Source organism: Plecotus auritus (assembly GCF_963455305.1).
Source record: "Plecotus auritus genome assembly, chromosome: 6".
Classification (NCBI taxonomy): Eukaryota; Metazoa; Chordata; class Mammalia; order Chiroptera; family Vespertilionidae; genus Plecotus; species Plecotus auritus.
The window spans coordinates 94,906,906-95,025,095 of record NC_137773.1 but is presented as its reverse complement, the minus strand read 5'-3'; the positions used below and the strand labels follow the sequence as shown (position 1 = coordinate 95,025,095).

At 50.5% G+C, this 118,190-nt stretch overlaps 5 protein-coding genes across 8 annotated transcripts; 3 read left to right on the top strand and 2 right to left on the bottom strand.

The window, feature by feature from the left end:
* The first annotated feature begins 13,829 nt into the window (after positions 1-13,829).
* On the top strand, positions 13,830-46,273 carry NOTCH3 (notch receptor 3). The gene is made up of 33 exons (XM_080676650.1): positions 13,830-13,961; positions 16,512-16,590; positions 21,122-21,264; positions 21,342-21,680; positions 21,770-21,892; positions 21,984-22,217; positions 22,803-22,958; positions 23,046-23,231; positions 23,849-23,962; positions 24,209-24,322; positions 24,854-25,087; positions 25,189-25,299; positions 25,765-25,957; positions 26,047-26,198; positions 26,412-26,525; positions 26,986-27,141; positions 28,315-28,540; positions 28,930-29,131; positions 29,373-29,526; positions 29,916-30,100; positions 31,180-31,312; positions 31,398-31,655; positions 31,738-31,856; positions 32,194-32,759; positions 33,900-34,232; positions 36,658-36,812; positions 36,903-37,125; positions 38,119-38,203; positions 38,994-39,156; positions 40,215-40,519; positions 40,784-40,931; positions 43,297-43,394; positions 44,212-46,273. The coding sequence occupies exons 1-33, from the start codon at positions 13,859-13,861 to the stop codon at positions 45,262-45,264; spliced, it is 6,957 nt and encodes a 2,318-aa protein (XP_080532776.1). The 5' UTR covers positions 13,830-13,858; the 3' UTR covers positions 45,265-46,273.
* On the top strand, positions 45,726-58,390 carry LOC308251769 (olfactory receptor 10T2-like; the record flags this gene model as incomplete). The annotated part of the gene is made up of 2 exons (XM_080675471.1): positions 45,726-45,833; positions 57,437-58,390. The coding sequence occupies 2 exons, from the start codon at positions 45,726-45,728 to the stop codon at positions 58,388-58,390; spliced, it is 1,062 nt and encodes a 353-aa protein (XP_080531597.1).
* A 12,637-nt stretch (positions 58,391-71,027) lies between these two features.
* Positions 71,028-84,793, top strand: ILVBL (ilvB acetolactate synthase like). 3 transcript variants are annotated; one of them, XM_080673008.1, is made up of 16 exons: positions 71,028-71,503; positions 72,024-72,168; positions 73,833-74,034; positions 74,157-74,284; positions 74,371-74,509; positions 74,600-74,711; positions 80,616-80,715; positions 80,850-80,947; positions 81,070-81,206; positions 82,185-82,319; positions 83,334-83,448; positions 83,531-83,700; positions 83,777-83,847; positions 83,928-83,999; positions 84,154-84,259; positions 84,359-84,793. In XM_080673008.1, the coding sequence occupies exons 1-16, from the start codon at positions 71,388-71,390 to the stop codon at positions 84,535-84,537; spliced, it is 2,025 nt and encodes a 674-aa protein (XP_080529134.1). In that variant the 5' UTR covers positions 71,028-71,387; the 3' UTR covers positions 84,538-84,793. The 3 variants fall into 3 exon arrangements, with proteins under 3 accessions (XP_080529134.1, XP_080529136.1, XP_080529135.1); XM_080673010.1 differs by having other exon boundaries at positions 71,327-71,537; XM_080673009.1 differs by having other exon boundaries at positions 71,493-71,696.
* Positions 84,794-84,801: 8 nt separating this feature from the next.
* SYDE1 (synapse defective Rho GTPase homolog 1) lies at positions 84,802-91,467 on the bottom strand. 2 transcript variants are annotated; one of them, XM_080673007.1, is made up of 9 exons: positions 91,310-91,442; positions 89,550-89,891; positions 88,791-89,441; positions 88,410-88,624; positions 87,563-87,689; positions 87,193-87,353; positions 86,467-86,692; positions 85,787-86,172; positions 84,802-85,606 (listed from the first exon to the last, which is right to left on the bottom strand). In XM_080673007.1, the coding sequence occupies exons 1-9, from the start codon at positions 91,395-91,397 to the stop codon at positions 85,601-85,603; spliced, it is 2,202 nt and encodes a 733-aa protein (XP_080529133.1). In that variant the 5' UTR covers positions 91,398-91,442; the 3' UTR covers positions 84,802-85,600. The 2 variants fall into 2 exon arrangements, with proteins under 2 accessions (XP_080529133.1, XP_080529132.1); XM_080673006.1 differs by having other exon boundaries at positions 84,802-86,172; positions 91,310-91,467.
* A 7,138-nt stretch (positions 91,468-98,605) lies between these two features.
* On the bottom strand, positions 98,606-99,547 carry OR1I1 (olfactory receptor family 1 subfamily I member 1; the record flags this gene model as incomplete). The annotated part of the gene is made up of 1 exon (XM_080673016.1): positions 98,606-99,547. The coding sequence occupies one exon, from the start codon at positions 99,545-99,547 to the stop codon at positions 98,606-98,608; it is 942 nt and encodes a 313-aa protein (XP_080529142.1).
* Between the last annotated feature and the right edge of the window lie 18,643 nt (positions 99,548-118,190).

Genomic DNA, 118,190 nt, shown 5'->3' with positions numbered 1-118,190 from the left:
GAAAAAGACATTGGAGGAGAAATACTCAAGAAGGAAATGGAAATGGAAAACGAAATAAGAAAGAAGCCCTAGCCGGTTTGGCTCAATGGATAGTGCGGACTGAAGGGTCCTGTGTTTGATTCTAGTCAAGGACATGCATGCCAGTGCAGGCTCGATCCCCAGCCCTGGTGGGGCGAGAGAGGGAGGCAATCAATCGATGTCTCTCTGTCTTAAAATCAATGGGAAAATATCCTCAAATGAGGATTAACAGAAAGGAAGGAAGGAAGGAAGGAAGGAAGGAAGGAAGGAAGGAAGGAAGGAAGGAAGGAGGGAAGGAGGGAAGGAAGGAAGGAAGGAAGGAAGGAAGGAAGGAAAAAAGGAAGGAAGGAGGAAGGGAGGAGGGAAGGAGGGAGGGAAGGAAGGAAGGAAGGAAGGAAGGAAGGAAGGAAGGAAGGAAGGAAAAAAGGAAGGAAGGAGGAAGGAAGGAGGGAAGGAAGGAAGGAAGGAAGGAAGGAAGGAAGGAAGGAAGGAAGGAAGGAAGGAAGGAAGGATTTGGCTCAGTGGATAGAGCATCAGCCTGCGGAGTGAAGGGTCCCAGGTTCGATTCCGGTCAAGGGCACCTAACTTGGTTGCGGGCACATCCCCAGTAGGAGGTGTGCAAGAGGCGGCTGATCGATGTTTCTCTCTCGTCGATGTTTCTAACTCTCTATCCCTCTTCCTTCCTCTCTGTAAAAAATCAATAAAATATATATTAAAAAAAAAGGAAGGCCGAAACCGGTTTGGCTCAATGGATAGAGCGTCGGCCTGCGGACTGAAAGGTCCCGGGTTCGATTCCGGTCAAGGGCATGTACCTTGGCTGCGGGCACATCCTCAGTGGGAGGTGTGCAGGAGGCAGCTGATCGATGTTTCTCTCTCATCGATGTTTCTAGCTTTCTATACCTCTCCCTTCCTTTCTGTGAAATATCAATAAAATATATTTTTTTTAAAAAAAGGGTAAGTTCTCTGCCCTTGATGCATTTAGAATGAAATATAATAATTAAAAAAAAAAAAAAAAAGGAAGGAGGGAGGAAGGAAGGAAGGAAGGAGGAAGGAAGGCACATAGGTAGATATTAAAGTGGAATGGTAATTTTAATGACAAATGAAAAAAGCCCAGGAAGCTTCCTCTGATTTTTCAAAACCAATTGGGACCCCAGGAACCCCAGGTACAATTGACAGTGGGACAAATTAATTAATTTCTTAGTCTTATATATTTTTATTTGTAATTCTGAGTGTTATCTTAAAATGTTGTTACAAAATAAGCAAACTGCATTATAATCAGATCTATAACCATGTTATTTTAAGTATTTTTTTTGTCATTTAGAGACAGTCATTGCTTTACTCTTACGCATTTGCAAAAATGCTACATCTTCTGACTTATTCTAAAATATTAATTTTGGGCTCTGGCTGGTGTGGCCCAGTTGGTTGAGCATCAGCCCATGCACCAAAGTGTTACTGGTTCAATTCCTGGTCAGGGCACATATCCAGGTTTTTGGTTCAATCCCCGGTCAGGATGCATATGGGAGGCAACCAATCAATGTTTCTGTCTCACATCATTTCTCTCTCTCCCCATCCCTCTTCCTTTGTTTTTTTTTCTAAAATCAATAAAAACATCTTTAAATAAATAAAATATAAATTTCAGAGAATAAATGTTCAGATCATATCTTTAAAATAGATAAAAATTTATAGAGCTCTAAGGAATAACTGGATTCATAAAAATACTGGCAAATAATCAGGATGAACAAAAATTAATTATGGGCCTGAATAAACAGAAGATAATTATTCTTATGACTTTGTTAAAAATATTGCTCATTTTTAAAAACTTGCTTGTTTTCTTAGAACAATTTGGTAAATTGTACCTTGATAAGTAATATTAAAGCATTTATATATTTCCCCCTACTTGATCCCTCCAGAAATTAAAAACTCTTAATGAGTATTATTATTTTAATTACATTGTTTATTTGCATGAATCCAATAGGAATCTGATTTCTTCATAACAGGACACATAAAGCCAGTTTCCAATTGTGGTTTTATTAACCAAGACTTTGACTGGGATGTTTGAGAGAGACATTCCTAAATTCTGGATGTCAGTAAAATGCTTTAAGGAATGGAGACTGACTCTGAAGCCAATTAGAGCTGCTTGGAAAAATAGCCTGTTAACTTGCTTATTTACATGGTTCATGGTAGTCTTTCCAGATAAGGGGTGAAAGTTGTTTTCCTGGGAAGTGGCAAGGAAAGATCCTCAAGACATTTGGGGACCTCAAGAACTTGAGAGCCAGGCTGGTGTGACTCAGTGGTTGAGCGTCGAACTATGAATGGTGTGTGTGTGTGTGTGTGTGTGTGTGTGTGTGTGTGTGTGTGTGTGTGACAGTTGGATTCCCCAGTCGGGGCACATGCCTGAGTTTCGGGCTCTGTCCCCAGTTGGGGGCCATTTGATGATTCCCTCTTGTCTTTGATGTTTCTATCTCTCCCTCTCCTTTCATCTCTGAAATTAATAAAAAATATTTTTTTAAAAAAAGAACTTGAGAAATTTACCCAAATCTATAGGTATTGCAAGAAAGCCTGATGGCAACTATGTGGCTTGGCTTCTTTGCACTGTGAGGAGATCTTGTGAGATTCCAGCAAGGAAGATTTTAAAAGTCTATGTGATAAATTCCTACTCCTACTGTGTTTATGCAAATAATCAGGCCAAATTAAAACTGGACTTAATACAGTAAATGAATTGGTGTTGACTTGGTTCTTTGTTAAAAATTAGGATGATTTTAAGAGAAAAAATGTATTTCAATAGAATCTATAACATACAGTTGTAGATATTAGACTCTAGTTCAGTTAATTTTCTGTAAAAATTTATTTTTCACCTATGAACTACACTGGATCCTGAATTTTTCCAGTTTTCTGAAAAATTTTGTCTACAACCCCCTAACTTCCATGGAAATGGAAGAAAAATTGACAGTGGAGAATTGTAACAGTGGAAAATTATAACCCACTCACTATTCTTTTCCCCCCCCTTTTTTGGTTAACCCTCACCAGAGGATATTTTTCCATTGATTTTTAGAGAATGTGGAAGGGAGGGGGAGAGACAGAGAGAGAGAAATATCAGTGTAAGAGAGACACATCCATTGGTTGCCTGCCTGCAACCAAGGTACATGCCCTTGACCAGAATCAAACCCAGGACCCTTCTTCAGTCTGTGGACTGATGCTCTATCTACTGAGCCAAACTGGTCAGGGCCCACCCACTATTCTTTTGATGTTGTTTCTGTAAATGCTTACTCTAATATGTAGCTTATAAATAAATAACATCTTAGCTCATAAAGAGGGAATATGCTAATTGACCCTTATGCCGTCACAAAGATGGCAGCGCCCACAGCCAATAAGGAGGGCATATGCTAATTGACTGCCCCGCCTTCAAAGATGGCGGCGCCCAGTCCCCTCAGCCCCCTTGGGGCGCCTGCTTCTGGAGTCCCCCAGTCCCCTCAGCCCAGCCGCCCAGGGCCGGCCCGTGACTCAGGTAACCAGGGCTGGCCGAGACTTGCGCTGCTGGCAGTGGCAGTAGCAGAGGTATAATGGGGGCTTCGCCTTCCCCTGATCACTGGCTCACCTCCTGCCCCTGAGGGCTCCCAAACTGTGAGAGGGGGCAGGCCGGGCTGAGGGACGCCCCCCTTCAGTGCATGAATTTTCATGTACCAGGCCTCTAGTGTTTGTATAAGAATCCTAGGAATGAACTTCAGAAGATACAGACTCCAACCTTCAGTCATCCCAGTTCCAGAAGATTTGCTGACCTTCAAACATAGAATCAGGATGAAAAAGAACCAGGATGACCAAGACCAGGATGACACACACTAGACCAGCCGTCGCCAACCTTTCGGACTGCAGACCATCAGTTGGCAACTGCTGCACCAGACCATCATTGACCATTTTTGAGATCCTTATTGGAATGGACTGTACTGGCCTGCACATAGAGATCTTTTCAACCCCCTTCCTTTGATTTCTTTGTTCTGCTTTGCCTCTTCCTCCTCATAAAAACCTCTGTCTGCCCTGAGATGTTGATATGGGCTTTGTGACAAGAGTCCCCCATCTCCTCAGGTGAATGGCACTTGAATAAACCCCTTTCCTTTTTCACCAGTATCTACCTAATGAATCTGGATTTTGTGGTGGCAGGCACTGAACTTGGGTTCCAGTTACAGAAGGGCCCTTGGACCTTAGAAGTGAGGAAGATAAAGGTGGCCCTGCTAGGGGAGGGAAAGAAGGGAAAGGGAAAGATACAGGCATGGTCCTGGGAGGGAGAGCACACTGGGTTCTCTGTCCTAAGGGTTTTAAGGATGGAGATTTTCAGAGAGGTCCCAGGGGGAAGATCTCAATGGAATATTCAGCAGCTTTCCAGGTGTGTCCTTTCAGGGCCTGGGTCTCCACTGATGGATTGGTCAGAGTCAGGGCAGGGGTCATTATTCAATGCAGCTGGTCCTGAGGTCAGCTGTGGTGTCACTTGTCTGGTTTGGCTGCTTTCTGGGCCTGGAGCTGAAATACAACTGAGGCCTCTAGAGAGGAAAGGTCAAGGAGTCCAAACCCAAACCGCAAGAGCAGCAATATGCTAGGGGAAGAAAGGTCACCCTGGGGAGGAGGTCCCACCCTACAATTGTCCTTTGCTAGGCACCCAGGGCTTTCTGCCCTAGTGACCTTCTGTACCTGGCCCATCCTCCTTGCTCTGCTCATGTCTTTCTAACTGCCTATCACACTTTCATTCATAATGTGTTAGGCACTGTTCTCCAGGGGGAATAGTGTGAACAACAACATGCCTCATTCTGGAGTCAACAGAGAAGTATCAGAGCTATTGAGTGTGAGACGGGGTTCAGAAAAGGCTTCCCTCGCTGTGGGGCGCACTTTTCTTGGAGAGTGGGGAGCGATAAATCCCGCGATGGGAGGCTGGAATAAGCTCCGGCTACTGGAGTAACAAGGCTAAGATGAGTCCCTGCTGGGGCAGAGCAAGGGAGGAGGCAGCCAGACCCATGAGTTTGGACTTGATTCTCCAGGAGAGTGAGGTTGGGGGCTTCAGCAGGGGAGGGACATGGCTTGCATTTTGAAAAGCTGGACAGTCCCACGCAAGAGTGCGCGCAAGGCTCGCAGCGTCTGCCCGAGGCAGAGACACGAACTGGGACCCCCCGCCGGGGTGGGAGCAGTGCCCCCTAGGGGCCCAGAGATGAACGGAGGAACCTGGGGCGGGGGTCTGGGCGGGGAGGCTTGCAGCAGGAGCGGGACTGTGTCAAAGGGGCGGTGGGTTTGGCGACAGTTGCCGGAGTGACGGGGGAAGGGCTGATGGTTGAGCAGAACGGGTAGCAGTTGTCTGGGTGACCGGAGGGGCCCCAGCGAAGGCTGACTGGAGGCCTCCGACAGTTGCCGGAGCAACAGTGTCCGCTGACGGTTGCCATGGTAACGAGAAGGCGCAGCCGGCCGCCTCCGCGGCTGCAGGGGAAAAGCAGGGGCGGAGGGAGGAAAGCGATCGCGTGGATTGGGCAGAGTCCTGGACAACGAGCCAGTAGCGGCTTGCGGCTCGGCCGGAGCCCGCCTCTCCAGCTTCAGCCAGTCCTGGCGCGTCTTCTGGCCAAGAGGCTCGGTGGGAGCCGGGATGTGAGGGGCTTGCAGGGCGGCGGTTGGGCTTTGGGCCCTCCCAACCTCGGCCTCTCCGTCTCCCAGCTCGGAGCTCTAGCCTCCAGACCCCCTTCCATCTTGCACTCGTTCATGCTTTCACTCATTCATCTGTTTCTAACCACCCGTTCTAAGCTGCTGGCCCCGCCACAGGGGCGGGTGGGGTGGGGACGGAGCCAGGCGCCGCCGCTCCCAGCCCGGTGTGGTCAGGCCCCAGCTGTTGAAGAACTTGGGGACGGGGGTGGGGGGGGGGGGACTTACCTAGGAGGAGGCGAGGGAAGGCTTCCTGGAGGAGGTGGCTTTGGCGCTGACCCTGCAAGGGTGTGCTCCGTGCCCTGATGATTTAGCACTTCCGTGAGACCACGAGGAAAGTTTGGGATGGGAAGACGTGCAATTGGTCCCGAGCGCGATGGGGGCAAGCAGGAAAGGGTCCCGAACAGATCTGTGTGTCTAAAACATTACTTGGGGGCTGGGCCCCTGGGGCAGGGACCTAGACACATCTAATGGGTTAAAGACAAAGAGAGCCCAGCGGAACGGAAGGCACTGACACTGGGAGAGAGGGTGAAGTCGCCCAGAACAGAGTGGAGAACAAGACTGCAGTCAAGAGCCCGGGTCCCCGTCACCTAAGGGGCAGGCACAGGAGAGAGGCCGCAGAGGAAGGGGGAAGCAGGCGCTGGGTGTCACCGCAGGGGAGGAGGGGAGGAGGGGAGGAGGGGAGGAGGCGAGGAGGGGAGGAGGCGAGGAGGCGAGGAGGGGAGGAGGGGAGGAAGGGCAGGCTCCTGGTGTCGGAAGGCGCTGAGAGACCGAGAGGACTGAGCCATGTAAACCTGAGGGAGGAAACCCTGGAGTGGGAGCTGAGGACAGAGGGCTCGGATGCTCCGAGGGCAGTGAAGCAGGGAGGAACAGGGAGAGAGCGTGGGGACACCCATGGGGAGCCTGGAGGAAACAACCGGCACGTTCAAATAGGGTGTGCTCCAGGGACCATTATATACCCGGCAGGGCCCGGGGAAGCCAATGGGGCGAGAGCCAAAGCCGTCTCCAGGTCTCCCTGACTGGGCAAGAGGAAGAAAGGAGGTTAACAGAACCTAGTGAGAGAGCGGTGTGGACAGGGCCTTTGGTCAAAGGACACAGGCAACTGAGGTGACCTTACAAAGAGGGATGTGGGAGAACTAATATCCCATTCTTCCTCTGGCTTCTTCTGCTGCCTGTACCTCCTGCTGGCCAAACCTGGAAGCCGGAGGACCGTCCGGAGAGGTCAGCCTCTGGGGCACAGCGTGGAGGGTAAAGGGGAAGAATGGAGCCCGTGGGGACGGAGACAGGAGCTTGGAGGCTGGGTGAGGAATGTGAGATGCGTATTCGCTATGAATTTTACTTTTTCACAGAAGAAACCTCAACCTATGGCCAAGGGAGGGGGGAATGAAAAGTCCTGAGAGTGGAGGGGATGTGGGGAGGTGCTCCCCTTCTCTGAAGCAAGAGGGAAGGCGGGGAGGACAAGCGACACACCTGTGGGAAGGAAGATAAGCTTCAGGAGCCAGGGAGGCAAGGGCAGAAAGGTAGAGGACATCAGGTCCTCATGGTTCAGAGAGGAGCAGGAGGAGATGAGGCCCCGAGGGAGGCCATGGCCATGGAAGGTTGGGTGGTCTGAACCCAGGGCCCAGGCGGCCAAGACATCCACTGGCTGTCCCACCCAATGGAGGGTCCTAAGGCAAGGAAGCCACAGCCCGCAGAAGGGGTGGGGAGTGCCCTGCCCTCTTATCGTGCCCAGAGCTACAGAGCCAGGCGGTGCTCCAACGGGTGTGAATTCCCTTCTCCTAACTCTCCTTCCTTCCACATGCAGCTCTCACATCCCCTCCTCCTCCAGGAAGCCCCCAGGCCTCCCGCCCTTCTTCTGACTTGGTCCTGATCTAATGGGGGCTGGATGTGTCTGCGTCCAGACAGGAACACAGCTAAGCTGACGCTGGGCGTGTTTGGGTTCCAGCCCCCCGGGTCCTGCTTTGCTCCAAGATATACGGAGCACATTCCTTTGTCAACTGACAAGTTTTTTCACTTGTTGTGTACCCGGCTCCATGCTAGATGTTGGAAATTCGTCAGTGAGCAAGACAGATGCCCACAGAGCTCAGAACCTCATGTGGAGCCAGGCAGGATCACATGGCAGGGTGGGAGCTGAGATGGAAGCGATGGCGGGAGCCAGAGGAGACGGTGTGTAGCTGTGTAGCTGCAGGAAGGCTCCCTGGGAGAAGAGAGGGCAGGGCTTCCAGGGTGATCTTTTCCAACCCCCAGATCAGCTTCGCTTGGCTAAACCCTCCAGTGGCATCCACTGTGCTTGGGACAGGATCCCAGACCTTTCAGCCCCTTGGGACTTGGGCCCCATCCTTGGCCTCCTCCCCACTTGCTCTCTCTGTACGCAGCACCCTGGCCTCCTCGATGTTCCTCTCATCCACCTGACCTTTCCTCCTCTGGCCTTTGCAATGTTGTTCTCTCTGCCTGGAACACCCTTCCTTTAGCTGTTTGCCTCACTGGCTTTTTCTCCTTCAGGTCTCAGTTCTCATATTCACTCATCAGCAAGAACAGACCTCTCCTCCCCAGCACCAAAATCTCTTCCTCCCTCACGGTTTTTATTTGTTTGCAGTCTTTTTTTAAAAAACAACAACAACAACAACAACAAAACACATTTTTATTGATTTCAGAGAGAGGAAGGGAGAAGGAGAAAGGCATAGAAATATCAATGATGGAAGAGAATCATTGATCGGCTGCCTCCTGCACACCCCCCACTGAGGATTGAGCCTGCAATCCCCTGCAATCCGAGCATGTGCCCTGACCCTGACCTTCTGGTTCATAGGTCAATGCTCAACCACTGAGCACCACCAGCCTGGCTGTTGGCAGTCTTGTTTCTTGTAGAAGAAGCTTGCTCCGTGTTGGTCCTCTCTACCTATATATAATAGGGCCTCGCACCAAGTAGGGACTCAGTCAATGTTTGTTGAATAACTGAAGGAGGAAGAGCTGGAGGGTCAGAGTGAGCTGTCAGATGAATGGAGTCTTCTGGGTATGAGAAGGGAGCGTGTGCAGTGGGCACAGCCTGTGCAAAGATGAGAAAGGCTGGGAGATGGGAAAGTGAAGCTGGGAAGGTGGGAAGGGTGTTGCCCTGGGCAGTGGGGAGCCTTGGAGGGTTTGAGCAGGAGAGGAAGGCAGTGGTCAGGAGACCTGGCTGGGTCTGCAGCCCACAGCCCCTGGGTCCAGCCATCCCACTCTTGCCAAGGACCCACCCTCACTACTGCTGGGTCTGGCACAGCTCACTGCCTGGGCAGCAAGGCCTGGCCCCAGCTTAGCTTCCATGCAGAGGGCAGGACGTGGTACCAGCAGAGAAGCCAAGGGCATGTTCTCAGGTTCCTGGTCAGCAGGCCTGAGCCCAGCAGCTGTGTATTGGTCTGGCCCCAGGTCCCCAATCCCTGGGGACTGACTCATTGAGGAGAAATGCAGTCCCCAGCCAAGGAAGCCAGCAGGGCCAGGGGGAGGGTTCAAGCATCCCCTACCCCCACCATTTGGGAACTGTGTGGCTGCCCCCTGCAAGGCCGTGGGAATGGTCTCTTTAACTGTCCTGTCCCCCAGGGATCAGGACACCTTGGGGCTGGTCCTGCCATGTGGCTGGAGGACAGCAGAAGGACCCTGAAGCCAGGACCCCACTTTCTCCTTGCTGAGTGGGTTCCTTTGAAGACATGGGGCCTTCAGAAAGGGATTGGCACATAGTAGAAGCTCTGTAAATGTGTCTTCCTTTTGTCCCCACTCTCCTCATGCTATCCTTAGCCTATATTTTCATCATTACTGCTCCCTCTCCTCTCTGTTTGCCACAGACCAGGGGCTGCTGTATCAGCAGAGTAGTAGACTCTGGACTTCCTGCCTAGCAAAATGTGTGTCTTGTCCATGGGTTGATCCTTGAGATGGAGAGCTCAGCATCTCATAGAATATTCATTCCAGCAGAAAACCCTTTCTCAGATGGGTCAGGGGAGGAGTTAGCCCCCCTTTCTTAAAGCCCCTACCTTTGCCCCAGGTTCTTTTCTGGACCCCAGACCCCAAAAATGGTACTGAAGAGAGTGGTCTAGGCCCCCGTGGTGGCCCTTCTGGGCTGGGCATCTCAACTCCTTCAGCCACTTCCTAAGTCAACAAAACCTCCCATGTCACCCCTTCTGTGCCCACCCCATGCTGGATGATGCCTGGCCCCTGGGGAGCTCCTAGTCTAGGGAGGGGACAGAGCAGGACACATCCCCTTGTGGGCAAGACTGAGCTGGAGGGCAGGAGGGCCCCGGTAAAGCCCGGGGTGGCGGAGGAGCTGGGTCTGAGGGCAGGGGGTGGAGGGGTGGGGAGCAGGGATTCCTAGAGCTGGAACCTTGAAGAATGAACAGGAGTTCACCAGGTACATGAATGAGGGGAGGGGATTCACGCTAGAAAGAGGGACCAGAATAGGCAAAGGGGTGGCATGTGTGGGAAATAGTAGAGCATGCCTTATATAACCAGAGGAAAACGCATTTTCAAAGAGAACACATTTCCTGTGAGTTCCTGCTTAGAAAGGAAGCAAAAGGGTCCCTGTCCAACTGGGATCCCAGGCAGAGGGCAAAGGCCAGGAGAGTACAAGTCCTGCTGGGTGGGGGTGAAGTTTGGCTCAGTCTGATGATAAGCGGGGCAGGACGGGCCAGAGGTCAGGCCCCCATCCACAGGGTGCGGGACTTGGGTTTTCTCCTGGGGTAATAGGCATGGGGAGGACTCAAGCTGGGCCTGGCCCACGGGCCTGTTGACTCAGCACACTCCTTGTGAGTCATACTGTGCCCCTTCTTGTGTAACTTTAGTCTTTTTCTTTTCCCAATCCCTCACTTTCCATGTGGCCTGGAGTCACTCAGACTTGGGTTCCAATCTCAGCTCTTCCTCTAGAAGCCTCCAGCAAGTCACCGTAAGATGGCATATAGCCCCCTCATGTAATGGGGTTGTGGGTCATCTCTGATGCCAGGCTCTGGTCAGTCATTCAACTTTCACCCTTGGCTTTTCATGCTTCTCCTTTCTGTCCAATGGTACTTCTCTGCCTTCTTCACATCTTCCTCTTCCTGTATTTAAAAACCACCCAAGTTATTAGTGGATGAATGAATAAGCAATACGTGGTGCAGCCATTTAGTGTGATATTACTCAGCTATAAGAGGGACGGAAGCACTGACACACACTACAATGTGAAGGAACCTTGATGAAAACATCATGCTGAGTGAAAGAAGCCAGACACAAAGGCCACATGGTATATGATTCCATTATATGAAATGTCCAGAACAGGCAACTTCACAGGGACAGAAAGCAGATGAGTAGTTGCCAGAGGCTGGGGGAGGAGAAATGGGGAGCAACTGCCAATAGATATGGGGTCTCCTTTAGGGGTGATGAAAATGTTTTAGAACAAGATAGAGGTGATGGATGCATTGAATGCCACTGAACTCTACACTTTAAAAAGGAAACTGGTGTTGACTGGCCTGGTTCACCGGGACGTCACGGTTTAATTCCCAGTCAGGGCACATGCCCAGGTTGTGGGCATCATCCCCAGTGGGGGGCGTGCAGGGGGCAGTCAATCAATGATTCTCTCATCATTATTGTTTCTCTCTCTCTCTCTCTCTCTCTCTCTCTCTCTCTCTCTCTCTCTCTTTCTTCCTTTCTGAAATTAATAAAGATATATTTGAAAAAAATTAATAAAAAGACAAGTGGTTAATTTTATGTTATGTAAATTTTGCTTCAATTAAAAAACAAATCACCAGAGGAAATTATTAACAACTGCCAAAAACAGTGAATGAAAGTTTGATGGGCACCAGGATATTCACACAGTCTCAAAGTATCTCCCCATCTGATATTGACATTTATTTATTATGGGGAAGGGGATAGGAAGAAAATGGTACTTTACAATAGGGAAATTTGGCCAACTTCACTCAAGTGATCAAAGTTGAACCCCAGAAATGCTGGGAACTCATGTCAGGTGCCTCCTGATACGATGCACCGATGCACTGGGAAGGATCAGCCATGCTGTCAGACACACAACCTGAACCTGGTCAAGGGGAACCAGAAGGCCTAGTGAATCTGTGAAACAACTGACCTCGACTCTTCAGAAATGTCAACGTTGTGCAAGACAGAAAGGCTGAGGAACCAATTCAGATTAAAGGACAACAAGAAACAACCTGGCTAGTGTGGCTCTGGTTGAATGTTGACCTATGAACCAGGAGGTCACTGTTGGATTTCCGGTCAGGGCATATGCCTGGGTTGCGGGCTGGATCCCCAGTAGGAGGTGTGCAGGGGACAGCTGATCAGTGATTCTCGCATCATTGATGTTTCTATCTCTTTTCCTCTCTCTTCCTCTCTAAAATCAGTAAAACGAAAAAGAGAAGAAAAGAAACATAACAATTAAATACGACACATCATCAGAGATTAGATCCTGGACCAGCAAAGAAACATGCTACAGAGATATTGTTGGGGCAACAGAAAACTTTGGATATGGACTGAGGGGGAAACTGTACTGTGTTTAGATAAGAGAGTGCCCTTGTTCTTAGGGAGTATATATGTAATTATAAAGCAAATGTGGCAAAGTGTGGGTAAGTATGGACCAAGGGCATATGGAAATTGTATTATTGTGCATTTAAAAGTATTTTAAAAGAAAAAGTTTTAGCTCTGGCTCAATTGGTTGAATATGGTCCCATGCACCAAGAGGTCACCGGTTTGATTTGGGACACATGCCCAGGTGGTGGGCTTGATCCCCAGCAGGGGATGTGCAGGAGGTGGCTGGTGAATGTTTCTCTCTCATCTTTCTCTCTCTCCCTTCCTTTCTTTCTCTCTCAAATTAAATTTTTAAAAAAGAAAAGAAAAAGTCTTAAAATTGCTCAAAGACCTCAGGGGTGCCCATGTCAGGACTCCTGTATGCTCAGCCCCAATGTTCAGCTGCCTTCTGCATGGTCCTCATCACCCTCAACCCATTCTTCCTCCCTGCAGCCTCATCACTAAGCCAGATTACAGGGGGCCAGCCTGACCTCTTTCTCCCGCTCATGGCCAGCCCCACCCCTGGCCTGCCCATTCTCCTTCAGGACTCTGCCCCTTCTCTGGATGTAGGGCTGTCCTTCTGCTGGGATGTCATTCCTTCAGTTCATGCAGGCTGAGCCCCATTGGATCCTTCTCTGGGAAGTCCTCTCTGGAGGTAAAAGGTGCACCCGGCCTCTGGAACAAAGCCAGACAGAGAGCTGGGCTTTATACCTATCTGCTGAATGAATGAATGAAGAAATAGGGAGCCCACCCTCCAGGCAGAACCCTCACCAGCCCTTCTTTGAGCCCTCCCCAGACCCTGCCCCTTCCTCTGACCAGCCCTGAGTCCCCAGTGCTGGGGGCATCTGTGTCTGGCTCTTTCTTCCGCAGAATGACAGCTCCTCCAGGGCTGGGCCGGTGGGGTGGCCTTTCAGGGGTCCCCTTTCTCACCATGGAGACATTTTGGAAAAGTCAGTTGATCCAGTTGAGTGGCAGAGCTGTGTGGAGTATGGGGTGGGACTGGAGTCACCTCTGGGGTTCACACGGGGCTGTGAAGAGGAAGGGGTGTTAGGAGTATGTGCATCTTGCCGTTATTCATGCAACTCCTCTTAGCTTGTGTTTGAGGTCGGAGGCTGCAAACGGCCCCAGGCTCAAGGCTTGGCTGGGCCTGAGTTTCAGGTTTTCCAAAGTTTGAGATTTAAAGTCCCCGTGAAGTTCGGTGCATGTGTCTGCATTTGTGCGTGGTGGCTGTGTGCTCCTGAGCCTCGCAGACCTGCCTCGTCTCAGTTTCGGGGTATCTGGGGGGTCTGTGTTTGTGTCCGGGCCCTATGTGTCTCTGGCTCTGGGTGTGTTGGGAGCAGAGGTAATCACCAGACTGGGTGTGTCTGCCATTGCGAGTTGGTTGGTCCCGCATCTCCCCGCGTGGCCGGCCTGAGTTTCTGAGGGTCCGCGGGTCCCACGCTGTGTGGATGGGTGGAGGGTGGGCAGGGACCCTGGGAGGCCGGGCGAGGGGCGGGGAGCGCGGGGCTGGCCCCTGGGCGGAGCGAACCGCCAGGGCTGGGGGCGGGGCGGCCCCACAGCCTCACTTCGGCGAAGTTGGCGGCGCTGAGGCTGGCCCGGGACGCGCCCGGAGCCGAGGGAAGGAGGGAGGAGGGAGGAGGGAGGGTCGCGGCGGGCCGCCATGGGGCCGGGGACCCGGGTCCGCCGCCGCGGCCTGATGTCGCCGCTGCCGTCCGTGCGGGCACCGCTCCTATTGCTGCTGCTAGCGGGACCCGGGGCTGCAGGTGAGGGGTCGGGACCTGAGGGTGGAACGAATGGGGGGAGGAAGGGAGGAGAGCGGAGTGCAAGGACCCCCAAGTCTGGTGCTGGTGGGGGGACCCTGGAAGCCAAGGACCAGAGCAGGGGCACGGGCAGGAGCAGGGGCAGGGGCGCTGGAGCCCGGACTGCGTGCCAGCCCCGGGGGACAGGGGGGCGAGGAACACAGGGGCCCAGGAGCGATCAGGGCTGGGGATGTAGAGACCCAGAAGTCCGGGACTGGGAGCTCGAGATGCGGGGACCAAGGGACTCAAAATTGGGGGGGGGTACCCAGAATCTGGGGCTCCCTCTCCACCCACGCCCATCCAGAGTCCTGGGAAGGTCACGACTGGAGCTCAAGTGCCCCCAGGGCGGGGACCCCTCGTACAAAAGCCCCACCCCACCCCCACCCCCACCCCCAACTCTCAGACCCGCGGGGCGGGGGTCGGAGGGCGGGGAGGGGGCGCGAAGTTCTCGCAGCTCCGAACTCGGAGGAAACTTCCCAGGCTGGAGCGCAGCAAAACCCGGAGCAGGAGCTGCCGCGGGAGCCGGAGCCGCTGCGGCACCCGCGCCCCTTCCCCGGCCCCGGCCCCGCTCCCTCCCCCACCCGTCCGGATCCGGCGGCCCGGCCCGGTCCCCGCCCTGGGAAGGGAGGTGGGGGGGGGGGTGCGAGCCCACGTGCTCCTCTTCGATTTCTGTGCCCGGACCTTGCAGCCCGAGCCCCTCCCCAGCGGGCCTGGGGCCCCCCGCCCCTCCCCCTCCACATTTTCCCCTCCCTCGCTTGGGACAATGGCCGCGGCGTCTAGACACCCCCTCCCCCCGGCCGGCCTCGCGCTTTATTTGCCAGACAAAGCGGGATGGGCGGCGGGGCCGAGCGGGGGCTGTGGGGGCGCATCCCCCCCAAGGGAGGCCTGGCGGGCGGAGGAGGGACGCGGGCCCAGCAGCCCTGGCTGAGGGTCCTGGGACGCCTCCGCAGGGCTGGGTTCTGGGAGGGGTGGAAGTGCATGAGGGCCTCCCAAGCCCATACATCACCTCCCCCCCCATCGTGCCCCCGCCCGCACCGGGCAGGACCGGGCAAGAGCTGCCGCCCCCGCAAGGCCAGTGGGCACCCACATGGTCTGTCACACACTCGCAGGCACACACAGCCCTGGGTTACACATATCGAGATGTAGATGTGCACACACACAGTACACCCCCAGACACCCCCATTCCCCCAGCTCACACAAGACATAGCCAGGCACACACAGCTCATACACTGATGTGCGCATATAATCACACGTGTTCATACAAAGTGTGCACACCGGCCCAAGGCCTTGCACATGCTGTCTTCACCCACTCAGACACATACAGACACAGATCCAAGGGCATGCCCAGCTCACACGTGCAGATGGGCACATCCAACCTATACACAGCCACATGTACACACACAGACACCCAAATACACAACAGATCCAGCCTGCACACATATGGCACACACATCTGTACACCCATGCACATCACGTACACATGCGTGGCTCACAGATCCCACAGCTGAGAGAGGCCCTCAGGCTGGGTCTCATGGCCCCCAGTGTGAGTTCACAAACACGCATCGGCCTCTATGGGGTGATAGTGTCCTGTCCCTGCTTGTCCCCTCCTCAGGAGACATATGCCATATTGGCCCATGCTCATGTCCCGCTTAACTTCTGTCTCTACGGTGTCTCCTTTTCTATCTCTCTGTCTCTATACTTCTCTGTCTCCTCTCTCTGTGCTGCCTGCTCCTAGTTTCCTTTTTTATATCTGTCTCTGTTTTTCTCTATCTCCCTCCATCTTTCTATCTCTCAGTGACACACACATGAACACACTGGCCCCACACCTGCCAGCACACACAATTCTCCACTAGCTCACACCCAGCCATGCCCCAGACCCGTCTGGCAGGACAGTTAGACTGTGCCACACCCCAGAGGGGCAGCCCTCAGGGTTGGGGATGCTGGACAGGGTAGTACATGTCTGGGGCCAGCTGCCCCTCCCTTCAACACACACCCTGCAACACCCAATGCTGGCTGCGCCTGGGGTACATGCCCTGGCCTCTCTCCCCAGAGCCACTGCTCAGGGCTGCACAGCTGGAGAAGGCGCCCAACATCACTGGAAGAGAGCGAGCCATGGCCCAGGACTCCCTGCTGCTGCCCCCTCCATTACCCCAGGATCTGGGCACACAGCCTCAGACCTCCCTTTAACACTCTGCACCCTCACTTCCTGCCTCTGCACCCCCCATTTTGGCCACTTCCTGAGCCCCCACATCTGGCACAAGTCAGCATCTCCTCTTGTCCGCCCCTGTCTTGTGGTTCCCAGGGCTCAAGCTGGCAGGGACAGCTGCGGCCCCAACAGCTGGGGCCAGGGTGGGGAGCCGTGGGAACCTTAGATGGAGGGGCTCCCTGCACCCTCAGAGACACCCCCAGCTCTGTGCAGCTGTTGCCTGGAAAAGGGAAGGAGGGGGGCTGTCACTCTGAGCTGGGGTTCCTGGGCACCTGTCTGACCTGCCCACCTCTGTTCGCCCCACACAGCTCCCCCTTGCCTGGATGGAAGCCCGTGTTCAAATGGAGGTCGCTGCACCCAGCTGTCCTCCCGGGAGGCTGCCTGCCTGTGAGTGCCTGGCTCAGAGCCATTAGTGGGCCCTGTGTGGGGAGGCAGTCTGTCTTGCCCTCCTGCTTCTGTGTCCACCATGAATGCCTCTACTACTTCCTACATGTGTGGCTTGGGCAACTTCTTGATTCTCCTGGAATCAGCAGGGTTAAAAGCAGGAGCTCTGACATCTGCTTGGCCTGGCTTCAAATCCCACATCATGTTGCAGACTGGCTGGGACTTCAACTCTCTCTCTCTCTTTCTTTTTTTAAATATGTTTATTGATTTTAGAGAGAAAGGGAGAGAGAGACAGAGAGAGAGAGAGAGAAACACTGACGTGAGACAGAGACATGGATTGGTTGCCTCCCACATGTACCTGGATGGGGAATCAAACCTGCAACCTGGGCATGTGCCCTGACCAGGAATTGTACTGGCAACCTTACACCTTTCGGTGCAAAGATGGTACTCAACCAACTGAGCAACACTGGCCAGGGCTGCGACTTAACTCTAAGTCTCAGTGTCCTATTCTGGAAAATGAGCCCAGTAATCCCCAACCTCACAGAATTCTCAGCTGCCTGAGGTCATATGTAAAGCCCCTAATGGAGGTAGTTATAATTTAATCAACAGATCTTCAGGGACCAATAGCAGTGGCTTGGAAGGGTACATCTGCACCCTCCCCTATCTCAAGATTTCAAGGTGGGGGCACCGGAGGCCTGTAATACAGCCCAGCTCTGCCACTTTATTGCTGTGTGACCTTTGGATTAGTCATTTCCCCTCTCTGAACCTCACTGCATATGTGAAATAGGGGCTTGTGACCAGGAAGGAGCCCAAGAGTTTGGGAAAGGCAGAGGGCTGGGGGGGGGGGGGGGGGGAGTAGGGAAGAGGCTGGGAGAGAGCTGAGCAGAGGCAAACAGCTCAGTTTAAATTCTGGGCTCTGGGTTACCTTGTGCAAGATCTTTGAGCTTGCGGAGCCTCAGTTGCTGCATCTGCAAATTGGGGCAATAACAGTTCCTTATTTGAGTTGATTGTACAGGTTTAAATAAATTCTTCATACATTGAACTCAGCATACTGCTTGGGATACAGCAAGTGCTCAATAAATAGGGCTTATTTTTATTGTTTAAGAGTTTTATTAACAGGTGCTTACAGTTTGTTGACTTTTTAAAAAAGTTGTAAACTTTTACTTACAAATTAAAAATGAGGATCTTAAAAATCACAACTTGAACAGATATGTAACAATTAAAAAACTTTCATAGGTGAATTGAGAAAAACTAGGCTTAAAAAAAACTCACCTAAAAAAACACACCCGTGTTTGTCATTACCAAAAAGAGAAATCATTAGGTAAAAAATGTATATCTGGTCATTGGGCAAAAAGCCAGCACTGAAGGTCTTCAGCTCCAATATTATGTTCATTTCTTAATGCTGGAATTTCATATTCACTTCTTCTTGTTGGATGGCTAAACCAGGTAGTAGAGATGGGAAGCCGGTATTTACTCAGCCCCACCTGTTCAGCCTCTGGAGCAACGAATTCTCAGCCTCTCAGCCAGTAGATCCGCTGCTTTTGTCTCTGCCATCTCGTGGCTTAGGGTTTTCTGGGCATCTGCATCGGTAATTGAAGCTGCAGCATTGCAGTGGTAAGGGTACCACGGTTGCTGTGGCTGCTGACCTTGGGTATCACCTCCTTGATTTCCTTGTCTTCTTCACTGCTGTCCTCTCTAGGCTGTCTTTAGTGAGGAGGGCCAGTAGGGGTTATTATCCTATATAATAAAGAGATAATATGCTAATTAGACCGAACAGCAGGACGACCTTCATGCTGACCACCTTCCAGATGAAGCTGGGGCTGCAAGGGCCCGAGAGGCTGCGAGGGGCTGCGAGGGCCGAGCCCCTTGCACGAATTTCGAGCACCGGGCCTCTAGTTATAAATAATAACAGCAGAGACACAGGAAGTAGGTGCCATAAGGGGGAACCTCTCAAGATTATGGGGAAATGCTTGGTTCCTTTTGTAATATTGTCCTTAGTAAGAGCAGTTCATCCAGTAGCCATTAACTAATTGATTTATTCATTTATTCAACAACATGTGACTTCAGACCCAGGAGAGCCGCTTTCAAGTTATACACACACTTTGAATGGAGACCACTTGAGCTCATCTGGGTGGGATGCTTAGCCTAACTGAGCGGGCTTTTCGGGTTGGGAGTCCGCAAAGGAGAAAATAGGGAAAAGTGGGGCCCCGATCTGAAGCCACTCACCTGGAGGTGGAGCCGCAGGGCCGGGCGCCTGCGCAGTACAGCTCCGCGCCTGGAATACTGCCGACAGGTGAATGCGCCCGCGGCTGCCCCGCCCCTCGACAGGTGAATCACCGGCGCGCGTGGCCGCCCGGAGCCCGGATTCCCCGGAGTGGAGCGGACTCAGTCCCCAGAGCTGGGCTGTGGGAACCACTGCCCACGCACCCCCCAATCTCCTTACACATCCCAAATACTCGTGTGCTTTCAGGACGGCCCCTCCGACAGTGGACTCTCAAGTCTTGCCCCCAAAGTAGGCTTCTAAGCCCTTGTCTCCGTCTCCCAGTCCTCGCCTCCCATGCTCCCCGCCCCCCCCCCAAGTCAGCTCTCCCCTCCGTCTCCCCCGAAACCCAGGCCGTGGGGCGGGGCACGGGCGGAGGCTGGAACCGGCCCGACCGGTCGGCAGGGGCGCGGGGCACAGATCGTGGGAACCCGCCGGGGGCGCCGGGAGAGGGCCGCGGGGCCGCGCCCTGCCTGGCGGTGGGACCCCGCAGTTCGGGGCGCCCCGTGCAGCGCGCCCCCTCCTGGCGCGCAGTGGTGGTGGCTATCCTGGCCCTGCGGGCCTTTGAGGAGGGGGCTGGGAGCTGGTTTATCCCCTCAGGACACCACCTGCGCCCCTGTCCGGCCATGTCCCGACCTGTTTCGCTGGGGGCCGGGGTGGGGGGATCTTGTGGATGATGCTGAGGACTGAGTCAGCTGCTTGAGTTTAGCCCTAAGCGCCTGGAACAAGCCAGAGGGAGGGACCAGCAGGAGAGTGGGCAGCGTCGGGGGTGGGGTCTGGGTCCTCGAGCCTCTCCAGGCCCCTCCCTCTGACCACGCAGGAAATTTCCAGTCTTAAGACCACCCATTTCCCAGGTCTCGTATTTCCCTCACACTCCGTCCCGCTTGCTTTGGTGGGCTTGGGGAGGGGACTGCGGGCTAAAGGACACCCCCCTTAACCCCGCGCCAAAGAGGCATCAATATTAGTGTCTACCTCGCTCCCACCAGTGGAAAGAAGGGATGTATGTGTTCCCAGAAAAGGAGTAGATGTTTTGTGGGGTCCTCTGTCTATCCATGTGAAAGTTGCCCCTCTCTATGGGTTGGTGTCTGAGTATTGCCAGGCAATATGTGGAGTTGGTATGTTTGTGTATGTTCCTGGATCTGTCTGTGTGTGCTGGGTGCTTGTCTTCTGGAGTCTGAGACTAGTTCTCTCTGCCTGGAGCACTCTTCCCCACACATCCCATGGCCTCCTCCCTTTCTTCAGTCCATGAAAAGATATTTGCCTCCCACCCCCATTCCTCTATGCCCCTTATTTTGTGTCTTAGTTTCCATCTCCTGTAGTTGCTGTGACAAATGACCCAAAATGGGGGTGTTTAAAACAACAGACATTTACTCTCACAGTTCTGGAGGCCAGAAGTCTGAAACCAAGGTGTTGGCAGCCACTGTTCTCCAATGGCCTGAGGGGAGAGTCCTTCCTTCCTGCCTCTGCCACCTTCTGGTAGCTCCAGGCTTTCCTTGGCTTGTGGGTGCAACACTCCACTCCAGTCTCTGACTCTGCAGGGCCTTCTCCTCTTTCTCCCAAATCTCCCTCTGCCTTTCTCTTAAAAGAACATTATCATCGAATTTAGGGCCCACCTGGAAAATGCAGGATGATCTAATCTCTTTTTTTAAAAAAACTATTAAAGAATTTTTTTTTTTTTAATTTCAGAGAGATAGAAACATCAATGATGAGAGAAAAATCATTGATCAGTTGCCTCCTGCATGCTCCCCACTGGAAATCGAGCCCTCAACCCGGGCCTGTGCCCTGACCCAGAATTGAACCGTGACCTCCTGTTTCACAGGTCGAAGCTCAACCACTGAGCCACACCAGCTGGGCGAATGATCTCATCTTGCTATGTCATTTAGTTACATCTGCAAAGACTCTTTCCAAATAATGTCAGACACAGGTTCTGGGACGTGGACATTTCTTTCCTAGGGCCACCACTCTATACTATGCCATGCCCTTCATGGCCATCATGGCCCCCACCACCCCCTGCCAGCATGCTGTATACTAACTTGTGATTTGTATATCTTCTCTTCCCCCAAGCTAGCTGTGAGCACCAAGAGGGTGGGAACACTTTTATTGTGTTTGCTGCTGTATTCCAATTGCTAAGAACAAAGTAGGTACTTAGTGGATGTTTGTTGCGTGAATGAATGAGTGTGTGTATTTATTGATCAGTTTGCCCATGTATTTCTTGCCTGTCTTGTGTGTATGTCTGTGTATCTCCTGCCCCTACTGAGCTGTCTCTGCCTACAGGTGCCCACCAGGCTGGGTGGGTGAGCGGTGCCAGCTGGAAGATCCCTGCCATTCGGGCCCCTGTGCTGGTCGTGGTGTCTGCCAGAGCTCGGTGGTAGCAGGCACTGCCCGGTTCTCCTGCCGCTGTCCCCGTGGGTTCAGAGGTAAGGGATGATCTGGAAGGGACCCCGAGGTAGTAAGGGTTTGGTCCACCTAACTCACCCTCTTTTGCTCCCTCCAGGCCCTGACTGCTCCCTGCCAGACCCCTGCCTCAGCAGCCCCTGTGCCCATGGGGCCCGCTGCTCAGTGGGGCCTGATGGCCGTTACATCTGTTCCTGCCCACCTGGCTACCAGGGCCGCAGCTGTCGAAGTGACGTGGATGAGTGCCGGGCGGGAGGTCCCTGCCATCACGGTGGCACATGCCTCAACACACCTGGCTCTTTCCGCTGCCAGTGCCCAGCTGGCTACCTGGGGCCACTGTGTGAGACCCCTGCAGTGCCCTGTGCGCCTTCACCGTGCCGTAACGGAGGCACCTGTAGACAGAATGGCGATCTCACCTATGATTGTGCCTGCCTTCCTGGTGAGGAAGCTGCTCTTGGGGGAGGCAGCAGGGGTGGGAAAACCGCACGCTAGCCTACAGTCAATACTCGCCTCCTCTTCCCATGCTAGGGTTTGAGGGCCAGAACTGTGAAGTGAATGTGGATGACTGTCCAGGGAACCGGTGCCTAAATGGGGGGACATGTGTAGATGGCGTCAACACCTACAATTGCCAGTGCCCTCCAGAGTGGACAGGTGGGCACTGGGGCTGAAGGGAGCTGGGTGGCAGACCTTGGGTGGGGATGCACAGTCCAGGTGACTGGACTGGTGCATCTGTGTGCCACAGGCCAGTTCTGCACAGAGGACGTGGATGAGTGTCAGCTGCAGCCCAATGCTTGCCACAATGGGGGCACCTGCTTTAACACACTGGGTGGCCACAGCTGTGTGTGCGTCAATGGCTGGACCGGTGAGAGCTGTAGTCAGAATATTGATGACTGTGCCACGGCCGTGTGCTTCCATGGGGCCACCTGCCATGACCGCGTGGCCTCCTTCTACTGTGCCTGCCCCATGGGCAAGACTGGTGAGTGGCTGTTTCCCATGAAGGCAGCAAGGGAGTCATTGATGGTTCTTGAATGGGGGCAAGGATGGCATCTGACTTGAGTGTTAGAATGATTACGCTGGAGGCCAGATATGGGGAGGAGGGTAAGCCTGGGAGAGGCCTGGGAGGAGGGGTTGTGTATGGTACAGGACAGATGCCATGGACATAGAGAGATATACTGTAAGCAAGAAAGAGAGGAGACCTTTGCAAGTATCAAAAGTCAGAGAAGGTGTTTGGAAGGGGGATTTGAAAATGGAGGGAAGGGCATGTCAGGCAGAGGGTGCTACAGAAGCAAAGGCTTGAGATAGGACCCTTTCATGTTTCCAACTTATTTTCAAATGATTCAGAAAAAAGGACAGATAAGTCTTACAATAGCTGAATCTAGGTGGTGGGTGTATAAATCAACCTCTGTATGTTTAAAATTTTTCATAATAAACAATTAGGAAAAAATAGCTACTAAATATGCTACAGGTTAATAAGAACAAAACGTAAAACACTATTTGGGTCTGTGGGACCTTTGGACAGAGCCGGAGGGTCTGCCCTTGACCTCTGCCTGTCCCTTTCCAGGGCTTCTGTGTCACCTGGACGATGCCTGTGTCAGCAATCCCTGCCATGAGGATGCTATCTGCGACACAAACCCGGTGAACGGCCGGGCCATCTGCACTTGTCCACCGGGCTTCACCGGTGGCGCGTGTGACCAGGATGTGGACGAGTGCTCTATTGGTGAGGGGGTCACTGTCTGAGTTGGAAGGAGGGGACAGCTTGCTCCTCAGCGGGCCATACCCACACTAGATGTGCCTATTTCTGCAGGCGCCAACCCATGTGAGCACCTGGGCAAGTGTGTGAACACACAGGGCTCATTCCTGTGCCAGTGTGGCCGAGGCTATACGGGCCCGCGCTGTGAGTCTGACGTCAATGAGTGCCTATCCGGGCCGTGCCGCAACCAGGCCACATGCCTGGACCGCATAGGCCAGTTCACCTGCATCTGCATGGCAGGTGCGTGGTGGACGGGGTAGAGGCTAGGCCTAAGGCTGGGTTCAGGCAAGAGAAGCCTGCAGGAAGGGATGGGGTGGAACTGGGTTCCCAATGGGACCCGGAGAAAGTGAAGCCTGGGATGAGGTGGAGGTGGGGCCAGAGTAGAACCTTGTGAGAAGCTGGGGGCGTGGTCAGATGGAACCAATAGAATCTCCTGCTGAGAATGGAGTCTGGACCTAAGGACCCAGTGTGGGGCATGAACGATATGGGGGCAGGGGCTGGAGTGAGGTTTAGGTGGAGCCTGCAGACTGTCTTGCTGGGGTGTGCACAAGGCGATGTTGGGCCTTGGGCCTGGGAGCTGGGGACAGGGCATGTCTGTGGACTGGAGAGGGAAGAGGGTGGTCTAAAGGCAAGGTCCATATGGAGTCCCATAAGCCTTGGACTAGTTGGGACCACAGCTTGGTGAAGGTCCAGCCTGAGGACAAAAATTGAATGTAGGGTTGCACTGGGGGGAAGGCCAATGCTTAGGGGAACTGATTTGGGAAGGGGAGTACCTACCCGTTGCCCTCTCTTCAGGCCAGAGGGAAACTCCTACAACCCTAATATCCCTCTCTCCTCTCCCCCCCCTCCCCCGCCAGGCTTCACAGGCACCTACTGCGAGGTGGATATGGACGAGTGTCAGAGCAGCCCGTGTGTCAATGGCGGGGTCTGCAAGGACAGAGTCAATGGCTTCAGCTGCACCTGTCCCTCTGGTGAGGATCTTGGGGCCAGGGAGCCTGATAAAGCAGGTCCCTGCAGGGGCAAAGCTCCAGGATGGGAGCCTATGGGAGCCATGTTAGCAGAAAACTATTGCAATAGAAACCACGTCATGAAAAAAATTTGAAATGAATTTAAAACTAAGTAAATGGGCTTCCCATCCATACAAGGCAGAACTGGCGAGGGGTGACTGTTCTGACCCTGTCTGGGCCTCTGCTCACCCCACTCACTCCCCACCTCAGGCTTCAGCGGGGCCCTGTGCCAGTTGGATGTCGATGAGTGCGCGAGCACGCCCTGCAGGAATGGAGCCAAGTGCGTGGACCAACCTGACGGCTACGAGTGCCGCTGCGCAGAGGGTGAGGGCGGGCCAATTACAGGCCGGCGGGGATTTGGAGGCTGGGCTAGTGGGGGTGAGGGCCAATAACAGCCTTAGAAAGGGCTTTGGGGCAGGACTGCATCAAGTCAGAGCCAATGACAGCCAGGGGGCGGAGCCAAAAGCTTCTGGTGGGATACTGGGCGCAGATAACTAACTGTGAGGCTTGACCAACACTATCCCTAGGCACCTCCCACGTGTCCCCATTTGCAGTTGAGGGAGAGGCAGAACTGGGCTGATAGTGTAAGAACTGGAAACGGGGTCACAACTGGGGGTGGGATTTAACCGTGGAAGGGTCTTGGTCGGGGGCGAATTTTGTAGCTTGTAGCTGGATGCAGTGGAGGCCAACTAGGGACAGGGTCGGAATTGCTCCCGCTTTCTGCTGTCTCTATGGGCCTGAGGCAGAGCTGAGCCAGGATTGATTGGGGGCCTGAGGCAGAGCTGAGCCAGGATTGATTGGGGGCATGGCTGTGACCTTGGAAAGTGGGCGGAGCCTGACCCTCTGGCCCTGCAGGCTTTGAGGGCACACTGTGTGAACTCAACGTGGATGACTGCTCTCCTGACCCGTGCCATCACGGGCGCTGCGTGGACGGCATCGCCAGCTTCTCCTGTGCCTGTGCCCCGGGCTACACTGGCACACGCTGTGAGAGCCAGGTGAACGAGTGCCGCAGCCAGCCCTGCCGCCACGGGGGCAAATGCCTAGATCTGGTGGACAAATACCTCTGCCGCTGCCCTCCTGGCACCACAGGTGGGACCGAGGGCTGGGCTGGGGCAGCAACAGTACATCCGGAGGGTTTCAAGAGTTCGGGAATGGAGAGGACCTACCCCTGTCTTGTTCTCCTTTTGCAGGTGTGAACTGTGAGGTGAACATCGATGATTGTGCCAGCAACCCCTGCACTTTTGGAATTTGCCGGGACGGTATCAATCGCTATGACTGTGTCTGCCAGCCTGGCTTCACAGGTGGGCAAGCGGCTGCCATGGAAAGGGGGGTCTTAGAGGGTGAGGGTGAAATCACCCATCTTTCTTGGCCAGGTTTTGCCCCTCTTTGCTCTGGCTTGTCCAGTGAGATTGTCCACATCTTATGGTCTCTCTGTCTGTCACAAAGTTGTCCCCATATTGGTTCAAGTTTATCCTGGAACATAGATAAGGGTGTTCTGTTGGGAGGGGGGTATTTCTGAGTGGGGCCGATGCAATTTCCAGTGAAAATGAAAATGACTTCATGTAGGTTTGGGGATGAAGATGATCTGGGGCAGGGCAGCTCTGGGTTGAGGAGGTGGCTGTTTTGGTTTGCAGAAGAGCTGATGTGTTAGGAGACTGAGCATGTCCCTGCTCCAGGGTGTGGCTGTGCTCAGTGGGGCCAGGCTGACCCTCTCTGTTGGCCGGGTTGTCCTTGTCTGTGGATGAGGTTGCCTGTGTGATCCCCAGGGCCTCTTTGCAACATGGAGATCAACGAGTGTGCGTCCAGCCCCTGCGGGGAGGGAGGCTCCTGTGTGGATGGGGAAGATGGCTTCCACTGCCTCTGCCCACCTGGCTCCCTGCCTCCACTGTGCCTCCCCCCCAGCCACCCCTGTGCCCAGGAGCCATGCAATCACGGTGTCTGCCATGACGCGCCAGGAGGGTGAGGCCTTTTCCCATCTCATGACCCGACTCCCCCCGCCCCCCTTGTCTCTCCACCCACTTGCTGGCCCTGACTGCCTCCCCCTTCAGGTTCCGCTGTGTATGTGATCCTGGCTGGAGTGGCCCCCAGTGCAGCCAGAGTCTCACTCGAGATGCCTGTGAGTCTCAACCCTGTGGGGCTGGTGGCACTTGCACCAGCAATGGAATGGACTTCCACTGCACCTGTCCCCCTGGCATGCAGGGTATGTGCCCCCACATTTCCCGCCCAGGCTCTCCTGTCTCCCTCTTCCTTCTTCCTTCCCTCTGCTCCACTCTCTTCCTCCTGTATGTTTGCCTTTCTTTCATTTTCTTTTTTCCCCTTGCAGCTTGGGAGGTGGGGATCAAGGTGGGGACACTAGGGGGAGATGGGAACAAGGAAACTCTTAAGACTATTTCACTCTGCCTGCCCACCACAGGCCATCAGTGTGAGCTGCTGTCCCCCTGTGCCCCGAACCCCTGTGAGCATGGGGGCCACTGCGAGCCTGGTCCTGGCCATCTGGCTGTCTGCTCCTGCCCCCCTGGCTGGCAAGGTACATGAGCTTCCTCCTCCTCCCCCTCCTCCTCCTCCTCCTCATCTTCCTCTTCCTTCTCCCCTTCCCCTCTCCTCCCTGGGGACCCAGTGGGGGACTCACCCTTGACCCTGCCTCTCTGGGAAGCTTCCTTTTGGAAAGGAACAGAGCTGGACACAGACACTGGCAGCCCCTATGGTCATTGCTAGAGAAGAAGAAGGGATAGGTGGCGGGGGAAGCTTGGTTTCAGGCTGGGATTTGGGGACAGCTTCCTGGAGGAGTAAAACTCAGCATACATTCAGCACCCGCTGCAGCAAGAAGGCAGTCCTAGAACAGTCTGTACAAAATGCCCAGAGGCCAGTGAGGCAGAGCTTGTTCTTGCATTCACCTCGCAGCCTTTAGGTTCTTCATTTGTGACAGGTACCCTTGGACCCTACCCTGTACCCTCTAACCCTAGATATCACCTTATTTCCCACCCCAGGCCCTCGATGTCAGCAGGATGTAGACGAGTGTGCTGGCCCCTCACCCTGCGGCCCCCATGGGACCTGCACCAACCTGGCGGGGAGTTTTAGTTGCACCTGCCATGGGGGGTATAGTGGCTCTTCCTGTGACCAGGACATCGATGACTGTGACCCCAGTGAGTTCAGGGGAGCCTGTGGAGGGTGCTGTCCTAGGAAACATGTTCATTAAGCCTATACTGTGTGCTGGGCATTGTGCTTTAATTTCATCTTCATAGTTCTCTTATTTTTTCCATTTTACTCCTGGAACTGAGACCTAAAGAGGTCACGTGACTTGCCTAAGGTCACGGAGCAGGTAAGGGATACGTTGGATTGGAGCACACGTCTGCCTGATGCTCAGTGTCTGGGAGCAAGCAAGTTAGGATTGTGGGTAAAGTATGAGATCATAGGCCCCTAGTGAGTTCTCTAGGAGTGCTGTCCTACAGACAACGCAAACCACATAGGCAATTACAATTTTTCGAGCACTCACACTTAAAAAGTTAAAAAAACAAGAAAGGTGATATTATATTTAATAATATGTCATTTAACCTAATATATAAAATTATCATTTCAACATATAATCAATAGAAAATTACTGAGATATTTTACATTCTTCTTTTTTTTAAATCCTCACTCGAGGATATATATATATTTTTTCCATTGATGGGAGGGAGGAGGAGGGAAGGAAGGGAGAGAAAGAAAGAGAGAGAAAGAGAGAGAAAGAGAGAGAGAAACATCAATTGGTTGCCTCCCACACTTGCCCTGGTCTGGGGCCAGGGATCAAACCCGTGATCCATTGGTCCAAGGGCTGAATCTCTAACCACTGAGCAACACAACCAGGACTACATTCTTCTTCTTCTTCTTCTTCTTCTTTTTTTAAAAAATATATTAAGTCTTCAGAATCCGAAGTCTGGTGTTTATTTTACACTTATACCACATCTCAGTTTGGGCCAGCCACATGTCAAGGTCTTAAGAGCCACATGTGGCCAGTGGCCACTATCCTGGCCAGTACAGGTCCGGAGGAAGCCCGCTGTGCTGAGTCAAGGAATTAAGCAGACACAGCTGACAGTATGTGCTTAATAGCTCAAAAGGCCCTTTAGTTCTGCCCAGCTCTTCCTCTTCCACATAGGTGAGGTTTCCAGAGAAGGGAGGGGATGCGGCAACAAAGGGGGCAATTTGATGACTGAGCAAATGTGCCCTTTCCAAATAAGCCTGGTCGACTTCCAAGTTCCCGCTATGCAAGGTCTGGCCAGGTCAGTAAAGGCTGAAGGGGGCCTGGGTGAGTGACCAGACCTCGTTCCCTCTGACCACAGACCCCTGCCTGAATGGTGGCTCCTGTCAGGACCGTGTGGGCTCCTTTTCCTGCTCCTGCCTCCCAGGCTTTGCTGGCCCCCGCTGTGCCCGCGACGTGGACGAGTGTCTGAGCAGTCCCTGTGGCCCGGGCACCTGCACCGACCACGTGGCCTCCTTCACCTGCACCTGCCCCCCAGGCTATGGAGGCTTCCGCTGTGAGCAGAACCTACCCGACTGCAGCCCCAGGTGGGTGGACCCTCTACTGGGAGCTCAGGGACCCTGGCATTGGGTGGGGCATGGGACCTGAGCAGGAGTGGGGCTAAGAAGGGTGGGTCCTCAGGTTGGTACCCAACTCAGGCCTCTGGTGCCTGATGGGGCAGTGTGGGAAGGGGCAGGGTCATCTTAGAGATGCTGGTCTCTAAGGGGTTGAGACCAGACCAGAGTGGGGCCTCCATGTGGTTCCCACCTTGGTGCTGAAGTACCTGGTAAATTGGGGCTAAGGGACAGGACAGGGCTGCAGTCTCTCCTGGTGGGTGGTAGGGGTCCAAGCAGATGCATTCAAGGCTAGGCAGGGCCCGGGGGGAGGGGGGGCCTCCAAGGGGGCGGGGCCTGACCCACCCTCGCTTTCCCTCTAGCTCCTGCTTCAATGGTGGGACCTGCTTGGATGGAGTGAACTCTTTCAGCTGTCTATGCCGCCCTGGCTACACTGGCGCGCACTGCCAGCAGGAGGCCAACCCCTGCCTCTCCCGGCCCTGTCTGCACGGGGGTGTCTGCACTGCCACCTACCCTGGCTTCATCTGCACCTGTCCAGAGGGCTTCACTGGTGCTCAGTGTCAGGTGGGTGGGGTCACTGGGAGGTGGGTTTTGGGGGAGTGTCCGGAGGGGTGTCTGGGGGAGGGGCCTGTATGGGATCCTGGGCAGGGGGCCTGCTGGGCACCTTGGGGGAGAAGCCTCCTCGCTCCTGGGGAAGGATTATCAGGGCGGTTGTGGTGAGGGGCCTGGCAGGGACCCTGGGGGAGAATCTGGGGAGTGATTTCTGGGGGTCGCTGCGTGCTGACACTGTGGGCTTCCCCTGCAGACACTGGTAGACTGGTGCAGCCTTGAGCCTTGTCAGAACGGGGGCCGCTGTGCCCAGACAGGGGCCTCTTTCTACTGCCTCTGTCCTCCGGGGTGGAGCGGCAGCCTCTGTGACATCCAAAGCCTGCCCTGCAGAGAGGCTGCGGCCCAGATGGGTGAGCGGGAGCGCGTGGCTGGTGTGTGCAGCTGGGGAGGGCATGTGTGCATGTGCTTCCTGCCAGTGCGAGCCCAAGGAAGCTGTGACAGAACACATGGGCGGGATGGGGTGTGCAGCTGAGTGTGACTGTGTGGCATGACTACATGGTGTGTGTATCTGTCCCCATAAGACCACTGGAATGATGTGTGCAGCGTACGACGGAGCTGGTGTGGGCAGCAAACGCGTGTGTGTCAGTGATGAGAACTATGCAGTTTAGAGGGATGTGTGACAGCCTGTTGGAGGTGGTGGGATCCTGGTGACTGGTGGCAGCAGGGATGTTAGGTGGTACTGTGTGTGTTGTGGGGGTGGGTGGGGGGGAGTGTGTGCCTGACACCCCTCTCTGTGCAGGGGTGCGGCTGGAGCAGCTGTGTCAGGCTGGTGGGCAGTGTGTGGACAAGGAGAGCTCCCACTACTGCGTGTGCCCAGCGGGCCGCACAGGCAGCCACTGTGAGCAAGAGGTGGACCCCTGCTTGGCCCAGCCCTGCCAGCACGGGGGCACTTGCCAAGGCTACATGGGGGGTTATGTGTGCGAGGTAAGGGGCACCCAGGGGAGGGGAGAGGGGAACTAGTCACATGAGGTGTCTCTGGGCACACATGTCTGTGTCTGTAGCCTGGTGTGGGTGTGTCTCTCTAGGCCAGTCTGTTTTTTTTGTTTGTTTGTTTTGTTTTTTGTTAAATCTCACCCAAGGATATTTTTTCCATTGAATTTTAGAGAAAGTGGAAGCAGGGGGGGTGGGGAGAGGGAGAGAGAGGGAGAAAGAGAGATAAACATCAATGTGCAAGAGACACATCAATTGGTTGCCTCCCGCATGCATCCCCCACTGAGGCCGGGGATTGAACCTGCAACCCAAGTACGTGCCCTTGACTAGAATTGAACCCAAGACCCTTTTGTGCACGGTCCAATGCTCTAACCACTGAGCACACCAGCCAGGGCGTCATTTCTGGGCTTTTACTTTTTTAAAAAAATGTATATACTTTTTTTAAAAAAAATATTTTTTATTGATTTAAGAGAGGGAGGGAGAGGGAGAAAGAGATAGAAACATCAATGATGAGAGAGAATCATTGATCAGCTGCCTCCTGCACACCCCCTACTGGGGATCGAGCCCACAACCCAGGCATGTGCCCCTTGGCTGGAATCGAACCTAGGACCCTTCAGTCCGCAGGCCGACGCTCTATCCACTGAGCCAAGGAGTAAAAGCTAGGGCCAGGCTTTTACTTTAATGACTGAGTATGTCTTTGTGGGTGTCACCCTGGGTACCTCTGGGGGTGTTTCTGTCTGGGTGTATGTCTATCTTTGGTTGGTTCCTAGGCATACCTGTGTCTCTGTGCATGGTGTCTCTTTGGGCATGAAGGCACATGCAGGTGTCTGAGTGTGCGTTTCTGCTTGTGTGTCTCGGGTATATCTGGGTATCTGGGTGTTTCTGCTGTGTGTCTGTAGGAGTGTGTCCATCTGCATTGGGTCCTCTGTGTCTGGGAGTGTGTTTTCTGCACGCTGGGCATGTCTGTGTTTTGGGTGACTGTGTGTGTCTTTTTGTGCTGGGAGTTTCTGTCTTCACGGGGAGTGTCTGTGTCCCTCGGGGCTGAGTGGGTCCCTGTCTCGCCCTTACCACAGTGTCCAGCTGGCTACGCTGGTGACAACTGTGAGGCTGACGTGGATGAGTGTGCCTCTGAGCCCTGCCAGCATGGGGGCTTCTGCATTGACCTTGTGGCCCGATACCTCTGCTCCTGTCCTCCTGGGACGCTCGGTATGCCAGGGCCAGGGTTGGGGACAGGCTGGGAGGCTGGGTCTCTGTCCGCCTCTGACTACTCCCCTAATCTTCCTTTCCCCAGGGGTTCTCTGTGAGATTAATGAGGACGACTGTGGCCCAGGCCCACCCCAGGACCCAGGTCCCAGGTGCTTGCACAATGGCACCTGTGTGGACCTGGTGGGCGGCTTCCGCTGTACCTGCCCCCCAGGATACACTGGCCTGCGCTGTGAGGCCGATATCAATGAGTGTCGCCCGGGCGCCTGCCACGCAGCTCACACCCGGGACTGCCTGCAGGACCCAGGTGGGGGCTTCCGCTGCCTTTGCCGAGCCGGCTTCACAGGTAAGGGTGGGCAAGGGGGCTGACCTAGGCTCCGGCCTGTGTTCCCCCACTGTGGCTGACCCACGGGCTCCTGGTTGCTCAGGTCCCCGCTGTCAGACTGTCCTGTCTCCCTGCGAGTCCCAGCCGTGCCAGCATGGAGGCCAGTGCCGTCCTGGCCTGGGCTCTGGGAGTGCACTGACCTTCACCTGCCATTGTGTCTCGGTAAGTGGGGGTGGCTGGTCACATCAGGGTCTCTGTGGCCTGGTGGGAGGGCGTGCCTTTAGGGGAGAAGAGGCGCCAGGGAAACGGGGTTCTGGGAAATGTGGACATTACCTGGAAGTCTTGGGAAGGGGAGAGGCTGGGTCTTGGAGGCGTGGCTTCTAGGGGAAGGCAAGGCGTATGTGCATAATGGGGATTCCAGTGGAAGGGGGAGAGGTTTGGTAAGACCTGCGGAGACTGGAGGCTCAAGCGTTCTCAAGTCCTGACCCCCATCCTTCCCTCTCTCTCCCTTTCTCCAACCCCTGCCCCGGGCTTTCTTTTTTCGCTCCCCCACCCCCAGCCGTACTGGGGCCCGCGGTGTGAGCGGGTGGCGCGATCCTGCCGGGAGCTGCAGTGCCCCGCGGGCATCCCGTGCCAGCAGACGGTCCGTGGGCCGCGCTGCGCCTGCCCTGTGGGGCTGTCAGGGTCTGCCTGCCGCGGCGTCCAGGAGCCGCCGCCGGGGGCCACTAACGCCAGCTGCCTGGTCTCCCCCTGCCTGCACGGGAGCTCTTGCATCCCGGAACCTTCCGCGCCCTTCTTCCGCTGCGCGTGCGCTCCCGGCTGGGGCGGGCCCCGCTGCGAGGTGCTGGCGGCGGCGCCCGAGGCCCCCGAGGAGCCGCTGTGCCCGAGTGCCGCCTGCGAGGCCAAGAGCGGGGACCAGCGCTGCGACCGGGAATGCAACAGCCCGGGCTGCGGCTGGGACGGCGGCGACTGCTCGCTGAGCGTGGGCGACCCCTGGCGGCAGTGCGCGGCGCTGCAGTGCTGGCGCCTCTTCAACAACAGCCGCTGCGACCCCGCCTGCAGCTCCCCCGCCTGCCTCTACGACAACTTTGACTGCCGGGCTGGAGGCCGTGAGCGCACCTGCAAGTGAGCCCCTCCCTCTGTCTGTCTGTTTATGGGCCCCGCCTCTGTCCATCTATCCATCCATCCATTCACCCCAGTCTGTGTCTTGTCTGTCCACGTGCCACATCTCACCGTCCACGGGTCCTGCCTCTCTATCTGTCCATTCCTTTGCCTTTGTCTGTCTGCCTGTCAGTCCATCCTTAGACTGTTGGGCTGTTCATTCATTTGCCCTGTCGGCTCCTTAGTGTACCTGTCCTGCCCAGCTGAGTGCCACTTCTGTCTGTTGGTCCATCCTTGTCCATGTGCCCTCTCTGTCCATCCTTGTGCCCTGCCTGTCCCAATGTTCCCATCTGTCTGTCCATCCATGTACCCGCCTCTCTCTTTTTCTGTGTACTTCTGCACTCCATCTTTCCCTCCCTGTGCCCTGTTTGTCCATCTTGCTGTCCATTCATGAATTCCTTTCACCCCTCTGTGCGCCAAGCTGTATGTTGTCCATCTCATTTGTGCATCTATCTGTTTGTATGCCAGTCTGTCTGTCCATGTGCCCCATATATCGGTCCATCTGACCATCTTTGTGTCCCACCTGTTCATCTATGTCTCCTTGTCTGTCCTCCTGTCCTTCCACGAACCCCTCTGCCCCTTTCTATGCCCACACAGCTGTCCTTGCCCTTGCCTGCCTGTCCTGCCCCTCTCTGTGTCTACTCATGCCCCCAACTGTCTGTCCCATGCATTCCATCTGTCCAACCTGTGCTCTGTCCCTTCTGTCCCACTGCTTCATTTTCCTCCTTAGCATGTAATCTACATAGCATTCTGTGTGTGTTTACATTTAGCTTTTACTGTCGTGTAAATGAAATGCTGTTATACTCTCTCATTTGTCTCCTTTACCATCCGTCCCCAACCCCCCGAATGCCAGCTCCACGTGTTCACGGGTATGCCTGGGCCTATCCTGGGTGCCCGCAGCAGGCTCAGCACCTACCAGGTGTTATCCACAGTGATTTATTCATAGTTACTGAGGGAGTGGCTGGATTTTCAGAAAGCCTGACGTATTCGGATACATTCCAGTCCTCTGTGCTTGCTGTCTGATCCCCTTCTGTCTCCGGAGCTGGGGTGATCTGTGTGCGGGGGGCTGGAGGCCCCCTGACCGTGCCCCCTTCCTGCCCCCAGTCCGGTCTATGAGAAGTACTGCGCGGACCACTTTGCAGACGGCCGCTGCGACCAGGGCTGCAACACCGAGGAGTGCGGCTGGGACGGGCTGGACTGCGCGGGTGAGGTGCCGGCGCTGCTGGCCCGCGGCATGCTGGTGCTCACCGTGCTGCTGCCGCCCACGGAGGTGCTGCACTCAGGCACCGACTTCCTGCAGCGGCTCAGCGCCATCCTGCGCACTTCCCTGCGCTTCCGCCTGGACGAGCGTGGCCAGGCCATGGTCTTCCCTTACCACCGGCAGGACCCTGGCTCGGAAGCCCCTCACTTGCGCGAGCTGGCCCCCGAGGTGATTGGGTGAGTGGCTGTACCCTGAGAGCTGTGGGGGCCTCGCAGTGCCTGCGTGGGGGACTGGGGGACGGGAGAGTGCACCGTGGTGAGGTCTGGTGTGTTTCACTTCCTTAACATCTTGGGGAGCCTTCTTGTTGACAATAAGTCCAGCACGTCTCAACCTTGACAGCGTGACCATTTGGGGCAGGATCATTCTTTGCTGCGGGGTGTCCTGTGCACTGTAGAATGTTGAGCAGCATCCCTGGCTTCCACCCACTAGATACAAGTAGCTGCCTACCCCCAAGATATAGGCAAGGGTCATTTGGGGAGCAGAACTGCCCCTGGATATAGACCTACCTCCTTCTGGAGAGGCAGGGGTATAGCAGAATCGTTAAGAACATGTGTAGTTTTTTCTTAGAAATGGAAAGCATAGGACTCTCCGGTTGGTGGCCTGGTCTACCGGGCCGGACAGTGCCAGAGAGTGGTGTGGTCTCTGAGCAGGGTGGGCCCTGACACAGAGGAAGGTTGAGTTTTAGAGATGGGGGCATGGGCTCCGATGGGATGCAGCTGGGCTGGGGGGGATGGAAGAGGGTGGCTTATGTGCCAGACCCTCGCTGGGATGAGCAAGTGGCTGGAGGGCATCTCATCAAATTGAGGACACAGGGTGAAAAATAGGGTTGCTTTGGGGCTTGTAGCATCTGAGGAGTCTGGAGATCCCCAGAAGGCAACCAGGGGCTGAAGATAGACACAAGAAAGACAAAAGGGTGTTGGCAATCATTGAAGTCATGAGAGGGATTCAAAGAAATGGGGAGAGAGGTGGGGATAGAAGAATGATCTGGGGCCCAGCCGTGTGGCTCAGTGGTTGAGTGTCGACTTCTGACCAGGAGGTCATGGTTTGATTCCCGGTCAGAGCACATGCATGAGATGTGGGCTCCGTTCCCAGTGGGGGGCATGCAGGCTCTCTCTCTACCTCTCTGAAATCAATCAATCTCTCTCTCTCTCTCTCTCTCTCTCTCTCTCTCTCTATATATATATATATATATATATATATATATATATATATATATATTTTAAAGAATGATCTGGGAACACTGAGACCTAAGGATTGGTTGAGGGAAATTAGCTCAGAAAAGAGTGACACCAAGCAGCAGCTCGCTTCCTGATGTGCATAGAAGCCAATACTATGGCACTGGCAAGGCTCAAATCTATTTCCCTGATGCAGGGTTTGGAGCAAGATTTAAGGGGTTTCAGTGTCAGATCTTCGGACCCTTCACCTCTCAAAAGGTTCCAGCCTTCAGGTTCTGGTCATGTTCTGGTTCTCTGGTTCTATAGGGAGAGCAGCTGAGGGTTCATAAGTTACTCGTGAGTCGTGTATCCAAGGTGGTTTTGTTGTTGTTGTAGTTAATCCTTACCCGAGGGTATTTTTTCCATTGATTTTTAGAGAGAGGAAGGGAGGGAGGGGGGAGGAGAGAGAGAGAGAGAGAGAGAGAGAGAGAAACATTGATGTGAGAGACACATTGATTGGCTGCCTCCTGCATGTGCTCTGGCTGGGGCTGGGGTTGGAACCTGGAATCAAACTGTGACCCTCGGGCCGATGCTCTAACCACTTAGCAACACCAGCTAGGGCTACCCAAGGTTTAAACTTTAGTTCTGGGGTCTTGTTAGAAATAGGATAGGGCCAGTTCTGTGATTACAAGAGGAAAAGGGGCAGCTGGAGAAATAGGAAGAGATGGATTATGGGGTACTTGGGATCCCAAGGAAAAAGGGATTTGGAGGGTTTGGGTTCCTGGAAGCAGAGCCTGAGATGGGCACTCAGATATATGTGCCCTATGGAAGGGTGCTCTCAGGAGAGAGGGATGAGGGAAGCAGGATGGGGTAGGGGAGAAACTGAGGCAGGAGGGAGCCCAGGCCACTGTCTGTCTTCAGGCTGATTCCTCGGAGTGCTCTGGAGCATGAATAGCACCTCAGTGCCAGTCCCACCTTGAGACAGGAGGGCCAGCTTTTGTATATCTCACATCAGCCAGTCACTGGCTGATGCTCCCCTAAGAGGTGTCACTTCCCAAGAGAGTGGGTTCCCACCTTGCCGAGTGAGGCCAGTTCTCCCGAGAAGGGGGGCTCCCGCTGTTAGAAGCCAGAGCTCATAACAGTCCGGAGACGGATGCAGCAACCTGATAAGGGAGATCTGGGCCTGTGCCGGCAGCAGCCATGAGAGATGTTGACATGAAAACAGTGCCCATTGGAGCCATGGTCTGGGGGACTCTGGTGGCCTCAGCAAACTGGTTTGGGGAGTGTGGTGGGGTTGGATGCCAGATGGGGGCAGGTGGGCCATGGTAACACGGTGAGTGGACACAGCTCTTTGGAGCCTGGCGCTGGGATGGGAGATGGGGCTTGGTGCCAGCCTGGCAGTCGGTGCCCCACTAAGCCAGCCGATCCCTCCTTTGTGTCCCCACAGCTCAGTGGTGATGCTGGAGATTGACAACCGACTGTGCCTGCAGTTGCCCGAGAATGACCACTGCTTCCCTGACGCCCAGAGTGCGGCCGACTACCTGGGAGCGCTGTCCGCGGTGGAGCGCCTCGACTTCCCATACCCACTGTGGGCTGCGCGGGGTGAGCCTGGCTGGTGGGCGACCGGGGTGGACCGGGGCTCCCCTGGTGGGGTCCAGGCCGTGGGTGAAGTCCTGCATTTCCTGCCTGCAGGAGAGCCGCTGGAGCCGCTGGAGCCTAGTGTGCCGCTGTTGCCGCTGCTGGCTGCCAGTGGGGTCTTTCTGCTGGTCATCCTTGTCCTGGTGGTCATGGTGGCCCGGCGCAAGCGTGAGCACAGCACCCTCTGGTTCCCCGAGGGCTTTGCGCTGCACAAGGACGTGGCCGCTGGCCACAAGGGCCGGAGGGAGCCTGTGGGCCAAGATGCACTGGGCATGAAGTGAGGACCCTGCCCTTTCCCTGTCCCTGACTTTAGGGGCCTTGTGAGCCCTTGAGTCCACCTTGACCTGACTCTGACCCCAACTGGACCCTAACTTCAGACTGCAGCCTTTATTTATCCCCTTGACCACTGACTGACTCTATGATCCCTTGGGGATCACCCCTCATTCGTGACCCCTGATTCCATTTCCTATGTCCCAGTTCCTCTAACTCAAATTCTATCCTAACCCCGCTCGGACTCGACCCCAACCCTTGCCTCTCAGATTTCATGCTAATACTCAGCATTCATTCCCACATGACTGCTGGCTCCATGACCCCTATTGGGTACCCCAACCCCTTCCTGACCCCTCAGCCTTTCCTCTGTGACCCCCAATATCACCTCTGGCTCTAATCCACCCTGACCTTTGACTTCCTCTCTGATCCCCTTTCCATCCCAACTCAATGTCCATTCCCCACCACCTTCAATCCTGGCCTTGATCCTAGATTCTACCTCCAACTCCCGAATCTGTCCCTCAAGACCCAAACCCCACCCTGGCCTAACCCCCGAATTTACCCCTCCCCTGTGACCTCCTGACTCCCTGACCCCTCAACCTCCTTATCTTGGCTATGTCTCTTACCTGTTATGAGGTTAACTCTATTCTGTTACAACATCATCCTCTCTGAGCCCGGATGTATGCCCATGACCCTCACCTATCCCACAGCTCACTACTCTGACTCCTGATCCTACTCCTGTCTCCTTCCACACTCCCACCTTTAGACCCTGGCTGTCACGCATCATAACTTCTGACTGCACTCCCTGTGACCTTGACCCCATTCTGCACTCCCTCATTGGACCCTGTATCTCGACCCTGCTCCCTGTGCCAACTGACCTATCCCAACTCCAGACCCTGACCTCACCTCTGGGACCTCTACTGTGACCCCACCCAAAATCTTCTTCCAGGTCACATGTCTCAATTGTCCCCTTCACCCTTCCCCCTTTCCATTGTCTCCACAGGAATATGGCCAAGGGGGAGAGTCTGATGGGGGAGGTGGCAACAGACTGGATGGACACAGAGTGCCCAGAGGCCAAGCGACTGAAGGTTGTGCCCCCTCTTCTGAACCCTGCTTTCAGGGTCTTGGGTGGGGCCCCAAAGGTCAGTGGGAAAACTCAGAGGACGTCACCTGGATCCTTAAGCTCAGGGCTAGCTTGATCAGGCTCTGTGTTTGGTGCCCAAAGGCTCTTAAGTGAGCTGGCAGACTGGTTAAGAATATTCTGTCCTGTTTCCATAACATCATTCACACCTTTTGGACCATGAGTCTGAAATTTTCAAGCTCCAGCGAGGGGCCCAGTTGCTATGCTCATGAAGGTTCATCGATACATTTGTGTGTGACTATTTGGTCCCTATACCTCATGATCATATTCATGTTCCCAGATTAATACTGATCCTTGAAGGATTCCCTTGCCCCCACATTTCTTTTCCAATTATTTTTAGTTTCCAGAGTATAAGTTTTGCATTATTTTCCTGTGAAATATAATTCTAAATATTTTATTCTTTTTGATGCTGTTGTCAGTAGAATTGTCAACTTAATCTTGTTTTCAGTGTGTTTGTGTCTAGTGTATGGACAGATGTGTGCTGACCATTACGATGCTGTGTCTCTTCCTTGGTCACCCACCTTGGGTTCCAAGCCCTTCCCCCCTTCCAATTTGGATTAAAATTCCAGTTTTTCCTCTAACAGTTTTCTGACCTCCTATATGTCAATTTCCTTTTTCCTGATCTAGAAAACAATCGGGTTTTGGGGGGGCTGTGTGTGCATTTCCATGAGAGAAACCCAGACTGTCCCTCTGTCTCTCCAAACTCCTGGTGAGAACCTGGGTCCTTGTGTCTCCAGGTAGAGGAGCCTGGCGTGGGGGCTGAGGATGCTGTGGATTGCCGCCAGTGGACTCAACACCACCTGGTTGCTGCTGACATCCGAGTGGCACCAGCCATGGCCTTGACACCACCGCAGGGCGATGCGGATGCTGATGGCATGGATGTCAACGTGCGTGGCCCAGGTCAGTGATGGCACCTCCTGCTCCCCCCTCCTGCTTGTGAGAGTTTGTGTCTGGGTCTGTGTTCTGGGGAGAGCTAGGTATGTCTGGGTGTTCATCTATGGGGCTGGTTGTTAATCAGGACTCTTGGTTGTAAGTGATAATAGCCCAGTTCATCCAAGTTTAAGCAAAACAAGGGATTTACTGGCTCTTGTAACTGGAAGCATCAGATGCATTTGGATCCAGGGACTCACCACCCCTTGGCTCCAGCCCAGGAAGACTTTTTCCTGGGGACACTATGGCCACAGGCAGGACCAGCCTTATAAAACCTTTTTTCCCATCTATACCAGAATGAGTTCTGATTGGACAGACCAGGGTCATATGCCCATCCCTGAACTAGTCAGTGTGGTCTGGGGCCTGGAATATGCAGACTGACCAAGCCTGGGCCATATGCCTGTCCCTAGGGGATGGGGGTTTGGCTCTAACCAGAGCTTGAGGATGGAGAATGGGGTGCAAGTGTCTCCATAAGGAAACCAGGCCAAATGCTCACAAAGTGCTGCTGACCATGTTATCTGGATCCAGTTGGATTCATCTTTGCCATATTTCAGGGTATTCTCCCCCTAGCGCTGTTTTGCTCCAAAAGGCCTGCGTCTTTTGAAGTCCCTAAGGGATTTAATGTCCCTGGGGGGTGCTCATAACCAGTGGGTGTGGGCATTTGAAAGGCACAGCTCCTTTGCCTCGAGCTGGATGGTAACTCTAGGTATAACTCAGCCTCCAGCCTTCCCCTTTGAGATCAGGCTGAAATAACCCACTGGGAATTTGTCTGAGGGGCATGTTGTTTGTCTTCCTCCCTCCCTTGTCCTTTATCCTTTTCTGCCTCGGAGCCCTTCTGGGGCAAATCACATGCCCATGAATCTTCATCCTGGGTTGGCTTCTGGGGCCCCTGACACAGATGTGTGTGTGTGTGTGCATGCAGATGTACTTCCATTTATCCCACTTTCTCCTAATACAGTGCCCTAAGCAGGATTCCCTGGAAAGGCCCCTGTATCCACCTTCCTGTGATATGTTCCTGTTCCCTGCAGATGGCTTCACCCCGCTAATGCTGGCCTCCTTCTGCGGGGGGGCCTTGGAGCCCATGCCAGCTGAGGAGGACGAGGCAGAAGACACGTCAGCCAGCATCATCTCAGACCTGATTTGCCAGGGGGCCCAGCTTGGAGCGCGGACTGACCGCACGGGTGAGACGGCCTTGCACCTGGCCGCCCGTTATGCCCGGGCTGATGCAGCCAAGCGGCTGCTGGATGCTGGAGCAGATACCAATGCCCAAGACCACTCAGGGCGCACCCCCCTGCACACGGCTGTCACTGCCGATGCCCAGGGCGTCTTCCAGGTGAGATGGGCCTGCCTCTTTGGACATCAGAGCTGGGACAGGCATTGAACTGATCTGGGTTGGAGCCCCAGTTCTGCCTTCCAGATTTTTTTTTTTTTTTTTGTAAAATGGGGTTATATGGGAGTACAGTTTCTGGCAAGTAGCTGCTCCCTGAATCTCATTGATTCCAGGAGATGTGGGGATTGGGTCCTCAGAGGGCTTAGAGGTGCTCCTGGTCCCCCTATTTCTGCCATGACTACCCCTGCTACACCCTCCCTCCCCTAGATTCTCATCCGGAACCGCTCCACAGACCTGGATGCCCGCATGGCAGATGGGTCGACCGCATTGATCCTGGCGGCCCGCCTGGCGGTGGAGGGCATGGTGGAAGAGCTCATTGCCAGCCACGCTGATGTCAATGCTGTGGACGAACTTGGTAGGCTGGTGGGTGGTGGGGGCTGAGAGGATGTCACATGGACCCTGACTGTCTTGTTTGTGTGAACTCTCACCCACTGTGAACACTGCGACCCATTCACTGAAGTTCCTGTACACATAACAGGGCTGCAGCATGGACTTACACTCTCGTGCTTTTTCTTATGGCATCCGCTAGCTCATCGACACATCAGTGACTTGGATAAAGGTGCCCTTCCCCAAGACACTTCATTTCCACCTACTTTTTAGAAGTAGTCCCTGCTGCCATCTGCTAGGTAGCTGTTATAATAAATTTGCTAACCGACCCATTTATATGCAGTGGCCTCTCCCTACCAATGGCTTGCTAGCAGAGTCCCTGGAGGTGGCTTCTTTTTTTTTTTTTTTTTTTTTTTTAAATATATTTTATTGATTTTTACAGAGAAGGGAGAGGGATAGCGAGTTAGAAACATTGATGAGAGAGAAACATCAATCAGCTGCCTCCCGCACACCCCCTACTGGGGATGTGCCCGCAACCAAGGTACATGCCCCTGACCAGAATCAAACCTGGGACGCTTGAGTCCGCAGGCTGACGCTCTATCCACTGAGCCAAACCGGTTAGGGCATGGAGGTGGCTTCTTGCACAGAGTTGTGGAGATTCATAACCTGCCCTTATGTCCAGAGGACCTCACACAGATGCAGACACACTCAGATGCTCACAAACATCCTTTGGAGTAGGTGTTCTCAACTTTTGGAGCAGGCATTCTTAACCTACCAATGACATTTGGGATTGGAGCATCTTTGGTTGGGGGGGGGGGCATCCTTGCATTGCAGGGTGTTAAGCAGCACCCCTGGCCTTGAATTATTAGATGCTAGTAGCCCACCTCCCAGTTGTGGCAACCAAAAATATCTCCCAACATTGCCAAATGTCACTGGGCGGAAAATGACCCCTGGTTGAGAAATATGGCTTTAGAGGAGCACTAGAACTTTCTGTGATGAGGGACTGTTTTCCACAGTGGCTGCCCCATTTTTCACTCCCACCAACAGTGTATGAAGGTTCCAATGTCTCCACATCCTTGCCAACACTTTTTATTGTTTTTTTTTGTTTATAGTGGGTGTGAATTGGTATCTCCTTGTGGTTTATGATTTTCATTTTCCTGATGGCTAATGATTTTGAGCATCTTTTTATATGCTTATTGGTCATTTGTATGTGTCTTTTTTTGCAAAATGTCCACTCAGATGTTTTGCCCATTTTTAATTGGGTTATTGGTCTTTCTATATTTTTAAAATCTATTTTTATTGATTTCAGAGAGGAGGGGAGAGGGAGAGAGAGATACAAACATCAATGATAAGAGCAAATCATTGATAGACTGCCTCCTGCACACCCCACATTGGGGATTGAGCCCGCAACCTGGGCATATGCCCTGTCCGGGAATCGAACCATGACCTCCTGGTTCATAGGTCAATGCTCACCCACTGAGCCAAGCTGGCCAGGCTGTCTTTCTATTATTGAGTTACAAAGATTATGTATTGAAGGTATGTTTCTTATCAGATATATTTCTCCCAATTTGTAGGGGGAGAGAGAGAGAGAAAGAGAGAGAGAAACATTGATTTGTTGTTCCACTTAATTATGCATTCATTGGTTGATTCTTGCATGTATCCTGACTGGGAATAGAACCTGCAACCTTGGCATATCAGGATGGCACTCTAAACAACTGAGTGAGGACTTCACTTTCTTTACGTTGTCCTTCAAAGCACAAACGTTTTAATTTTGATAATGTCTAGTTTATGTATTTTTGTTGTATTATTGCTTCTGTTTTTGGTGTTATATCCAAGAATCTTTGTCTGATTCAAGATCATAAAGATTTACTCCTATATTTTCTTCTAAATATTTTATAGTTTCAGCTTTTACATTTAAGTCTTTGAGTTATTTTTTTTTTTAATATGGTGTGAGGTAGGGGGTCCAACTTAATAGTTGTCCCAGCACCATTTGTTGAGAAAGCTGTTCTTTCCCCATTGAATGGTTTTGACACCTATTTTATTTAATTTTAGTTAATTTAAATGTAAAAAGGCACATGGGATTGGTGGCAACTACATCAGATAGCACACCTCTAGGAATGAAAAAGTGAGGGCTGCGTAGTTCCCTCTGTGTACGGAGAGTCACATGTACAGGAGCCCCAGGCTATGGAAGACACATGCACAGTGTCTCCCTTGGACAGAGAGCCATTCTACAGATCTGCACACATACACAGAGCCATACACAGGTGCTCAGATACTCATGGCAGGTCCGCTCCTTCTCACCAGGCCATATTCTGGGCATTTCCTGCTTCTCTGCCTTGGAGGGCCAGGACAGGAGCCTGATTCTGACCTTGACCTCTCTCCACTCCCCCCAGGGAAATCAGCCTTACACTGGGCTGCAGCTGTCAACAACGTGGAGGCCACCTTGGCCCTGCTCAAAAATGGAGCCAACAAGGACATGCAAGATAGCAAGGTGAGCCCTAGCCCTTGGCTCACCAGAGGGTCATCCCTAGCACAGACCTCCCCCTACCAGGTAGCAGAGAGTGGGGTGGGGTAGGCAAGTGGGAGCATTCACCCAGCCTGCAGCCAGCTTTCAGGGGTGGGCATTGGGCTCAAGAGGCTCCAACAGTAGATCAGAGGAGGAAGTGTGTGGCAGTTGCTATGTGACCTTGGGAAAGTTGCTTAACTCCTCTGGACCTCAGTGTTCTCATCTGTGAAATGGAGAAGCAACAGTGCCTATCTCATTGCCTCTTCCAAGGATTCAGTGAGGTAATGTGTTAGCTCAATAAAAGGTGACTTTTTGAATGTTGTTTAAAAAGCCTTGGAAGGTGGTGTTACTCTACTCAGATAAGCAGAATGAGGCTCAGAAGGGTGCAGGATGGATTCTGTCCTTATTTAAAATTTCCATATTTTATTTATTATGGAATTTTTTGCATTAATTGAAATTATTTTTTTTAAAAAACATTGCATTAAAATATTTATTTTGATGACTGAGAGTTTTGGTGCCCCTTTAAAATTTGTGCCTAAGGCGAGTGCCTTACTCTTTTCACCCTATTCCTGGCGCTGGGGCCTGGCACTTAGTAGGTGTGCCACGAATGTGGTTTAAATAAAAGAACTTGCCTTGGCTTCCCCATCAGAGCGGGGAGTTGAACCCAGGTCTTCTCAGGCTGGAGAGGATGAACTCTTAGCTCTCAGGTTCCATCAGAGGACGGAGGCCCTGGTGTTGCTGGCCAGGAGTTCGTCCTGGCCCTTGTGACCCTGACACCTTGCTGGTTCTCGGCTCCCCCCAGGAGGAGACACCACTGTTCCTGGCTGCCCGGGAGGGCAGCTATGAGGCTGCCAAGCTCCTGCTGGATCACTTTGCCAACCGGGAGATCACTGACCATCTGGACAGGCTGCCGCGTGACGTGGCCCAGGAGAGGCTGCACCAGGACATCGTGCGCTTGCTAGACCAACCCAGTGGGCCACGCAGTCCCCCGGGCTCCCATGGCCTGGGGCCCCTGCTCTGCCCGCCTGGGGCCTTCCTCCCTGGCCTCAAGGCGGCACAGTCGGGGGGCAAGAAGAGCCGAAGGCCACCAGGGAAAGCAGGGCTGGGACCACAGGGCACCCGGGGCCGGGGCAAGAAGCTGACGCTGGCCTGCCCGGGTCCTCTGGCTGAGAGCTCAGTCACACTGTCGCCTGTAGACTCTCTGGACTCCCCACGGCCCTTTGGTGGGCCCCCTGCGTCCCCTGGAGGTTTCCCCCTCGAAGGGCCCTACATGAGTGCCACCACCACGGCTGTGTCCCTGGCACAACTTGGTGGTGCGGGCAGGGCAGGTCTAGGGCGCCAGCCCCCCGGGGGCTGTGTACTCAGCCTGGGCTTGCTGAAACCTGTGGCCGTTCCCCTCGACTGGGCCCGGCTGCCCCCACCTGCCCCACCAGGTCCCTCGTTCCTGCTGCCACTGGCACCGGGACCCCAGCTGCTGAACCCTGGGACCCCCATGTCTCCTCAGGAGCGGCCCCCACCATATCTGGCTGTTCCGGGACATGGTGAGGAGTATCCAGTACCTGGGGCCCATGGCAGCCCCCCCAAGGCTCGCTTCCTCCGGGTCCCGAGTGAGCATCCCTACCTGACCCCGTCCCCTGAGTCCCCCGAGCACTGGGCCAGCCCCTCGCCTCCCTCACTCTCGGACTGGTCCGATTCCACACCCAGCCCAGCCACTGCCACTAGGGCCACGGCCACAGCTGCTGGGACACTTCCGGCCCAGCCACTCTCCCTGTCTGTCCCTGGCCCCCTAGTTCAGGCCCAGACCCAGCTGGGGCCCCAGCCTGAAGTCACTCCCAAGAGACAGGTGTTGGCTTGAGATGCTCCTCAGTTCTTGTATTTTGGGCAACTGAAGAGACACCCTATCTTGATTCTGTTCTCTCCCCCATTTTCCTTTAATCCTTTTCATTCTCTTTTCCAATCTCCCTGCATCCCCTACCCCTGCAGTGTGACTGACATAGTTTACCAGGCTAGGACTTCAATCTTCCCTTATTTGTAAGGGGTTCAGGCTGACCTCCACCCATGGGTCTTGTGATGAGTCTGGGACCTCCTCCTGTCCTCCCCTCTTCCTGTTCCCCAACTCACCCTTCCTTCCTTTCTTGCCTCCTCTGGCCTCTTTCACTCCTCACACTCTGACATGAGTGGATTTTTATTTTTTTTTTACATTTTTGTATAGAAACAAAATTCATTTAAACAAACTTATTATTATTATTATTATTATTTTTTACAAAATATATATATGGAGCTGCTCCCTGCCCCTGCAAACCCCCCAGTGCCCCCATGGGGCTGAGTCTGTGGGCCCATTTGGCCAAGCTGGATTCTGTGTACCGAGTACACAGGCATGACTGGGATCCTGTGTACCGAGTACATGACCCTGGTGTGTACCAAGTAGTCACCCTTGGGCACACCCTCTGGGGCGAGGGGTTGGCAAGATGTGGGAGCTTCCTTCCCACCCCCTTCCCTCACTTCACTGCATTCCAGATGGAACTTGTTCTATAGCTTTGCTGGGGGAAGGGCCCTTCTGCCCCACGTCCCTCACTTCACTGCATTCCAGATGGAACTTGTTCTATAGCTTTGCTGGGGGAAGGGCCCTTCACCCCCAGATAGTCTCCCCTCCCTAGACCCTGGGCCACCTCCCTTTGGGAGCTTGGGGGTGGGTGGTGGGAACATGAGGATTAGGGGAGATATGTGCATTTCACTTTGTCTCCCTGTACATATGGGACTGCAAGATGGGAAGGAGCTGCCTGAGTGGCACCTCTCCTGGTACTCCCCTGGCCCACTCCCATGGCAGAATATAAGTATTTTTAGGCTATTTTTGTAATATGGCTTCTGATCACAATTTCTGTGTAGCTAAGTTCCCAGGCCTCGCATTGTACAGCCCCCACTCGCCTCACCACCTAATAAAGGAATAGTTAACACTCAGTATCACTGATCTGTGTCTAGATAAGGTGGGGAGTGACAGTGGCGGATCTTCTGTCTCTCCAAGGCCAACGAGCTGCCATCTTAGGTTAAACCCATTTAGCTTGCCTACCCACTTGTGTTTCTTCTTCTTTTGGCAGATGACTCCACTGATTGGATCGGGGTGGTCACCTGACCTGTGATGATTCAATCAGGTTTTCTTGGAAACATTGTTTAATGGAAATGCTAAGAAAGCTGACAGTTGGTGGAGCTTTTAAGGTCACCAGCAGATTAAGAAATATGGGTGGTCAGTTTGGAGTGGTAGGCACTTCTGCAAACAGCAGAAGAATGGAGCTAGTATGCAGGGAGAATCAGAGAAAAGTGCGCCAGTGGTTCTAGAGTTGGAAGGCGTGAGTATCTTAGTTTCAGAAGTATCAATTCCCGTTAATTGAGTATTCATTCTATTGACATCACAGTTATTTTTTCATTGCCTTCTAAGTGCCTGATGCTAGTTTTTCATAAAAGTCACATTTACTTTATGTTTCCTTGGGGTATGGAGACAATGTTGCACCTATGTAATAAATACTCCTTTACATATACCAGCTTGGGTGGGTTTCTATGTCTTGCAACCAATTGTACTCCAAGAGAAGGTTGTGTTCACATAGGGGGTCCTCCAGGAAAAGAGGATGGGTTAATGTTCATTGATTCCCCTGTCTCTTGGAGTGCTCTTGGTTGTATGTGACACAAAAATTAACCCAGCTGATTTAAACAAACAAACAAACAAACAAACAAAATTATTAGCTCATGTAACTAATAAGGACCAGCTTCAGGAGAGATTTGATCTAGTGACAGAAATTAGGGCTGAATTTCTCTTCATTTCTACAGATTTTTCTCTAGGCATCAGTGTCATCCTCAGGCTCCACATGGTACCCAATCCAATTTATCTTCCCACTTTCACAGCTATAGCCTTCCTTCTGTGTTAGCAAAGTAAGTGCAAAGATCATTAACCATAGGGCACTTTCCAGGGACCTGAGACGCTTCTAGACTTGGAGTTGATTTTGTATTGACTCCAATAGGGTCATGTGCCCATCCTCTTACTGACAGTTTCTCAATGCTGGCATTATTGATTCCTGGGGCCAGGTCATTCTTTACCAAAGGGGGCTCTCCTGTGCATTGTAGGATGTTTAATGGCATCCCTGGCCCCGACCCACTAGATGCCTCTTTTCCATTGTGACAACCAAAAATGTCTCCAGGCCTTGCCAGTTGTCCCCTGGTGATGGTGGTTGGGGGGATTGCTTTTTAGCACTGCTGTTCTACTCAGTCATTATGGTAATGGGATATGGGATGTGCTGATTTTTTAAAGCAATCAGTCTGTGCTCTGGAACTGGGGATGGGGTAAATTGAGGGGCAATCAGGTTTGCAGAAGCGGGAATTTTGTGGAAGCAACTAATAAATACTCCACGCTGTTTCCCAGAGGTTTCCAGTGGGAGTGAATCCCAGCTGCCACAGGGGTAAGTTGCCTGATAACATATGCTCTATTAGCTTCTTTTCCTGTCTTTTCTCATTATTCCACTTCCTTGCTTGTATTTTCTAGGGTCACTTCCAACGTAGACTTACTTCTACTCAAATCCTTGTCTCAGGGTCACTTCTGGGAGGACCCCAAATATGACAGGGGTTGTTGGGTTAGGGCAGGAGTTTGCAAAATTATGAGACTCATGTCCAGTCATGAAATTTAATTCATGAAGTTAAATTTCTCAGCCAGAACTCCTGTGCTCATTGCAGCACTATTCACATTAGTCAAAATATGGAAACAACCTAATGTCAGTCAATGGCTGAATGGCTAAAGATGTGTGTATATCTTCTTTATGCTAGAGATGTGTCTTTCAGCAGGGCTAGGAGTTTGCCAGGAGACTAAGAGGAGGGGAAAAGAAATAGCATAGGGAGGGGCAAAATGGTGTGATACAGCATGGAAATCTCAGAGGAAGGGTCAGAGATTTGGAATGCCTGGGTCTATGCCTCACTTTCTTGTTGTTAATTTAATAAACGGATGTGTGACCATTTGCATGGAGCAATGGATGGATTTGGAACTGGAGAAGGTACCAGGAGCCAGATCAGAAGGGTCTTAAATGTGAAGATGGGGAATTTTAAACTTTACTCTGAGGGCAATGGGGAGCATTGGAAGGTCCCTGAGTAGAGCGGGAACACAGCCAGAACTCCTGTTCTGGGGCCGGTGCAGAGGACAGACGAGAGAGGAAGGTGATGCTGCAAACTTTTACAACAGGTGGGAATGTTGTAGCCTGAGTTCGGGTGGGGCTGAGGGGATGGGAACTTGGGGAGGAAGAGTGGAGAAGATTTGGCGACTAATTTTGAAGAGAACAGGGAGAGGGATCGAGGGGCTGTGGTCACTCTAAGCATTTGAGCCTGGGGAACATTTGTATAACAACATCAAGTGATCCACTTCTTCCTTCCCTCCTTTAGGTCAGGGCTGAAGGTGCATTTTCCTTGGGGTAGCAGCTTTGCCCTGCAGGGTGGGCACTGACAGGCCCTGGGGAGCACTGATGGAGTGGAGAGAGCATTTGTGACAGCCATCCACAACAAGAAATCATAATTAGTCCTTTCCCATTTTTTGCCATGAGAGCCTGGGAGCCGGAGAAGTGGACCCTGGGGTCTCCAGTTTCCAGGAGGGAAAAAACCCCATAGGGTGTCTCCAGCCTGAGCCCTGGGGGGCTTGTTAGTGGCTGGGGGCCCCTGAGACAGCAGCTCTAGGGATCCCCTGTATAACAGGACCCAGGTCCTCAGTCCTTCCCTTCTTAGGCTACAAGCAGTAAGTGATGCAGGCAGGAAACTCCCTTGGCCATGGTGAGTATGAATTCGGGACCTTTGCCCGGCTGGAGAAGCCACCCAAGCCCACCCCCAGCTCATGTGTGGTCTGAGCACATGGGGGTACCAAATGCACACACGCATGCCCTGCAAGCAGCAGGCACACACATGCACGCATATATCCAGGAGCTTCATAGGCGTGAATGCACACATACTCAGTGAGTTACTCAGCAGCGAGAGCTTAAAGGTGGTGGGGAAGGGGCTCCTTCTTCCAGGGTGGCTTCCTGATGAGAAGAAAGAGGAAGAGGAAAAGAAAAGACTCCAGACCGTGTGCGTTCCTGCCATGGGCCTGCCCCCAAGCTCAGTACCCACTGCCTCCCACTAACTCTCCCACCAAGCCAGCAGCTGGCCCAGGTATCTCACCATAGGTGGGATCTTCATAGGTTCCAGGTATGCAAATGAGGAACTTTCTAGTTGTGTAACCTGACTTCCTTTTGGCCAGACACTCACCTGTCACAATCTGGACACTTTGAGGCAAATTCAAAGTCTCAGGTTCTCAGGTGTTGCAGGGTTCAATTTCAGCCCCATTCAGGAAGTCCCCCTTCTTCCTTCTCTCTGAGGTGTGTGCAGGGGGCTGGTACACCTGCCACCTCTGTGGCCAGGGTGGACCGGGGCCTGGCTCTCCGTATGAGTCCATCATGTTAGGTGTGTGTCTGCCTCTGGCATTCCCAGAGCTGAACAGAGTCTCCTCTGATCTCTGGCTGGATGGACTCCACCCCACCCTCCTGTTGCAGCTCTGCCAGCTCCCACACACTGCTTTCTCTCATACCCATATCTTGTCAGGAGATCCAGCGGGCTCCACCTGCACAATCTGTCCATAAATGGCCACCTCTCACCACCTCCCTGGTCCAGCCCTCATCCTTCCCACTCATGTTCCCTAAACTCTGTTCTCCCACAGTGGCCAGAGGGCACCCGGGAACACCCGAGTTAGGTCACGTCCCTCCTCTGCTCAGAGTCCTCCTGGCTCCCACATCACTAGGTGTAGAAGCTGAAGTCCTCACTGACCCACAGGACCCTATGAAACATGCTCTCATCACCTCCCACCCCCACCTCCCTCCCTCTCACTTCCTCCTTCTGCCCCTCTCTTCCTCCTTGCTGCTCCTGTTCCAGGCACAGTCCAGGCCCAGGGCCTTGGCAGTGGCTGCAGCCTCTACCGAGGACACCCTTCCCCTAGTATCCTCTTGACTCATTTGCTCATTTCTTTTTTTTTCTTTTTAATCGTTGTTGTTGAAAGTATTACATAGGTCCTACTTTCCCTCCCATTAACCTCTTCCAGCCTGCTCCCATCCTCCTCCTCCCCCCGCCCCCACCACAAGCAGGCCTTCACCCCTCTCCATTGTCTGTCCAAGGGTCATGCATGGATGCATACAAGTTCATTTCTTTCAAGTGTGAATTCAGGGCCTTTGCTCGGCTGGAGAAGCCACCTTGGCCCATCCCCAGTCCTCCGGGTGAGATCTGAAAATGAGGGAGGGGAAGCAAGAAATTCTGAGTGACTGAACTTTAAGCCTCAAGAAGCCCTTTCCTGACCATTTTATGTAAAATTGCCACCCTCCTCAGACCCCTCGATGACCGTTTAAGTAACTGCATCTCTTTCTCGGCAGCGCTTATTGTCCAAAATGCTGTCTCACTTATTTGGTTATCACGTTCCTTATTTATTGCCTGGTTCACGTCTCTAGAACTTTCTGCTCCTCCAAAGCTGGGATCTCTGCCTGTTCAGTTCCCTGCTGTGTCCTCAGTGCCCAGAGCAGCACCCAACACAGAACAGGTGCTCAATGAATAAGCGTAGAATGAAAAGCGAGCCTGCAGACTCGCAGCCCTCTAAAGCACAGCCTCCAGCCACACACTCCTGGCTTTGAATCCTGGCACCACAATAGTGAGAATGAGAGATTATCCCATATATGCTCCGCTTCCTCGGCAGTGCAAAGCCGAGAATGACCATCCTGTCTCTCCTTGCAAGGAGTCTGAGACCAAAGGGTTTGTAGCATTGTTCAGGGCATCTTATGAACTATTATCTGAGAGCTCACGGATCAGTCTCCACTTTCATAGACGGGGCTCCCAGGGCCCAAACCACCCGCCCAAGGTCACACTGCACTAGGAAGTGCAGGCACCAACTTTCAAACGTAGGCCTGTCTGATTCCAGAGCCCAGTTTGGTTGTTCTTGCAGGTACCAGAAGGGCTGTTTTGAGCACAGAGTTTCTGCTCCACGTCATGGGATTTTTGTCAGGGAGTGACTTCCTTGTCCTTGGAGGCATGCGAGTAGAGGGTGGATAATTGGTAGAAGAGACTCCTACACTGAGTGCATCTTTAAGATGCCTAAGAAGGCCTGACCTGTTCCTGTAGGCCATTCACAGGTCATTAGGAAGGTGAGGAGTTAGAACATACTTCACTTAACTGTTTGTTAACTTTAAGTATTCAGTCATATGGTATATGAGTCTTCATTTGAATTCCACAAATATTTGGGTAGGGGTAAGATGGGCCTGGGTGTTCATTTTTTTCTTTTTCTTTTCTTTTATTTTTTAAAAAAAATATATTTTATTGATTTTTCACAGAGAGGAAGAGAGAGGGACAGAGAGTTAGAAACATTGATGAGAGAAACATCGATCAGCTGCCTCCTGCACACCCCCCATCGGGGATGTGCCTGCAACCAAAGTACATGCCCTTGACCAGAATCGAACCCGGGACCTTTCAATCTGCATGCCGACGCTCTATCCACTGAGCCAAACCGGTTAGGGCCATTTTTTTTCTTTTTAAAATGAAAGTATAATTGACGTATTAGTTTCGGGTGTACAACATAATGATTTGTTATGCATATATATTGCAACTTGAGCACCTCGATAAGTCTAGTTAACATCCATTACCACACATAGTTACAAAGTTTTTTCTTGTGATGAGAACATTTAAGATCTACTCTCTTAGCAACTTTAAAACATACAAAACAGCATCATTAACTATAGTCACCATGCTGTGCATTACCTCCCCAATGCTTATTTAGAACTAGAAGTTTTCATTTTCTCCTTAATGATTTGTAAGAGCTAAACACTTTTTAGGATCACAACCTTTCCTAGTTTGTGGTTTGTTTCAATTTAACCATGTTTAATGATATTCAGAAATTATATGTTTTGAGAGTCATATCCAAATACTTTGCCCAGTGTGCCGTTTCTTAGATCTGCATTTCCTAAGCAGAGTCTGAGATTCTTGGTTTTAGACTTTCATTTGGCTTTAGTTTCTGAACATTTCAAGTCAGGCTTTCCTTTTTTTCATAGCATGAATCCTTCAGAGGACCTCATTGGAGTTTTTCTAAGCTGAATATTCTTTTAGCTTTTTTTGTGCTAGATCTGGAGCTGGCAAACTACAGTCTGAGGGCCAAATCCGGCCCCCTGCCTGTTTTGTAAATAAAGTTTTTTTAAATTTAATAAATCTTTATTGTTCAGATTATTACAATTGTTCCTCTTTTTTCCCCCATACCTCCCCTCCACCCGGTTCCCACCCCACCCTCTGCCCTTACCCCCCCACCACTGTCCTCATCCATAGGTGTACGATTTTTGTCCAGTCTCTTCCCGCACCCCCCACACCCCTTTCCCCCCGAGAATTGTCAGTCCACTCCCTTTCTATGCCCCTGATTCTATTATATTCACCAGTTTATTCTGTTCATCAGATTTTTTATTCACTTGATTTTTAGATTCACTTGTTGATAGATATGTATTTATTGTTCATAATTTTTATCTTTACCTTTTTCTTCTTCTTCCTCTTCTTAAAGAATACCTTTCAGCATTTTATATAATACTGGTTTGGTGGTGATGAACTCCTTTAGCTTTTTCTTATCTGTGAAGCTCTTTATCTGCCCTTCAATTCTGAATGATAGCTTTGCTGGGTAGAGTAATCTTGTTTGTAGGTTCTTGCTATTCATCACTTTGAAAATTTCTTGCCACTCCCGTCTGGCCTGCATAGTTTCTGTTGAGAAATCAGCTGACAGTCGTATGGGTGCTCCCTTGTAGGTAATTAACTGTTTTTCTCTTGCTGCTTTTAAGATTCTCTCTTTGTCTTTTGCTCTTGGCATTTTAATTATGATGTGTCTTGGTGTGGTCCTCTTTGGAGTCCTTTTGTCTGGGGTTCTGTGCACTTCCTGAACTTGTAAGTCTATTTCTTTCACCAGGTGGGGGAGGTTTTCAGTCATTATTTCTTCAAATAGGTTTTCAGTATCTTGCTCTCTCTCTTCTTCTGGCACCCCCATAATTCTGATGTTGGTACGCTTGAAGTTGTCCCAGAGGCTCCTTACACTATCTTCAACTTTTTGGATTCTTTTTTCTTTTTGCTTTTCTGGTTGAGTGTTTTTTGCTTCTTTGTATTTCAAATCTTTGACTTGATTCTTGCGATCCCCTAGTCTGCTGTTGGATCTCTGTATAATATTTTTTATTTCAGTCAGTGTATGCTTAATTTCTAGTTGGTCCTTTTTCATATCCTCAAGGGTATTGCTAAATTTATAGGCCTTTTCTAGGAAATTCTTGAAAAACCTTATAACCGTGGTTTTGAACTCTATATCCATTCGTTTGCTTTCCTTCATTTCTTTCATTTGTGATCTGTTTCTTTGTCTCTGCATTTTGGTTGGTTCCCTGAGTTGATAGAGTGGCTTTGTGTGCTAGGTGTCCTATAGGGCCCAATGGCTCAGCCTCCCCAGTTACCTGAGGTGAACACTCTTGGTGCACCCCTTTGTGGTCTGTGTGCACAGTCTTGTTGTAGTTAAGTCTTGATTGTTGGTATCACTGGGAGGAATTGACCACCAGGCCAATTGGCTGTGAAGATCAGCTGTGTCTACACTGGGAGAACTTCTGTGCTGGAGACACCCTTATGGGAGAAGACTTGCAAAAGCCTCTGTGCTCAGCTTGGATGGGGCAGAATCTCAGGGCGGAACAGACAGCATTGGTTTCCTGTCAGCCCTGCCCTAATAGGCCCCTGTGTCTCAGTGTCCCGTCGTAATTGCTGCAAGCACCTCTGAGAGAAAGCCGCCCTCAAATTCCGCCCACTGCCAGACAGTCCAGTTTCTCCCCGAATGAGTCTGGGTCCCCAGAGTCTCGCCTGGAACTTGAGTTCAGTGCAGTCGGGAGCTTTTGTCTCCCTCCCGCTTGAGAAAGCCAGTTGCGTACTCAGCTGCCAGGCCTCTCCGTGCATGCGCATCTCAGTACCTCTGCCTCCTGCAGCTCCTCTGAGTCTCAGTGTGCTTTTCTCTTTCCTTCTAGTTGTAGAATTTCCACTCAGCCAGCTTTCCTGTGGTTCTGGATGATGTCCGTTTTGTCTTTTAGTTGTAGTTTTGAAATTGTGCGAGGCAGCAGTTTAGGTGTTTACCTATGCCGCCATCTTGCTTTCTCCCCCTGAAAGATGCAAATTCTGTAAGTAAAGTTTTATTGAAACACAGGCATGCCCTGGCTGCGGTGGCTCAGTTGATTAGGGATCATCCCATGCACCAGAAGGCCGCTGGTTCAATTCCTGGTCAGGGCACATACCCAGGTTGTGGGCTTGATCCTTGGTGGCAGCCATGCAGGAGGCAGCTGATCGATGTTGCTCTCTCACATCAATGTTTCTCCTTCTCTCTCTCTCTCTCTCTCTCTCCCTCTCTTTCTAAAAATCAATAAAATATCTTTAAAAAGAATAAGAAACACAGCCATGACACTTGTTTATATGTGTCTATGGCTGCTTCTACACTAGAATGGCAGAATCGAGCAGTTAAGACAGAGCTCAGATAGCCAACAAAGCCTAAAATATTCACCGTCTCTCTCTTTACAGAACAAGTATGTACTTTGTGCTTGATCAACATGGCTGCCTGCTGCCTGCTAACTGGTTTTTCTTTCTTCATGAAAAACAGGGGCATCCCTCCCTCATTACCTAGTTGCTTCTGTTAAGTTCTCTGACGGTCCTGCCTTGTCTTATCTTCATAACCAGAATATCTCTGGACTTGACCAAGCACATATTTTTGTTGCTTTTCTCCATATAACTTCAGAACTAAAATCTATTATTGATTTTTGCAGAATTAAACTTGCAAAAATCAATTAAACTTCCAAGACATTTAGATGGCCATTGTCAATTTCTCTGGCCCCATTGCTGTGGGTGAGTATTTTCAGGGGCACACTTTGTTCTCTTCTTATAAGGATCACTGGTTTGCAGATCACCCCAAGTGGCACTAGATGGCGGATAAATCAGGACTCTGCTCTCTGTGGACCCCACCTTCTTATCTGAGTTCGTGTTGTTTGAGGATTTCCAGGCTGAACTACTAGTATGTTTATCTCTCAACCAATTAACTCTGAATAAGCAGGGAAAGATTGCATTGGGACCATTTCCCTGAAAGCAGAGTCCCATGTTCCAACTGAGTGAAAAATACCTCAAAAACACTCTAATATAGATACTGTACCTTTTTTCTGAGGTAGAGAGTAATCAATGATAACCATTCAGTATTTCTACTGATGTCTCATAATCTGAATTAAAATGGTCAATTATTTCAGAGTTATGTTCCATTTAATGAATACAGATGTGTCCATGGGGCACAATGTCTGGGGCCTGCAATACATTTAAGGGGGCCTGTGATGTTGTTTAAATCTCTCTTAAGATCAGAAGAAATAAATGCAGTTTTAGGATTGAAGCATGCATTCATCTTTACACCAATGCAGCCCTAAAGCATAAAAATTTAAAAATTAAAAAAACATGTAGACAATGACAGTGTTACAAGCTTTGCTTTTCTCGGGTATTTGAACTGTAGCAGACACAGTAGTAAATGCTTGGCCCACACCCCCTTGGCTTTTATTATTTCCTTGAATTCTCTGTACATGTTGGCAAATTGGAAGTGCTGGGAGATTAATGTCTCCTGGTAGAAACTCTCAAGCAATGGCAAACGAGGAATTGATGGGTAAATACACCAGTTTCCTCACTGTCCCAAAGGGATCCTCAGGTGGGATTAAATTCTAGTCGCCAGTGGTAATTTCCTTGACAACTTGCCTTTGTTATCTCTCTCTCCCCCGAGTCTCCCGCCTATGATTTGGAGGATGACGGTCCAGATAAACTATTTGCCCTTGAATCCTTGCCTCAGAATCTGTTTCTAGGGGACTCAGATTAAGGCACTGATGTTCTTACCACCTCTCCCTAACCCCAATATAAGTATCTGTTCCTTATAGATTTTTGTGATTTTTTTCTTTTTTAAAAATTGAAATGTATTTGCCCGGCCAGCGTGGCTCAGTGGTTGAGTTTCGACCTATGAACCAGGAGGTCACGGTTTGATTCCTGGTCCGGACATATGCCCGGGGTTGCAGGCTGGATCTGATCAATGATTCTCTTTCATCATTGATGTTTCTATCTCTCTCTCTCTCTCCCTCTCCCTTCCTCTCTGAAATAAATAAAAATATATTTAAAAAATTGGAAATGTATTTGACATGTAACATTGTGTAAGTTTAAGGTGTATAACATGCTAATGTGATACATTCATATGTTGTAATATAATTGCTATTGTAGCAATAATTAGCACCTCTGTTGTGTCACAAAATTATCATTTCTTTTGTGTGGTGGGAAGAGTTAAGATCTGGTCTCTTAGAAAGTTTGATAATTATAATACAATATTGTTGTCTATATTCACTTTTCTGTGCCTTAGATCTCTAGGACTTATTTGTCTACTAGTTGAAAGTTTATATCCTTAAGCAATATTTCTTCTCTTCCTCCACCCTCCAGCCCCTGGCAACCACCATTTCACTCTGTTTTTATGGAAGTTTAACTCTTTCAGATTCCACATGTGAGTGAGATCAAATAGTATTTGTCTTTTTCTGTCTGACTTATTTTCCTTAGAATAATGCCCTTAAGGTTCACCCATGTTGTTGCAAATGGCAGGATTGCAGTCTTTCTCATGCCTGAATAATATTCCACTCCATATGTCACCATGTCTCCATTATCCACTTATCTGTTGACAAGCACGTAGGCTGTTCCCACATCTGTGATTTTCTTGTTATTAAAGAGACACTTGCTAGCTGGGTCATATTAGGAAAACAAGTGACATCATTTCTTTTTCCCCCATCACCATTTGTCCCCCCTACACCCTCTTCCACCTCCACCATGTCCCCCCATCCCACACTGTTGTCTGTGTGACACCATTTCCGGGTCTCTTTTCCTTTTTGTAAAACAAGGATGCGTAGCTGACCCCCCCTAACTTGCTCTATTGCATTTACTCTGTCCTCTCTTCTCAGACTCCTAAAAAGCAGTGGGAAAATGCCACCTGGCTGGTGACAGAGTTTGTGCTGGTGGGTTTCTCCGACCTCCCACACCTGAGGACCACCCTCTTCACGCTGTTCTTCCTCATGTACCTGGTCACCCTCAGTGGCAATGTCACCATCATCACCATTATCCATGTGGATCGGACCCTTCACACCCCCATGTACTGCTTCCTGGCGGTGCTGTCCCTCTCGGAGACGTGCTACACGCTGGTCACCATCCCGAATATGCTGGCTCATCTGCTCACAGAGAGCCAGGCCATCTCCATTGCTGGCTGTCGGGCTCAGATGTTCTTCTTCCTGGGGCTGGGTTGCAGCCACTGCTTCCTCCTGACCCTGATGGGTTATGACCGCTACGTAGCCATCTGCCACCCGCTGCGGTACTCGCTGCTCATGAGACCCAGAGTCTGCCTCTGCCTGGGAGCCCTGGTTTTCTGTTCGGGGTTCTCGGTGGCCCTGATGGAGACCAGCATGATCTTCTCGTCGCCCTTCTGCAGCAGCGACCGAGTGGAGCACTTTTTCTGCGACATCGCCCCCGTCTTGAAGCTCAGCTGCGCCCAGAGCGCGGGCAAAGCGCTGGCCATCTTCTTCCTCAGCGTCCTGGTGGTGCTGGTCTCCTTCCTCCTCATCCTCCTCTCCTACGCCCTCATCGTGGCTGCCATCCTGAGGATCCCCTCGGCCTCTGGCCGGCGCAAGGCCTTCTCCACCTGCGCGGCCCACCTCACCGTGGTCGTCGTGCATTTTGGCTGCGCCTCCATCATCTACCTGCGCCCCGCGTCCGGGGGGAACCCTGCCCAGGACCGCCTGGTGGCCGTCTTCTACACGGTGGTGACGCCGCTGCTGAACCCCGTGGTGTACACGCTGCGCAACAAGGAGGTGCGGGTGGCTCTGAGGAGGACCCTGGCGCGCAGCTGCGGGGTTTTCAAATAAACACTCGCTCTGCATTCCGGCTCTAGCTTTTTCGTGGTCGTGTGCCCTACCTGACGTTCATTTCTCCGTTTGGAAAACGGGGCCGCTCCCAGAACCTTAAATAAAATAGTCTGCTCTGGGCGGTTTGACTCAGTGGATAGAGCTTCAACTGCGGACTGAGGGGTCCCGGGTTCGATTCTGGCCAAGGGCACAGGCCCGGGCTGCGGGCTCCATCCCTAGTAGGGGGTGTGCAGGAGGCAGCTGATCAGTGATTCTCTTTCATCATTGATGTTTCTATCTTCGTCCCTCTCCCTTCCTCTCTGAAATCAATAAAAATATATTTAAAAAAAGAACTATTCTATTTAATGAGGCCGCTAACAAACAGTGCCCGAGACCTAGCGTGAACTCCGTAAAGGCTGCCTTTTCCTTTCGTCTGGATTACCTCCACTTTGGGTGAGTGGGGTGGAGGGACTGCAATACGGCCTGCAGTGCAGGTTAGTTACCAGTGGGGGCGCCACTGACCCTGCCCAGCTGTGACAGGAGTGGAAGGTGGTGATTTAGTGAGCAGTGAGCAGGCATTGGTACTGGTCCAGCATCCATTTATCTTGTCTCATTCAGAACCTTTCCCACATTTTGGGGGCGGGGCTATGTGTCACCAGCCCAGGGCTCCCTTTGTTTTTCCTGCAGGATTGTACACTAACTGCACTTGTTGGCATGGTTATCCCCTGGCTTGCTTTCCTTTTGGTCCTGCAGGGTAGGTCCTCCACGGGAGGTATAGCGCTTTTCGCCCTAAGTCGGAACCCACCTACATAAGCACCTAGGTCACTCACACGGAGCACATACACAGCAGCAATGAAGTGGAACAATAAAAAAAATTAAAAGAAAGATAACAATTCCTACCCTAACGGGTTAGGCTCAGTGGATAGAGCGTCGGCCTGTGGAATGAAGCGTCCCAGGTTCGATTCTGGTCAAGGGCATGTACCTTGGTTGCGGGCACATCCCCAATAGAGGGTGTGCAGGAGGCAGCTGATGGATGCTTCTCTCTCATCGATGTTTCTAACTCTTTATCCCTCTCCCTTCTTCTCTGTAAAAAATCAATAAAATACATTAGAAAAAAAGGAAGATAACAATTCCTGACCTTTACTTGTGGTAAATAAATAATAAAAAACATAAAACACAGCCCTAGCTGGTTTTGCTCAGTGGATAGAGCATCGTCATCCTGGGTTTGATTCCGGCTAAGGGCACATGCCCAGGTTGCGGGATCAATCCCCAGTGTGGGGCATGCAGGAGGCAGCCAATCAATGATTCTCTCTCATCATTGATGTTTCTATCTCTCTCTTCCTCTCCCTTTCTTTCTGAAATCAATAAAAATATTACAAAAAAACACAAAAGCACATAGGTACATAAGTCCAAATGATGGAACTTTTTTTTAAAATAAATAAACTAGAGGCTTGGTGCTCAAAATTAGTGCACGGGGGGGGGGGGTTCCCCTCAGCCCAGCCTGCACCCTCTCCAATCTGAGACCCCTCGGGGCATGTCCGACCCTCTCACAATCCTGGAATGCTGGCTCCTAATCGCTCACCTGCCTGCCTGCCTGGTGGCTCCTAACTGCCCCCCCCCCTCTGCCAGCCTGATCGCTCCTCACTGCCCCTGCATGCCAGCCTGGTTGCCCCCAACTGCCCCCCTCTGCAGGCCTGGTTGCCCCTCACTGCCCCCCCTGCCAGCCTAATCACCCCCAACTGCCCCCTCCTGCTGGCCTGGTCACCCCCAACTGCACCCCCCACCAGCCTGGTTGTCCCCAACTGCCCCCCCTACTGACCTGGTCATCCCTCACTAACCCCCCTGCCGGCCTGGTTGCCCCACGCAGCCTGCTTGTTCAGTCATTTGCTTGTCCCTCACTAACCTCCTGACGGCCTGGTCATAGGCAGCCATCTTGTGAGGGCATGAGGGCGAATTTGCATATCACCTCTTTATTATATAGGATGGGAGATGGTGACGTAACCACAAAACAACATACGTCGAGTCTGACATAACCCGAGGACTGCCTGTATTTCTTTGGTGCATGATGGGAGAAAAAGAAAGAAGGGGTATTTAAAAAAATTTATTGCTGTAAAATATATAGAACATAAAATTTGTTGTTTTAACCTTTTTCATGTACCATTCAGTGGCATTAATTATATTCACAATTTTTAAAATCTATTTTTATTGATTTCAGAGAGGAGGGGAGAGGGAGAGAGAGATACAAACATCAATGATAAGAGCAAATCAATGATAGACTGCCTCCTGCACACCCCACCATGGTCTATATTCCAAACTTTTTTCATCTTAAACTGAAATTCTGTACTCATTAAGCAATGACTTCCCATGTCCTCTTCTCCCAGACCCTGGTCACCTCTAACCTACCTTCTGTTACTGTAAATGTACCATGATAGATATTTCACATAAATGGTATAATTTAATATATGTCCTTTTGTGTCTGGCTTATTTCACTTAACATGTTTTGAAGGTTCATTCATGTTAACATGTATCAGAACCTCCTTCTTTTTTATGGCTGAATAATATTCCATTGCATGGATATACATTTTGTTTATTCACTCATCTGTTGATGGAAACGTGGGTTGTTTCCATCTGTTGGCTTCTGTGAATAGTGCTGCTATGAACATTCACGTGTAAGTGTTTGTTTGAGTCCCTGTTTTCAGTTCCCTTTGGGCGTGTACCTAGGAGTGGAATTATTGAATAATAAGGTAGTTATTTGTTTAACTTCTTGAGGAATCACCAAACTGTTTTCCATAGCGGTGTATGTTTCCACCAGCAGTGTAGCAGGGTTGCAATTTTTTCACATTGTCGCCAACACTTGCTATATTCCATTTAAAAAAATTATAGCCATCCTAGTAGATGCAAAATGGTATCTCATCGTGATTTAATAGTTCACTTTTGTTTAATTAAACCCTAGTGATGGATTGAAATAATAAAAAATATCTTCTCTGATCCCAATGAAATGACATGAGAAATCAGTCACAGGAGGAAAACTGGACACTTCACAAATATGTGGCAATTAAACAACACATTCTTAACCAATGGGTCCAATAAGAAATTACAAATTAGATTAGAAAATACTTTGAGATGTAGGAACATGAAAACCCAACATATCAAAAAAAAAAAAAAAAAAAAAGGAAAACCCAACATACCAAAACATAGAGGGTGCAGCCAAAGCATTGCTCAGAGGAAAATTCACAACTGTAAGTGCTTCCATTTAAAAAGAAGATTCCGATTTAATAATTTAACTTTATATCTCAAGGGACTAGAATAGAGATCAGAGGAATACTGGTGGTGGGTCTTCCAACATGATATTTTCCAGGAAACTATGGTCTGTGCTTAATGTGCTGCACCTTCCCCTTGTCCCAACAGGTCCACCTGCTCTCTGTCTCAGGAGACCAACCTGTATGGACCACAGTGGTTGTTCTCTGCTCTCCAGCTTTTGGTTGGTTTTGGCCAATGGTAGGCACAGGCAGGAGGTGGAGGACAGGAGGAGGGAAGGTCAGGGTGTTACTCTCCTGGATCTCTCTCTAACTGGTGCCATCGGCGACTGTTGTCTTAAAACTGTCGTATTTGTAAATCATCGAATGAGATACAAGATGCCTTAATGAGCCAATTAATTAGGAGTCATTTATAGTGCACAGCTCAGTGGGAGGTGTCTCTTTCCAAATCTCTGAGCCCCGACATAGAGGAAGTGTCTCGTATTCATACTTTCCGAGCCCCTTTGTTTGCAGATATTACAAAGGGCTCTGTGTGAGTTATTGTTACAGACAGTTGTAACCTTGAATACATAATGAGCTTGTACTTGGCATAAGAATATGGGAATTTGCCGAAACTGGTTTGGCTCAGTGGATAGAGCGTCAGCCTGCGGACTGAAGGGTCCCAGGTTCGATTCCGGTCAAGGGCATGTACCTTGGTTGTGGGCACATCCCCAGTGGGAGGTGTGCAGGAGGCAGCTGATCGATGTTTCTGGCTCTCTATCCCTCTCCCTTCCTCTCTGTAAAATATCAATAAAATATATTAAAAAAAAGAAGAATATGGGAATTATCTATTACATTGGATGGCTAGCTTGCAAGTTCAGACAGTTAAGTTTATCTTTTCCTATTATTTGAACTAAAAAACAAAGTCATTTTACAGAATAACAGACTGTCTTAAAGTGACAGTTTATAATGACAGAGTTTACAGGACTAGGGACTATCTAACAATAGCAGAGAATTCAAACAGCAGGTTTTTTATACAAAATGGAGGTTACTATGCTTCAAAACCAGAGACCACAGTCCCTTCCACAAAGCCGCTTTCTCTTGTATCTGTAACCACCCTCTGCTTTGTACCTTCAGGCAAGTAGGTATGAACAGATCTCCAGTTTTGTTAGCTCTGGGGTGCTTCACCAGCCCTTAACTCTACCCATACCTTTACCAACAGCCATTTTAAGAATCTGTTCCTGTATTGTCCATCAGGAGTGTGTCAACTGTTTCCTGTTGGATCCTGGTTGGTAAACTTACAAGTGAAATCTCTTAAAAAGGCGGGAGGCAAAACCTAAGAAAAACTCTCCCTATCTACACACCTCTGATCGTGTTGGGGAAACCTAGCCACCATTTTTGGAAACTCTGACTTCTCACAGGGTCCACTGGGCCTTGCCTTTGGGGTGCCTCTTCTGGCTTCTTTGTTTTCTAATTTTATTGCCCATTTTGCATAGCTCAGCATGTATATGATTATATGACTCTCAAAGGAATAAGATTTTGAAAATCCTAAATGGATGGGTTTCTTGAAATCTTCCCCCCTCTCCCATTGAGTTGGGTTCCCCTGAAATTATTCTGCTGTTGTTGTACAGTGAAAAAAAGAGGGTGATGCTTATTTCAGGCAGGGGTTGCGGGGGTGGGTGGAGAACGCCTTTCTAGTACCAGGAGGAGAGAAGAGAGGGTGGAGGTGGAAGTTGGGGAAACAAGTGGTCAGGCACTGAAATCCTGAAATCTAAAAGAGGGAGAATCGATTCCAGTCAAGGGCACATGCCCAGATTGTAGGCTCCAGCCACAGTGGGGGGCCTCCAGGAGCCAGCTAATCAATGTTTCCCTCTCATCATTGATGTTTCTATCTCTCTCTCTCCCTTCCTCTCTAAAATCAATAAAAGAGGGGGCAGCCCTAGCCGGTTTGGCTCAGTGGATAGAGTGTTGTTCTGTGGATCAGATGGTCCTGGGTTCGATTCTGGTCAAGGGCACGTACCTTGGTTGCAGGCTCCTCCCCAGCCAGGGCCCTGGTCGAGGCTTGTGCGGGAGGGCAACCAATCGATGTGTTGCTCTCACATCGATGTTTCTCTTTGTCTTTCCTTCTCTCTTCTACTCTCCCTGAAAATCAATGGAAAAATATCCTTGGGCCCTAACCGGTTTGGCTCAGTGGATAGAGCATCAGCCTGCGGACTGAAGGGTCCCAGGTTCGGTTCCGGTCAAGAGCATGTACCTTGTTTGTGGGCACATCCCCAGTGGGAGGTGTGCAGGAGGCAGCTGATCGATGTTTCTGACTCTCTACCCCTCTCCCTTCCTCTCTGTAAAAAATTAATAAAATATGTTTAAAAAAAAAAAGAAAAAAAATATCCTTGGTTGAAGATTAACAACAATAACAAAATAAATAAATAAAAATAAAAGGGGGGCCCTAACCGCTTTGGCTCAGTGGATAGAGCGTCAGCCTGCGGACTGAAAGGTTCTAGGTTCGATTCCGGTCAAGGGCATGTACCTTGGTTGTGGGCACATCCCCAGTAGGAGGTGTGCAGGAGGCAGCTGATCGATGTCTCTCTCTCATCGATGTTTCTAACTCTCTATCCCTCTCCCTTCCTCTCTGTAAAATATCAATAAAATATATTAAAAAAATAAAAATAAATAAAAGGGGGCAGAAAGGGGGTGGAAGCCTTTAAGATGGTCTCCAGTGATCCTACCTCCTGGTGCTTATGACCTCATGTAATTCTCTCCCTTTGAGTAACTTGTTTCTAACCAACAAATTATGAAAATATTGAGGGAATGTCACTTCCACGATCAGGTTACAAAGCCTCTGACTTCCATCTTGCTCGCAGTCTCTTTCCTTTGCTGGCTTTGATGGAGCAAGCTGCCATGTTAGGGTAGTCTCCAGCCAACAGTGAGGAACTGAGGCTCTTAGTCCTGAAGGTCTTGAGAAACTGACTCCAGCCTAAAACCAAATAAGAGAACTAGGAAAACAATCTTCTCCAGTTGAGCCTTCAGAGAAGACCTCAGCCCTGACCAACATGAGATACTGTGAAGCAGAGGTACCAGTTATGCCATACTCAGATTCCTGACCTACAGAAAATTTGAGATAAAAAAGATGTGTGTTTTTAAGTCACCAAGTTTGGGGTAATCTGTAATGCAGCATTAGGTAACTAATAAGGGGTGTGTATGGGGGAAGAAGCACATTGAAGGACTTCTTCTCTCTGATGTGAACTCTAGGAAGAGCCTACGATGCAGGACTGCTCGCACAGCATCCACGTTCTTTCTTCTTCTCCTTCTTCTTTCTTAAAAAATATATTTTATTGATTTTTTACAGAGAGGAAGGGAGAAGGATAGAGAGTTAGAATCATTGATGAGAGAGAAACATCGATCAGATGCCTCCTGCACACTCCCTACTGGGTATGTGCCTGCAACCAAGGTACATGCCCCTGATCGAAATAGAACCTGGGACCCTTGAGTCCACAGGCTGATGCTCTATCCACTGAGCCAAACCGGTTAGGGCCATGTTCTCTCTTCTTGCTTACAGAACCCTGCTTTAGATTAGGTCTCAGGGAAATCTTGGAAGGTGTCCTCTGACATTTCTTGGTGTGTAAAAGAACAAATTGTCATTTTATTTATGGGTCTCATTTAAACCAACTTGCATTTGGGTTTTTCAATACTTGCACCCCCAAAGCGCACCCCTCAAGCTGAAATGGTTTTACTTCCCACCCCTTCCCTTCCTACTATCCAGATGCCAACAACTGACGGCCAAGATTTAAAAAGTTATAGGAAGTAAAGATGGCTCATTTTCTTTCCATATCTAGCTTTGTCCTCTGGGAGGCTCCTCTCTGGCCTCTGTCCCCAGGGCCTCTACTGAAACTTTCTCAGCTCCTTTCCTGCTGGTACAATTTTGGGGGAATTGGGTGGTTGTTCTAGAAAACAATTAGTCAGAAATAGTGCGTGAACATCATGTTGGGAAACATGGATCGTAGTGTTCCTTTAGTGTGACTGGATTACCTTAACCCCCTCTTTGGGAAAACAGAATTAAAAAAAAGTTTTTATTGATTTTTTAGGGACAGAGGAAGGGAGAGGGAGAGAGAGAGAAACATCGACGTGAGAGAAACATTGGTCAGTTGCCTCTTGTATGCACCCCATCCAGGGATTGAAACCGCAATCTGGGCATGTGTCCTGACCAGGAATCGAACTGGTGACCTTTTGGTGCATGGGACAATGCTCAGCCAACTGAGACACACTGGGTAGCACAACAGAATTTGACATGTGTGTTTGTGTTAGGATACGGCTTTCATTCTATTGCTTTTCTGGGAGAAGCATTGGCAAAAGCAAAGAAAGAATGACTGTTGACAAAATGATGAATTAAAAGTATGCTATCGCTTCTATCAGGATGGCTAGTACAACCCGCCCCCTCCCCCCCCCACCCCGAAAATAACAAGTGTTAGCAGAGATATGGAGGAATTGGAACCCTTGTACACTGTTGTTGGGAATCTAAAATGATGCAGCTGCTGTGAAAAACATTATGGTGGTTCATCAAAAAACAAAACATCAGAACTGCCATATGATGTAGCAATTCAACTTCTGGATATACATCCAAAAGAACCGAAAGCAGGATCTCAAAGATGTATTGTGCACCCATGTTCATAGCAGCGTTACTCACAATGGCCAAAAGGTGGAAGCAACCCAAGTCTTCATCAGTGGGTGAATGGATAAGCAATATGTGGCATATACATACAATGAAATACTATTCAGCTTTTAAAAGGAAGGAAATTCTGACACATGCCACAATATGGATGAACTTAGAGGACATTATGCTAAATAAAATAAGCCAGATACAAAGTCACAAAATATCCGTGTATCCCTCCTCGTACATACAGCACCCCCCTCCAAGGAATATAGCCTGAAGAGTCAGCCATTCACTGCATCCAGTTTGAAATTTAAGATCTGTCCTTCAAGCTCTGGGAAGGCTTCTCTTGGTCTGGTGACCTACAAGCTTAAAAAAAAAAATTCAGATCACCCTGGCTAGATTTCTCAGTTGATTGGAGTGTCAACCCATAGACAAAAAGGTGGCAGTTTCAATTCCCGGTCAGGGCACATACCTAGGTTGTAGGTTTGACCCTGCATCCGGGCATGTATGGGAGACAACTGATTGATGTTTCTTTTTCACATTGATATGTATTCCTCCCCCCCGCTTCCCATTCCTTTCTCTCTAAAATCAATTAAAAAATACCCTTGGGTGAGGATTAAAATTTTTTTTCCTGATCTATATGAGAAATAAATGTTAAAACCATAGTAAAAAAAATTTAATAGAAGCATGGGAAACACACAGAAGTCTCTGCATCTTGCAATTTATAAATTTTGTTAGGCAGGAATTGTGAAGTTTCCTTCCCTTGCTGTGAATAAGTTCTTTGTTTACTGTCCTCCATGGTCCTTGGCTCTGACCTCTGGGAGGCTCCTCGCTGTCCTCTGTCCCCCATGGCTACTACTGCAGCTTTTGCACCTCATTTCCTGTTGGTCCAATTTTGAGGGCCTCATGGTTCAACCTTGGAACATTGTTTTATAAGCCAAATAGTCATAGTGTTTTCCAGTCCAGGCATGGTTTCTCTCAAAAATTTAGTAGGCATCCCATCTTTTTGTTTCCAGGCAGCTCCATGTGCAAGCAACCACAGCCAAACATTTCCTCTGATAAAGTTATTGCCTTTTTCAATTTTAAAAATTGTGGTAAAATACACATAACATAAAATTGACCATTTTGCCCTGGCCAGTGTCGTTCAGTTGGTTGGGCATTGTCCAACCATCAAAAGGTTGCTGGTTCAAATCTCACTCAGAATACATTGCCTGGGTTTTGGGCTTGGATCCCCAGTAGGGGGTGTGCAGGAGGCAGGCAGTTGATGTTTCTCTCTCACATTGAAGTTTTTCTCTCCCTCTCCCTCACCTTCTCTCTCTCCCTCTCCCTCTCCCCATTTCTCTCTCTCTCTCTCTCTCTCTCTCTCTCTCTCTCTCTCTCTCTCAAAAAAAGAAAATCAATACCATTTTTTGACCATCTTAACCATTTTAAGTGTACAGTTCAGTGCCATTAAATACATTCACATGGTTGAACAACGACTATCCATCTTCAGAACTTATTTACCTTGTAAAACTGAAACTCTGTCCCCATTAAACCCTAACTCCCCATTCTCCCTCCTCAGTCACTGATAACCATCAGTCTACTGTCTGCCTTTACGACTTTGAATGCTTTAAGTACCTCATGTAAGTGGAAACATTCAGTATTTGTCTTTTTGTGACTGCCTTATTTCACTTAGCATCATGTCCTCAAGGTTCATCCATCTGACATAGTCCTCAAACCTGAATGCTGCCCTCATTCATTTCCTGACCTCTATGCTTGGACCTTGGTGTTCTCTTGATGCTGAGAAAGGCACAGTATCTTGCTATAATTGCCTCCTCAGGACCACCTTTGTATTATTGCTTCCCCATGAGTCCCAAATCACTAGACGTAGTCAATTTAAATTGTAACCTGCATGAAGGGAGACTACCTTAATATGATTGTGGTCCCTTCCATCTCTGCTTGCCCAGGCCACCTCTCTCTCCCTTTAAACAGAGTCAAGAAGTAGCAAACACACAAATAGTGTGGCTTCTCCCAACTGCTTGCTGGAGGGCTACAGACTCATACACTGAGTGGCCAGATTATTATGATCTCTGAATGCATAATAATCTGGCCACTCAGTGTATATCCTATATAATAAAAGGCTAATATGCAAATTGTCCCCTCGACCAGGAGTTCGACCAGCAGGCAGGCTGGCCAACCGCCTATGTCCCCTCCCCCTGGCCAGGCTGGCTGGACCCCACCCATGCACGAATTCATGCACCGGGCCTCTAATATATATATACTGAGTGGCCAGATTATTATGTGTTCAGAGATCATCATAATCTGGCCACTCAGTGTAATCTGTCATGGAAGACATTGCGTAGATCACTGGCTTTCCACCTTGTATCTGTGTCTTCATGACCTCATTGGTAACTCAATGCCTCATAGTACTAGAACACCACTTCTGGCACTTATTACTGCAGAACCAACTTCTGGTATTAACTTTTATGTAGTTTTTGTACAGTATGAGCTACTATAACAAAGAGATGCTGAAACACAGTAGCTGAACATAGAGAGATATTATGTTTTCCTCATGTAACAACAGTCTAGAGGTGTGTGGTTCAGGGCTGGTAAAGTGGCTCTGCTTTAATTAAATCATGGCTTCCATCTCTGGGTTCAAAGTAACTCCTTTAGTTCCAGCCATCATATCTACATCCCAGGCTATAGGAAACAATGTAGTGCTCAAAGGGGCATACACCCCTCCCTTTTAAGGGCTGTGAATGTGGTGGTTATCACATCCATTCATATCCCACACTTCCGGCAACCACTCATCTGTACTCCCTCACTGTGGTTTTGTTACTTGGAGAATATCATATCATTGGAATCACATAGTGTGTAACTTTTTTGTTGTTGTTAATCCTCATCAGATCCATTGATTTTTAGGGAGAGTGTAAGGGATGGGGAGAGACACACAGAGAGAAACATCGACGTGAGAGAGACACATCGATTGGTTGCCTCCCATGGCCAGGGATTGAGCCTGCAACCATGTCCTTGACTGGAGTCAAACCTGGAACCCTTGAGTCTGCAGTCCAATGCTCTATCCACTGAGCAAAATGAACCTACAGGTTTTATTGCTGAATAGTGTTCAATGGTGAGGATGGACCACAGTCTGTTTAACCACTCATCTATGGAAGGACATTTTGATTTTTCTAGTTTTTAGCTATTACAAATAAGGCCCCTATAAACAACCATGTGCATTTTGTGTGACTTAGTCTGTTCAAAATTCTCTCTGGCTTCCCAAGTAACTTAGAATAAAATCTGATGTGAGTACAAGGGGACCTGGGTGGGCCCCAAACACTACACCCTGCAAGCATTGGGAAACCATATAGTTAAAACACTGTACCCATTCTTTTTTTTGTGTGTGTGTGTGTACCCATTCTTGAGATGCTCTCACTATGGGAACCCAGGCAGCACTGCCTGAGTTCACATTCTGCCTCTTTCTCTTACAAGCTATGTGACCTTGGGCAAATTCCTTAACCTCTGTGTGTTTCAGTTTCCTCATCTGTAAAATAGGATAATGATAATACACCTCCCTTACCTGGCTGTTGTGAGGATTAAACGATTTAACCTGTCAAAAGTGCATGGAAAAGCTTCTTGCACATAAGTGCTTGACAAAAAATATGATCACTATTTTATTATTGGCTTAGGAAGTTTAATTGGGCCTAGAAGACCCTTCTAGGAAGTTTGCATTTTATCTTGTTAACTAGAGGCCCGGTGCATGAAAATTTATGCACTGGAGGGGGAGGGGTCCCTCAGCCCGGCCTGCCCCCTCTCACAGTCCAGGAGCCCTCAGGGGCGGGAGGTGACCTGGCAATCAGGGGAAGGCGATGCCCCATCACACCTCTGCTGCTGCCACTGCTGGCAGCGCAAGCCTCGGCTGGCCCTGGTTACCTGAGCCTCAGGCGGCCCTGGGCGGCTGGGGGGCTGAGGGGACTGGGGACTCCGGAGGTAGGCATGCCTGCCGCCCTGGCTGGGCTGAGGGGACTGGGCACTGCTATCTTGTGGCTGTGGGTGCCGCCATCTTTGAGGGCATGGCAGTCAGCACATTCCCTCCTTATTGGCTGTGGGCGCCGCCATCTTTGCAACTGTGTGAAGGTCAATTAGCATATTCCCTCTTTATTAGATAGGATTATAGAGCGGGGGTTGAGCTGGTGGGTGAGAGACAGGAAGGAGAGGGGACCTGTTTGGAGACTGTTGGAATAATACAGAACAGCTCTCAGAGTGATGGGGAAGAGCCTGTTTAAAGTTTTTTTCAAGAAGATAAGTAGGAGGGTTCAGGGGGACAGTAAGTGCAGATAACTCATTGGAGGAATTTTGCTAAAAAGAGGAGCAAAGGATAGCAACAAGTAGAGAATGTGGGGCCAAAAGAGTTAAAAATATTTTTTTTCCTTTTTCTTTCTCTCTTTTTAAAAAAATAGGTTAAATTAAAACCTAGGAATGATTCACTAGATGATAAAATTAACGATGAAATCCTCAGAGGAAAATCCCAAAAGTTATCAAGGGATGGGAGCCAGCGTAAAAATGGCAGGGTTTGTCTTGGACCAGAAGCAGAGTGCTCGGTACTAGAATTATTCTCCTTTTACTGATGGGGAGATAATTTTCCCGAGGCCAAACGGCTGGAATTCCGGCTTGAACCACTGACCACCAGGCTTCGGAGTGTCCAGAAACTCCAAGGGCAGGGCGGGGCCAACAGCGGAGGCGGGCCTACCGGCGGGGGGCGGAGCATCTGCCTTTGCTGGGTTACGATTGGCTAGGAGGCGGGATCTGGTGTTAGAGCGAGGGGCGAGACTTGTTTGGGAAGAGGCCCCAGATGGTGGACTTTGGGCAGCCGCCCCGTGACCTTCCACGACCTCCCACCCTGAAGGGTTTTACCGCACCTCAGGCATGAAAAGCGGGCTGGACTCGGAAGGTCCGAAACAAGGGCCTGCAATGTGGGGCCAATGGAAGACCACGGAAGGTGGGCCTGAGTGAGTCTTGGCAAATGGCAGACGTCGATGGGCGTGGCCTCCTGTACAGACGGTCGTGAGGCTTGCACTGCGAACCAATGAAAAGCGAGAAAAGGCGGGGCCTGTATACAAGGCGGCCAGTAGCGACAGAGGTCTTATAGGAACTGCTTATGTCCCGAAGTGTGGCTACGACTCTGCGCACGCGCGAGTGGCCATACTACTTGGCGCTGCCGATCAGTTTGGGTGAAAGGAACGCGGCCGTTCGCCTGGATCACGTGACTAGAAGGTGCGCTGAATTCCTGTGAAGTCATTTCTTGTAGGTGAGGGTTGAAGTGCTCCGGAGGTTGGAGAAACATCCTGATGTGACCTAACCTCGGGGTTGGGGTCAGGCTGGAGCTCTGGCGCTCGCTAGGGGGCGGGGCCTGGCTAGACTGGTGGGGCTCTCCACTGGGGCTGAGATTCGGCACCTTGACGAAAAGGTAGGCGATTCATTGAGAAGTAGGTAAGCGGAAAAAAACTATTTTGAAGCCATTGTAGTTGCATTGACTTGTAGTCGCCTAGTCTGGGGGTGTTGGCAACTTAAAGGAGGGAACCTAGTGTGGCAAAGGGCACGGTCTGGATCCCGAGGGGCGTGGCCTGATCTTGAGGGGCGTGGCTTCTGACCAAGCTTAGTATGTAAGGGGCGTGGCCATGCAGAAACTCCGGAGGAGAGGCGTGGCCCAGGGTCCGTGCGGGAGACGGGGCGTGTCTTCCTCTGAATAATTTATCTCTGCGTTCTGGCCTTGGAACTACCCTTTCTCCTTTAGGTGTCACCATAAGGAGATGTCCACGGCCGCCGCCCTTGCGGGGAGCTTCTTCCCCTCCTTCCAGCTCCTGGTCTGCGGGACGCTAGTGGCTACCGTGCTGGGTGCCGCGCATCGCCTGGGGCTTTTATATCGGTTGATGCACAAGGTGCGGGGGCACCGATGGGAGGCGAGTTGGGGGCAGCCAAAGAAAGACCTAGCGAGGGACTGTCAGGAGAGTCTTTCTAGGGCCCTACCCCATACAAGCCCTGGACTTTGCCTTGTGAGAGGTAATTGGGAAGTTACAGCTGCCAGGGCACTCAACACTCCATCCACCTCCTTCCCCAGGGGGCTAGAGTCTTTTTACCTGAACACGGGGCGGGGCGGGGGGTCATTGCTACTGCTAGGAAGGCAAGCACAGGAGAATGTGGCTGGGACAGTTGCTCTCTGCAGAGCTCTGTGTTTCAGAGTGATTATCTCATGTACCCAACATGCCCCAGAATAGATGCCCTTGTTTCTGTCTGCATTTTCCTCAGAGAAAACTGAGGCTCAGAGAGGTTATGTGGTAGCTTGCCTCAAATGACCTCTTTGGGGAAAAGCTTGACCTGTCTCTGAACTACTTGGCACCTCAGAAATTTACCCCTTCCCCAGATTCCTTCCCCAATCTTTCTTAGCCTGGAGCAACCTTGATCTCTTCCCAGAACTTCCTCTTTTAGACAGAAGCAGCACCACTGGCCTTGAGGACTTGTGGCGCTTCCAGGCAAAGGGCTGTTGGTGTTTGGGGTTGTGTGGAAGCTGGGCTGGGAGCCCGCTCCCACTGCCAGGCATTTGGTGGCTGGCAGCTTGTCAACTGGGCCTGGCCCAGGAGTGGGAGGGAATCTGGTAGTCTGGAGTCAACAGTCAGGCTGCCAGGCCCTGATATTCGAGGGCAGGCAGTTCTGGAGTCACAGCTGATAACTCCTGCCTTGTGCTTTTGGCCACACTTCCCTGGGTGTTATAGGTCCACCTTCCCCCTCTCTCCCTGATTCTCCCAACATCTCTGGGCGGACAGTGTAACAGAGCAGGGTGCTTAACAATGTTGATTTTATGGGACTTTGAATCTTGCTTGGGCAAGTCTTGGTCCCCTTAGCTGTAAAAGGATATAGTTGACCCTTGATTAACATGGGTCCTCTTATGTGCAGATTTTTTTCAATAAATACAGAATACAGTAAATGTGCTTTTTCTTCCTTATTGACTTTCTTTTTCTTTCTCTTCTTTTTCTAAATATATTTTTATTATTTCAGAGAGAGGGAGAGAGGGATAGAAACATCAATGATGAGAGAGAATAATTGATTGGCTGCCTCCTGCACACCCCACACAGGGGATTGAGTCCACAATCTGGTCTTGTGCCCTGAGTGGGAATAAAACTGTAACCTCCTGGTTCATAGGTCGACTCTCAACTACTGAGCCACGCCAGCTGGGCTTTCTTATGATTTTCTTAATAATGTCATTTCCCCCCCTAGCTTATTTTATTGTAAGAATACAGCATAATCTACATATAACCTACAATATATGTGTTAATCAACTGTTTATATTATTGATAAGACTTCCGGTTAATAGGCTATTAGTAGTTAAGTTTTGGGGGAGTCAGAAGTTATTAGTGAATTTTTGACTCTAACCGTTCAAGGGTCTACTGTAATGACATGAGGTGGTAAGATGATGTGTCTTCCCCACATCCCTCTGGCCCTGCTCCCTCCCTCTTTCCTGGGTGTGGGGGATCACCCCTCTTCCCACCTGCCCTGGCACCCTTGCCCTGGTTCTTGACAGTCTTCCTCTTCTGCTTCATGGGCTTAGGTGGACAAGGTGAGCATCCGGCATGGTGGGGAGAGCGTGGCAGCTGTGCTGAGGGCTCATGGTGTGAAGTTCCTCTTCACACTAGTTGGTGGGCATATTTCCCCGCTGCTGGTGGCCTGTGAGAAGCTGGGCATCCGTGTGGTGGACACGCGCCATGAAGTCACAGCTGTGTTTGCTGCTGATGCTGTGGCCCGCCTGACTGGTGAGGGCAGAGCAGAGAGGGCTAGGAGCTGGGATGGGGGATCTTTGAGGGGCAGGGTTTTCTTTGGGGGGTGGCCAGTAGGATGGGCATGGGTGCAGAGGGTGACAGGGTCTATGTTCCAGGAACGGTGGGCGTGGTGGCAGTGACAGCAGGCCCTGGCCTGACCAACACAGTGACAGCAGTGAAGAATGCCCAGATAGCCCAGTCCCCAGTACTGCTTCTGGGTGGGGCCGCCAGTACTCTGCTGCAGGTACCCTGCCCTCAGGAGGTGGTAGGGGCTCCAGGGAGGTTTGAAGGGCTCCTACCCCATAACTCCCTTGAACCCATTTCCACCAGAACCGGGGCGCACTCCAGGCCATTGATCAGATGTCCTTGTTCCGGCCACTCTGCAAGTTTTGTGCTTCTGTGCACAGGGTGCGGGACATCATGCCCACTCTGAGGACTGCAATGGCTGCTGCCCAGTCGGGCACCCCAGGTAGGTGGTAGAGGGCTGGGTAGTGGTCAGGTCCTAGGACCTGGGGGTTAGGGAAGTCCAGCAAGCTCAGTGTCCTCCCTGCTCCCGCAGGCCCAGTGTTTGTGGAGCTGCCCATCGATGTGCTGTATCCCTACTTCATGGTCCAGAAGGAGATGGTGCCAGCCAAGCCACCCAAGGGCCTCATGGGTCGAGCAGTTTATTGGTGGGTAGCCCCACTCCCACCATGACTTCCTCTCTTCTCCTGCAACCTTTTGCCAGCATTTATCCCTCTTTGAGCCATTTATTGATTTGCACATTAATGGAGAGGAACAAATCATGGGAAGAGAATTCTAGGTGGAGGGTATAGCATATGCAAAGGTCCTAAGGCAGGAACGAACTTGGTGGGTTGGGAGAGCAAGGTGGCCTGTGGCAGCAGCAGGTGAGCAAAGAGGAGAGGGGACAGGGGCTAAGTTTAGAGCAGCCAGCATGGCTTACTGGGAGTGCCTGCAGTTTTATTTTTAATTCGAGGTCCATTAAGAAGCATTGCAGGGCCTTAATCAATGGTGTGGGGTACCCTGATTCAGGCTTTTATTATGTTTCTCTGGCTGTTTGGAGAATGGACTATGGTTGGGTGGAAGGTGGGAAGCCAGGGAGGAGGTGTGGTTGTGCCCAGGATGAGAGGTGATGATGGCCTGGATCTGGGTAGTGGCTGTAGGATGCAGAGACATGGATGGATCACGTATGAATACCTGGAGAAAGGGACTGGAGTGGGTCCCTGCAGGCCTGTGACATGGGCACAGCTGACTCTGGGGCTTTGAGTGGCAAGTGGCTAGGATCTTGGAGAGAGCAGGGTAGTGGGGCTGGTCTGGGACAAACCTGAAGGGTTTAAAAGAGCTAAGGAGTTTGAGGGGCACTTCCTTCAGTTGAGCAGATAAAGGGAATAGGGGCACAGCTCAAGAGGAGGTATGTGAAAGGGTCCATTTTTGGTCACCACTAGGTGGGCCTGGCTGAAACTGCACAGGAGGAGGAAGAATCAATTCCCCTGCCCCACCCACCCCTTTGCCTGTCCTTGCCCCTGCTCCTTCCAGTCCTCCTTTATATATTTAGCAAGTGCGCTATGTGCCATGTGCCAGGATGAACATGGGTGACAGTAAACAAGACAGACAAGTTCCTGAACCCTGGGCATGGGAGATGCACCTTGAGGGGCAGTTCAAGGAGTAGCGGTTTTACTCCATGTCTCTTATAACACCCCTTCGAATTAAGGTATTTTACTGAATGACTTGCATGAAGTCATCCAGCTTGTTAATGGCACACGAGGATTCAGCCTGGAGGAGCCTTCAGCGCTTTACCCACAGAGCTATGTGCCATCTCTAATGAGTGAAATGGAAGTCCAGAAACATGGGTTCAAATCCCAGGACTGCCGCTAACTAGTTGTGTTAACTTGAGCAAATGGTTAAACCATTTCCCCACATTTTTATTGAGATATAATTGACAGACAGCACTCTAAGTTGGTGTACAGCATAATGATTTGACTTCCATATAATGTGATTAAACCTTTCTTGGCTTCAGCTTCCTCATCTGTAAAATGGATGAATGTTGTCTGCTTTTCTTTCTAGACTAAGAGTCTGTGAAGAATAAAATGAGATAGTTTTGATAGTGCAAATGCTGAAATTTAAAAGAATTAACCATTATTATCCTATACTAAAGGCCCAGTGCATGGATTCATGCACTGGTGGGGTCCCTTGGCCTGGCCTGCATTCTCTTGTAATCCGGGACCCCTCGGGGGATGTCAGAGAGCTGGTTTTGGCCTGGTCCCTGCAGGCCAGGCTGAGGGACCCCACTGGTGCACAAATCTATGCACCAGGCCTCTAGTATGCATATAAGGTCTTTGGTTAATCTCTTCCCGCCCTCCCCCCTCAGCTCTTCCCTCTGAGATTCATCAGTCTGTTCTATTTTTCCAGGCCTGCATTGAGTGTCTGCCCCCTGGTAGTCAGTACAGGTCATAGCTTAGGCTTTTATATATATACTAGAGGCCTGGTGCATGAAATTTGTGCACGGGGGGCGGTTTGTCCCTCAGCACAGCCTGCACCCTCTCTAATCTGGGACATCCCTCTCACAATCCAGGACTTCTGGCTCCCAACCGTTAGCCTGCCTGCCTGCCTGCCTGCCTGCCTGATTGCCCCTAACTGCTTCTGCCTGCCAGCCTGATCACCTCCTAACCACTCCCCTGCCAGCCCGATCGACGCCTAACTGCTCCCCTGCCTGCCTGGTCACCCCTAACTGTCCTCCCTTGCAGGCCTGGTTGCCCCCAACTGCCCTCCTCTGCTGGCCTGGTCCCCCCCCCCCCAACAGCCCTACCCTGCAGGCCTTGTCCTTCCCAACTGCCCTCCCCTGCAGGTATGGTTGACCCTACTCTCCTCTGCTGCAGGCCTGGTCGCCCCTAACTAACTGCCCTCCCCTGCAGACCTGGTTGCTCCCAACTGCCCTCCCCTGCTGGCCTAGTCACCCCTAACTGCCCTCCTCTGCAGGCGGCCTGGTTTCCCCCAAAGTGCCCTCCCCTACAGGCCTGGTCCCCCCCAACTGCCCTCCCCTGCAGGCCTGGTCCCTCCCAACTGCCCTCCTCTGTAGGCCTGGTTGCCCCCAACTGCCCTCCCCTGCAGGCCTGGTCCCTCCCAACTGCCTTTCCCTGCTGGCCTGGTCCCCCCTAACTGCCCTCCCCTGCAGGCCTGGGTCCCCCCCAAACTGCCCTCCTCTGCAGGCCTGGTTGCCCCCAACTGCCCTCCCCTGCAGGCCTGGTCCCTCCCAACTGCCCTCCCCTGCTGGCCTGATTGCCCACAACTGCCCTTCCCTGCAGGCCATCTTGTGGTGGCCATCTTTGACCACATGGGGGCGGTCATCTTGTGTGTTGGAGTGATGGTCAATTTGCATATTAGGCTTTTATTAGATAGGACTAGAGGCCCGATGCACGAAGATTCATGCAAGAATGGGCCTTTCTTCCCCTGGCTGCCGGCACCGCCTTCGCTCTGGCTGGAGCTGCCTTTCCGCCCCGGCCCAGAGCCGCCTTTCTGCCTTCCCACGCTGCCCAGAGGCCCCACCCCAGGCCGCTTGGCACCTGTGTATGCAAATTAACCTGCTATCTTTCTTGGGTTAATTTGTATACTCACTCCTGATTGGCTGGTGGGCGTCATGAAGGTACGGTCAATTATCATGTTACTCTTTTATTAGGTAGACTAGAGGCCTGGTGCACAAAATTCGTGTACTGGGTGGAGTGTCCCTCACCCAGCCTGCACCCTCTCCAATCTGGGACCCCTTGGGGGATGTCTGACTGCCGGTTTAGGCCCGATCCCTGTGGGATCGGGCCTAAACCGGCAGTCAGATATCCCTCTTACAATCGGGACTGCTGGCTCCTACCCACCCGCCTGCCTGCCTGCCTGCCTGCCTGATTGCCCCTAACCGCTTCTGCCTGCCAGCCTGATCACCCCCTAACCGCTACCCTGCAGGCCTGATTAACATCTAACTGCTCCCCTGCCAGCCTGATCGCCCCCAGTTGCCCTCCCCTGCCAGCCTGATCTCACCCCCAACTTCCCTCCCCTGCCGGCCTGATCTTGCCCCCAACTGCCCTCCTCTGCCAGCCTGATCTCACCCCCAACTGCCCTCCCCTGCCAGCCTGATCTTGCACCCAGCTATCCTCCCCTGCTGGCCTGATGGTCCCCAACTGCCCTCCCCTGCCGGCCTGGTCACCCCCAACTGCCCTCCCCTGCAGGCCTGATCTTGCCCCCAACTGCCCTCCCCTGCAGGCCTGATCTTGCCCCCAACTGCTCTCCTCTGCTGGCCAATTTGGTTCTGATTGGTCGGTTTCTATGCCAGTTAGCGTCAAAAGCTCTGCCTCCTAGGCAGCCATTGTCTCCCCACAGTTCACCCAGATTTGGTTCTGATTGGTAGGTTTCTATGCCAGTCAGCATCAAAAGCTCCGCCTCCTAGGCAGCCATTGGCTTCTCACACTTCACCCAGATTTGGTTTTGATTGGTTGGTTTCTATGCCAGTCAGCATCTCTGGGCCTATCACCGGGGCCTGATCAGAAAGGTGGGGCTGATCAGCAACCCCAGTGGAGGCCTGGAGAGAAATGGAGGTGTGGTTGCTGGAGAGAAAGAGAGAGGCAAGTGCTGATCAACAGCTGCCACAGAGGCTACAGATCAGACCCTGCTTCTTTCTTCAGGCCTCTCTCTGGGCCTGATTTGCAGCCCCCTCAGCAGTCAGTGCTGGGTTGCCACGGCAACCCAACTCTGACTGCAGGACTGATTTCTGGTTGGTTGAGCCTCTGGTCATGATGGACCCAGGGTTTTTATATATTAGGATAGATAATAAAAGCCTAATATGCGAAGTGTCCGGTCGTCTGGTTGTCCATTCAACCAATCAAAGTTAATATGCTAATGATATACTAAGGCCGCTCAATTGCTCGCTATGACGTGCACTGACCACCAGGGGGCAGACAGTTGACTGGTTGACCAGTCGCTATGACATGCACTGACCACCAGGGGTCAGATGCTCCAACTAGTAGGTTAGCTTGTTGCTGGGGTCCGGCCAATCAGGACTGAGTGAGATAGGCCGGGCATGCCCTGGAGCCCTCCTGTGGTCCCTCCCCAGCTGGCCAACCTCCTGTGTCCCTCCCTGGCCCCAATCATGCACAGGTGGTCATGCATGGGTGGGGTTACTCGGCCTGGCCTGTGCCCTCTTGCAATCCAGGACCTGGCCTGTGCCCTCTTGCAATCCAGGACCCCTTGGGGGATGTTAGCTGGTTTTGGCCCAATGGCAGAACAACCGGTTGCTGTGATGTGCATTGACCACCAGGGGGCAGATACTCAATGTAGGAACTTCCCCCTGGTGTCAGTGCACTCCCACAGGAGGTGGTGCTGCTCAGCCAGAAGTCGGGCTTATGGCTGGTGAGCACAGCAGCAGTGGCGGGAGCCTCTCCCGCCTCTGCGGCAGTGCTAAGGATGTCCAACTGATGGCTTAGGCAGGGAGCGGGCCTAAGCTGTCAGTTGGACATCCCCCGAGGGCTCCCGGACTGCGAGAGGGCTCAGGCCAGGCTGAGGGACCCCCCTGAGTGTATGAATTTCGTGCACTGGACCTCTAGTTTTAAATAAGAACAGGGCTGAATCCATCGTCATATCAGGTGAAAGGCAAGTTGTCTCCTATCCTTCCTTCAACATGGTTAGGGAACCAGAAATAGAGAGTGGGGTTCAGGGGTCCTAACACATAGGAAATGGTCAGTAGTCATATCTGGGAGGCAGAAGTTTTAAGCAGTTCTGTTCTGTGGCCCTGACAGCCTCTTTGCTCCCTGGCCTCATAGTCCTTTCCACTCCCCTCCTCTCAGGCTTCCCTCCTCAGCTCCCTGCAAGGCTGGCTTTTGCCTTTTCTTTCCATGTTGGGGGTCTCCATGGTTCCTTCTTGGCCTCTTCTCATTCTCTGCAGTCTTGACTCCAAAGAGAAACAGAAGCTTCCTGTTCCGACTGCTTCCTGTCAACACCCATGTATCTGGTTTTGTCTGGATTGGGTGTTCTTAAGGGCAGGGCTGAGCAGGATTTATCTGTGTATCTCCAGAGCCCTACATGGGGCTTCATGGACAGCCAGGGCCCTGTGACACAGTGAGTAAGGAGACAGAGAAGGGGATGTCAGAAGCTAGAGAAAGGCAAGCGTACTGATGATGTGAATAGCTCCACTGATGGAGGGTTTTGCAAAGTGCTTTATATACTGAATGGATAGTTCACTGAACCTTGGGAGGGAGGCTTCCTTTTACATTTTACAGAGCATTATGCTCAGAAAAGTTATATATCATTTGCCCAAAATCACACAGCTAGGAAGCGGCAGAGCCACCTCTGCCTAACCCTGTACCTGTGGCCCTGATCCTGGCACTCCATGCCTGTATCACTTGTTTCTGAGGGTCTGTGTCAGGTTGGAGTGGTCATCAGAAGCTTCCAAGGGGAAACTGGCTGCTAGAGACTTGATCACTGGGGTTTGTCCATGGGCCATTGTTCGACCATCCCTGTGCCTGTCCAACTTCCCTCCTTCAGCTCTTGGAACCTCAGTAATGAATCCTGGTAACCACTCTTTCCTTTCCTCTTCACAGGTACTTAGAGAATTACCTGGCCAATCTCTTTGCAGGAGCCTGGGAGCCTCGGCCCGAAGGGCCCCTGCCTCTGGACATCCCCCAGGCATCCCCCCAGCAGGTAAATTGCCTCTCTTTCCTGGCCGAGGACCCCACCTGGCAGGACAGCCTATCCCTGAGTCAGTATTGGGACTTTGATCTTGGGGGCTAATGGTGACTCAGGGTCGGCTCTTTGAGCTCCACCTCTTGCCCCAGGTTCAGCGCTGTGTGGAGATCTTGAGTCGGGCCAAAAGGCCCCTTGTAGTGCTGGGGAGCCAGGCCCTACTGCCCCCGACACCTGCCAGCAAGCTTCGGTGAGAAGCCTCAGCCCTGCCTTTACTATCACATTCCTGGTCCCTGGTCCCTGGTCCCCTGGTGCCTTGTGGGGACTGGCAGGCCTGTGGCCACACTCACTTCTGTTTACCTGGACCTGCAGGGCTGCCATGGAGACTCTGGGTGTCCCCTGCTTCCTGGGCGGGATGGCACGGGGGCTGCTGGGCCGAAATCACCCCCTGCACATCCGGCAGAACCGCAGTGCCGCCCTGAAGAAGGCAGACGTCGTTCTCCTGGCAGGTGGGCTTCAGCCTCCACCCCCACTCTTCCCTTTCCCTCACTCCAGGATCCCCCTTACCCTGTGATCCTGCCCCTCCTAATCTGGCACTCCTGGCCCTACCGCTTCCCCTTTCAAGGTTTTTGAATTTGAATTTCACCTCAACTCTTGCCAGGTTGTAGTTGTGTGCTGTGACCCAGCTTTGCGCAAAGGAGGACACACAGATAGTGGGCTCTGTGGGACTTTCTGCACAGCATTTGCATTTGTACATGTTAGACAGCATTTATACTTTATATAGCATGTACACATACAGCATATACATTTCCACATAAAGTGCTTTGAAGTCTGCCGGACACATAATACTTCTATCAGTTAGCTATTGCTGTGTAATACCATTCCAAAATTCAGTGGCTTAAAATGCAATTATTATTTCTCAAGACCCACCAACAGGTAAGGTGGTAGTTTTTCTGGTTTCGGCAGGGCTCATTCAGGAGTCTGTGGTTGGGGAGGCAGGAGGGCAGCTGTGCCGATCTAGGCCGGGCTGGCTCAGCTACTTGGGGATTGGTTGGGGCTGTAGCTGGGTTGGCGTGGCCTCAGCTAGGATTCTGAGTTCTCATTCTTCTCTACCTCCTTCTCCGTGTTCCTCATCATCCAGCAGGCTGGCTTGGGCTGGTTCACTTGTCGGAGGATGAGAAACATGTAGGGCGGGGGGAGCAAGGTTATTTAAAGGAGACAGTGGAAGCTGCAAGGCTTATGGAAGCCTGGTCTCAGGAACGCATGCCAGCACTCCTGACACATTCTGCTGGCCAGAGCACATCCCGAGGCCAGCCCAGGTTTAAGGGTTGGGGAGCTTCAAAGTCATCACAGGTGGCATGGGTCCATGGAGAGGTGAAGAACAGGTACCCTTTTATATTCAGTCTGCTATGGTGGATTAAATTAGGTAGTGGGCATCCCCCAAGACACTGGCCTTCCATCCACTGTTCCCCTCTCTCCCACCCTAGGAGTTGTGTGTGACTTCCGTCTGTCCTATGGCCGTGTCCTCAGCCGAAGCAGCAAGATCATCATTGTCAACCGTAACCGGAAAGAGATGTTGATCAACTCAGACATGTTCTGGAAGCCCCAGGAAGCTGTGCAGGGTGAGCCCCTAACGCCCCACACATGTGCTCCTGGGCCCTCTCCTGGCCTCTGCTGCAGCTGGCTTGAGCTGGGTTCTGGGTTCTGGACCTTGCCTGAGGGAGCACCCAGTCAGCCAGAGCCATAGATTCGGCTTTCAGATTGATGAGTGCTTCTGGATGAACACATGGTGGGTGTGCACCAGAGGGAAGGCCTGGGAATGTGCATGTGGTCGTGTCCCCTGCTGCAAATCCTCTCACGCTGCCCGCTGCTGTTAGGACAGAGAGCTCACTCCTTGGCCCCTGAGGTCTCTGTCATCCTGTCATAACCTCAACCCCTGATCAGTCCTCTCTTCTGGCCTTTCTGTGTCCTGCTTTGCCCATCGTTGCAAGGACATTGACTTCCCTTCAGTGTTGATGACAGGGAACTCTGTCAAGCAGAGAAGTGGCAGTTCATTCATGTTTGGGAAGGCCCACTGTAGCAGTTGGGTAGGCAGCAAGTTGGAGGGGCCAGGCAGTGTCAAGGGGCCTGTTAAACTGGGTCAGGACAGAAATGACAAGGCCTGGATCGAGGATGGACAGGGAAAGAGAAACTCACCTTCTCTGAGCCTCGAGGTGATTATTTCTGAATGCAGATGATGAAAAGTACACCACCACCAGCTCGTATATTTGCTCACAAGCACTCTGTGTGCCCGGGTTGTAGAGATGTATTTGGCAGATAGTGTTTTTAGTGATATCTTTCAGAGGAAGAACTGATAGGACCGAATGATCTGGGGTGTGATGGGGAGGCTGGCTTGGGTTTCTAATCCACTTTGTCCTCCCTAAATCTTGTTTCTCCAGCCTTGCCTTCCCTCTCACCCTGGCTGCCCTAACCTGGTTCCCAGTATGTTTCCCCCGGTTTGCTCAAGGAGCGCCCCTGGCCTGCCTCCTTGCCTCCTGTTCCAGTGCTACTGTTGGCTTCCTGTTGGCTTGGGCCTCCTGTGCTGGAAGGGCAGGAGGAGGCCACCTCTCTGCAGCTGTGCCCTCTTCCTTCCCCAGGAGACGTGGGCTCCTTTGTGTTGAAGCTGGCGGAGGGCCTCCAGGGCCAGACATGGGCCTCAGACTGGGCAGAGGAGCTTCGGCAAGCTGACCAGCAGAAGGAGAAGTCCTTTTGGTGGGGCAGGTGGACATGGAGGGTGGTAGGTTCCCAGCAAGGTCTGCTCCTGGTCCTGCTGACTTGCACTGGTCCATTGCAGGGAGAAGGCGATGATGCCTGTATCCCAACACCTGAACCCGGTGCGGGTGCTGCAGCTGGTGGAAGAAACTTTGCCTGACAATTCGATTTTGGTGGTAGATGGCGGGGACTTTGTGGGCACTGCTGCCCACCTGGTGCAGCCCCGTGGCCCCCTGTGCTGGCTCGATCCTGGTAAGGAAGGGCCTACGCCTGGGGCAGCTTGTACCATCCAGTCCCCTTCACAGCCACATGCTCTTGGTTCTCCTAGGGGCCTTCGGGACTCTGGGGGTTGGTGCAGGATTTGCACTTGGGGCCAAACTGTGCCGGCCAGATGCTGAGGTGAGTCAGAGCCTGGAGGCAGGAGGCTTGCTGTTTTCTTGGGCCATGAACAACCTCAACTATGTCCTGTCCCACCTCAGGTCTGGTGCCTGTTTGGGGATGGAGCTTTTGGGTACAGCCTCATCGAATTTGACACCTTTGTCAGACACAAGGTAACTGGCTGTCCCAGGTGAAGCCTCAGGTTCTGGGAGATGTCATCAGGGTGGGCTGGGCTGGGGAGGGGGTTGCTTCTGTCTGGCGGAGGTCCTCTGGCTGGCCAAGCCTGGGGGCTGAATATTGTGGCCTGGCCTCATTCTCTCCCTGCAGATCCCAGTGATGGCCTTGATAGGGAATGATGCTGGCTGGACCCAGATTTCTCGGGAGCAGGTGCCCTCTTTGGGCAGCAATGTGGCCTGTGGCCTGGCCTACACTGGTGAGGGGCCTGGCATGGGGGAGGCTGTTTCTGGCTCGGCTGGGTGTGTCTTTCTTGGGCTGGGTCCCTGCCACCATCTGACTTGATCTCCCTTTTTAGATTATCACAAAGCAGCCATGGGTCTGGGGGCCCAGGGCTTGCTGCTCTCACGGGAGAATGAGGATCAGGTGGTTAAGGTGCTTCGTGATGCCCAGCAGCAGTGCCGAGATGGCCATCCAGTCGTCGTCAATATCCTCATTGGGAGGACAGACTTCCGCGATGGCTCCATTGCTGTGTAGGGCCTCGTGGGTGCCTTCCCACACCTGGACTGCTTAGCTGGTCTGGAGTCTCTTCCTTTCCTGCTCTGGGCTATCCCATGGGGCTCAGTGACCCCATAATCCTCCCTGAGGTCAGGGAGGGGCTGGAGGGGTCAGGGTTCAGAGAGGCTCCCTGGAAGTACAGGAGAGCTCTGGAGCCTTTCTCTTTGTGCCCTTTCTCTTTTTTTTCTTACACACTGAATAAATCACCTCTGGTCCACGTGGGCCCAAGTACTCATCCCAGAACCTGTGCATATTGATTTATTGTTCACAAAGTTGGAAGTGAGGGGAAGAGGGGGGTAGACAGAAGGGGACCCTACTCTCCCACTGGAACTCTGGGACCCACTGGGCACCAGTACTGGGGATTTCAGGATACTCAGCATTGTGAACCCTTTCCCCGCTCTGTGGTCCCTGAAAGAGCCCCACACGTCTGCTCCAGACGTGTCCATGCACACTCATCCTCACACACACTCAGACACACACACAGAGGCAATAAATATGTTCCGTACCAAAGTGCCCCAGCCTGACACTTCAGGTGGGGCCCCTCCAAAAGGGAGGTCTTCTAAGTGCTCAATTTCTTCAAGGACGCTGAGGAAGAATTGGGGAAGGGAAGGGCCAAACTCTACGATCTCAATATGCTGGTTTGAGGCAATTGTGGGGTTTTCCCTGGGAGAGAGTGGGGAAACCTACTGTTTTTCTATAAGCCCGGGCTGCCCCTATCCAGCTGGAGCCCAGGTAGGGGCTGCTCTTGACCCCACCACAAACCGCCTCCTCATAGTCCTTGGGCCCTCCCAAAGGGAAGGAGAAGCAGAGTGCAATGCTCAAAGCTAATACTGATTTGGTTGGCAGCAGCAAGAGAATTGACTGGGGGGTGTCTCACCATCCCAGGGTGATGCTCACATTAACTGGTGTTGCCCCGGCCAAGGGGAGGCAAGAGAGGCCAGCCCAGCAAGGGGGAGATGCTCTTGGTACTCAGAAAAGATGGCCACAACAGCTGGTCCCCAAATCTTCAGTCCCTGGCCTTTGCAACCAGTACCCAAATAATTTAGCACTGGAAACGAGAAATGAAATTTCAGCATCTGCTGGCTGGTCGCTAGGCAACTGCCCAGCAATCAGGAGCTAGGCCTGAAAGACAGGTCTGGTCCCTTTCTATCTTTAGGGCACTGGCTTAGCAACCAGGAGCCCGGCCCTTAGTAACCGGTGTCCCGCCCCACCCGGCTCAGAGGCATACATTGATCTGCTTGGAAAGTTCTCTCTCTAGGTCCAGGATGAGGGCATCAAAGTCTTTGAGGTTCAGGTGCGGGTTGAAAGGCGCTTCGAAGTCATCCTCGAAGTCTGCGGCGCCCGTCGGCTCCCCTGCTTCCTCGTCTTCGCTGTCGCTGCCCGTCACGTGGTCGTAGTCGGGCCCGGAAAGGAAGTCCCGCCCACAGGGCAAAAAGTCCCTCCCGCAAACGCTCCAGTCGCCGGCGTAGCGGTTACTCGGAGGGCTCTCGGGGCCGCCCCGACCGCGGGGCCGAGTCACTACTTCAGGAGCCGCCAGCGGCAAGTGCAGCGGCGGCTGTTGTTTGGGCCGCAAGTACGGGGCGAGGTCCGTAGCCTCTGGGGACCTGTGGGGATCTGCAGAGGGAGAGGGAGGGCTTGTGATGACATTACGTAAAGGCGGCAGCCAGATCTCCGATTGGCTGTTTAGGTAACCAGCCAGATCACGATATCTCTGATTGGCATGTTAAAAAAGCAGCGTCAAGCCTGGATTGGCTGGATCTGAACTGGTTGCTGAGGCAACCAGGCACTGGTTTACTCTGACGAGGAGGCGTGGCTTACTTGAGGCCCGAGAATCTGATTGGCTGCTAGAGAAAGCATTACTGCAGCAGCATGGCTAGGATTGGCGGCGTGAGCTGGGGGCGGACTCACCTGGCCAGGCCTGCAGCAGGTAGTGCAGAACTTCGATGTGTCGTTTGAAGTCCACTGTGTTGGCAAGGCCCGGGCCAGAGCTGCGGCTTCGGGGCCTGCCGGGGTCCTGGCGCGCTGGCAGCAGCACGGGGCCGAAGCACACAGCCAGGTTCTGCGCGGTCATGCGGTTGTGGGTGTGGAAGGAAGAGACGAGGCGCAGGTGGTCCAGGAGAAGCGTCAGCGTGGCCTGAGGAAAGAGGGTTGGGAGGGCATGAGGAATGGGAAAACTGAGGTTCAAGGTCTCACAGCTGGGAGATGACAGAGCTAAGACTTAACCATCAGGTATTAGTATTATGATCCCATTTTGCTGGAGGGGAGACCAAAGGTCACAGCTTTGGAATGACAAAGCTTGGACTTGAACCCATTTCTCTGTGTGTTAGGCTGGGTTGATATTAATCCCATTTTATAGACGAGGGTATTGAGGCACAGAGAGGGTCTGGACTTGTCCAGGATCCTGTAGCCAGGAACTCCTTTGTGCATTTTTGATATATCCTGGCTGTGCAACCATGGGTAACTCACTCAACTGCTTTGGACCTCATTTTCCACTTTTATGAAGTGGGGATACCAATAACTCCTACTTAATGATGCCACAAGCTCCTGGCCATTTCCGGCCCAGGCATGGGTGAAACGTTCTACTAATGTGAGCCCACTCCTTGTCCTACCCACTCCCACCCATGCCCAACTCACCCTCTCGACATCTGGCAGGCAGCTGAGGAGCCCACGGGTACCCTCAGCGCTGGGGGGAGCCCTGCTTGGGGGCCCTCGGGCCATGGCTTCCAGCACCACTTGATAGAGGGGCTGGGTGATGAGTGGTGTGGGCAACTCTCGAAGATAATCCTTGAGGATGCCTGTGGACACAGGGCCCACTCTGGTCAGGGCAACCCTGGCTTCTGGAGGGGTCAGCTGGGGCTGAGAGGAGGGAAGAGGAGGAGGACAGGTGCAGGAAGGTGAAAACAAGGCCATACAGAAGAGGTGAGGTCCCAGAGCGGCCACAGGGACTGCCATGAGGTGAGGGTTGAATGAGGAGCAGGCAGGGGAGGGGAAGAGGCATGCTGACCAGTGATGACATTGATATCGGGGTACAGGTCTTCAGAGAGGCAGACTGCTGCACTGTCCCGCTCAAAGGCATCCCGAAGCTCTTTCTTCACAGCTGCTGAGCCGCATAGACGGTATAGCCCCACTACCTAGGTGTGGGAGCAGAGAGGTAATGTCTTTTTGCTGGGGCTACAGATTGATCAGGGCTCGGTGGGGTGAGGTCTGGAGTTCTGGGCCAGGGTAGCAGTAGGCTGAAAAGTTGGGGGCTAGCTGTAGCCTCATTGGCTGCCTTCCTGCTCCTCTGACACCTGTCATGGGGTCCCTACCTGGCTGCCTGGACAATCTGGATATGTAAATCCTCTGTTTCTATCACTTGTCCTGGTACCCACATCCTTTGACTCAGGAACCTCTGACTCCTTTTCAGTTCACTTGTCACCTCCTCTAGGATGCCTTCCCTGACTACCCAGCAGGTGAGGTCCTGCTCTAAGCTTTCCCAGCTTCTTCAGTCTTATCTCAGCCACAGTGTGATATTTGTACCTTATTATTGGAGTTATGTCTTTCCGTCAGGAGACTCTGAGCTCCAGAAGGGCTGGGATCTGGTATCACTAATTGGGTGGATGACCCATAGGTTTGGGGCTGAGTGCCATGGTCTAGGGCAGTGGTCGGCAAACTCATTAGTCAACAGCGCGGCAAACCGCGGCTCACCGACCACTGGTCTAGGGGGACCTTCTGCCCTTGTCTAGGCTGGGATTGGAGCTAGGAGTATCCCAGGCAGGGTTGGGAGGAAGTCCTTGCCTCAGTATATAGGGCGTCCTGGGGAATGGATCTGAGGTCTGGGGGCTAGTTGGGATGTGGGATGAGGGGCTCACCCGCAGCCCTCGGCGCTCGATCTGCCCAACACACTTCTGAATGACAAGGGGCACCTGGCCCGGGGGCTGCTCCCTCTCCACCAGCAGCCGAAGGGGCAGCCCAAAGACACGGGGCTCAGCTGTGTTGGGTGCTTCCTGCTGCTCTGACAGGGTCAGCTTGGCATACAGCAGCCCCTGAGGCTCCAGGCGCACAGCCAGCTGCTGGGCCTGGCACCCTAAAGACACAAAGGGACTTAAGTGGGGTCTGCCCTCACAGGCTCCTGCGCCCTGGCCTCCTACTCCAATCCACACCCCCACCCTGGGCTTAGTGTCCTGGGCACTCTGGGAGAAGTGCTGAATCCTGTACCCTATGGATCCTTCCCCCGCAGCCAGGCATCCTACCTCGGAAAACCGTGGGCAGCAGCACAGTGCCCTGGGCACAGGGCCGGTGCCTCCGCACACAAGGGTCCCACACCAGCACCAGGGCTCGCAGCAGCCGGGCAGCCTCGAGTTCCAGGTGGAAGGTGTGGTCCAGCTGCAGGAAGTCTGGCCCTCCACGCAGCGGCCCGGTTCGGGCTCTGGCCACTCCATCCACCTGTAGCAGGCAGCAGAGGTCTCTCGGGGTGGCCCCAGGTGCGGGCCGCAGCCCCCCCAGCCCGTACAGGTGCAGGCTGAGGCGGCCCCAGAGTGCGGCCGGGGGCGCCCGGGCCGATGGGCCCACCTCATACGGCTGGAAGGCGGTAGGTGACAGGGGCCCTGCTGGGCGCTCCGGTGAGTCACCATCACTGAGGTACCCAGCCCGCAGGCCTCGAGAGCCCCCGGCCACTGCTGCCCGCCCAGGGGTCCCTACACTGCTGTCCAGGTGGTAACGGCTGATGACAGAGCCAGCGGGGGCGGCCCGCTCACGCTCGCGCTCCCGGCCAGCTCGGGTGCTCCGCAGGCTCAGGCGGCGCCGTAGCTCCGGCAGCTTCTTCATTTTCATGGAGAGGCGTCTGGCGGGGCCTGGGGACTTAGTTCGAGAGGCTTTGGTTGGGGAGTTGGAAGGGGCCACACCTGTGGGAACATCAGAGTTCAGCAACCTGGGCTTGGCATGGGGCTGAGGCCTGTGGTCATCTTGGGGAGCTAGGGTGGGGGTAGGGGAGTGGGTAAGGCTGTGCTCACCTTGTGGGGCCACACCCTCTGGCTCAGCTAAGCCTGGCTGTGGCCCTGGGGTCTCAGGTGCTGGGGGTCTGGGGTCCTCCTCAGGGATGGGGTTGTACCAGATCTCGCCTGCAGGCTCCCCACTGCCAGGTGCCCCAGGCCCCAAACTGGCCTCCTCTGGGGGCTTGGCCCCGCCCAGTACCCATCTTCGGCTGCTGGGCTCCAGGCTCTGCAGGTAGGCCCCCCGTGAGGGACTTCGAGATGCCTCAGGGCTGGGGGGCCCCTCTGCTCCAGCCTGGGACCCTTCGAGGGCCTGGGGCTCTGGCTCTGGAGGGCTGGGTTCCAGGCGTTGGGCTGGGTGGCCTGTTGGAGAGCAAGGGAGTCAGGCCCAGGCCCTCATCCCCCCAAAGAACAGCCCCAGCCCAGGCTCTTCCCCCAGCAGGGGCTGGGATGTTTGTTTGGAATGGGATTGGTTGCCAGTTTAGAGTCCACCCCATCTCAGTCCCCGAGGTCCCTAATGTCCCTCTGCCTCTGGCCTCAGGGGTCCTCTGGTGGGGCTCTGTGTTCCTGGCTGATTCTCCACCCCTCTCATGAACCCTGACATGGACCCTTGCCCCTGTTGCTTCTTTCTCACTGGGTGGCTTAGGGCAAGTCACTTCCCATCTCGGAGCCCCAGTGTGTCCGGTGACACAGGGGATTTGATGCTCTTTCCAGGGGGGCTTCAGGGAGCTGGGCGTGTGCTTGCTCGGAAGACAGGAGCATGACCTTGAGCACAGGGTTCTCCTTTCCCGCAGCATGTTACTCTCCTCCCCCCAAGTCTGTCTTCCAAATTCTGCCCCTCCCGGGAGTGGGCCATCTCTCAGCCCAGACCAGAACCCCCGGTCAGTGCCTTGGCGCCTCCCTTTGCTCCACTCTCCCCTCCGACATCCCAGGCTGTTTCCTGTGTGTGTTTGTGCGTGGGCACCAGTCCCATCTCTCTACTCTGGGAATCTTTGGGAAGGGCTGGTGGGGAGGTCCGATCCAGGAGTCATCTGGTCTCCCTCCTTAACTCCTTCCTTCCTCGGACTTCCTGTCCTAGGCAGCTCCCATTTCTTTTAGGTCTCGTCTTGCTTGCCTGCAGACTCCCTCCTCCCCTCACCTCCGACTTCCACCCACAGGACTCTCTCCCGGCTCTCTATTAGGAGCATAGTCCAAAGAGCTGTTTCAGTCACTTCACTAACCCTGGGCAAATTACCCAACTGCGGCGTGCCTCAGTTTCCCCATCTGCATCAAGGGGACAGTTGCCTGGGGCTGCTGAAGGTGGATGCAGCTGCAGTCACTGCTTAATAATAGGTGGGAGGGGTGAGGGGCGCCTACTAGGATTGAGGCGCCAGGTCTCCCTCCTGCAGAAGTGCGCTCCCCATCTCCTATCTCGGGTCTCCAGGGCTCAGAGTGCCCCTTGTCCTGACTGGGCTCAGTGTCCCAGCTCCCAGCTCCTCCTCAGCGCCTCCACTCTCCAGGCGCACCGTATCGGCCCATTTCCTGTCAGGGGCGAGGCCCCCTCCCGGGCCTCCCAAGGAGCCCGCAGCCTGGCATCCTGGGCTGGGCGCACATAACGGTCCGCGCCCCTCTTCCCCCAGCCCCTTCCTTCCAGGACCTCTGCCCGTCCGGATCCCTCACCCCAGCCCGCAGCGGGCTCCGCCGGGCTCCCCTGTCCCCTCAGCAGCCTCTCCTTGGGCCCCGGGACCCCCTCCAGGCCAGGCGGTGCTCGGCGCCCCTCCTTCGTCCCCTGTCCCGCTCACCGCGCTCCTTGGCATCCGACTTTTTCCGGGGAAGTTTCTCCCGGCCCCGCAGGCGGGAGAAGGTTTTCCTGAGCAGCGGCTCAGCCATGCTGGGGCCCCGGCCAGGCCGAGTGCGAGCCCTGGGTCCGGCCGCGCCGCCCGCCTGCCCGCCCCACCCGGGCAGTCGCGCCCCGCCCGCCTCCCGCCCAGCGCCAGCAGGAAGCGCATTCCGGGAATGCTTGGCCCAAACTTTTTTTTTTTTCCCCCTTCCCGCGGCCTGAGCGGGCGATGCTGGGAGTTGTAGTCGCCCCGGCCGGGAGGGGAGAGAAGGAGGGCTCTGGGCTACCTCCCTGGGCTCCAACTCCGATATCTATCGCGGCGCAGCCCGGGGCCCCAGTCCTACCTCTTTTCCCCTCTCCTTTGGTGATCGCTAATTCTCTTGGTTTTATCTCCAAAACGCATCCTGCACGTGACCTTTCTACTCCCCCATATACTGCTCTAACCTGTTGCAAACTCTTCCTTAGTCTCCTGGATGCCACAGTGCCTCCTCCTCCTCCTCCTCCTCCATCTAATTCTATCTCCTCCCCAATTCCAGTTCCTACTGCTGTTTAACAAACAATCCCCGAACTCGGTGGCGTAAAACAGCCGTTGTATTGATGCGCACAGACGTGGTGGGTCAGGAGTTGGGGCAGGGCAGAGCTGACACTGATTGCCTCTGCCCCTTAGTTGGAAAGACGTTGAGGCGAATCATCTGGAGGCATGTTCACTCACAGATCTTGCAACTGATACCAGCTGTGGGCTGGGGCACCTACAGGGGCCTCTTGTCCTGGGAGGTATGCAGGCTTCTTACACAGCCATCCAGGGCTCCAAAAGTGCTGTATTACCTTTCCTGACCCACCCACCATCACAGTGTGCCACTCTGGCACCAGATTCAAGGGGAAGGGACATAGACACCGTCTCTCTCAGTGGGTGATGTGTCAAGGTGACCTTGTGCAAGAGGATGTGGGATGAGACAGATTATTGGGGTGGTTTTGGAAAAGTTAACTCCCCTCATCCCTACATTCCATTCTCCACACACAGCACCCAGAGTGGACTTAAAAAGCTGAAATCTGATCATGGCACACCCCTGCTGAACAGTCTTCTTGTGACTGCTCACCCCACCTAGAATAAAATCCAGATCCCCACGAATAAAATCCAGTTCCAACAAAACTTCTGCCTTCATCTCCTTTGTTGTCCCCAGCACTCAGCTCAGCCTCCTCTCTGGGACTCATTCACAAACTATTCCTGGCCCAGGCCCTTTGTACATGCAGTTTCCTCTGCCTCAGAAACCTTGGTGGTTCTTTTTAAAAAATGTATTTTCATTGATTTCAGAGAGGAAGGGAGAGAGAGATAGAAACATCAATGATGAGAGAGAATAATTGATCAGCTGCCTCCTACACGCACCCCACTGGGGATCGAGCCCACAACCCGGGCATGTGCCATGACTGGGACTTGGACCATGACCTCCTAGTTCATAGGTTGATGCTCAACTGCGGAGCCAAGCTGGCTGGGCAAAACCTTCATTCTTCTGAAGCTGTCTCTTTCGCATCTTTTAGTTTCAATGGCACCTCCTTGGGAGGCCCTCCCTGACAACCTACCACCACCCAGTCACGATTACATCACTGTATTTCATTTCTTTGAATACTTGCTTCAGCTTAAACTTAATAGCACCAGTAGTTTGTTCTAGTTCAGTGGTCGGCAAACTCATTAGTCAACAGAGCGGCAAACCGCAGCTCGCGAGCCGCATGTGGCTCGCGAGCCTCAGTTTGCCAACTACTGTTCTAGTTTATCTACGTCCACCAGATGCTTGTCTGTCTATTTCACTGCTGAATGTTCAGGTAGGAGATCAGGTGCCAGGTGATGGAGTTTTGAACAAGATGGGTGGCTAGAAGGCCTGGACAGAGAAAGTGTGTTTGCTTATGGTGTCTCAATGTAGATCTATGTGTTTATTCTACTTAGTGATCTTTGAGCTTCTTGGATGTGTAGATTCATATCTTTCATCAATGTTGGGAAGTTTTTGGCCATTATTTCTTCAACTATTCTTTCTGCACCCTTCTCTTTTCTCTTTCTGGGAGACCCATTATGTAGATGTTGGTATGTTGGTAGTGTCTCACAGGTCTCTTAGCTCTGTGTATTTTCCTTGGATGTATGTGTGTTTGGGAGGAGTCAGGCTGGAGAGGGATGGGGTGCACCTCATCAGATCCCTGCCCAGATGTCTTTGAGGTAGCTGCCGATAGTGGGGAGAGTGGTTGGGGGTAAGACAACACCTATTTACAAGTCCAAGGCAGGGGGTGTAGGACTAGGGTTTTCTTGGGGTACCCTAGAACCTCAGAGGAGCTGGAGGCCAATATGGGGGTGAGAGCAGCCCTTGGCCCCACCCATATCACATCAAATAATTAAAAAGCAGCCATATCAATATTTATTATTTTTTTTGGTAAACCTTTTGGGAGGGTTTCTGTACGATTTCTGTTACATTTATTTGGCTATGTAGCTCATATTACATTTGTCTCTGGTTCTTTCTCAGCAATAAGGAATTCTTGATAAGTGAGAACAAATGATCTATAAACTGTATAATGAAATTATTATAAATGCTAAACTTCACACTTTGTGATATTTGTACTATTATTCATCTGGATTTTGGAAGTTGCAATTTGGATTTTGGAGCCCGTGTGTGTGTGTGTGTGTGTGTGTGTGTGTGTGTGTGTGTGTGCGCGCGTGCGTGCGCGTTTTCTTTTCCCCAAATGTTCTCACTGGCTGTAGAACCTGATGTGCTGTGCTTATGGTAACTGGTGGGTAATTCAGCCCCCAATATATATGTGGAATTTTGGAAAGAAGAAATGCAGGTAGAGGGGGTTGGCCAGGTTTGAGCAGAGCTCTGCACCCCTGTGGCAGACAATGGGATTTGGTGGATAAGTAAGCCAGTTCCCTCACCCCTCACGTGGGATGGCTGAGGTGTATGTTCTGGTGACTGACCCATAGAAGTCCCTATGGGATTAAGCTCCAGCTGCTCACAGTGGAAACTTGCATATCAATGTACTCTACCAACTTCATTCCCTTCCCAGTTTCACTTCTCCAGCTTCTTCCACCATTTCCTGGATCACTTCCCAAGTAAACTACTTGCACTTGAATCTTTATCTCCGTTTCCTCATCAGGTCAAGGAGAGAGGACTCAGAAGGAACCAACCCTACTGATGCCTTGAGGTCTACAGACTCTCAGCCTTCAAAAATGAGAAAATAAATTTCCATTGTTTAAGCCACCCAGTTGGAGTGTTTTGTTATGGCAGCTCTAGGGACCTGATACAGTGGCCAACCCTCAATGAGAACCCTGGACACTAAGACTCAGGTAAGCTTCCCTGGTTGGCAGTGCATCACACACATCATTGCTGGCAGAATTAAGCACTGTCCACACAACTCTACAGGAAGGACAACCGAAGCTTGTACCTGGTCTCTCCTGCACCCCATCCCATGTGCCTTTTATCTTGGCTGAGTTTAATCCATATTCTTTCCCTGTAATAAACTATGAGTATAACAGCTTTGCTGAGTTCTCTGAGTCCTTCTAGTGAGGAAGGTCTTGGGGATCTCCCACTATGCAGGTTCACAGAAATGGTAGTGACTTCTCAAGTCCCTGTCATGCGTACACTTGGGAGTAAGAGCTCCCCCTCCAGGACCTTGGGTGCCAGTCTTATTGAGTCCTTCTTCATGCTTTGCCAGCAGCAGCTTTGTAGCCATTTCCACCAGCTGATCTACCTTTTGCTCCCCAGAGCCCCACATGGGGCAGGATTTGAGCCGTTCCAAGCTGCAGTGTGACTTTAGCCAAGTCACCCACCTGGGAGGCCATCAGTGTCATGATGGAGAGAGGAGAGTTCAGGTTTTGGGGGTCACTCTAAGCTGGACTGGAATCCCCCTGCCCAAATCCAGCATGTGGCCTTGTGATAGTCAGTTGCCCTCTCTGAACTGTATGTAGTGTTTGAATCTCCAAAATTGCTTTGAATCACCCAACAAAATCCCATATGGAGAGAAAGAAGTATTATTGTACTCTGACAATGGCCAGCATCACTCTGATCCTTCAGATTTAGGTAAAATGGGCTCAACCCCCTTCCAACCCATCACTGAGATATTGGAGAATCCCTAGATGATTATTTTCTCACAGTTACTGCTGAGTTAAATAGTTCTATTGTGAGTTTGCTGTTCCTGCTTCTTTCCTTGATGTCACCAAGGTGACAAACTTTGCTGAAAGTTGGGGAATGGAGGAAGAATTTACATCACATACCACAGCAACTTAACCTTGGCATCTCTGTTCCAACCCAGCCTACCTCAGTCATCTCATCTGGCATCCTACAGTCTTTTTATCATGCTGTCTCCTTATTAATTTCATTCACTCAACAAATATATTTTGAGTGGCCACTATACTAAGTGTGAGGGTATGGAGCTGGGCAAGGTAAACAGAATATGGTCTCACCCCCCAGTTCTCAGTCAAGTGGGGGAAATAGACATTCATAAAAGAATCACACAGCCGAAACCGGTTTGGCTCAGTGGATAGAGCGTCGGCCTGCGGACTGAAGGGTCCCGGGTTCGATTCCGGTCGAGGGCATGTACCTTGGTTGTGGGCACATCCCCAGTGGGAGGTGTGCAGGAGGCATCTGATCGATGTTTCTCTCTCATCGATGTTTCTAGCTCTCTATCCCTCTCCCTTCCTCTCTGTAAAATATCAATAAAATATATTAAAAAAAAAAAAGAATCACACAAATGGCCTGGCTGGCATAGCTCAGTGGTTGAGCATCAACCTATGAACCAGAGGTCATGGTTCAATTCCTGGTCAGGGCACATGCCTGGGTTTGAGGCTTGATCCCCAGTGTGGGGTGTGCAGGAGGCAGTAGATCAATGATTCTCTCTCCTCACTAATGTTGCTCTCTCTCTCTCTCTTTCTCTTCTTCTGTGAAATCAATAAAAATAAAGAATCACACAAATGAATATAAAAGCACTGATGTGGTGAGGAGAATGAGAGGATAGTGAGTATATCAGGGCACATGATTAACTGGGGCAGGGAGGGGGAGAGGAGAATCTTCCTCGAGGAAGTGGGGTTTGCATGGCATTAACTCGGGGAGGATGTGAGGAAGTGGGAGCAGTATATGCAAAGGGCCTGTGGCACCACTTTCAGAAGATCTATTTCTGCAGTATTTTTTACTTTTTTTAAAAAAACTTACATGTCATATTTTATCACTACATTTTGGGGGAGAAGAGCACATAGAAGGTAGATATTAGTTGTGAATCTTTCTGAATCCTTTTGATGACTTCAATACATTATTTTCAATGGAACAGTTAAAAAAAGGACAATATTCCATTACATGTAAAATGATAGGATATTCAAGATTCAGTGTCTATAAGGTTTCATGGTGCTCAGCCATGCCCATTCCTTGATATATTTTCTATGGTGGCTTCCACTCTAAGCAGCAGAGCTGAGGCATTGTGACAGAAACTGTCTGACCCATGAAGCTGATGATATTTATTCTCTGGCCCTTAAAGAAAAAATTTTCTGACTTCAGATCCATGGCTCACTAGCGGGTTGGTTCTATAGCACAGGCCCTCCGCATGTCCCTGCTTAACTCTATCACGGTTGCCTCTACCCTGTGGACCAATTGGTGGTGAGGGCTGACCCCTGCCACCCTCCACAGCCCCCTGCACACCCCAGTCCCTTCTCACTGTGGGTTGTTTCTCTGAACAAGTTGAGGCTTCATCCCACCATGGGAACTTTGCACATGCTGTTCCCTCTCAAGGGCGGATTACACTTGTGGAGCTGGGCCAGTTCACAGCTAGGATGTTTCTGAAAAGAGCTTTAGATCCATCTTGTAAAATGATACTATCGCCACCTGGTGGCCACTGCCTCAAACTGTAGCTGCAATTCTTTTTTTTTTTTTTTTTAAATAAGTAAAAAAATATGTATTTTTATTGATTTCAGAGAGGAAAGGAGAGGGAGAGAGAGATAGAAACATCATTGATGAGAGAGAATCATTGAATGGCTGCCTCCTGCATTGGGGATTGAGCCCACAACCCGGGTATGTACTCTGACTGGAAATCAAACCATGACCTCCTGGTTTATAGGTCAACGCTCAACCACTGAGCCATGCCTGCCGGGCCAAATTCTCCCTTCTTATAAGGACAACAGTAGTCATACTGGATCAGAACCCATGATCAAATTCTGAGGTCCTGGAGCTTAGACTTTGACATAGTTTTTTTGGAGGACACAATTCATAACCCCAACACTCTGACATTCCAGGCCACCCCATCTGCTTGTTGCTGATCATGCCTGTAGAATTATATTGGGTTTGGAGTCAGTTATAGGACATCATAGGAAACACATGGATTCTGGAGCTCACCCAGGGCCTGTGTCCTCAAACTGTGACCCATGGATTCCCCACATCAGCCGCCTGGAGAGTTTATGGAGAAGGCAGATTATTTTGTAAAAAAAATATTTTTATTGATTTCAGAGAGGAAGGAAGAGGGAGAGCAAGATAGAAACATCAATGATGAGAGAGAGTCATTGACCGGCTACCTCCAGCATTCTCCCTATTGGGGACGGAGCCCAGGCATGTGCCCTTGACTGGAATCGAACCTGGGACCCTTTAGTCCATAGGCTGGTGCTCTATCCACTGAGCCAAACCAGCTAGGTCAAGAAGGCAAATTCTAAAGTCCAGTGTCAGCCCAATGAATCACAATCCCCTGAGCCCATGCCATGGTCTCCTGGGATCCAGTGCGGGGCTGGGAAGGCATGCATTGAAGGCCTGTTGATGACGACAATTCCCACCCAAAGTCATGGCCACAAGGCCCTCCGTGATACCTGGTGGCTGCTGAAACCAATTACAAGAGAGATAACCTAATCAGATACTATCAAAGTTCGTCCCCAGGTCACTAAGGAAGCAAGGCTAAGTAGCTGGCTTTATCAATATTAAAATGAGAGTAGCCAATTTTTTGTTTGGCTAGTATTATCCACATAGCAATCCTATAAGGCTGATACCCCAGAGAAGGCTAACTGAAAGTATTCCCTGATACTGTGATCTTCACAGGGAAGATAAATCCGGGGAAATGCATGCCTCTCCCTTTGGGTTCCTGTGGCTCTTTATTCATCTCTTTGTGACACATTTGTCATATTGTAATGATTTATTTACATGTCTCTATCCCACTAGATCTGAACACCTTGACGTCAGGGATAGCGTGCATCTCATTCTCCTCAGCACCCTACTGTGGTCCTGGAACACAGTAGGTGCTCAATACCTGTTCTGCCCTAGGACTGAGAGGAGGTGGTTCTGCTGAGGAGCTTCCTCAGGGCTGCCTTTATGTCCTTGTTCCTTAGACTGTAGATAAATGGGTTCAGCATGGGGATGACCACCCCGCACATCAGGGCAGCTGCCTTGTCCTTCTGGGAGGAGGTGAGAGATGCGGGATGCAAGTACACGGCAAAGATGGTGCCATAGAACAGTGACACCACAGTGAGGTGGGAGCCACAAGTGGAGAAAGCTTTCCATTTGCCCTGAGCAGAAGGGATCTTGAAGACTGCCCGGAAGATGCAGGTGTAAGAGAGGAGAATGCACAAGAGTGGGCTGATGCCCATGAGAATGCCAAAAGCAAAGATCACAAGCTCATTGGTGTGGGTGTTGGAGCAGGAGAGCTTCAGCAGGGGTATGAGGTCACAGAAGAAGTGGGGGATTTCAGAGCCTGCGCAGAAGGTCAGCTGAGCCATGAGGCAGGTGTGCACGAGTGACTGGAGGTTGGTGATCAGCCACGGCCCACCGACCAGCAGCCCACAGACACGGGGGCTCATGATGACCAAGTAGCGCAGAGGGTAGACAATGGCCACAAACCGATCAATGGCCATCGTTGCCAGGAGGAAGCTGTCCATGGTCCCGAACAGGTGGAAGGCATACATCTGGACAAGGCAGCCGGCAAAAGGGATGGCTCGGCTCTGGGACCAGAGGTTTGCCAGCATCTTGGGGACAGTGGTAGATGAGAAGAAGGCATCGACAAGGGACAGGTTGGAGAGGAAGAAATACATGGGTGTGTGGAGGTGGGAGACTGAGACAATGGCTAGGATGATGAGCAGGTTCCCAAAGACAGTGATCAGGTACATGGAGAGGAACAGCCCAAAGAGGAGGGCATGATACTCTGGGTTTTCTGAGAGTCCCAGGAGGAGGAATTCTGAGACTACTGTTTGATTTCCTGGTTCCATGAGCAGTCTTTGTCTACTGAAAAAAAAAAAGGGGGTGGGGTGGGTGGGTGGGTGCGAGAGGGAAGCAACATAAAGCAGGGAGTCAGAGATGCAGTCCTAGTCCCAGTTCTCCACTGAGATCTGTAGGATTCCATGACAATCCATGGAATCCTTACAGCAAATCTTTTTGTTCTGCTACCTTCAGTGGATTTCTGTTTCTCCAAATTAAACCATCCATGCCTGAGATAGTCTGTATCTCAAAGACCTGAGTTGTTTAAAGACAACCTGCATATTTTTCATAAACATCTCTGTGTCTCTTCAGAAGAGCAAAGATTTGTAAAAACAAAATAAAGTGGGACCAAACCTAAACTAACACAGTTTTATTTTTTTTAGATTAAAAAAATGTTTATTGATTTTAGAGAGAGAGGAAGGGAGAAGGATAGAGAAATAGAAACATGGATGAGAGAGAAACATCCATCAGCTGCCTCCTGCACACCCCCTACTGGGGATTAAGCCTGAAACCTGGGCATGTGCCATGACAGGGAATCAAACCTGTAACCTCTTGGTCCATGGGTCAGTGCTCAACCATGAACCACATCGGCCAGGCAGCAATTGTTTTTGTTTTTTAATGATGCCTTTTTATCAAGTCTTTCCAAAGCATTCAACTTGTGTTTCATAAAACCACATTTTCCCCTCCCTCCCTCCCTCTCTCCCTCCCTTTCTTCTTCTTGTAGTTCTTTCATTTAGGTAACATCTAATTAAATGATACAATTGCAACAGCAACTATAACCAGTGTAACCTGGTTGAGGATTACCTAAAGTGATTAAACTCAACTGATTAGAGTAGAAATGCTCCAGTGAGCTAGCATGTAGTTTTCTGGCCTGAGCATGCTGTATGCTGGGACAGCAGTCAGTGTATTTTCAGGGGAAATGGAGACCATGGATGGACCCAGAAAGCTAGTTACACGGACATGTTTTTTTAAAAAAAATATTTTTATTGATTTCAGAGAGAAAGGGAGAGGGAGAGAGAGAGAGAAAGATCAACGATGAGAGAGAATCATTGATAGGCTGCCCCTGCACACCCCACACTGGGGATTGAGCCTTCAACTCAGTCATGTGCCCTGACCAGGAATCGAACCATGACCTCCTGTTTTGTAGGTTGATGTTCAACCACTGAGCCACCCCAGCCGGGCTAACCAGAGCTTTTACAGAAAAAATTGACATATGGAGTTTTAAAACTAATGGCTTTAAATATATGTTTTGGAAATATATTTGCCACCAGCAGTAGCTTTGCAAGACAAGAAATTTTATATTTTCTCATGTTCTACAGACTGTCACTATCAACTGAAACAGCTTTACATTCTCAGTAATACAGCTGTTAAAAAAGTTTGTTCAAGCCCTAGCTGGTTGGCTCAGTGTATAGAGCATTGGCCTGTGGACTGAAGGGTCCCGGGTTCGATTCTGATTAGGGGCACATGCCCGGATTGCGGGCTCGGTTTCCAGTGGGGGGTGTGCAGGAGGCAGCCGATCGATGATTCTCTCTCATCATTGATGCTTCTGTCTCTCTCTCCTTCTCCCTTCTTCTCTGAAATCAATAAAAATATATAAAAAAAGTTTGTTAAAAATGAACAGCCCAGACTGTTCAAAGGTAAACCATTTTTATAAAAAATGACAAAGGTGTGAGCAAATGCCTAGTTGATAGAGAGCAAAGTGTGCTACGTGCTTATCCCTGTAGTTGATATGATGACAGGAAAAGGGAGTTTATAAAATAACATTCTGCTATAAACTAATAAGAAAATAACGATGAATTGCTGAAGCAATGAATATGGGAGAGCACTATTTAACGAAATGCAAACACGTAGGTATGTTCTTACCATAGTCTCATTTACCCATCTTAAATTGCGACGACCCAGGTAGTATTTCGTCGTCCATTTAGGACGGGATTTGGAGCTCATCCCAGTCCATTTTAATAGAAAATCAGAGGTGACTTTTGAACTCTCTGCTTTGTCTTCAGCAGTTTGGGCCTTAGAAGCAGCTTTGTGTCAAAAGCCCAGAGAGAGCAGGTCTTTATTGAATCCATACAAGACCAGCGGAGCCTGGTTGCATGTGCACTTCTAAGTCTCCATTTTCCAGTGGGTGTATTTATCCTTCCTTCTACTTAAATGAACATTTAGGGAGGGAGAATGGGTTAGGTGCCAGGCACTATCCATGTCTCCTATGATACAACGATGACAGAAAAATAATCCAGCATGGCATGACTCATCCAGTCCTTGTAAAACCTTAACATCGTCTCTTTCCTTTGCTTAACTCATTTCTTACCTGGTTAGGTGCCCATGTATTACAACCAATTGCTGACAAGAACACGTCAGAGGAGTTTAATGACAGTGTCTGTGATATGTTGAGCCTTTTAAAGAGCCACGGGGTTTGTTTCTTTTTCTTTTTTTTTGTTCTCACTTGAGGATAAATTTTTATTGATTTTTAGCCCTAGCTGGTTTGGCTCAATGGATAGAGCGTCGGCCTGCAGACTGAAGGGTCCCAGGTTCGATTCCAGCCAAGGGCACGTGCCTGGGTTGTGGGCTCGGTCCCCAGTAGGGGGCGTGCAGGAGGCAGCCAATCAATGATTCTCTCTCATTGATGTTTCTATCTCTCTCTCACTCTCCCTTCCTCTCTAAAATCAATAAAATATATTAATTTTTTAAATTGATTTTTAGAAAGAGGAAGGGAGAGAGAGAGTGAGAGAGAGAGACATCGATCAGTTGCCTTCCATACACACCCTGACCAGGGATTGAACCCACAACCTTTTGGTGTATAGAACCATACTCCAGCTAAATGCACTACCCTGCCAGGGCGAGAGCCACATGATTTTTATGTGTAGGTCTCACAACCACTCCGAGAGGGAGCTGGTGTTGACTACCACTGACAATGAGAAGACGGGGCTGAGAAGGGTGCCAGGGGCACTTAACTTGCAAGTGCTTGATCTCTCATTGGAACTGAGATTTATTTTTGATTCCTTATACTCCATTGCCTCTCTGAGTGCAGCCAGTAACACTCCTTAATAAGCACAGGCATTTCAGAGCTAATCTGTGCTAGCTCAACATGTGCCTGGGAAAACTGCAATTACAAGCACTTAATATTCTTATTTCTGTGCCTTCTAAGGAACATCTATCTCCAGAGAGATTTAAGGTTTGCTGAAGTGGAATCAGGATGTAAATGGGAGAACACAGTATATAGATAGGTCTGCATAAAAAAGGTTATCTAGGTGACCCTGAGGTGTTGCGAGAATAAGTTGCCAATATCTCCATAAGGACCCTGGGAGGTGAAAGAAGTGTCAAAGCCCAGGCTGGTTTGGCTTAACGGATAGAGCATTGACCTGCAGACTGTAGGGTCCCAGGTTCAATTCCAGTCAAGGGCACATGCCCAGGTTTCGGGCTCGGTCCCTAGTAGGGGGCATGCAAGAGGCAGCTGATCGGTGATTCTCTCTCATCATTGATGTTTCTATTTCTCTATCCCTGTCCCTTCCTCTCTGAAATAAAAAAACTATACTAATAAAAGGCTAATATGCTAATTAGACCAGATAGACCGGATGTCTTCCGGACATCATCCCGGATGTCCTTCCTGACAAAGCCAGGGCCTGGCCCAGGGGAAGCCACCCGCAGTCTCGGGTGCCTGTGGCTGGGGGCCTGAGCGAGCTGGTCCTGGTCCTGGGTGCCTGCGGCCGGCCAGAGGGAGGGAAGCCCGGATCCTGGGTGCCTATGGCCGGCCAGAGGAAGGAAGCCTGGGTCCTGGGTCGGGGGCTGAGGCAGAGGCAGTTAGGGCGATCAGGCAGACAGGTGAGCAGTTAGGGACGATCATGCAGGCAGGCAGGCGAGCGGTTAGGAGCCAGTGGTCCTGGATTGCGAGAGGGATGTCCGACTGCTGGTTTAGGCCCCATCCCGCAGAGATCCCTGCGGGATCAGGTCTAAATCAGCAGTCGGACATCCCCCAAGGGGTCCTGGATTGTGAGAGGGTGCAGGCCAGGCTGAGGGACCCCCCCCTGCATGAATTTCATGCACTGAGCCTCTAGTAATCTATAGTAATAAAAGCATAATATGCTAATTAGAACAGACAGCTGAATGACCTTCTGAACGTCTTTCTGGACGAACTTCCAGACCAAGCTGGGGCTGTGAGGGTGGGACTCTTATCTATAATAATAAAAGCATAATATGCAAATTGACCAAATGGTCGAACAGTGGAACGATAGTCCGGAAGACCTTCCAGATGACCTTCTGGACGAAGCCGGGGCTGCAAGGGCCTACTCTTGTACGAATTTTGTGCACCGGGCCTCTAGTGTGTGTGTGTGTGTGTGTGTGTGTGTGTGTGTGTGTGTGTATATATATATGAAAGAAGTGTCAAAACAGGGGCTTTCAGGAAAATTAGCAGCATGATCATCTCTTTGGTAACTGCAAGAGATCTCCAGCAAAGCCTTATATTACTTTTTACAAATTTTTGGAGTTGGGTTTGAGGATTTTGTCGGGTGATGCTAAGGTTTCTGTGGGTTGCCTATGTCACGTGAGCAGTCCTCGGTTAGTGGCATGAAGTCCTGGGTGGCACTAGGGCAGTGGTCGGCAAACTGCGGCTTGCGAGCCACATGCGGCTCTTTGGCCCCTTGAGTGTGGCTCTTCCACAAAATACCATGGCCTAGGCGAATCTGTTTCGAAGAAGTGGCATTAGAAGAAGTTTAAGTTTAAAAAATTTGGTTCTCAAAAGAAATTTCAATCGTTGTACTGTTGATATTTGGCTCTGTTGACTAATGAGTTTGCCGACCACTGCACTAGGGCAGTGGTTCTCAAACTTGAGCATGCATCAGTGTCACCTAGAGGGCTGGCTAAGACAGGTAGCTCTGGACCAATGCCTCAGAGTACCTGGGGAGGTGCTTGGGAATCAGCACTTCTAGGAAGTTCCCAGGGGTTGCTGATGCTGGCATGGGGACCACTCTTGGAGAACCCTGCATTGGAGAAAGCAAGTTTGCAGTGTCTCTCCCATTTATGCAGGTGTGTCCGCCAACCACAGACACTAGATGCCTTTCCCCCACAGGACCTTCTACAGAGGCCTGCCCTCTTGTCTTTGTCCACTCAGCAGGTATAGTACTGACCTCAGTCATTTCTCTCTTTCTCTCTGGCCATCCAGGAAGGAGAAGGAGTCCTCTTCCCCAATCCCATCAGTTAACTCCCCTTCTCCATCATTCACTGACTTACCAGTATGGTGTCACCAAGGGGACGGTCTCGCAAGCCTCCTTCTGCACTGGCTGTCAGAGGATCCTGAGGACAGCACTAAGGCTGCAAAAAGGACAGGGGCGACCACTCCACTGTGATGGCTGGGGCCAGTCTGATGTCTGTGAGGGAAAAGCATGTGTCCCGCCCCCCAGCCTGGGGCAGGTGAGTAGGGGGTCAGGGACACAGCAAGATATTTACTGTTTGGGGTCTCTTGGGGTCTCCAATCCCATGGCTCCTTGTTAAGAAGGAAGATGCTAATTATTTTGTTTCTACTCAAGTCACTAGGGGTTCACTCTCATGAAGACACCCTCCTAGTGTTTCCTCCCAGCTCAGACGGAGACCATGGCAGGTCCCAGGCAGGTGGTCTGGAGGTCCAAGTGCATTCAGATGTCTGCATTCCAGATGTTCTTTCATTTGTTCCATCATAATGGAAAATCCACGAGGAAAGGGAATTTATACTGTTGGGTTCACCAATGAGATCTCCTGGAAAGTGATAAACAATCAATAAATGTATGTTGAGTGAATGCATTTATCAAGTGTTTCTTGGTCACCTGCCATAGGTCAGGTGCTGTGCTTGGCCCTGAGGTTTTGAACCATGTTCTTGTTAAAATTGCCTTCCTGTCAGTGACACAAAAGGGCTCACTCTTTATTAACCTATTGTAGTCCCTACCAAACCCACTTTGCATGGGAATGAGGGAATCTCTCTTCTACTTTTGCCCACCAATTTTGATGGGCTTTGTTCTTTGCCGTTGGGGTGCCTACACCATAACCCTCATTTCTGTTTTCCCAGGAAGCCTCTGTATATTTTTTAAAAAATTATTTATTTATTTTAATTTAATAAATCTTTATTGTTCAGATTATTACAATTGTTCCTCTTTTTTCCCCCATAGCTCCCTCTACCCGGTTCCCATCCCACCTCTGCCCTTACCCCCCGCCACTGTCCTCATCCATAGGTGTACGATTTTTGTCCAGTCTCTTCCTGCACCTCAAAACCCCCTTTTCCCCGAGAATTGTCAGTCTACTCCCTTTCTATGCTCCTCATTCTATTATATTCACCAGTTTATTCTGTTCATCAGATTTTTTTATTCACTTGATTTTTAGATTCACTTGTTGATAGATAGGTATTTGTTGTTCATAATTTTTATCTTTACTTTTTTCTTCTTCCTCTTCTTTAAGAATACCTTTCAGCATTTCATATAATACTGGTTTGGTGGTGATGAACTCCTTTAACTTTTTCTTATCTGTGAAGCTCTTTATCTGCCCTTCAATTCTGAATGATAGCTTTGCTGGGTAGAGTAATCTTGGTTGTAGGTTCTTGCTATTCATCACTTTGAATATTTCTTGCCACTCCCATCTGGCCTGCATAGTTTCTGTTGAGAAATCAGCTGACAGTTGTATGGGTACTTACTCCCTTGTAGGTAACTAACTGTTTTTCTCTTGCTGCTTTTAATATTCTCTCTTTGTCTTTTGCTCTTGGCATTTTAATTATGATGTGTCTTGGTGTGATCTTCTTTGGATTCCTTTTGTTTGGGGTTCTGTGCGCTTCCTGGACTTGTAAGTCTATTTCTTTCACCAGGTGGGGGAAGTTTTCAGTCATTATTTCTTCAAATAGGTTTTCAGTATCTTGCTCTCTCTCTTCTTCTGGCAACCCCATAATTCTGATGTTGGTATGCTTGAAGTTGTCCCAGAGGCTCCTTGCACTATCTTCAACTTTTTGGATTTTTTTTTCTTTTTGCTTTTTCGGTTGAGTGTTTTTTGCTTCTTTGTATTTCAATTCTTTGACTTGATTCTTGTGTTCCTCTAGTCTGTTGTTGGGTCTCTGTATAATATTTTTTATTTCAGTCAGTGTATGTTTAATTTCTAGTTCGTCCTTTTTCATATCTTTGAGGGTCTCGTTATATTTATCGGCCTTTTCTAGGAAATTCTTGAAAAGCCTTATAACTGTGGTTTTGAATTCTATATCCAGTCGTTTGTTTTCCTCCATTTCTTTCGTTTGTGATCTGTTTCTTTGACGCCGCATTTTCACTGCTTCCCTGAGTTGGTAGGGTAGATTTGTGTGCTAGGTTTCCGATATGGCCCAGTGGGTCGGCCTCCCCAGTTAACCTGAGGTGGACACTCTTTTTTTTTTGTTTGTTTCTTTCTTTCTTTTTTTTTTTTTATAAAGGGTGAAGGATGTAGTTTTATTTATTATTTATTTATATATATATATTTTATTGATATTTCACAGAGAGGAAGGGAGAGAGATAGAGAGCTAGAAACATCGATGAGAGAGAAACATCGATCAGCTGCCTCCTGCACACCTCCCACTGGGGATGTGCCCGCAACCAAGGTACATGCCCTTGACCGGAATCGAACCCGGGACCTTTCAGTCTGCAGGCTGACGCTCTATCCACTGAGCCAAACCGGTTTCGGCGAGGTGGACACTCTTGGTGCACCCTTTTGTGGACTGTGTGTACAGCCTTGTTGTAGTTAAGTCTTGATTGTTGTTGGTATCACTGGGAGGAATTGACCTCCAGGCCAGTTGGCCGTAAGGATCAGCTGTGTCTACGCTGGGAGAAGTTCAGTGTTGGAGACAGCCTTATAGGATTAGACTTGCCAATTTGCAATAGCCTCTGTGCTCAGCTTTGATGGGGTGGAGTCTCAGGGCGGAGCAGACAGTCTTGGCTTCCAGTCAGCCTTGCCCTTGCATGCGTGCGCGCCTGCAGGCCTCTGCCTTCCCCGGCTCCCGAGTCTCCACCCGAGAATCCAGATTCCCCCCCCGTAAGAGCGCGGGTCCCCAGGGGCTCGCCTGGAACTGGGGTTCAGTGCAGTCAGAATTGGGGTTCAGTGCAGTCAGGAGCTTCGGACTCCCTTCCACTAGGGAAAGCCTGTGGCAACCTCCGCAGCCTTTGTGCACACTGGCGTGCGAGCCTCCAGACCCCTGCCCGCCGGGGCTCTCCCGGGTCCCCCCTGGGTCTCTGAGTCTCCGGGTGCCTTTCTCTCTACCTGACAGTCCAGACTCCCCCTGTATGAGCCTGGGTCCATGGGGTTTCGCCCAGGACTGGGGTTCAGTGCAGTCAGAACTGGGGTTCAGTGCAGTCGGGGGCTTCCTTCCCCCTTCTGCCAGAGAAAGTCAGCCAGGCTCTCAGCCGCCCTTCCCTCTGCGCACACAAAGACCCTTTGCCGTACCTCCAATTCTCTGTGAGCTTTTCTCTTTCCTTCTAGTTGTAGAATTTCCACTCAGCCAGCTTTCCTGTGGTTCTGGATGGTGTCCATTCTGTCTTTTAGTTGTAGTTTTGAAATTGTTGTGCGAGGCAGCAGTTTAGGTGCTTACCTATGCCGCCATCTTGGTTTCCCTCTCTGTATATTATTTTTTATTTCAGTGTATGCTTAATTTCTAGTTGGTCCTTTTTCATATCCTCGAGGGTCTCGCTAAATTTATTGGCCTTTTCTAGGAAATTCTTGAAAAACCTTATAACCATGGTTTTGAACTCTATATTCAGTCATTTGCTTTCCTCCATTTCTTTCATTTGTGATCTGTTTCTTTGTCTCTGCATTTTGGCTGGTTCCCTGAGTTGATAGAGTGGCTTTGTGTGCTAGGTGTCCTCTAGGGCCCAGTGGCTCAGCCTCCCCAGTTACCTGAGGTGGACACTCTTGGTGCACTCCTTTGTGGGCTGTGTGCACAGTCTTGTAGTTAAGTCTTGATTGTTGGTATCACTGGGAGGAATTGACCTCCAGGCCAACTGGCTGTGAAGATCAGCTGTGTCTACGCTGGGAGAACTTCTCTGCTGGAGACACCCTTATGGGAGAAGACTTGCAAAAGCCTCTGTGCTCAGCTTGAATGGGGTGGAGTCTCAGGGCGGAACAGACAGCATTGGTTTCCCATCAGCCCTGCCCTAATAGGCCCCTGTGTCTCAGTGTCCCATGGTAATTGCTGCAAGCACCTCTGAGAGAAAGCCGCCCTCAAGTTCTGCCCGCTGCCAGACAGTCCAGTTTCTCCCTGAATGAGTCTGGATTCCCAGAGTCTCGCCTGAACTGGAGTTCAGTGCAGTCAGGAGCTTTTGTCTCCCTCCCCCTTGAGAAAGCCAGCTGCGCACTCAGTTTCCAGGCCTCTCCGCGTGAGCATCTCAGTACCTCTGCCTCCTGCAGCTCCTCTGAATCTCAGTGTGCTTTTCTCTTTCCTTCTAGTTGTAGAATTTCCACTCAGCCAGCCTTCCTGTGGTTCTGGATGATGTCCATTTTGTCTTTTAGTTGTAGTTTTGAAATTGTTGTGCGAGGCAGCAGTTTAGGTGTTTACCTATGACGCCATCTTGGTTTCTCCGCCTCTGTATCTTCTAGAATCCTCCTATTTTTACCTTCTCCTCCATTAGCTCCGCCCCCCCAAGTCTTTGTTTTTTTAAAAAATTGAATTTATTGGGGTGATGTTGGTTTGCAAAACTATACATATTTCAAGTGTACAACTCAATAAAACATCATCTACACACTGCATCATGTGCCCATCACCCCAAGCAAAGTCTCTTTCTGTCCCCATTTCCCCACCGCCACCTACCGCCATTCCCTTTCCCTCTGGCTATTATTACACTGTGCCTGTGTCTTTGTGTTCTGTATATATGTCTTTTGTTTAATTCCTTCACCTTCTTTTATCCAGTTTACCCTCCTCCCACCCCTATGAGAGCTGTCAGCCTGTTCCATGTATCCATGTCTCTGTTTCTATTTTGTTTGTTCATTTATTTTGTTCATTAGATTTCACATATAAGTGAGATCATGTGGTATTTGTCTTCCTCTGACTGGCTTATTTCACTTAGCATAATAAATCCAGGTCCATCCATGCTATCACAAAAGGTAAAATTTTCTTCTTTTTTACTTTTTGATGTCTTAGAAATTTCACTTTTAAAAATGTGTAATGTTGACTTTGGTTAAGAAAGGATTCATGCCATGAAATAATGAAATTCCATCCCCCAACTTAGGTGCCCCTAACCCTCCAGTTGTTAGCAATCCTTTGCCCATTTCCCTTTCCACTTGTTGATCTTTTTCTCATTAATTTCTAGGAGCTCTTTATATATGAGGTGAATTAGCCTCAATGGTTAATCCCTGTTAATGGTTTCTTATGTAACCTTCCAGAGTTTCTACACACACACACACACACACACACACACACACACACACTTATTCTCCACTCCCTTTTGTACATAAAAGTAGCATACCATAATACTGTTTTACACCTTAATGTAGCTTGGTGATATTTTAATATCCTTAATATTTTTAAAGCTCCTTATTTTTCATTGAACAAATGGTACCATAATCCATGTAATTAATTTTCTATTGATGGTGCCATAATTTGTGCAACCAATTTTCTATTGATGAATGTTTCCAGTCTTTGCTAAAATGAATACTATATACACATATTATTTCACACTATAGTTTTGTCACTTCCAAAATGTTATATTAATGGAATCATACAGTATGTAGGTTTTTGACAATACTTATCTTTTTTTCACTCAGCATAATATTCTTGAGACCCATTTGAGTAGTGTTGCATATATCCATAGTTCATTCCTTTTTATGGCTGAGTAGTATCCATGGTATGAATGAACCATAATGTATTTATCCAGCCATTCATTGAAGGTTGTTTTCAGTTTTGGCTATCCTATATAATAAAAGCCTAATATGCAAATTGACCAAATGACGGAATGACCAGTCGCTATGATGCGCACTGACCACCAGGAGGCAGACCCTCAATACAGGAGCTGACCCCAGCCTGCAGGCCCCAGGCCAGCCAAGGCGGTGCCAGTGGGGGTCCCCCGCCCCAATCGCCCCACCGGTTGCCCCACAGATCGGCTCTGATCACTGGCTAGGCCAGCCTTGGGCAAACTACGGCCCGTGGGCCGGATCCGGCTGTTCTATCCGGTTCTCTTGCTCTCCCCTCCGCTCCTTTACTTTGAATTTATATTAGTTCACACAAACACTCCATCCATGCTTTTGTTCCAGCCCTCCGGTCCAGTTTAAGAACCCATTGTGGCCCTCGAGTCAAAAAGTTTGCCCACCCCTGGGCTAGGCCTAGGGACCCTACCCGTGCATGAATTTCATGCACTGGACCTCTAATTGAAAATAAAGCTGCTATGGACACTCATGTATAGTTTTTTTGCATGGACATATATTTTCATACTTTTAGGAGTATGAATTCTGGGTTATCTGTAAAGGGTATGTTTAACTTCATAAGGAACTATTTATATAATAGAATATACAAAAATTCTTATATGTTTATAAGAAACTATATATAAAACTATATTTGCTCTCCTCTCTCCCTCTCTCTCTCCCTCTCCCCCTCTCTCTCTCTCTCTCTCTCTCTCTCTCTCTCTCTCTCTCTCTCTCTCTCTCTCTCTCCCTTCTTTCTCTCCAGCACCCCAAAGCCCATTTATGGCTCCCACATTCTTATTCTATCTCTTCTCCCCAACAATAACCACTTTCCTGATTTCTAACACCCTATATGAGTTGTGCTTTCTCCTGGACTTTATTTAAACCTGTCACATAGGATGTGTACTTTTTTTCTGGTGCCTTTGACCTAGCATTATATTTGTGAGATTCATTCCAGTTGTTGTATTTAGCAGTATTTTATCTCTCTTTACTGCTTTACAGTACAATTTGGTTAAGATATTTTGAGTTGAGTTTTTTTTTTTTCTTGGAATAAAGAATCCTGAAAATTGATATCCAGTATTTAGGTGAGCATCATAAATAAAATACTCCAAAGACCTAAAAACCCACCTCAGTAAACATTCTCCAAGAGAGATTGGCTCAGAGTCAGCTGGCTGGAAGGTGATAGAGTCTGAGTTTTGCTCAGTTCGTTGGACCTCTTTCTATGGTACTGTACATTTCCCTCTGTACATGGCTGTGATCTCTGGGAACGTGGGGAGGTAAAAGAGCACAGTGGTTAAATTCAGACAAGCCTTAGCTCTTCCACTTTGCAGCTGTGTGGCATGCTTTGGAAGTGAGTAAATACAACAGAGCCTTCCTTTCCTCACCTGAGATAGGAGGATGGCACTGTTACTCACCTCACAGGCACGTTGTGAGGCTTACGTGGCACAGCGCGTGTATAGTTCATAGGGCAGCTACTGCACACAGCACACACTCAGTAAAGGTGCCTGTGGTCATTTCACGGTAGCTCCGTTGAATGCTGGCTTCTAGAGCTCAGCGGGCTTGCATATGTTTCCAGCTCCTGAGATGTTCCCCCAGAGCGAAGCTGACAGTGTTGCATTCTCAAAGTCACAGCCCTTAGTCAGCTCTAGCCAAGAGGTACTGAAGTCTAGCTGGGGGAAAAGGGAAGAGAAAGGCTATTCTGACCAGTCCCATGAACTGTGGCCAGTTATATAGTCAACAAGGAATGGGTTCACTTGAGGCAAAGCAGAAAGTTTCAGATGGTGCCACACCTTAATGCGGGTTGTTACTGATCAACATTGAGGAGCACTGAACAAGACTGTTCTGGCGCTCTCCTGCAGGTGGCAGGCACACTCACTGTGCACAGCTGGTCCATCGCCCTGTGCCTCCAACTCGGCACTTTTGCACCTCTGGGCTTCTAGAGGCTGATGATTCCCTCAGAGGAGATGCTAGGCCATTGCAGCACCCGGACACAGGCAGTTAAGGATTTGTGGCTGTAATTGGGCATCTCTAGGCTTCCTCATCGACAGCAGTGGGCCCAACAGGGAGAGCTCTGGCTTTGTAAACAGACCACAACAGATAATCCTTGTTACATACACGGTGCAGGAATGTAGGCACACGATGTCACCTCTTGAGACTCTTTCCTTATCTGTGAAAAGGATTGATAATTATCGCTGTCTCCTCTCAGGATTGTTTCTGTGCACCCTTCAACCTCTCAAGTCTTGATCCTTTGTCCTGACTGGGTGTCCGGTACACTCTTAGCTCATCCCACTCAGACAGCCCAACCCTGTAGTGAATCTGCTCAAGGGAGAAGACAGGCATATAAGCCAGAAAACTCCATTATAATAAAACAAGTGTTATAACTGAGTGACGAGGAGAAGACATTGGGTCTGGTCACTGCTGTATTCGCAGCTCCTGGAGGAATGTCAGTGCTCAACTGATATTTGTGGGATGAAAAAAAAGTGAATGAACAGAGTTCGATAGTGGAGGAAGGAGCAACTTGTACGACCTGAAGTGGTGATGAGAGCCAGCTCTTGAAGGAGAAGGGAGTGTCTGTGAGTATGTTTGTGTGCGTGTATTGTGTGGGCACATGTGCATGTGTGTATACTGGTATAAGTGTACATGTGTTTGTGAATGTGTACATATGTGTGTATGTGTGTTCTGTGAGCATAGGTACATGTATATTACTGTCCTAGGGGTGCCAAAACAAGTTACAACAGACTGGGTGGCTTAAACAACAGAAATCTATTTTCTCAAGTTCTGGAGGCTGAAAGTGTGAGATGGAGGTGTTGACATGCTTGGTTTCTTTGGAGATGTCTCTCCTTGGCTTGTGGATGGCGGTCTTCTCCTGTGTCCTCACAAGGTCTCTCTGTGTGTGTTCTAATCTCTTCTTCTTATAAGATTGACAGTCATATTGGATTAGGGCCCACCCCTAGGGCCTCATTTTACCGTAATTACCTCTTTAGATATCTTGTCTCCAAATACAGTCATATTCTGAGACCCTCGGGGTTAGGACTTTAACATATGAATTTTGGGAGGACACAATGCAGTCCAAAGCAGTGTGCTCAGGAATATATAAATGTGAATGTGTACTTATATGTGTATGTATATGTATGCATGCATATAAATGTGTACAAGTGTGTACTTATGTGTGTGTATGTGTATTGTGTGGACATGTGTATAATGGTATATATGTAAGTGTATATGCCTATATGTGAATGTGTACAGCTGTGTGTGTCTATATGTGTCAGAATCCCAGGCAGAGAAAACAGAATGTGTAAAAAATAATGCTGCATTTGAAGAGTCTTGCACAGTATAATTTTCTTCTACTCTTGGCCCATATGCATATTTATTTTTGCTTAGTTGGAAATGCATGGAAGACATCATTTTCCTCTGAGCTTTCCTCTCCCCAATATCCTATGATCACTCTCTCCTCTATTGCCACACATTCTTCATAATCACCGCTTCAATGGCTGCTTAATATTCCATGGAGTGCAGAAATCACGATTAACTTAACCTTTTTTGTTTTGTTATTCCTCATCCAAGGATATTTTTTCCATGTTAGAGAAAGTGGAAGGGAGGGAGGGAGGGGGAGACACACACACACACACACACACACACACACACACAGAAAGAGAGAGAGAGAGAGAGAGAGAGAGAGAGAGAGAGAGAGAGAAAGAGAGAGAGAGAGAGAGAGACACTGATGTGAGAGAAACACATCAATTGGTTGCCTTCTGCACACTCCCCAACCAGGGCTGGGGATTGAACCTGCAACCCAGGTACATGCCTTTGATCTGGAATGGAACTGGTAACATTCTAACCTCTGAGCAACACTGACCAGAGTTACCTAACCTCGTGGTTGCTTTTAAAAATTATAGATAAGGCTGAATTAACCACTTACATTTTTCCTTCTAGAGTTGAATTATTTCTTTATGCTAACTTTCCCAAAGTGGAATTACTGGATTAAAAGAAGACAGAACATTTTTATAGCTCTGGGCAAAGCCAGTGTTTCCAAAGGCTGTAACAATTTTACCCCCGCCTGTAGGTGTGAGGGTTTTAACATTTGCATTTCGTTGACTCCTGGTGGTTCCCTGTGATTTGTACAGACTCTTTTGGCGATTTTCCTTTGGGGATTGTTGTGGATGAGCTCTGTCTGCTTAAGTAGCTTCAGAGGTGAAGGTCCTGAGGAGGGAGGTGCTGAAATTCAGAGCTGGATGGTTTCAAACGGTGGAGGAGAGTTTACAGTGCTAGATGTTCTTCCTGAGGTTAAGCTCAAATCCGCTTCCTTAACAGTTCTGCCCGTGGGTCCTTGTTTTGCACCCAAAGCTGCAAAGAGTGGTCTCCCCTTTAAGAGCATAATGTTTTCAAGGCCCATCCATGCTATGGAGTGAATCAGTACTTTTTTTTTTTTTTTTAAATTGCCAAGTAATATTCCATTGTATGGATGATAGTTTACTTTTAAGTAATAAAAGGAATTACTTTAAAGAAAAATATGAATAAAAGAATAGTACAGAGGTGAAAGTTACATGTAAAGATCATTAGATCTTCACATGGTTCTCATTTGCTCTTCCTTCAGATAGATCTCTGTTCAAATACCTCCTCCCTGCCCACCCACCAGGGCATGGGGTTTCCTTTTGGGGTGATGAGAATGTTCTGGAACAACACTGCATGTACTAAATGCCACTGAACTGTACCCTTTAAATGGTTAAAGTGGTATTTTGCCACAATTAAAAAGTATCTTTCATCCATTTTGACTTCCTTCTTCTTTTTTTTTAATCCTCACCCAAGGATATATTTCGATTGATTTTTAGAGAGAGTAAAGAGAGAGGAAAAGACAGAAGCATCGAGGTGAGAGAAACACATCACTTGGTTGTCTCCTGCACACGCCCGACCAGATCCTAGGCTGGGGAGGAACCTGCAAATGTGGACCCTTCTGTCTACAGGCTGACAGTCTATCCACTGAGCCAAACCAGCTAGGGCGAGTTTATTCTTGTGTATGGTGTAAGTTGGTGGTCTAATTTCATTTTTTTGCATTCACCTGTCCAATTTTCCAACACCATTTATTGAAGAGACTGCCTTTACTCCATTGTATGCTCTTGCCTCCTTTGTCAAATATTAATTGAGCATAATGGCTGAGGGCGATTTCTGGGTTCTCTGTTCTGTTCCATTGATCTATATGCCTATTCTTATGCCAGTACCAGGCTGTTTTGAGTATAGTAGCTTTGTAGTATAACTTGATACCTGGTATTTTGTTCCCTCCAACTTTGTTCTTTTTCAAGATTGCTGCAGCTATTCAGGGTCTTTTTTGGTTCTACATAAATTTTTGGAGTATTTGTTCCAGATCTGTGAAATATGCTGTTGGTATTTTAATAGGGATTGCATTGCATCCATAGATTGCTTTGGGTAGTATGGACATTTTAATGATGTTAATTCTATCAATCCATGAATACGGTATATACTTCCACTTGTTTATATCTTCCTGTATCTCTTTTTTCAATGCCCTGTAGTTTTCTGAGTACAAGTCTTTTACCTCATTGGTTAAGTTATTTCCAAGGTATTTTATTCTTTTCATTGCAATGGTAAATAAGATTGTTTTTTTAGTTTCTCTTTCTGAGAGATCATTATTGGTGTATAAAAATGCCATTGGTTTCTGGGGGTTAATTTTGTATCCTGCTACACAGCTGAATTTTTCTCCATTGTATTTAGCACTACTAAAAATAATGTTATATGATAAAAATCATTTTATGGTATAATTTATTTGTTTATCGACAGCCTTCCCACCAGAATGTAGGTCCCACAAGATCACGGGCTATGTCAATCACACTATTCCTAGTACCTAGGACAGTATTTGGCATTTGACAAGGTTTGATAAATTATTTCAGTGTAATGAATGAGTGAACACACATATCAAAGTAAAAATGCTTGTATCTTTGACTTAGCAATTCTGCTCTCAGAGAAATGTTTGTATGTGTGCACATAGAGGCATACAGCAGGATACTGGTCATGGTATTGAGAGGCAGTATGTGGAACTCATATTGGTGATACATTGAGATAACTTTGGTAGTTCATATACGAACATTTAAAATTTTTATTGCATACTTTTATTTATATGCTTATTTCCTATTTATGGCAAATGATACTATTATAATAGGTAACAGTTTAATTTTTAAAATAACAATTTTACTGATATATAATTCACACATCATAAAATTCACCCTTTGAAAGTATACAATTCAATGGTCTTTGGAATATACAAAGAGCTGTGCAACTGTCACCAATATTCAATTTTAGAACTTGTTCATCACCCCGAAAGGAAACCCCGTACCCATTAAGCAGTCACTCTCTACTTCTCCCTCCCTGTAAACCCTTCAACTACTAATATGCTTCCGGTTGGTCTTGACGATTGATCTCTGCTGAACATTGACCCCAGGCACCTCTCTCCACAGAGGTGCTATTAGACCGCCCCCTGAGTCAGAGGGAAAGGGCTGTCCCACCTCTTGTAGGAATGAATACAAACAAGTGACTCCAGATACCTGCATTGTGTTAAAGTGAATGTATTAAAAAATTAAAGTTTGCACATTTATTAAAAGAGCAAGGCAAGCAAATCTTTCACCTGGCTTATGAAGCGCAGGTGGGCTCTGCGCTAATCTGAAGAGTGAGTTGGTGGGGTTCTAGGTGTTATAAAACCTTCTGTCTAAAAAAATTCCTCTGCTAGAGATTCTGGTGTAGATGAACTCTGAAGGGCTCCCCCTTTATTTGTAATGGCTTCCCAGGACTTAGGAGAAGCCATGAAATCCTGAGACTGTTGGCTTTTCTGTTTAAACAGTGGGACGAACTAAGATTGCGCTCTTCCTTCCCCCTCCTCCCTTCTCCCTCCTCTCTGCGATCTTTTTTTGGTTTCAGGGTGATTTAAATGATGTATTTTCTAGTTGCATTAAGATTACTCCTTGTATCCCTCTTCCCTCCCCCTCCTCTCCTGCATTCTTTTGTGAGGAGAGGTTTTAACCCTTTGTTCTCAAGATAAGGCCCTGCTACAAGTGGCCTGCAAAGCCTTTGGGCTTTGTTTAACTTTCCTCTTTCAATTTCCCTATTCCAGTTGTCCCAGAATTTTCCTAGATTTTCATTATCCTACAACAATTTCATAGAAAATGTGTTTTTTTCTCCCCCATTTAGCATAATGTTTTCAAAGTTCACCCATGATGCAGCTCATATTAGCTTTCATTCCTCCTTAATTGCAAATAATATTGCATTGTATGGATAATTGCAGTGTTAATAGTGTCCTTTTCAATAAAAAATAAAATTGCTTTAAAGAAAAATATCAATGAAATAATAATATAGTGATATGTAGATATGGATGAAGGTAGCATGCGAAAGACCAAAGTTTGGGAGACTGTAATATAGAAACCCCATTTGGATTCATGTACAGTCAACGTGAACAACCAGGGGTGTGTCTTCTGAGTGGGCAAACATTCTTTTAATTCTGTGGTTTAAGTGGGTGGATCATTCATTCAGTCTTCCCACCAAAGCTGGTTTCACCCACTTCTACAGAATAGGAGAATGTTGGGTGTGGTCTGGAAATGCTCAATATCTGTTCCCTAGTCTCTTCCAACCCTCCCCTCTCCTCAACCTGTTCAAAGGAATAGGTGTGTTGTCTTAAAGAGTTAAACCCACCCAGGATGGTGTAGAGTGGTTGAATGACACTTCATCTTGACACAGTAGCGTTCTAACCCCAAGCACCAGGGGAAGAATCTCACTTCTCAAGTTAAGTGTAATATCAAAATT

Bases quoted from the DNA above. Each gene is read 5' to 3' on its own strand.
- NOTCH3 (XM_080676650.1), top strand. From the start codon at position 13,859: ATGGGGCCGGGGACCCGGGTCCGCCGCCGCGGCCTGATGTCGCCGCTG. The intron at 26,526-26,985 runs GTACATGAGCTT...TTCCCACCCCAG, and splicing joins CTGCCCCCCTGGCTGGCAAG to GCCCTCGATGTCAGCAGGAT. The intron at 29,132-29,372 runs GTGGGTGGGGTC...CTTCCCCTGCAG, and splicing joins TCACTGGTGCTCAGTGTCAG to ACACTGGTAGACTGGTGCAG.
- ILVBL (XM_080673008.1), top strand. From the start codon at position 71,388: ATGTCCCGAAGTGTGGCTACGACTCTGCGCACGCGCGAGTGGCCATAC. The intron at 83,449-83,530 runs GTGGGGCAGGTG...GGTCCATTGCAG, and splicing joins CAGAAGGAGAAGTCCTTTTG to GGAGAAGGCGATGATGCCTG. The intron at 84,000-84,153 runs GTAACTGGCTGT...CTCTCCCTGCAG, and splicing joins ACACCTTTGTCAGACACAAG to ATCCCAGTGATGGCCTTGAT.
- SYDE1 (XM_080673006.1), bottom strand. From the start codon at position 91,397: ATGGCTGAGCCGCTGCTCAGGAAAACCTTCTCCCGCCTGCGGGGCCGG. The intron at 89,442-89,549 runs GTGAGCACAGCC...ATGTTCCCACAG, and splicing joins AGAGGGTGTGGCCCCACAAG to GTGTGGCCCCTTCCAACTCC. The intron at 87,354-87,562 runs GTCAGCATGCCT...CTGTGTCCACAG, and splicing joins CGATATCAATGTCATCACTG to GCATCCTCAAGGATTATCTT.